The following is a 144,179-nucleotide window of genomic DNA, read 5'->3' as shown; positions in this document are numbered from 1 at the left end:
ATGTTGGAGATTGAATGGTACAAATAGATTGGTCTAACAGTACAAGATGGCTCATCAAAGATAAGCATTTAATAATAGATTCATTGATTGTCGTAATGACTTGTAAATGTCAAAATAGGTTAACTAAGGTCTATTCTTTTTAATACTGTAATTTATTTTGGTGCCTGGCAAGGAAAAATCGTCCAAAATAGTGGCCTCCAGATAATACCAAAGTAATACTTACGAAACAACACATGTTTCACAGATCAAAGAGTAAGGAAACAACATAAAACTTGTATTTTTCGATAGATTGGAACCTATTGAAAACAACTGTCTTGTTATTTGGCCCAAACAATCTTGTACTATATAAAATATTATTGGAATACGAAATGTAAATATTACTAACCTTCTGAGTTTAGAATTTTATGACTGTCATATGTATATTAACTGTGTTCACTATTATTTTGTGCTTATTATTTAAACGTTTCTGTTGTCCTTATTTTTAGTGTGTTGCAGTTTCTCTGAAATATATAGTGTATTGGTAGCATATCCAGTGAGAAACCTGGCTTCGTATGTAGCTATTGTCACCTATACAAACTTGTGTGAATGTGTGTTTTTTTTACTCAATCTCGTAAAAACTACTAGACCGATTGTACTTAAATTTTAATGTATAGTATTTTAATGAATAAGTATAATGTATACATATAGGCCTGTTCTTATTTCCAAAATCTCATATTTTTCTTTAACTTGAAGTATAGCAAACAAATATTGTAGTGTTAAGGTATAATCAACAACAGATTAATAATGTTTTTATTTAATGTAATCTCTATTTTCAATTTGTTTACATTTATAGTCTTGACAGCATAGAGGAACTTGATAGTAATAACACTTATTTAAACCATTAAATTAATTAATTATTAACCCAATTATTAAACCATTTCTATAACCACTGTTGAGCACACAGTAAGAATATCTCCAGATAATAAAATTAGTTTTAGTAAAAATAGACGTTTAACTGTACATTATAACAAATATTAAGTAAGCAGTGCTTGGTTAGTACTGTAACGACCAAAGACAGTTATTATCTAACACCTGCGAAAATTACAGTGGCCATCATATACTCGTTTTTTACCTATTTTCTTCATCATGGTATCAGAGCAAATTCAACATTCGCATCGGAAATATAGCTGCTATTTTATGCATAATTTCAAATTTAATACATGAATTATTGTTTTTAAAGTGGTCAAATATTAACTATCAAACATAATTTTGAATAAAAATGTAATTAAATTACGATTTTTGAAAGTTAATTTTGACTAGACTTAACAAGGAATTCTATCGAAGTTTATGGAAACACATTATTGCGCATTATGAGCAAAAGAAACAGATGTTAGAAACCTGTTTAAAACAATATGAATAGTTCACCCTATGGGAAAGAACAAGCTAACTTCAATTTTTTCAGTTTTTTCACCAGAACAAAAGCTGGAAAGTTCAATAATAGCTATTAACGAGAAAAGGTTGCAGTGACGAGTATAAACTATAGCTTTTAGTTCAATAATGCACAAGTAATTATCGAAAAAGTATTATTTGGATAATCGTTTTAGTGCTACATGTAGGGGTTTATGCTGAGGAAAATCCCTTTTGTCATGAATAATAGGCTGTTTATTGTTATTTACAGATTGCAAAATATTACACACTTTCTAGTTTCACTTTCACTGCGAAAAGAAAGATAATAAACGTACGTGATAACGAGTTTATTCTTATTTCTCGTCCTTCATACCTGAAGACTAATGTTCATCTAAAACTAGTCTAAAATAAAAATTATACAACATTCAAAATTTTACAAACTTTGACAGCCTTCCTAAATTTAGCAAATGTTTTGGATTAAATTTCTTAAGATCACTAAGTTATAAGTTGACTCGGAGAATTCGTACGTAAAATAATACTCAGAACTACTTAACTTTTATTATTAATTAATATTATTACAAGATAGGAGATCGCTATACAATTTCTTACGGAAAAGGATTCGTTGAATTTGCATGCAAAGTTTCTAGTGTATAGCTTGAGTTAATTCTTGAGAGGTCGTGCGGAATAATAGACAGACAGCCAGACTATCGTACAGAAAGTAAACGTTTACAATCTCCCGGCATACCTAAAAGAAATTGTGGCAGCCTACTAAGCGATTAGCTTCAAAGACGCTCCGTAAAATTCAATAGTTGGACATGGTCTATCATAGAAGCCATTGTTGCATGTGTAGACATGAAGTTTAATGCCTAAATATAAACTCATACTCAACATACCTTACCACATGATGCATTCGCATTTTTGTTAGTTAAGCTGAGTTGTAAGGCAGTGTTTAAACAATAAGACTTTTCACACCAAGTCTCTGAGTGGTGAGTGATAATGGTGTGTGTGTTTTTATTAGTTAGGCTGCATTATTCTGGGTAAGAAAAGTGTAAAAGATTCTAAATCTCACAAGTTAATCACAGTCGTTATGAGAATTTTCATAATTAACGAGGAGCTGAGCACAATTAGCGCTGCAGGCGGAATTTGTCGGTACTACAGATATATTCCGTAACCTGCGTCAGCATTTGATGGTTTATTTATAATTAAGACACCCATTATGGCACATGTAAAATCTCATATACGAGTAATTGTACTCAGTTTGCACAAATATTTATTTACTCTGCTATTTTCTCGTTGTACTATGGTTGCTCATAAGACCAATGTAAAAATAGCTGTTAACTGTCTTCAAAATCCCATGGAATGACATGAACTCATCATTGAACTCAGTGTTCCCTATATAGAATTGATGTTTCATGCAACATGTCAAGTCTATAGATCAGTTTGGTATAGATATATAGTGCGGAAGAGAGACCAGAACGAAATGAAATGTTTTCAGCACCCAAGAGATGGGGTCAATTACTGTGCTAACGCTCAGGCAATTTATTATTAATAATATTATGAATTCTTAATAAATTATTAATTGATGATAGCCTATTAGTATCAAGTGCCCAAAAGAAAAATATTCCTTGATACAAAATACTTTTGAAGAGAAGCAGTTAAAATCGGGAAAATTTTAATGTTTCACATCAAAAAGGATCTGGTTTTAAATCACCTCATCGATTGTATCCCAGTCTTTATATCGCCAAAATTCCCCGAGCGTTTTACAATGTCTATTGTCAGTATCAATAACACAGAAGTGCTGCGAGACTAGAGCTTTGTCACATCTCTTGCTCCGGCTTATAACTTTACATTCACACTGCGATACAGTAGTTAATATTAGGAACGGCGCAACTCCCCGGGCGTTTTACAATGTCTATTGTCAGTATCAAAAACACAGAAGTTCTGATAGACTAGAGCTTTGTCACATCTCTTGCTCCGGCTCATAACTTTACATTCACACTGCGATACAGTAGTTAATATTAGGAACGGCGCAACTCCCCGAGCGTTTTACAATGTCTACTGTCACTATCAAAAACACAGAGGTGCTGCGAGACTAGAGCTTTGCCACATCTCTTGCTCCGGCTCTTCACATTCACACTGTGATACTGTAGTTAATACACACACAGTACATCGCCACAGTACAATGTTTCACTTTACATGGTACATGTAATGAATTGCATATAAACAACGGTTGCTATTTTTTCCAGCGTTCTGAAATTTGTTTTCGCCTTACTTTATAAAATATTTAATAAAATAAAATAAAATAAATAAAATAAAAATTTATAAAATGTTTAAATTATACTTTTAAATGGTTTATTAATGAGTACGTTATTATATTAATTATAATAAGATAATTTTATAGTTTCAATCAAAAACAGAAACTTGTTATTTTGAGTAAGTGAACTGAGAGCTTCAAAACGTCACTAGACTAGCGGTATCTTGATATAATTCGTGATCATATGTTACAGAATCCACACAGTACACAGATAACATGTAATAGACAATAACATCTTCCACATATAAAATTTGATATATTACAATATGCGACCTTTATCATAACTTTCCATTATTCGTTACTTCTCTGACCAAGCATAACAAAAAGTTTTCACAGACCGACTTTTGTACCTGATAAAAAAAAAACATGTAGATGTCACAGTTCACTCTCTTATATAAAAGTAACTAAGACTAATGTCGTGATTGCACTGTTTATGCAATAATATTAAAACGAAAATATTAAATGTCGGTTATAATTATGAAAATAAGTAAACATTCTGTTGGGAAGTTTTGTGATTTTCGTCACTATGGCAATTATAAACGCAAAATAAATGTGTGAAACGTTATTATAATAAAAGTACAGCCAAACTTAATATGCAGCAGTTCTTTCTGAATTGTCCAACCATAGGACAGGTAATCCGATTAACTAGTATTTCAACATTTTCTTTGTCATTTAGCATAGCTTTTCTCCTTTAATACAGATGAGTATTAAAGTAAAGATGAAGTAATGGATTAATATTAGATCAGTAGTTACACACTAATAATCAGTATCAGAACATTTACGTTATAGTTTTTTCATACAGTTATAAAACTATTAACAATCAAAACGTCAATCATTAGATTAACTTCACAAAACTATTACTACAACAATGTTACAGAAATAACGCCAGAGAATGTTAGTTCCGCTGTCTGCAACAAGCTTTCTTCTAATTGGTTATGTCTGTTCTGCAGCGTTCTATGTAACTTGCTGTGTCAGGACTGTGTCTTTTAAAATCGTATTTATTACATTTTGTGTTAAGTTAAATCATTGTATGAAATTTAGGTATATAATAAACTAAAATAATAAAACCACAACTATTTAAAAATCTTGTTTGTTTTTCTTAAATATTAATTACATTCATTACAGTAGTATGGAAAGTAATAACAGTTATTGGTATCTATATAGGAATTTCTTTATATTTGTGCGGTGATTATTTATTGGTACGTGAAACTATTATTTTGGCATACATATTTTATGTCAATGTTTAAACCGTATTCTCTAGATGTGTCAATTTCACTTTTAAACACACAATCTGGTTTATCTTGAGATCGAAGTGGAATTTTACTGGAGAGCTGTAATTACTTAAAACCGTATTCTCTAGATGTGTCAATTTCACTTTTAAACACACAATCTGGTTTATCTTGAGATCGAAGTGGAATTTTACTGGAGAGCTGTAATTACTTAAAACCGTATTTTCTAGATGTGTCAATTTCACTTTTAAACACACAATCTGGTTTATCTTGAGATCGAAGTGGAATTTTACTGGAGAGCTGTAATTACTTAAAACCGTATTCTCTAGATGTGTCAATTTCACTTTTAAACACACAATCTGGTTTATCTTGAGATCGAAGTGGAATTTTACTGGAGAGCTGTAATTACTTAAAACCGTATTCTCTAGATGTGTCAATTTCACTTTTAAACACACAATCTGGTTTATCTTGAGATCGAAGTGGAATTTTACTGGAGAGCTGTAATTACTTAAAACCGTATTCTCTAGATGTGTCAATTTCACTTTTAAACACACAATCTGGTTTATCTTGAGATCGAAGTGGAATTTTACTGGAGAGCTGTAATTACTTAAAACCGTATTCTCTAGATGTGTCAATTTCACTTTTAAACACACAATCTGGTTTATCTTGAGATCGAAGTGGAATTTTACTGGAGAGCTGTAATTACTTAAAACCGTATTCTCTAGATGTGTCAATTTCACTTTTAAACACACAATCTGGTTTATCTTGAGATCGAAGTGGAATTTTACTGGAGAGCTGTAATTACTTAAAACTTTTACTTTTTGTTGACTGCCTACCAAGAAACATCTAAATCAACACATTTCATTTCCCCTAATACCTACCGTCTCCAGCTTACCTAAGAGAATTTCATAATCAACTAAATCGATCGTGTTTTTAAATCTATAAGAGTCCTGATGTTTTACAATTGGAGTTAAGGCTGTTATAAATATTTTATGCAACATTTAATAAGGTATCTTGGGTTGATTTACTTTCTACAAATCCAAATTGATTACTACTTTGAAAATTGATTTTATTTAAATATCTATACAATCTTATAACCATTAAATTTTCAAAAGACTGAGACAAAATACTATTGATGGAAACGAGAATTCCCCTCTTCTATTTATCTTCCAAAATACGCAATTTTCGAGCCCTCTGTTTTTTTCAGCACCCAAACTCCCAGGCACAGTTTTCTCACTCATGGCAATTGTTGGTGAGCCAAAAGCATAATACAAGTCTAAGTCAACAGCCTTTGTTTAAACGTCACACCCGACCTGAACTTAGATCCCTTCTGAAGGAATTACATACTACGTTTCATACTTCTCTATACGATTCTAATTTATTGTACTGTATAGATTAAATATTAAAAAAATTTACGTTTCACAAAAAAACTAAAAATCCTTTGGATACGTATTATTAGTATCTTGAAATTTAAATATATATCTCCCAAACGGATGAGAGACCATAAGATTTAAAATTAGTTTTGAGTGAAAAAACTCTAGGGCGTTTTACTCCAGCCGACTTACGTTCGGAATGTGAGTGAGATCCTACTATCTTCTAATATTATACCAATTGGAATAATTTTGTAGTTTACCCTACTTTATTTAGTAATTTTTTGATTGCAGACGTCAATTTTAATAGCAGGATTTTCTGAGTTCAAATATAGAGTTTCCTTGCTTACGATTGTATTTATAGACCATAGCTTGGTGAGTATTGAATGTATCATACGTGTTCGATACAAACAATATCTGTTGATAAATGTCTTTAAAAATGTACCATGTATAAATAAGATCTTTTATATTGACACAAGTACCGTTTACAATGCGTACAGAGCAATACTATTAATATTATTGTGGGAAGATTCATTTCAATTTGATGTAGCGAAACAGCTTTATCAAACGGAAAAAGAACACCATTCATTCATATTGAAATGCTGTATTAGAAACTGATAGAAAGATCATATACAGTTAATAGTGAATGATAATGTTATCTTACAATATGATGTTACTCGATCTTCAATACACACGGTAATTTATTATATCTACTAGACCAGGAGTCTACAGCTAATTTGAATTGTACTAGTATAAGCACAAAACCTGATTTTTCTTTTAATTGCTAAGGGAAGTTTTCTATGAACGTAATGTGAGGGAATCGAAAGTGGTAAAAATATAAAGTGATTGTTTTGTTGGAAAATGTTAATTTTTCCAGCATTGCACACTAAAATTGACCGTAAGACACATAAATATAATTGGTTAAACTTCAGAGAAGTCTGTTACGCAAGAATTCCACACCTCTCGTTTGGAAGGATCACTTGTAGCATCATCCCTACCTCACCGGAACTTTTATTATTTAAACACTGCTATCTAATTCAATGTACAAATACTAAGATAATTAAGTTAAATGCAACAGTTAAAACATCTTTATTGAAGACTGTATAATGAATGAATAAATATTGGAATGTAAACTACAACAAAAAACAAATAATAGTCAGCTGACTATGTCACACAAATAATGTGAATGTATCATGTGGTGTTCTTATTCCAAAAAGCTATGGACGTTGGTGTTTGTTATAGATTTGTGTTTGCAGGGAAACCATATTTCATTTAACTTATTTTATAATTTAATTTACAATTAAGGTAAATCGTTAGTATTTTTCGTTAGCGTATTAAATGTTTAAGGAATTTAGCAACATTTAACATAGAGAAAGTTTATTTTATTTTATTATATTAGTTATGTACTTGTGAGGTGAATAAAAACTACGAAATGTATATTTAACATCAACTGTCAACTTGTGATACACGTTACTCCATGTAATATGTAACTCCCATTGTTCAAAGAGAGCAATCGAAGAGAGTATGCAATATCTCCCTTGTTGTTCTTGTAATGTAATATTCCTTGTGTACACGAGTTTCATATACGATCTTTTCAATGGGTTTTAAAGTCGTACGTTTGAAATATATTCCTTAAAACTATATAAAAAGTGTAATTAGAAGTTTTTGTGAATTTTTGTATCTGAATAATATTTAATAGCTTGTTTTTGTCAGCAACCACTTTCAATAAAATGAAATATATAATAAATAAGATATTAAATTAAATTTATAATTTTTGTATACATAGATATGTTTATCTACAGTAGCATTCTTGCACTATGTATCCATTTTTAAAAGCTATTCAAATTGAAAGCTTTAAATGTGTTTGTAGTATATATATACATATATATATATATATATATATATATATTTATTTATTTATATACTAAATATATTACTAAGATATAGTATCAATCTGACCATGAACTTAAATTCATCAAACTTTCATGATAGTTTGATGAACTTAAGTTCATGGTCAGATTGATACTATGTCTTAGTAATACCTGTATACTAGCTGACCCGGCAAACGTTGCTTCAAAGCCTCAAAGTTTATATGAACTGAGACAAAGAATACTTCAAGAATGTCAGACGATTCCTCAAGTTGCCCTACAAAATTCTGTTAATAGTTTTTATGTGCTTCTTTCCAACTGTCAAATAACCGGAGGTGAATAATTCGAATATTTACTCTGAAAACATTTGGTAAGTAAACATCTTTTTTAAAACCTTTGAACAGCCGCCATTTTGTACTAGATCAATCTTTTTGAGTGCGAATTGCGGCATTAAACTCTGCTACATAAGCCCTTTAAAATGATGTGCATATTTACCTATGCTTCTATTTAAGATTTCCTTCTGACTCCTTGCGGGACATCCCCATGGTATTACAGAAAACTGATGGTTCCTTCAAAAAGTAGATTTTTAGGTGTAGTGTTGATGTACCAAATCTTGTTGATTTATCTGTTATCGTTCAGAAAATAGTATACCTGTGCAGGACTTTATGTACACCCTGTATAATAAAACCTTTATTAAATAGTTAAGATATCATTATATCAATAATGTGATTATTTCCTGATGCATGTTTTACATTATGTTTTATATATTTATAAGACTTTTGTTTATTTTCATTTTGACAGTAAACAATTGAGTTTCTCTTGATATATAAGGAAAAAGACAACAATGAACTTAAAATTAAACTGAAAATGAGGCTTATACTCTTTATATTAAAACTAATAAGGAATCAAATTCCATATACAGCCTTTGTAATCATACGTTTCTAAGATCATGCATGTTCAATTAAGGGTTAGTATTTTATTTACAAATGGAATTAAAACATATCCAAGTTATAAAATAAAATTAATTATCACTTATTTATAATGTTTCATAACTGTATAGTACTGAAAATTTTTATATAGCATTTTTCACCGAAATATTATTGTTGTAGACATAAAAAGAAAGATTTCATATGGATGATCCAATTATTGCTATATTCTTTCAATTCCAATGGTTATTGCAGTGTAAAAACAATTACTTTCCTTTCTATATTCAAATTGACATCCTAATAGTGTACCTTATATGGATGGATAAATGAAATTGAGAACTTATGTGTATCCATTGATCGAATTTTGTGGCGGCAAGGTGCCCCAGAAAATAGCCGGCAATATTTAAGTTCCTCTACTTTATGGATTTATATGGATTAAGATATAGATGGTTGTCGAAGATCTTTCTCTTCTCAGACAATGTTTTCTTGATTTAAGAATCCCCGGATGTCATAAATTAAAAAAAGGATAATGTGACAAAACAGTAATATGTTCAATTTTCTTAGTTATTTATAGGAGAAAAAATGTTTTCTATATTATTTTAACTTTGATGCACCAGAGTTTATGTAATCTATCCACAATTTCAGCACCATTCTCTGTAGAAAGTTTCTCCAAACAACACTGATATCATTCATTATTGGTCATCGGAAGAATTACTCGTCTCCCACCAAACCAATTTCTGGCTCTATCAGACTCAAAAGATGATGTCATATTTAACTCACATAAACCTAAGATCTAGAGTTAAGATGTCATGACACATGTTAATATGTACTATCAATTATTTAGTACAATTATACATCTCTGAATATAGTACGTCTGAATGAAAGGACGAAATCTATACACATAAAAATGAATGTTTGTCTGTATTTCCTTTATGTATGTGCAATTTGACCGATTACTATGGAAATTTGTATGTATATGTATTTTTCCACGGAGAAGGATTATATGCTATGCCCATTGATGCAATTCACCACCATGCGGTACTGCAAAAGATAAAGTGTTCAAAGCGCATATATATATATATATATATATATATATATATATATATATATATATATATATATATAAAAGAATGGATATTTTAGAAACAGTTTTAAGTTGGCTGTCTTAGACGACATTAAGACACACAATATATGAGAGTCAGCTTTTGTTCGTGTGCAATAAGGCTGCTTGAGCTTACTGCAATATGCATGAATGCAAACATTGAACACTGATCTATTCAAGTATGTATTTTTAATCTTCAAGATACAAGTTTACAATTCCTGAAGATTGAAATAAAATAACTACATAGCCTACAATCCGCTATGAGCTTCGTTTTATACTCACTTAAGCCTCTAAAATATGTTACCCTAGAGAAGAAGATATTGCTGGGGCTTAACACACAAATTAAATATATTTATTGCTTTATTTATATCGTACAAACAATTGCTTAAACTACAAATTAAATAAAATGATTCTTTTAGAACTAAACAATCATACTTAAAATCATGTTGACAGTTTAAGATTTTAACTTTTTCCTTCCAAATCAGATCCTCTTTCCTCGGATTACGTCGTAGATTTTGAGTAAGCCCCAAAGGGAAGCTGTACGTATTCACGCACACAAGAATGTTTCTTTATGAGTCGCGACGTTGAAAATAATTACTTCCACAACGACAAAGGATAAAGCTTTGTTGGAGCACAATTTACTCCAATATTCCTCATCAAGCTGTTTCTTTTCAGCTTTTTAATAATGCAGCGTCACTCTGTCCTTTATTGCACCCTTTTTATAAAAATTTAACACGTGGTTATAAAAGTAGTGAAACAATTATTCTTTACAAAACAGTCCAACAAACGTTACTCAATTATAACACACATAAGTTGTTTGGAGAGAGTATTGTGCTTTTAGTTCTACGTAATATGAACAAAACGAAAATATTTAGAACAGTTATCGTTATAGTTCATAAAATAATGTTTTAGGGTTTTTTTTTAACTCTTGTGCATTTAACCATCTGGTCCTTTGAATTTTTCAGTACAATACACCAATAAAGTAAGCTCTAGAAACCATTACTTACTGGTTACTAGAATAAATCAGCTGTTACTCTATTTAGGCAATAGAAGGATTTAACCACTAGCACAACTTTTGTCTAGAACCTCCTAACCCCTGAGAAAGAAACATAAACTTTCATAGAGATCTAACCAGGAGTATCCGTATCTGCTGTAATCAGACGTCTAGGAGCCTACGAACAATGTATGTGGCAATATGTTTCCTCGATTTTCTGGGCCCCTGACAGCTTTTGTAACCTAAAATCTCTTGGCTCTTAGTGGTTCCTTTTCTCTAGAAATCTCTATGTCCCAAGAATTTTCAGCTTCTAGAAGTCGAGGGCTCTGTCAAAATTCTAGAAGCTTTAAATTTTAAAATTTCCGAAATCCTCAAAACTTGTGATGCATCCAAAAGTTGCGTATTTTTAGCCTATTAAAAATCCCGACGTGTGGAATCTCTTGGTTTCGAGCTTCTAGAGCCTTTTAAATTGTTGAGGCATTGTTGCCTCTATGAATCCGTATTTACTGAGAATAACTGGTCTCTGAAAGCATATCTTTTTAGAAGCCCTGTAATCAGGTCCCGGGGAAATTCGGAATTTGCTTTTTATACATGTACTTAAAGTTTACTTATAATTCTATTAAGATTAACATCCATGCTAAATTTCATCCATTCAATTAAACTATACGAGATGTTATGAGACTATACGTGTATAAATTCTGTTCTATTGGCTTCAAGGGCACTGATTAACATAATTTAAAATCTCTTCATATCGCTACAGATTTTTATGAAATGCTGAATTAGTATTAGTTCTTTAGCTGCAGTATCTTGGCTCGAAAGATGATCATAAATCGTTCCGATTAACTGTAACCTTTTTTAAATGTCCACAAATATTTTGGTTAAAATCAAAGAATATAACGGTTGTGAAAAACAGCTATTGGCCCAAGAGTAACCTCTTCTAAATAATGCAAGAATATTGGGTCAACATTACTTTTATTTTAAAATTCTACCAATATTGGTTTATTTCCGTGATTCTTTGATTAGCCAGAATTTTTGTAGAGCAAGATTTTAACCTTGGTGGTACTCGATCCTCTTTGGCTCTAATGGCACTCACGAGCTTACCTCGGATAACATATGTACCACAGAAAACTTGGGCCAACTTTGATCAAAATCTATTATACTACAACTGTCTAGGATATGATTTAGAAAAATTTGGATTTCTATATCCGACAACTTCTGTCAAATTTAATTGTATAATATAAATGTATTTACTGAGCAAATTTGCAACCATACCATCCTAGTTACCCATAAGACCATAGTAGAAGTGTTCGTTTATGTACAGCCAAATCTCATGGAATGACATGCACCATTGTCGAATCGATGTTGCTTATATATAAATAAGCTTAATGTAAAATATCAATTTCATACTTTAGTCCGTTCTTTTGATAGATACCGATAGAGAGACATACATAAGGTAAATATTTCATGCCCTCTGAAGCGATATGCTTCAATTATAAATCTTCCAAACTAACGTAAAGGGATAGAATGCTTTCACGTAGGGGAAGTTAATAATAGTCAAGTGCCGTAACGTTAAAATTCATACACAATATCTTGCACAAATGGAAATTAATAACTACAACTTCCTTTCATTATTTTGAAATATTTTTGCCTAATTAAAAGTACTAAACTCAATACATTAGTATTATATTATACATAGTACAGATAAGTGCAAGAAATCTGGCTAAGAAAATATTTTGTTCGTCCACGAGTGCCCTTTGTGTCTGTACAAATCCAAAGCAAATGTTAAGTTTTAGTAATAAAAAACAAACCATATCAAAGAAAAAAAATTGTTGTCTTGAATGATCAAGTGATGGCCTAACTATACCGTCAACTGTAGATAAGAAATAGAAAAAACTCTTTTTTTAGTTATAAACTGAATGACGTCATTCGGCCAGGGAGTTGCGTGACCCTCGGCTTGCGTGTTGTAACATGTCGTTAGAGCAGCGGTGTGCGTGTTGTTTGGTCTTCTCATTTATACTTCTGTGATGGACGTCAATAAATGAATTTCTATCTCATCAGGAGTTAATTATGTTAAATATTAATTATCACATTTTTATTAATTTTTAGCATTACTCTTATGAATAACAAAACCAACCATTTATACAGTTTAATGTAAATAAAAGTCGTTTGACAGGTATTTGGTCTTCCGATCATATGTAGTTTGCTTATGCTTAAAAACGCATATGTGACAGATAAGGCCAAAATACAAAATAATTGAATCGGAAAAAGTAAGCGCTCTGTGGTGTAATGGTAGCACATTCACCCGGCAAGTGAGAGATCCGGGTTCGAGTCCCGCGGAGCAAGTACTTTTTGTGATTCAATGTTTATTGAAATTAAATAAGGCTATTGCCATTTATACAGTTTAATGTAAATAAAAGTCGTTTGACAGGTATTTGGTCTTCCGATCATATGTTAGTTTGCTTATTTAAACGCATATGTGACAGATAAGGCCAAATACAAAATAATTGAATCGGAAAAAGTAAGCGCTCTGTGGTGTAATGGTAGCACATTCACCCGGCAAGTGAGAGATCCGGGTTCGAGTCCCGGCGGAGCAAGTACTTTTTGTGATTCAATGTTTATTGAAATTAAATAAGGCTATTGCCATTTATACAGTTTAATGTAAATAAAAGTCGTTTGACAGGTATTTGGTCTTCCGATCATATGTTAGTTTGCTTATTTAAACGCATATGTGACAGATAAGGCCAAATACAAAATAATTGAATCGGAAAAAGTAAAGCGCTCTGTGGTGTAATGGTAGCACATTCACCCGGCAAGTGAGAGATCCGGGTTCGAGTCCCGGCGGAGCAAGTACTTTTTGTGATTCAATGTTTATTGAAATTAAATAAGGCTATTGCCATTTTATACAGTTTAATGTAAATAAAAGTCGTTTGACAGGTATTTGGTCTTCCGATCATATGTTAGTTTGCTTATTTAAACGCATATGTGACAGATAAGGCCAAATACAAAATAATTGAATCGGAAAAAGTAAGCGCTCTGTGGTGTAATGGTAGCACATTCACCCGGCAAGTGAAGAGATCCGGGTTCGAGTCCCGGCGGAGCAAGTACTTTTTGTGATTCAATGTTTATTGAAATTAAATAAGGCTATTGCCATTTATACAGTTTAATGTAAATAAAAGTCGTTTGACAGGTATTTGGTCTTCCGATCATATGTTAGTTTGCTTATTTAAACGCATATGTGACAGATAAGGCCAAATACAAAATAATTGAATCGGAAAAAGTAAGCGCTCTGTGGTGTAATGGTAGCACATTCACCCGGCAAGTGAGAGATCCGGGTTCGAGTCCCGGCGGAGCAAGTACTTTTTGTGATTCAATGTTTATTGAAATTAAATAAGGCTATTGCCATTTATACAGTTTAATGTAAATAAAAACCGTTAATAAAAAAGAGTTCTTTGTTTGAAGGCTATTTTTGACGGTGGAAGGATTGTGAAGGAAACAGGATTTTCCGGACATTTGGCATCGTTCAGTGAAACAAGAAATCAGTAACACTACGTTTCGAGATCTGCAATCTGATCTCTTCTTCAGGTAAAGAACTAACCTAATACATAATTCCACAACGCTTTGGTAAGATTTGTTTATTTTAACCTAATTTGTAATTATGTATTAGGTTAGTTCTTTACCTGAAGAAGAGGTCAGATTGCAGATCTCGAAAGTAGTGTTACTGTTTTCTTGTTTCACTGAACGATGGCAAATGTCCGGAAAAATCCTGTTTCCTTCAAAAGAAGAGTTTTGTTTTCATGCTGTCACAATTAATTGTCTACTTGTGTATTTGTTACAAGTTTTAATATTAGGTAACAGGTTTTCTATTTTAATGAAACACATTAGAGACGACCTGGGATATTGCAGCAGGTTGCGGAACGTGGGGTTTAATACGGCTAAAGTCCCGTCTGCAGCGGTAATTCTACTCAGCTCTGCTTACTTATCGAAGTTAGCACTCGCATAATTAATGTTTGTATACGGGTTTCATTAAATGATCTGTTATTAATTTTGAAATTATATCATCTTTAAAGATTAGATTTATGTGTACCAACACCAACATCCACATCAAAAACAAAAATAAATATAAAAATTACGAAAACCTCACTTCAAAACACCAATTCAGCCAAAATGACTGAAAGTATTAATTACCTATGGTTAAGTAAAGTTCAATCACAACCACCCAAACATTTATCATAATAGTTTTAAACTTTTTAACCATTAAATGAAATAAGTTTAAAATTACAAGAGGAAATGATTGAATGTGTTTTATTATTGATACTGGAAAAATCTGCAAATGTTTTTCGAACCGATTTTGTCACAACTATGACGTTTTCTATGAATAAATGTGTTGTCTAAAATTCCGTATTAACTAAAAACACTCCCTTACTCCCTTGTTAAAATGTATTTCGGTGTGCACATACAATGCTAAGTCTATTTACATACTGAGCCACATTATGCTTACACATAAACAAGTACACACAGCAAGATCAATAATTTAAGGAAGACCCCTAAGATTTTTCAGGAATAAAAATTACCATGTTGCCTACATAATGCTTGTTTATCAGTTACTAACCGAACAGGTTCTAAAAGATTTAGCTCTTACGTAAAATCCACTTTCAAAGCACCTTAACTTTGGTTTCATAACTTATTCTATGAAATACAATAAATATTGAGAAATGTTTACTCTTTACTTCATAGGGCTCATTTATTCACATAACTTTCAGAAACAATTTAACGAATTTCTATGATATTTTTTAAAGCCATAATAATATTTGCTCTTTGGGTAGCAAAATTTGACTTCACCTCCAGGACTTCTAATCTTAAAAACTTTACATACAATTATGTTTAAGTTGTTCCATTGTATATTGCAATACAGCCATATAAAGGTCTTGTTAAAAATACGCTTAGTTTTGAAAAAAAAAACAATAGGACTTAAGAAAGTACGAATAAAAAATAATTTTTTTACAAACATCTATTTAAACAAGATTATTGTTAAGACTTGACACATATGAAATAACTATGTCGTTAAATAAATATTTTGTAAAAATAGGTCAAGATACCGTTATTTAATTGATGCTAAGGCAAAATTAATTAAATCAATGAAGTTAATTATTTCACTTTAATTTAGTATAGATTTAAAAGCTATTTCTTCAAAAATATAATTTAACAATTAATATATCTCACTAATCACAATAATCGGTATATAGGTATATGACAGAAACAACTAAACAAATAGAACCTGACCTTGTAGTTTGATGAATATTCAATCAACCTTCCTGGACATAAATTAACAATGTTGCAGTCAATCAGAAGACTAATTTAAATATGACCTCCTTTTTGATTAACTGGTACTGCACTCTGCTGATGAAATATAAAGTTATGAATGTTACAAGATTGAATATAATTTTATTGAACAAAGTTTAAAATTGTAATGTACTATCATTGTGGCAATTAGTTCCTATGTGATAAAATGTAACAGATGGAAACTATGCAAGTTTTCACAAAGATTTAAATGGTATATTTCTATATCTATGTTGAATTGAGCTCCATTTCACTTTCTGCTTAATGTAGCGTCTGAAATGTGACTCCGTCACAGACTTGACACTTGGAATCAAAGACCGCCTGGATAAAATTAACATTATGACTACAAGAAACTATACAATTTAACCACATCTTCATATAGTGTGTTTTTCCAAAGTAAAAACTATTAAGGGGATAAAATGCAATTTAAATCAAACCATATCGTGAATGCAAACGTTCGATGCACGGTGGAATGTACTGATTTTAATCCTTCCATAGTCAATATCTACTAAACCGCTAATTTAAGCACAGAAATATAGTATTTCTAAATATAATTGTTTTATTTAGTTTCAAAATTTCCATAGGAAAATATTGTTTTGTACCCTATTATTTAATTACGTAGATATTTATAAATGCTAAAGGAGACTAAAACATTAGTTTAAATTTCAAGTAAATGGATCAAAACTAATACAATCATTTTCAATCCATTAAGTATTATTTTTTATAAATTTTTTAACATGGGAAAAAATGCATGTCTCATTTAAATGATCCTTTAAATGAAAATAGAAGAAATAAATATTAAATATACAGTGTTTGATCAATATTACAAGGACCAAACACCAATGACAAAAATATTTCGTAATTTCAATACAGTCAAGAATTCAACCCGTATTGCAATTAACATGGTATCTAAACATCACTAAAGAATCCAACTAAACATGAATGTGCACATAAGGTGCTCAAAATCAGCTCCTAGTTTGTGCCATGACATATTAGTAACTGAGGGCAAAAACAAATTGTAGAACGGATGGCCAGTATACACATTTATGTGTACCTTTCACTTCTCATCCTTGGCCGTATCCATAGCAACTTACAGATATAAAAAAACCGATTAAACTGCGTATCGAATTAGCCAACAGCACATAACGACATTGTAGGTTAAGTTAAAATGTTCCATTCTTTATACGAAACCAAACTATCTAACAAAATCAATTCATCATATGTTTTGATAACGTTTTTGTAGGAAAAATTTTAGATTGTACTGTTTACTACATTTTTAAGGAATAATAAGAGTTTCTTATTTTCCTACGTACCAAGTTTCATAGGTCCATTATATAAAAAGTTATCGCACACTCGATGGACCAGACACACAACGACACTGGTGTTTAAAATGATTGCAGTTTATTTAGTTTTATGATATTTTACTGTAATTTTGTAATAAAATATATGACAAATTCATTTTATCTTTATAAACAACGTATTCAAAAACAATCTCTTTGTTCCTCGTAAGTTTCTCGTCTATCATAAGTAAGAAATTAACTTCCTATTTATCAATGTGTCCGTTACAATGCATCATATGTACTATTGAAGTAACTGAAAGAGAACAAGGAGAATTTGCAGCTCTTTAAGATAAAAGAAAGTAAGGAATAAATCTTTGAATTATTGAAAAATAAAAGAAGTGTAACGCGTTTGAAGGTGAGTGTGAGGGGCAGGGAGAAAAGTTGTGGGAAGTGTGTGGTTAAGTGGTTCACGCCTGGACCATTACAGTGTAAATGGCCGCTTGGGGACAATCTGCCGACTTATTGTTTCTATTTTATCGTTGTAATTGTTTTTAGAAACTCCACGTACTCGTGCACGTGTCTTTAGCTTGGCCTTGTTCACACTAGCCACTAGCCAGCAAGTATATACAGTAAGAGAAGGCAAAACTCTACTAGTGCAGTAAATGAATAATAAACCTATTCACCAACGTGGAATAACCTCAGAATTTTTCATTTTTGCAGCCACATGAAAATCCTAAAAATTAAAAATTACTTTAAAAAAAGATATCAAATAAGAACAAACACCTTGAGGTAATTAATTTTTATTTTACACAATGTTTTTGAGTCTTAATTACTACTCATCTTCGTTAGCAGTATGAAAATACACTAGGTAACTAGACAACAATTTAAAATTATATTTAAAGTTAATTATTTAATTATACATACAACTGAGCATAGAATGAAGAGCTGTTCCTATTGGAACCAACTTCTTTTTAATTTACCATGTTGAGATTTAAATACTTAATGGGTAAATTCATTATTTAACATAATTTAAACCCATGAATCATCAGTTTTTTTATTCGATATCAACTGTATTCATTGTTTTCATATACATGTATAAGTTAACATGTATATGAAACATGACTATGAAACAGTTAACATGACTATTGAAGAGGACTGAATACATAAAACTTATAAATACCTTTTGGTTGTTTTCTTATTTCGGCTTATAAAGCGTGTATCTCTATATACAGTGTATTTAGACCACCCATCTCAAATGCTTAACTGTCGGTATAAAACATTCTTATCGTACAAAAAATGGTCCTCGTAGTTTGTTTTCCAGGCACAGATAGATCCTATTGCTTTATCCATAAACTGACCGTAACACCTATCTACGCTAAGAATGTAGCTAGGCTCTAGTGCAGGGTTGAAATGATATTTTGTATAGCAGTGAATACAGCTTTTTCAATATTTTAATTTTTTACTTAACTTCCTAACTACTTGTAAAGAGATAATGTAAATTTCCACTTGGTACCTTAACTGCAGTTTATTTGCTGCAGTGCTGCTATGGTTAGAGATAAAAAAGAACTTTAAATGTAAAACTTACTTAGTTTTGAGTGGCTTTTAATTTAATATCGTCGAAACCTCCCTTAACCGTATAGAATCGTTGTGTTATAGGCATTTTTACGTTCTAAAAAGTTGTTAAATTCCATACTCCCGCGCTTCATCAATTAAATTTAGGATAGCATTTCCGTGCAGAACAACAACCTATAAGGCTTGAAATAAAGTTGTAACCCTAGAGGAACTATATTTTTGTTTTTCAACTTCCCTGTCTTTGTTCAACTTTTCTTTGATGTCGTGAACAGATCAGATTTAAAAGTCACGTTTCTCACGACCTAAACTGAATAAAAAACTTATTATAACATTGTTATGAAGATAAACTTCACATGGTGTCTATATAGGGGTTTAAACTTCATAAAAACGATATATTTTTAAACTTCTCGATGGCCTAGAACTGTAACATTTGAAATGTTATATACCATATATACTCCAACCAGTCAAAGAAAGGCTTTTGCGTGGTCTGCAACCACTTAAAGGAGCTGAGATAGAAGAATTTTCATACCTATATGTCTGTATATACATATACACACAGGGTGTTGACAAAGGGTTGTACATTAGATTACTCATAATTCCAAACAAAAAATGTCCCATAAACGTAGTTGGAGAAATTTGTCTTTTATCCGCTATCCGCTATTCGCGGATTTTGTATTTTTTGTATTTTTTATTAAAAATATATTATCTCTAAAACTATTACAGCTATATATACTATATTTTTCACATAGGTATTAATACAAAAGATATTTTTTTTAATACTGGTGTAATATGATTTAAATTTAAGAAAATGACGCCTTTTGAAAATGTAAAAAATAAAATTAAAAAAAACCAAGTATAGTTATAAAAATGTACAAGTTCCCAACTATTTTGTAGTTATTTTAAAATTAAAGTAAATCACAACAAAAATTAATTACTACTACACCACATTCAGAAATACAAATAAAGTGTTTTATCTCCTCGAGCGATAGGCTGAGCGTTAGCGAACAATCAACGTCAGATCTTTCCAATTAAGAAGTTGCTAGTAGTAATTTTAATTTCCTTGTAAAATATTTCAGGCTTGGAGCATCTAATTGGACAACTCATTAGCGAAGTATTGTGGCAGGTTTTAATAAAGAGATTTAATTCTTTAAAGTAACTTGTTACTTTCCCTTAAATGTTTAGGGCCCGATAGGCCCTTCTTAATAAAATCGTATATTTATAATGTTTGCTGATATGTGTGATAACTCTTGGCAGAAAGGTCTTGAGACTTGCACCTTGGTACGTAGGTTACTCTTATTTATTATCTAGGAATATTTATTTTAGGTTCAAATGGCATCAAAATAGCAAATAAATCTGTAAAGCAATGCCCGATCATTCTATACTACACCATATCGGTTTTTTATTGACTCATAAAACTAAGTTCATGATTATAGATTATAAAATCAATTAGTTCTTTAAACAATATTTTGATACACAATCCTATGATTGGTTTCTTTTCATAAGAGTTTTATTATTATATCTAGAGACGTAGAACAACACATCTCATTGTCGTGTTCCGCTTGCTGCTATTCTTGTTGCTGATATGTTAAAACCCCAATACGAACGTTGGATTGCCTTATATTTAGAGAAATGTGATGTTCCCGTGTGGTTTTTGGAAAAACTTCGTATTGAATTGCTCTGGATTTGATGCCTCATTAGGACAGATAGTTGTGCAGTTAATCTTACAGTTTTACCTAGCTTTCTGTGGCTTTTAATGATTTAGTCATTCCCAGCGTTGAATCAGAGATGGAAAACCTCATCGTCTGAACAGGTAAACTTACGGAGTGCCAAAAGCACTATTAGATTGAGGCACATTTATTTTTGTATATAAACTCTAAATGTTTAGATGAAATACTCTAGTTCAAGTAATACATCTCCTTAACATAGGTATTATGATAAATCTAGAGATATCTAATCCTTATTACAAAACATTATAACTATTTTTCAGAAATTTATAGCTTTGACGGTAGTATATTGCTGAGCACGCGTGTCACAAATTTTGCTACACAGTGTCGTAGGCGTTATCATAAAGACATTTCCATTTCTGTTCCAACCCTAAGAATACAGAAAAAGTAAAAAGTGCTTCACATGGTGTTTTTAAAGCTTTTAAATGTAAAACAACAACACCATTAAAAATCAATAAAACCAATAAATAATAACAAACGAAAATAAGATATTGCAACTCGGCAAGGTCTAGCGGACAGTGGAGTTTGAAGTGTGCAGCTGATACTCATACTATTATGATACATGATAATCTCTGATCTACATCAGAGAACTTTGCTGTGAAATTAATTTTACGAACCTGGATTGTCAACAAATTTGCCTTTTAAATTTTAAATGGCTCCCCAAATTATGTCTTCACATGTTCTCATATATGATAGACATAAAAAACAACCTTTGTTTGAATTTAAATAATTCATTAATAATGTAATAAGGATACTATAAAAAACGTTTCCTTAAGAGGCGCAGTTAATTCAAGAAATAATATAAAGATTGTAGCATTCGAGACATTTTTCTAAATTACGTGGTAAAAGTGTCGCACACAAAGGGTCCCATGACTCAAGGCTGTTTTCCAAGTCAGGAAGTTGTCTTTGGGGCTGGATAATAGCAGACCTATTGTCCGTTAATGAGCCACAGCTCTACCTTTGAAAGTATTTCCAAGTTTTCAACACGTTATTGTTTAGTGAACTATTGTGTGTCGTACTCGAGTTTTGAGGCGGAGACGAGTACAGCGAAGTTATCGTTGATTAATGACTTCTCTGGAATAAGTCCATTAATAAAACTGCGTATAAAAGTTTTCCATGATTATTTTCTAGGAGGGAACACAATATGAGTAAATACAAGAAATAATCTTGTTACTTAATGTATAACAGCTTTAAAAACACTTACGTAGTTTTTTATGTTTCCAATAAAATTCTGAATAAGTAGTATTAATATATCAAAGGTCTTTTTACTTAGAGTACTACGTGTTTGAGTCCGATTGTATTTAAATCGGCATTCCTTGTTTACTTATTTGCGATGAACGATTTGCAGGGTAGACAGAATTAGAAAATTTTGCCATCGATAAGTTTTATAATAAAAGTGACTATTACACTATTTCTACAAAGCCTTCCCGACCAATTCAACAAAATAACCTCAACACACGTATTACTCCTGTATGATGGTAAAATATGATATGATCGTACTTACTTGTTTGTTTGCGAATTTTAAATTTGCAATTTTACTTGTTTTCCATAGAATTTCGATTACCTGTAATACTAATTCAAAAATATTACAATTTATTACAACTTTAATTTTCACCTTTTGAAACAAACTCTTCCAGGACAAAAAGAACCTCTAGGAGGGTTTATTTATGTCTGGTTTATATCTTCCAGTTGATCATCTGCACTGGATACAACTTAAAACGATGTGGGCATCCGTATGGATGTCCAGGAGATGAACACCACTAACTTCAAATGAGTAGAGCTCTAATAACATGACCATACATGATGATACATGAACCATAGAATCAAGAGGTAGCACTTAGGTAGAATCCACAGCCTTATTTATCCTGAATATCCTGTCACTCCAGAAGCAAGCGCAAAGTCTTAAGTTCGATGAGAGGTTTCTGAGAGGTTAAAACGAACAAAAATAATTTTGACGGGTACTCGACAGACAGACAGCGATACAATTTTAGGAATGACCTGTCGTGTCCTGGATAGTAATCTTATAAGAAATAATCGCACTGTTATTAAACCAGTAAAAAAAGTACTCTAACTTTTTTAAACGGTTCATACTGCAGTGTAATAATGAATATGAAGTGTTTTAATATACTAGAACAATACAAAATAGATTATTGTATCCTTAAGGATCCTTTCACTTTATTGGGGAGGATGTGTTGGAGTGAGGTACAACTCATATAATGGTAACATAACCACTGACAATCATGGGATCGAAGTACTTTTTCATCCTGAATATTCTATCACTCAAGAAGAAATCGCAAAGGCCCGATTAGGACCAAGTTGGGTGAGAGGTTTCCCAGCTTCCGGTTATAAATTAACAACAATCATACAGACGGGTACCCGACGGACAGACAGACAGCGACATGATTTTAGGAACGCCCTGGAGTGTCCTTAATATTGATCTTATAAAAAAATAACCCAGCTGTTGTTAATCCAGTAGAACCGCTTAGATTAAACTTTATGAAATCAATCATTATGCAAAGAACATTACAACTGCAGTAACGCATGTAATCTTAATATTGGATGAAAGAATCATGGTATAATATAGGACTATAATAGTTATGCAGTGTTGTAGCATATTAATATAATGCAAAGTAAGAAGAACCATTAAGAATTATGTACTAAGAACGCCTTACATAAGTGAAAATGTATTATATAAATAAGCGTTTCAGGTGAATTACTTCGCATTCCCAAGCGAGGAATTTACCTGCTTTTAAATCTACCTGCGTCTATATCGATCGCTACATCTCAACAACTCTCAGAGCGTTTGCAATGTCTATTGTCAATATCCGAATAGTGCTACGAGACTAGAGCTTCCAGTCTTCGCTTCACATTCATGTTCTCGCTCAGCACTCTAAATCCATTACTGTATTAAACGAAACTCAATTCTATCGTAACATTTGGAACTTGGAATATACAGCATCTAATAGCTTTCTGTCCCAGACGACCCGTATTCGTCTAATAGTAAGGTACATTGTAGCGTAAACCAGTTCTTTAGTTTAAAATATTACAATACACTAATAGTAAGGGAACGATATCAACCTAGCGAAATTACTTTTGTTCCTATAATTATAATTGCTCTATCAGATTGCAGTATTTTATCATTTTTCTGTGTACAGCAATAGCTTGAAACACTTTCTTCACATAGTGAGTGACAACATATTACTAGTTTAAAAAGTTTTTGGAATTATAATATGATAAAAGTATTTTACTTTATTATAACACAACAGCCGTATCATGTAAATTTTTAAACTATCGTGATTTAGTAATTTCATGTAACATAGGAATGTAATAAGTGTAACCATAAATTTGTTAACGCGCTATGTTAGTTTCGTTATCTATGTAAACTAAAAGAGACACCGAACGGAATACACACAGTATAATGTGTTGAAATATGTTTTATACGATGACTTAGATGTGTTTGTATTTAATTGAAACTAGAATAGATTTGCGAAATATTTAGTTTTAGAGATATCGTCTTTAGTAAACCTCAGACCTATAAAATTATAAAGGTCTGATATGTCTCATAATCCATTTTTGATGTAAAATTGTTTGTATATACGAAAGCTAAACTTGCAGTTGACTAGGTGCAGGTTTGTTGAGACCAGACTAAATTTGATAAATAAATTCTTTTTTATAATTAAAATATTTATTCATTGAGATATCATGCTTAGTAAATCTCGGCACTTTGAAATTATAAAAGGCTGAGATATATCATAGTCAATTTTTTGACGTAACATTGTTTGCATATACGAAAGCTAAAAGTGAATAACTGGAAATGAAATGAAGCTGGTGTAGTTGGGCTGAAACAATTTAATGAAACCGGGCACTTAATTGATAGACCCGTGCTCGATAAATTATAAACTCAGTAAAGCAGTGACTTTAAACTGAGCGAAGTTGAGTTACCGCTTTAGACGGGATTTTCGCTTTCCGCATCCTGTTGCAATATTCCTCGTACGCGACGCTCTGTCTTTAATTAAAATATCAAATTAGGCACATTTCTCTTGCAAACAACTTTCCGTCGAAGCTTTAGAGCCGTTACTAGAATAATTTAGCACTGCTTTACTTGAAAAGCCACGTTAAATGTGACTCAACAGAAGTGGTAGTGTATAAGCTAATACTGTTTGCATGAAAACTCACGTTAAATGTGACTCACAAGAAGTGGTAGTGTCTAAGCTAACACTGTTTGCATGAAAACCCACGTTACCTGTGATTCACCAGCATTGCTAGTATAATGTAATATCCCTTTAGTTAAAGGATCACGGTAAGTACAACTCACTAACATTGGTAGTGTATAATCAAACACTAATTTACTTGAAGAGTCACGTTAAATGTAACTCAACAGAATTGGCAATATATAAACTAATAATGCTTTGCTTGAAAATTCACGTTACTTTTGATTCAAAAGAATTATTGTAGTATACTTTAAGCAATTCAATTCTTTAAGCAGTTCTTTTAAGCAATCCCCTACCCGGCTATTGATTCGGACATTTAATTTAAAACTTTTATTTACTGTATCTAAAAAGAATAATTCTAGTCTCAAATGACAAATCCCACTCAGTTAACTGAAATCTTTTATTTACTAACGAATCGTAGAAAATTAAGTCTCAATACATTAACACTAAGTATACATGAACTAATAACACTAAAAAACTATATGTTTTATTTTACATAACACAAAATAGTTATCGTGTATTTAGAATTTTATTACATTATTATATCGTTTATTATTTATTGAATTCTTGAATTCTAGCAATATTCTAATACAAAATTGGAACTAAATATTGTAAACCATAACGAAAAAGTGTTACTAATACTAGTACCATCCAGAAGTAGAGAGCTTCTATTGTTTATAACGTTCAGACGTCAGAAAATGTTAGAGAAAACTTCGAAAGAACAGATTCTTCCAAAGATCGTGAAATTCTAGAAACAATAAACTTCTAGTAATTGAGGGCTCCCAGATAATAGGAGCCCTTCTCGAGATATTCGAGAAGTTTAAATAGACTAGGAGCCCTAGAGGCTGGAATGTGCTTGGGCTAGACTCTTACAGAGGCAGAATGCTTCTTGTGGTGAAAACGTTCCAGTGGTCGTAATCTTATAAAAGCTGGCAGCTCTTTCCCTAAGAACAAGCATTCTCAGAATTCGGGTTCTTGTAAAGATGGAAAGCTTCCACTACTCGAGATATTCGAGAAGCTAAATAGACTAAGAGCTTCCAGATTTAAGAAGTGTGTTTTCGACAACGTTTTCGACAAATTGATTGATATCTGGTGCATTTATCAGGTGTCCAGTAAAAGCAGATATTTATCCCTCGAGATTATCTTGATGCAGTAATAAAAAAATAAACCGAGTCAATCAATACGTGAATGGCCCTGAAGAACCGAGATATCTAAGGTCATTGGTGATCCTAATTGAACCAATAGTTTAGTACTATATACTATGATTTAAATCATTGAAAATAATTCTTATGAACTCATCTCATTATGCAGACAGTAACTAAAGGTAGTTAATATATTTTTATTACGATACAAAAATGTAAACCAAAAGCGACTAAAGAAACTATGACATCATTAACATAGACAACAACAATCTCGCTTCCTAGTACTTACATTGATACATAACATGAGGCCATGTTAGTTCTGCTACCTACAAGCCTTCTAATTGGGACTGTTAATTACTGCATAGATAGGCTTTCGGTGAAGTGTTTAGGGTTATTATCATACAGCTATATAAGGCTGAGGAACTTTTCTTCTTTGTGCTCTCTTAACCTTTTAGAAAACTAAATTAGATTATAATAATGAGGTCGTTGTTAGGATTGAATAGCACTGGAAGCCTTAATACTAGTGTCAGGAATTATCAGAAATGTGCATTTACCGTATAAAATACCTAAATGAAATATTATAAAAATAAAAAAACGCAGTTTTTAAGTCCAAATCTTAATTGGTCCAAAAATAAGATACGGCCAGCTAGAATTTTTGTATACACATTATTGATACTTTTACTATGGATAATTACATATACATCATGACAGCTATATAAGGCTGAGGAAGTTTTTTTTTTGTGCTCTCTAAATCACAAAAATTGATTGTCAAATCAAATGTATCTCCACCGACTTTGCAATATTTTTAAGACTAAAGAATTCAAAATTTCATCAACCATCTCAACTAATCTACGAGGACTGGTAGCAGAAATCATAGAATGTAAAAAGTTTTAATCCTCAACATAAACCTTTTTAATAATTATTTGCCATTGAAGCTAATCTGAGTATTGTGAATTTAACAGTACCCGAGGGAAGTATACAAAACATTCAATTAATTTACGTACAATAACGCATTGAATACTGTATTTTTATTGAAGAATGAAACTCATTAACATCACAATGGATCTTTTCAACATCGAACTGAGAACTCCCTGGCCTTTGTTGGGTGGAAACAGCCATGTGTTGTGTCTGTCAATCAGCAGCTAAGTGTTTCCATATGACTTTTATTGTGATTTTTAACTTTATTGGAGTTATTCTTATATCAAAGTCTTACGAATACCATATTCTGTTTAATAAAAACCTTTAAATATACGTGTCACAAACTTGTTGTTTTTGAAATGTTCAACGAATTTCCTCTAAGAAAGAAATTGATTGTTAGCCATGCTTTTTATAGTGAGTTTCAATTTTCAGGGAATCAAACAGGTTCAAAATATATTGTTTAAAAATTATATTTCTTTTATCTCTACAGACCTTTAGCCGCCAAGCGTATCAATAAATTTAATAACTGCACCAACTAATGAAACATTTGCTATCAATTGTCTAAAAATTATATATTCTAGCCTGTTTATCTCGTTGACTCTATTATTTACTTGTTTCCTTCCTCTATCTATATCATAAAAACTCTCCAGGACTATGGGTTCCAATTTGAGGGTTACTTCCTTTTCTCTATAGAATTGCACAAAGAATTTAAAAAATGAAACTTGTATAAGTGGTTCGTTTTATTGGGAGCCAGATCCAATTAGAAAATATCAAAAAGTAATGGTGTTAGAGTAGGAGAATTATTGCGGACAAGATATTAATAATTTTGTTACAATTATAAATTTTATACTTTTTTAAACAATTTTATACTGTCGCAAGTTTTTCAGCTTGAGTCACAAGATGATAAGACACAATCTACTGTACGTAATTTTATTATCAAGTACGGATGGTAAACTTGGAACTTCACTGTTGCACTGAACTTACACATCTCCTGAAGGTCAGTAAGATGTTTACTGGTTACAGATTATACTGTTTCGTTCTTTTCTAAATAAGATATATATGAGAATGATGAGTGTGATGGTATGAATATTTTAAGTACTTTTGTTCCACTACAATAAAAAAAATATCAATATAAAGTTTTAATGAATTAACTGTCAAACTACGGATAACTACTAATTCTCTCAACTTTCTAATGCACTACGGGCCAAACAATGAGCTTGGGAACCGTAGTCTTAAAATATACTGAGCATGAGAGTAATTATCCAAAGCTGTAAGTAGCATTTTAAAGTTTGGTAAAATGTTTTTGTATTGCTCCGGTTAAAATATTTGGTTATGTTTGTTGATAAAATCTGATATTTTGCGAGATACTTCGACTTACATGGTCTTCAACTTGGCTATCGGTAGAGCGACATTAGTATCATGAGCGTATTGTTAAACATCACAGTAGTTCCTCGCTTAAAAGTTTTAGTATGTGTGCTCTATATTTTTAATACAATAGAACTACGTCACAACACGTCGTGTAACAGGCTTTAGCATGGTTTCTTTCATGATTTTGAATCTATAGCTCACTTCATTCTCGAGATAGATACGCAGAAATACAATCGTATAGAAAAGAAATATTTATTCCCCTCTGCAGACCAAAGAGAAATTGTTTCAGCCTGTTGAATGATATGTTAGATTTCATGGTATTTCTCAAATAATGAAAGTTTTGCTGCGCTAGGGAGCAGAAACATGGTCAGAAACACGTCAATGGCAGAGATATTCAGTTTAAAGTCATACCCGTTTGGAATTAATACATGCTGTAAATCAATAAAGCAGCAACTATGTAGGATTAAAAATGATCGGAGAGGTCACAATACAATAATTACATAAGAGCATCAGTCAATGTTAGTTTTTATGGAGACCAGCTATCTAATGAATAAAACCTCATATACTTTTTTACCATATTTTGTGTCGTGAATTTATAGAGAATGTCTCATTTATAATGTGGCTTTTTTATAGCTTTATTTGTTATTCAGAAAGCATGTCTATATGTTTTATTTTCAAAAATTGTGCACTTTACAAAAAAACTTAAACAGTGTTTAGATACGTATTAATTATATCTTTAAAATAAGGCATTGGGTCTGCATTAAACCATACTTTGAGAAAGCACCAGCTATATAGCTTAATTGTCATTATTTCATAATACTTATAAGTACATAGAACTGTCGAAGATATCCAACCATTGGTGTGATCAATTAGTAATAAAAACCAATGTTATACTTTAAAATGTTTAGTTTTCTAAATACATATAAATATTTATAAAGCTGAAGTTTATTGCCGTTGATTCCGCAAGCCTCTTATAACCTAAGGGGCACTGCCATGTATTATACCTATACTGCTCGTTAAACTCTATTTTATGTCTAGTTTAATAACGACTATGTCGCGTATATGCTACAATGTAGTATTAATATATTGAATTATATGTTAATGTAAACTTAATATGCTCTATAATAATGATGTATTAGGTTGAATGATTAAATCCAGCAACATTAAATCACTATTTGGTACAATGTGCAAATATAGGAGTCTACTCATAAATTCGTAGTGTTACGGTTCAGGCATTGATGATGTATGAGTACTGAAGCCTTAAAATGTCCAATGGTTATATTCATATTAAACCTGATACTGTACTATTGCATTGAGCTTCAAGTAGAACTTCAGGTGTAAGCAGGTTATTAATATATTAATCTTTCAAAATTGAGGTTACTACAAATAAAATAAAATAAAGAATATAAAATAGAGAATATACTACAGAAATCACTTTTATGATCTTCTGAAAATACTCTTGAAACATTCATTATCGATCATCCTTCAAATCAGATGCTTCACAGTTATTTTTCTACTTTATTGGTCTTTATGGGCACTGCAGATATGTATTTGATTCCTACATATGCTGATATACTTCTATCGTGTGTTATTCCTACCTACTGAAATCATTACACAACCTGTCATCTTTCCACAGCTAACTGTTTAATTTGTTGGAAGAACTAAAAATTTGAAATAACAACGTATTAGCCATTCGGCAAGTAAAAAATCTTTTAAAGTTAATAATCTTTAGCGACTTTATATGGGGATTAATTAATTATTTCAAGGAATTACGAGTGATTCCCAGAAAAAAAACAAAGCTGCTTAGGTGATCAAATGAAGAAAAAGAATTCATTGAGAACTTAGCAATCGTGCTTTAAATCAAATAGCTTTTTAGCGCTTTTACCCCTCCAACTCAAATTTGCGAACCCCTTTCCGGATTACATCATAGACTCTAAGCACCAAAGGGAAGTCATATGGAGTCACACTCACAACAGCATTCTTTATGAGTCGCTACGTCAAATAATTACTTCCACAATGACAAAGGATAAAGCTTTGTTGGAGCACAGTTTACTCCAATATTCCTCATCAAGCTGTTTCTTTTCAGATTTTTAATAATATAGCATAAATTTGTTCTTTATTACGCTCATTTTATAAAAACGTTATACTTAGTCGTGTAGTGAATAAAAATTATGGCTTATAAAGAATTCCTACAGCTGGTATTACATTCGAACAAACATTAAGTTCTTCGGAGATTAGTGTGGTTTTATTTGTATGCAGTCTGCCAACAAATGAAATATTAGGACGAGTTTTCGTTATAGGTAATTGATTTAGAATGTTACGCATTGTGCCATCCAGCCCCGAGTAACTGCACTCTTTGAGCGCAACAGACGCCACTCCTGAAAGTTTAACCTCTAGAAGTGCATGACCCTAATGTAGCTTAATATAGAATAATATAGGTAGTACTCACCTGGGCAGTATAAAAACTTTGTTTCTGACAGTTTTGTCTGCAAACAGAACATTTGTGAGAGATAGTGATCAAACATTTGGGAAATCTGGAAATGGAGCACCCTTATCCGTCTCCATAAGAGGTCTACTTTGATCTGTAGCTTAATACACAGGCAATAAATGTCCTCAATATCTGTACGTGAGGGCACGTTTAACATGTAAGCTCTTGGCTCCTAATGGTTCCTGTCCTCTTGAAGTTTTCCATTTCAAACGTTTTTGGCCTCTGGAATCACGTAGTCTCATTCAAATTTCTAGAAGTTCTCATTAATGAAATTTCCCTTTTCTCTGATACTACAGCAATTTTTATCTTTTCTATCACAGGAAGCCCCTGACTTCAAGCTCTAGAGCCTTTTGATATATGAGAAGTTCTGGTCTCTGTGACCAGAAAATAGTACGTAGCATCTGGGAACACTTGGCCTCTTAATACTTACCTCCTATATAAGAATGGAAGAATCCAGTTTTATAAATTCCAGACCTTTAAGTTTTACCCTGTTAGCTTGGCTTAAAGGGCTGTCAATAACTTAATTAATTCCATAGTATAATTGTATTTTTTATTTTTATGTCACTATTACATCCAGGATTGTCGTGGAATGCTGAATTAGTATAAGCCCTGTAGCTACTTTATCCTGTAGGTAGATAGTCACGAACGTGCGCGATTAACTGTAACTGTTTCTTAAAATGGCAATCAAAATTTTAGTAGAAAGAAAGCGTTAACTAATTATAAAAATATTTTCATGGACTTTGAACACACTTGTCTTATAATATGCAGCAATAATGGGTCAAAATAAATTTGATTTATAAAGTCTGTCACTTTTATTCGGTTTTTTGGTTAAGTTCCGTTAACACTTGGTTAGCAAGCATTGTTCCAGAGCAAAATTACAACATTGGTGGGGCTCAATCTCCTTGGTCTCTAATTCCGCTCACGAGATATCCTCAGATAACATTTTCCATAGAACGCTTCAGCCAACTTTAATAAACATTTATTCGTCCGTTGTATCTAGCATAGTCTTATTTATAGATAAAATATATTTATAAACATGGAACTTAATAATTACAACTTTGTGTATTTATAACTCATTTTGGAATTATTATACCTAAAGAAATGTTAAGCCTACACCTTGGCGTATTTAATTACAACAATAAAGCGTATCAAATTCCACCCATAAGTAATATAATAATTAGTGTAAAGTGCAAGAAACCCGAATTAGTGTCAAAGAAAATCGATTTTTGGTCCATGTGTCCCCTTTGTGTGTGTAAAAAACCAAACAAAATATTAAGATTGGAGCTCAAATACAAACCATATAAAAGGCAAAACAAAATGAGTAACCATGATGGCCTAACTATACCGTCAACTCCACTTGAGTGAAACAGCACTTGTCTAGTTATAAACTGACGTCATGAGGCCAGGGAGTTATATTTATAATAGACTATATGAAATACTTTTATATTTACAACAACGTTATCAAAATAAATTATCTTTTACGTTTATTGTATATAATAAGGAAGACATTAAACTCCTGTTTATTAATATTTCCTTCCAATTACCTACTTTTTCTATCACTTTGATGGTTACAATACCTGAAGGGTCACGAGGAAACTTTGTAGCTCTTCAAAATAAAAGAAAGTAAGCAATAAGTCTTTGAAGTAAGGAAAAATGTAGGAAATGTAACGCGTTTGATGGCGAGTGTGAGGGGCAGGAAGAAAAGTTGTGGGAAGTGTGTGGTTAAGAGGTTCACGCCTGGACCATTACAGTGTAAATGGCCGCTTGGGGACCATCTGACAACTTATTGTTTCTATCCTATCGTTGTAATTGTTCTTAGAAATCCCACGTACACGACGTGCACGTGTTTTTACCTTGGCTTTGGTCATCAGCTATTTATGTTATTTCAGGTGAACACTTATGAAATCACATTACAGCAGACTAATAATACAGAAAATAATTAATTTATTTATGAGTGGGCCATAAGTTGCTTGGTACTAGCAGTTAATCAATATTAATCTGACTATATTTGTGGTTAGTCAGCTGACTGTTACAGCTTTAATATTTCGAGGTTTTGTTAAAGTTATTAAGCTATACCTTGTTAGAAGTGATTTTATATGACAAATATACACGTAAATGTCTGTAGGGTATGTACCAAACGTTTAAACGTGCAGTATTTTAAATAACCGCATTTTTAAAACTACACGAAATCCTTAAATACGAAAACTTACAATTACTATTTTCAAAGATTATAACAAGAAATTTCCTGAAAGTAATTAAGTATTTTAAATCAGAATTATTACCCATTAAATAACAAAGTTTCGAATAGTACAAAGTACAAAAAACATGCAGCAAGAAAACAGTTTAAAATACTTTAAATATATATAAACAATTTGTTTGAATATTAAACAAACTACTAAACATTAAAGGAGGTGCTCTTCTTATTGGAGCAGTTTTTAAACTTACCATATTAAGTTTTAAATAACAGGTAAATATATTATTTAATGTAATGTTAACCTTTTAAACAGTTATTTGTTTCTTCAACTAAGCGATCACTGTTTTCATATAAATATATTTGGTAAAATATTTAATGACTACGGAATAAATTAAATCACGATAATAAAACGTGGAAATAAATGTAAGAAATAACAATTTTACTATTTTTTATCTGGTTAATTTTTAACGTGTATTAATATATACAAGGGAGGAGTAACCCAAACCAAGTGTCGCGCAACAGGCCTAAATGATGTAGCATGTAAAATTTCAAGAGTATACCTGTTCAATTAGGCTACATGTTTTACTATGACAGATGTTTACATTTTATATGATTTACTTAAAATGTATTTATCCAGGAAATTTTTTTTTGTTTTATTCGCAAGGAATTCGATGTTGCTTAAATAGAAATGAAGCTTCGTTCTAAATTTCTTCGTTTCTAAGTCCAAACACCAGTTCATTCTCGGGATATCATGGGGAAATACAGACAGATAGAAAGACAGACAGAAATACAGACATACAGAAATTAATGTTTTATCCACTCGAGTGGTAGACTTCACTAACGCTCAGCCAACTATAAAATTAAGATATTTCCATTTAAAAAGTTACTAGTAGTAAAGCTTTTGTAAAATATTTCAGGCTTAGTGCATCTAATTGGGAAACTCATTAATGAAATTTGAGGTAGATTTTAATTTTAAAAAACTTTAAAGTAACTTGTTATTTTCCATTATTTTTTTAGGACCAGACAGGCTCTTCTTAAAAAACCGTATCGTTATCTGTCTGTCGATCTTTGCTATAACTCTCAGCAGGAAAGTACTAGAAATATGCTATTTGATACGTACGTAGCTCTTAGTTCTTATCTAGAAAGGTTGATTTTCGGTTCAAAAGTTCAAAGAGCAGCAAAGTATTAAGTCAATCTGTGAAGAATTCTCGTGTTATGTTTGGTTATGTTTTATCTGATCATTCCATACTACGCTATATATCGGTTTATTGTTGTACTCCATGCAAAAAATCTAAAGTTATAATAGGACACTATAAAGTATATCACTTGTTTTAACAATATTTTGTAATACAAACCTTATGGTTTGTGTTTGTGTTTTATTATTATCTTTAAAAATGTAGAATATCATATCGCTGTGTTGGGCATACAAAAGTCAGCTTTCAGCTTTGCGAAATATGACAGAACCATTGTCTTATAGTTACGGGAATGCGCCAAACTTCCATGCATTCGAACTAAATTGCTCTGGATTGGCTGCCTCTTCAGAAAAAAAGTAGAACAGTTCCTCAGGAATTTTTAACTAGCACCTTTTTTTTTTAAATTTATTTGTGATTGGCGCTACTAAATCAAAGATTAAAAATTCAACTAATTGGCCTGTGCAAGTAACCATTGCCATGCCAAAAATACTTTAAAATCTAGGTACATTAAACAAAACAAACTTTAAAAGTTGTAAGGTGAAATATTTCAAATTTAAATAATACGCTTAACATCTACAATAGTATTATAATACCCCTACAAATACCTAGCTCTTGAGGCAGAACTTTATACCTATCTGCCAAAAATGTATAGTTTTGACGCTAGCCCAGTTATACAAAATATAAAATAGCTATCACAAAATTATCTATGTTTTCTATTTGCTACGCACTTATTTGCTACCACTTGAGGTTAAGTGGTAGAGAGGACTTTATAGTCCTAACTTCGCCTCTAATAAAGTCATTTTTTCATTTCATTTCATTTCACTTATCTTGTGAGTGCTTCAAATCCTAAGAATACATTCTGTATTATATCTTTACCTACCGTATCTTCATATGTGGTCATGTTTGAAGGGTAACTCTTCAATTTTACATAATATACTTTAAAACAGCACGTTTTTGAGATTCTCACATAGACCCAAGAGAATAATAATTCCTATGGATTCCAGCCTGTACGTTCATACCACACACTTGCCTAGTAATAGATCACATAACTTGGGTATTTTTTTTGAGTAACTTGGGTAACTTGAGAGACCGATCCCCTTTTAAGCCTTAATCTGTCCGTCCTCATGGGCCACTGGCCTGTACGAGGACTTTATCGAACAGAACAAGAGGGAGAGTCGATACAGTACAGGGTCTATGGTACTGATAAAAAGGTGCAACGGTCACAGACAGGATCTTAACCTACGCTATCTCTAACTCAGACCCAAAGTCCAACATCTTAGACCGTTCGGCCATCGGCACTCCCATGAAATTACGAACATAACTTGTTCAATAACTTTGCAGTGTCCTTGTTTAAGATTTTTTATTATTGAACATAATTAGAATTTAACTTTGCGTTTTAAATACTAGTTTGCTCTCCAAGTTATTTATTTTAACGTTCTCCAATACGATAGACATCAAAAGAAATCTTTGTTTAAATTAAAATAATTCTTTTTCAATTTAATTACGAAACTATTATAAGTAAATGATTTCTTAAATGAAAATTTTCATTCACGAAAAAATGTAAAAGTTTCAGCATCCCAGACATTTTTCTTAATAATGTGGTAAAAGTGACGCTCACAAAGGGCCGATGACTTAAGGCTGTTTTCCAAGTCAGGAAGTTGTCTTTGCGGCTGTAGAAAGAGCCATTGTCTGTTAATGAGCCACAGCTCTACCTTTGAAAGTATTGCCAAGTTTTCAACACGTTATTGTTTAGTGAGCTATTGTGTACCGTAGCCGAGTTTTGAGGTGGAGAATAGTACAACGACACTATAGTTGATTAAGTTCCACTTTGGAAACAGCCTATTAATTAAACTGCATATAAATGTTTCCGTGAGTATTCTCTCGGGGGGAGCACAACATGAGTAAATAAAATAAAATAATCTTATTACTTAATGTTTACCTGCATTAACATCATTTACTGATGAAAAAGTTTATTATGTTTCCAGTAACATTCTGAATAATTAATAATAATAATATATTTAAGGTCAAGTTTACTTAGTGTATATGTTTGAGTGCAATTGTAGTAGAAGTATTTTAAATTGGGGCTTTTTGTTTCAAGCTCGTTATTGACGACGAATGATGGGAAGAAATAAAAAAAAATTATTATAACTTTCCATCGTTAACTTTTTCAATAAAAGTAACACACTATTTTTTTATTGCAATACTTAACGGTTGCTAATGTTCGTAATACTGTTATCCTTTTAAATTGGTGTGTAATGAACTATAGAACGTAATGACAGGCTTACCGACCAATCAAAACACTTCAACACTTTTATTACACTGTCAAATAAAAAAATGTCATATGATTATACTCAGTTTGTTGACATATACTTATTTTTATTTGCTTGTTGCCTTCGCATTTATATTACCTATAATACTGATATAAAATTGTTTGAATTGTCCAACCAATGTGTCACTTACATTTGGGCATTCTTTTGGTGTCCAGGAATGGCACAACACTAAATTAAAATGTTGAGATATACCGGATGAGTCTAAAAGGACTTTAAAACTTTGAAATTATACAGATATTTATTGAATTCACTTACAGACTTGATATATGTGTTATTTTGTAGCAAATTACTTTGTATGGGTAAGATGATTGATCTTCTGGTCGGTTTATTGAGGAGGATAAGTGGTGGAGTGAGCAGAGCTCCCATAACGATGACTTCACTTAGATACATGACATAAGATCTCAAGGTGGCACTTATCCCAGCCTTATCCATTCTAAATACCTATCCAGAGAAGCAAGCGCAAAAGTCCTATCAGGACCAAGTTCGACGAAAGGTTTCTCAGTTTCTTGTTCTAAATCAAGAAAATTCGCACGGACACCCGACAGACAAACAGACAGGACACGTATTTTAGGAATACCCAGTTGAGTCCTAAATAATGATCTAATAAAAAATTATTCAAGTGTTGTCAAACTGGCCAAAAAAATAAATGCTGAGTTTAGGTCTTACAAAATATCGTTAGGCAATAAGATTATGACTGCAATAACATAAATAATTTTAATATTGTATGAAAGAATCATGGTATACAGCAGTAACAAGTAGTTATGTAGTATTTTAACATATTAAAATAATTCAAAATAAATTCAGCATTCAATCAATACTAAGCAGGTCTTACATATAGTAAGTGACATTTACAAATAAGCATTTAAGGTGAATTTCTTCGCATCCCCGAGAGAGGAATGTATCTGCTTTAAATCTACCTCAGGGACTGTATCGATCGCTACATCTCCACAACTCTCCAAGCGTTGTCAATGTCTATTGTCAATGTCAATATCCGAATAGTGCTACGAGACTAGAGCTTTGTCACAAATCCTGCTGCCAGTCTTCGCTTCACATTCATGCTCTCGCTCAGCACTCAAAATCCATTACAGTATTAGACGAAACTGGTATCATTCAGTCGTAACATTTTGAACTTTGAATGTATTGTATCTAATACCTTTATATCCCAGACTTACTCGTATTTATAAGGTATTGGGTGTATTGTAGCGAAAGCCAGCATCCTTGCTTGATATATTCCACTATAATATGGTGAGACTATAATATATTCATAGTATGATCAACATACCGATTTTTTTCGTTTTTAAAAAGATAATTGCTTTATCATGTGGCAGCGTATAATGTTTTATACTTACAGCAATATTATAATTCTCATTCTCAGCAATTATAAGTTTCTTCTCATAGTTTGTGACAAAACCATCATATGTCAATCATTATAGGAAGTATTTTACTTTATCATAATACCCCCATATAATGTAAATTATTGTACAACAGTGCTTTATGAATATTATACATAATATGTTTGTAATAAATCTTCCCATAAACATGTTATTAGCGTATGTTATTTTCTAAACGAAAAGGTTTCGGTGTGACCGAAAGGAATACGCATGGAGAAACGTTTTGTAAAATATAATATTTGACGTCATTTTGTTTTGTATGTTTGGTGAGACTAGGCTAAATTTAAGACTCAAATCTATTGTATAAGTATAATATTTATTCACAGAGATATCATGTTAATATCTCGGTACTTTAAAATTATAAAAGGCTGAGACATCTTCTAGTCGATGTTTTGACGTAACATTATTTGCATATACAAAAGCTAAAATTGAATAACGGGAAATGAGATGAAGCTGGAGTAGTTGGGCTGAAACAGTTTAATGAAACCGGGCACTTAATTGATAGGGCCGTGCTCGATAAATTATAAACTCAGTAAAGCAGTGACTTTAGACTGAGCGAAGTTGAGTTACCGCTGCAGACGGGATCTTCGCTTTCCGCATCCTGCTACAATATTCCTCGTACGCGACGTTCTATCTTTAATTAACATGGGAAATCGTTATCCGCATTTAACAAACAAATTGTTTTAGTTGAAGTTTAAACATTACCGTAGACTGTATAAAAGTTGTGGTAAATGCCACTTACGGACATTACTAGTATATAATTCATTATGGGTTTACTTTAAAACTCTTATTATTAGCATAAACTAAAATTGGTTTGTTTTTAAATTAAATTTAAGTGTGATTCAAAAGAATTATTCTAGTATAATTTCCCTATAGGTATTTTCCAGTGATTATACGAGTTATAGAAAGTTAACTACTGCAAGCTACATTCCCTGATCAACTGCTAACCCTGTCCTTGTAATCCAACCCCTACCCGTCTATTGGTTTAGAAGTCATTTATAACCATGGTCTCCAAGTACCTAAAGAAAAGAATAATTCTGCTCTCAAATGAGATAAACCACTTAGTTAAATTAGTTACTAAAAAGGTTTAAAAAAGTAAGTCTGAATAATACTAAAATGTACATATTTTATTTTATACAGCCCAATTTGTATATAGTTTTTTTTCATTATTCACTATGCTTGAGTTCTATCAATCTTGTAATGGCAACTTAAAATTAAATATTATATATATTAGTATGAAATAGTATTACTAATACCAGTAGCATACGGAACATGGGATTTCCTATTGTCTAAAACGAGTATGGTAGATCGATTATTAGATGTCAGAAAAAATTATGGGAAAACTTCGTGACAGAAAATGCTTTCAAAGATCTTGAAATGATTATAGCAAGATATTTCCAGTTATTGAGAGCTCCCAGATACCAGGAGGCCTACAGAACGGAATGTGCCTGAACCAAGTTCTTTCAGGGCCTGATTGATTTTGTGGTGTAAACGTTCCAGTGGTCGTAATATCCCGAAGCTGGCAGCTCACTCCCTAAGAAAAAGCATTCGCAGAATTTGGATTCTTGTGAAGAAGGAAAGCTTCCACTACTCCCGATATTCAAGAAGTTTAAATAGACTAAGAGCTCTCAGATTTAGGGAGCCTCTTTTCGATAGTTGGAAATTGCTTTAGACTGGAAGTATATACGAATTTTCTTATGTATAGTAAAACGAGAGATTTCTCTCAATTTTATCAAGATGAAATGATATAAAAATTGAGCGAGTGAATAATCAATATATGCACGATCCTACAGAATTTAGCCTTCTAGGGTCATGGGTGATCCGATTCTAATTAAACCAATAGTGTTGTAGCATAAATTATGATTTCTAGGATTAAAACTAATTCTTGTATTTACACCCCGAATATGCAGGTAGTAAGTAAATACAGCACATATTTTCATTACAAGAAAAAATGTGAGCTAAAAATGACCACAGAAACCATGCCAGACATAGACTTGTTACATCGACAATCTCGCATCATAGCACATCTATTGATACATAACATCAGGCCATGTTAGTTCTGCTGCCTACAAGCCTTCTCCTAATTAGACCTGTGTAATTACTGCATACATGGGCTTACGGTGATATTGTTAGAGTTATTCTCATTCAGCTAAAGAAGACTTAGGATGTATTGTTGTTCTTACTTTTGTTCTGCTATTACCTTTTAGGAAATTAAATTAGAATGATGTCATTTTTTTAACTGCATAGCACTGGAAGCCTTCTTAATGATCTAAGGAACTTTATGAGATGTACGTGTACTGGATAACATAATAGGAAATGTTATATGAATAAAATATAAATCAAACTTTTGTCTACAAAGGAGATTCGACCAGCTACAATTTAATAAATATTATTGCATACATTTACTATAGGAAGAACTCCATTTACTTTGAAACTCTGTTAACACTTCATTAGCACAATAAATCATTTAATCCTAATTTAAAACATTGTTTGAAAATAATTATTAAAGTAATAAAAAATCTTCTATTAACTTAAACTCAATAGTTCATTTTCACTTACAGTCTACTTCTATATAAAATTGCAATTTAAACCCAATCTAATCTTATATAGGAATCATTGGTTTTGATCTAGGCGTAATCATGTTTAGTGTAAAGCATTTTTATTAAATATCTTACATAATATAATTATGCTAAATAAGTTTATTTTCTTATTTTAATTTAATTTCAGACCCATTTCATAATCTTAATAGTAATATTTCATTTAAAAAATTTCAGTATGAAGAAATTTCCAATAAAAAGCAAATTAGTTAATTTTATATAGTAGAACGTGGATTAATTTACTGTGAAAGCCAGACATAAAATTACTCGCAAATTAATAATATTTCTTATTTAAGTTCCATTGAAAAGCCTTGTACTGAAATCTGTTAGATAAATCTGAAAATTATTATCGGCCTAGGAATAAAATATACAATGGCTGTATATAACTAGCATTTATACAACTAGAACCAATTATGTTTTTCATAAGAAATAAAAAAAGTTTATTTCTTTGGATTAGAATTAGTTTTACACAATCTTATGCTAAAACTTAAAGTGCGCTTAAATTAAACAACGTGTTCATGTGCTAAATAGTAAATAAATATTAATATTTTTTTAAATCATTACATTATAGTGGTGGATGCAAGAAAGTTGGATAAATGACCTTCAATACAATGAAAGAGAATGGAAACAGACGAATCTGATGTATGATTCTATTCTGTGTGTATATAATCTATGAGTTTCTTTTCAAACAATACATGTATCTTTCTATTTCCTTTTTTTAAATCGTTTATAATGTAATTAACTTCTAAAAGAAACATTTTATCGATATGTAAAATATTTTTTGTTTCTAAGATTTGTGTCCTAAATTTATATACAACAAACGTAATAAAAAAATATACCCAGTTAATCTCATAAAACTGCAATTTTGTGTGTTTTTCTTCCTGATCCATGTAAGTTATTTCAAGTAAAAGTATATTATTTATTTCCAATTTGAAATTTTTCATATTTATATTGTTGATAGTAAATACATTTTTCAACAATAAATAAGTTGTTCCTAATTTATTCTAAATTTTATGATGTAATGTAGCAAATTTTAAATGACAATGTTATTTTGAGAAAAAAAAACAATAAAAATTTTATTCATTGTCAATGTCGGGTTTTAAAAGTAGTTAAAAAGTTTAATTTACAACACGTTTCCAAAGGCGGGTGAGATTTTATACTATAACTCTTTCACATATTTTTTTCTATAACAATTATTGCATAAGTACATAAAATATAGTGATTGAACTTGAAATAGAATTGGGCTTACCGTATTCGGTATCTGTGTTTTGAATGGTAATCAGTCCATAGCGTTCTATATAAATTGTTACCAATTTCATCATCCAACTCACCTAATCTACGTGGTCTGGTAGCACAAATCCTAAAATTAAATTAGCTTTTTAATCCCCACATAAACCTTTGTAATAATTATATTCCATTGAAGCTAATATGACGTATTTGTATTGTAATAGTACCCCAGGGAAGTATATAAAAGGTTCAATTAATTTACGAACAATGACGCATTATATACTGTGTTTTTTATTGAAGAATGAAACTCATTAACATCACAATGGATCTTTTCAACGCGAACGGAGAACTTCCTGGCTTTTGTTGGGTGGAAACAGCCATGAGTTGAGTCTGTCACTCAGCAGCCAAGTGTTTCCATATGACTTTTATAGTAATTTTTAACTTTATTGGAATTATTCTTATATCAAAGTCTTACGAATACCATATTCTGTGTAATAAAAGTGTTTCCATGACTTTTTTTCGTTTTATTGGAGTTATTCTTATATCACTTGCCATATTTTAGATATATAGGAATATGCAAGCGATATTTAAATTTTAACATTTAATTATTTAGTTACTTCCTAATAACATAAATTTATGGATGTGTTTTTACTCAAAAACATAACCTAACTCTCGCCAATGTTATAGTTTGATCTCACTAAATTAATATTTGTTTTTCTAATAATATACTTTCATACTAACTCAGAAATAGTTGTCACAAGATATCAATCGCAAGGATCTCGTTATAGTTTATGAACTTTAAAATTCCAGAGGGAGCCTTTACGCTTGTTTTTAACTACAAATGAAGCAGAATAATTGTGTAACTAATAAAATATTACAAATTTAATAAGCTGGTTTTACAAAAAGCATTTTTAAATAAACGCCTTTTAAAATTATGTGTAAAATCCTTGTATTTTGTGGAATTGTAAATTAATTTCCCCTAAGATAAAGTTGATCGTCAGCCACACTATTTTTAGCGGGTGTCAAATGGGAGGCTATTTAACAAGGTAAAATAGCAAGTAATACGCTATTTATAAGTTATATTTCTTTTATCTCTACACAATGTTAACCGCCAGACATATAAATAAATATAACAACCATACCAACTAATAACATATTGACCATTACCTGTCTTAAAATTGCATATTTTAGTCTCTAAATATTTTTGACTTTACTATTAATTTACTCGTTTCCTTTCTCTATCAGTTTCGCAAAACTACGTTGTGCTTAAAAATGTAAATTTGCTTTCGGCTTCCGGAATATGGGAGTCAATTAGAGACTTAGTACTTCATTTTTTCTATAGAATTTTACAAAACATTTAAAAATTAAACATTTTATTAATTGTATTATTACTTAAATTGGCAGGCAGATCCAATACGAGAATAAAAATATATTAGCGATGGAATAGGTGAATAAATGTGGACAAAAAGTTTAATAATTTTGTTCCAATTATGACATTCCTACTTTTTATAACAGTCTTGGATTTTCACCAGTTTAACAACTCGAGAGCAGGCAAGATCGAAACTACTGTAGCAATTTGATTGTCAAGTTTGGATTGTAAACTTGGCACTTCACTGTTTTACTGAACTGACACATCTCCTGACGATCAGTAAAATGTTTACGATAAAAGATTGTACAGTTTCGTTCTTTCTTAAGTAGATGGTCCTTGTAACAAGTAACAATTGAGCTGTATAAATTATAAATATCAGTTATCTAAAATAGCTCTGCGGTTCAAACAAGTGCTTGAAAACGGTAGTCTTAAAAAACGGAGTATATGAAAATATTTATCCTACGCTTTATGTGGCATTTTATTGTCTGCTATAAATATTGGTAAAAAGCGTTTAAATGCCCCTAGTGAAAAGAGTTTGTCATATATGTTGGGCGAAATACATTGCCATAGTAACAAAAGAAGGAGTATAGCTCGTAAGTCATAGACCTTTATTTCCGATGCACAAAGATGCACAAATTTACAGAAAACCCAAACAAAATAAATAACATGGACGACGACTTAACTTATTCAAACTCCTTTCATACAGGTATAAACACAAAGAGAAAAAGACAGTTTAAAAAAATACCTTGTAAATATAAGGGCTTAAATTTCCCCCTTTTAAAGATTTGACTCCTCTAATTTTTATCGGTTTGATATAAAAATTTCTGTAATGGAATTTAAACTAGTTTCGCCAAGTTTTATTTAAACATTTAGAAATCCAATTTATTAATAACAATAGTTACTTACCTTCGTCAAACAGTTCAAACTGTAGTCATAGATAACTATAGTTTCGACTTTTATTGTCATCTTCTGGTGTCGGTGTCAATATATATTAAAAGCGATAATATCCATCCGGGGTCGTCTTAGTTTAAAATTTACGAACACAGTACAAAAACTAATAATAAATAGATCAATAGTACGAGAAACATAGTTAAAAATAAGTCAGTTTTTTTAAACCGTAGTTAAAATTAATAATGCAATTTCTCAAAAAAGGGTCCGCGAATGTAGGAATAGTACAGTAAAACAACGGTATATTTAGAAGTCGACTTTGATAACGGGATACAATAGGGTGTGTTCAATTGACAACTCATTCCTCTAGTCCTATGGCTGGATAGTCGGAGGCCAATCAAGGGCGTCGTTGATCAGTTAGTTTTTGTTAGGAATTGGCACACGTGGTAAGAAGAACTTTTCAGCGAGTTTTCGGATCACTTTTATTTACCTTCGCTTATATTAAAGAAAAGTGCATTTTATTTTAAATTGAATTGAGAATTGTTATTTTATTTGAGTTTTATAAGTACATTTATTTTTTTAGTTCGACTAATTTAGAATAAAGAAATTTACTTTCATTTATTTTATTTGATTAAACACAAGAAACCTTTCTTGAGAACACTTTAACAACACAGGCGGTCATGTAGGCATATGGGAATTAAATCTAAGTATTCATAGCTTACAAAGAATTGTTTTTTAATATCAATTTTAACTTTTAAGATTATTATTAAACATATTTATAAATAATCCCAGAAAGTAATATCCTGTATATCTTTATATATATATATATATATATATATATATATATATATATATATAATTTGTATAAGTGGCAATAGCCTAAATTAATTTAAATAAACATTGAATCACAAAAAGTACTTGCTCCACCGGGACTCGAACCCGGATCTCTCACTTGCTGGGTGAATGTGCTACCATTATACCACAGAGCCCTTACTTTTTACGATTCAATTATAATGTATCTGGCCGTATCTATCAACCAAACTAACATATGATAGGAAGACCAAATACCTGTAAAATGACGTTTAAATTTATTAAATTTTTTATAAGTGGTTTGTATAAGCTAAATTAATTTCAATAAACATTACTTTTTTGAGATTCAATGTTTAATATATATATATATATATATATATATATATATAAAGATATACAGGATATACTTTCTGGGATTACTTAAAAATTTGTTTAATAATATCTTAAAAGTTAAAATTATATAATATATTATATTTATATAATATTATATATATATATATATATATATATTATAAGTAGATAATATAATATGGGAGTTTCCTGGCGCACTTTCGGAGCCGACCGAAAAGCAATGTAAAAATACTGTTCAATGTACCATAAAGGAAGCTGAGAAATAACACAGCAAATCTCAATGAAAAATTAACCGATATCTACAGTCGTTTCGTCTCCAAAAGCGATCGGTACATTACTATCTACTCTGTGGAATGAAAAATTAAACCAAAATCTACAGCTGTTTTGCTTCTACTTTTCTTAAGCTGTGCTTTGTAAAATGTTATCAAATCTGCTACGAATAAAGGAAAAATCTTCGAAAATCTTAATAAAAATTTTAATCAATTTAAAACATTTTTACTAAAAACATACTGTACTTTAATAAAAAACTTTTCTACTAAATAAACAACATGAACTCACCAAAGTCTCTACAATTTCTAGCATTAAAACAGTGCAACAAAGATGAATTCATTGAATTTCCGGTTTATGTCCAAACAACAGTTGATATCGTCTTCGATACTTTACTTAAATGATACAGAATTCATTGAACTTGTAAAGTCTTTTGCAGAAAAAAACGTCTAATGGAGTGTTTTTACTATCGGCAAAAAACTAAAAAAGTAAGGGATTACATATTTAATATAATTACGAAAGATATTGAAAAAGAAAGTAAAAAAATAAACAAAACAGAGAGTTTTCATCGTTTTTTTTATGACATTTTTCCCATATTATACGTTCTTTCAAGATAATCAAGACTTAATTGATGAATTTCTTAGGAATTTTTGTGAGTATCAAGATTTATCAACACAATTCATTAAAGAGCATTATAGAATTTTTCTTATAGAATATAGCCACATTTTGTGTGAAACAAAAAGGTATTACTGTAGATAATATTCCATGTGATTCCTATGAAGAAAGACACCAAACTATGGTTATCAAAACAGTACTATGACGTGGGGAGGGACTGCAAGTTTTTAGAGCACACTGAAAAGACTTTTAATTCTACAAATTGATAGTAACACAGTCTTTATCTTTAATAGTATTCTTTCCAGTAACAACCAAGTGTAATTTTTCATTTTTGTTTAATTCTTTAATCTTTTTTTCATCCAAAACATTCAAAAGTCTGTTCGGTAAGTGTACTTTACAATCTTCCAACTCGGCAATTATTGTAAACCCGAATTTATCTTTCATTTTCTCCAAATTCAAGATTCTATATCTCTTTTTTTCTTCCAATTCAAAAATTATTAACTTCTTATACTCTTTAAACTTACATTCTCCAATATCATTTAACTCTTTCAAGAACTCCATTTAAATAGAAAAAATTTAAAGACGGAAAAAATGAAATTGCTAACAATCACTCGAGAAGTCGGGGAGAATGTGAGTAAAACCGCATTCTTTTCACGAGGTTCTTCGTTTAATTTCTCCCAAATGTACTATAAAATCATCAAAGATTTCAGGCTTAAAATCGTTAGACAAATTCAACATCCAGATAATGAAAAAATACAGGTAATATCTTTTCATAATAAACGTGTGTATCGATACCTACAAACCTAATGTATTCTTTGAAAAGGAAAATAATTTTGTCAATGGTTCCAAGAGATAAGTAAAAATTTTTATTCTGTTTTCTCTAAATTCTGTAACAAATTTTGTTTTGTTTTCTCACCTCCGTATTGTAATTTCATAAGCAGATTATTTCAAATGTGTTAGTTTATTTCGAAATTTCTTAGGTTTAGGTCTTTCATACAAAATTAAATTACAATCTCTACAAACCTAAAATATCTTTTATCAATAAATTTATCCTCTATTATACACTTGTAACAGTTGGCATTATACTCTTCCATTTATACAAAAAGATTTTTTGTTATAAAATGGAGATTATGGAACTAACTCTGCCGAGAAACAAATTTTTCAGCGCAAATGTTTATGTTTACATTTCCACAACAGAGATAAATAGAAAATAATTTCATTCTATTGTACAACTATTTAGGATATTTTGTCTATGATTACAAAGATTATTACGGAAGAAATCGAGATTTTTTCAGTGGCGAAAGAGTATATTTTTGAATGTATTAGAAGGAATGAAAGAGAATAAACATGAATTTAATCAATTATTGTTAAAGACATACAAAATGAGTGTTGTTAGTGTGCGTGTTTTTGCGATATCTACTTAACTTCTAAGAAATTGGGAATGGGATAAGAAGAAAGGTATCATATGTTTTATTTCAATCAACTCTAGATTTGTGACGTCTGCTGAGAGCGTTTGTACCACTAACGCTTGACCTTGCTTTGCGCACGCCGTGTGTGGTACAAGGACAGTAGTGACACCAAACAATGACCTTGCTTTGCACACGCCGTGTGCGACAATGAAATCACTGTAAAAACACTTAATTCTGTATTAACAACATGAACACTATTTTCACGCAAATGTTTTTATCACAGTTTAGAATGTCTACACAAAATTCAACACACAATCTTCTTGTAATGTCTTTCTTCGAGAATATAATAGGAAACTTATTAAATATGAAGGACAACGCCCAGTGGAACACTTCACTTCACTTTTAACAAGAAACACAGATCTTCACAGCAATCTTCTTACTTTATAAAAGTCCATATCTTCTTTCTTCAACTTGCAAATACATTAGAATCTTCTAAATAATGATATATCTTGTTTAAATTTCGTTAAAATAGAGGAGTATCACACATGGCTAGCTATACGTGGCCAACGCCCAGCAAGAGATGAAGACGAGATGTAGTGTTACCAACATGTTTAAAATGAAAATGTCTCAATTCCCTAGAACTGTTATAGTTTCCAATGTATATTAAATAAGTATATATCAATATTTCTTTCAAACCTTGTTGTTCAAAAACCACTCAACCGATTTTAATGAAATTTGGTACACATATAGTAAATACTTAACTCATTTCGACTTAACTTATCCATAAGGGTGAAATCATCCCCTATTTCTTAATATTCCATAAAAAAATATAAAAAAATTATCAGACAAATCTGAAACTATCAAAAACAAGCGAGTTCTACTTAAAATTTCATGAAAATAACAAAATGTTCAAAATCTACCCCAATCATCCCTTATATTTAAACTCTTATATCTAGAGAACTATTGGAGCTTTTCTGATGAAATTTGGTATATAGGTTCAGTAAATATTAAAGTATTTTTGTAAAATCATCTACTTCCGGTCCATGACCTTGAAATAGTTGTTTTCCTAATATCATCATATTTTTCAAAGTTTTTTACTGCAATTTAAAATGAATACTTTTATCAATGTCTTTAACAATTCTGTAAAGTTTTAAAACTATCCGACGAATAATAGTGAAAATAACGCGATTTTTACTGAATTTCTCTAATATCGTTCTTAAATCACATCATAGGCTAAAAATTTTCTCAGAAACCACAACCACATAACATGTCGAGTTTGTAACAGCTTTTTGAAAATCCATATTGATAATTATATCGTTCTTTGAACCAGAAATATTTGTCAAACTCTTTGTTGTATCAATGACATAAATAGGTCTATTCGCTAAAAATTCTTTAGGATTGTAATACATTTCCTTATTATTACAGTAAACTTTCTTAAAATCTTGATACATCTGATACATGATTCTGAAAAGACCTCCGGAAATGTTTAAGTTTTGTAATTCATCTGGATAATAAGAACCGTTCAATTTTTACTCTGATATTTTTTTACATTCAAACTATCAAACTTTGAAGGATTTTTCTCTTGATTATTCTGTCCTATCTGTTTGAAAAACCTATGATAACGAACTTGGGATTGAAGATATTTACTATAAATATTTGTGATATCGAACGAATAAGTTGTTCCGGAAATACCTTTTTGCTCAATACATTGCCAATCTAAGAAAATTAAACATAATGTTTTGACTTTTTTGTAATTTCATCAATCAACCTAATTTTACTCGTGGTTTTATAATCAATCATTGGAACTCTAATAAAAAAATCTGTAATTGTAATTTTGCCATCAACAGGCATAACATTTCCAGTTGCAGTCTTCAGAATCGCATCATCGTCTTCTGCTCTTATAAAACTTAGATAAAATCCTCCCTTTATAGATCGGAATAGTAACATTTTCAAAAAATCCTAATCCAAAATGAGATAAATTTCCAGCTGCTTCAAAAACACCAAATTTAAAATCTGATTCAAAGCCATTAGAAGTTTGAGAAATAACATCACTTTTTGAATACGAAATAGTTCCTTTAATTGTGCTTAATTGGCCACAGTTTTTCGACTTCTTCTATCAATTTATTGTGTTTTCTTACTTCAAATCTTAGAAAATAAAAACGGTATAAAATTATCGATTAATCAACATTATCAGTTCCAAGATATGCTTGACCATCTTGTTTTGTTAAAGTTCCAGAAATATAAACTGGAAGTTAGACGAGCAAAAGTTATCTCCAAAATCAATATTAAACTCAGTTCTTTTATTCGGTTCATTCAAATGTTGTTTACTAATTGGGATAGAAATTTTTAAAACTCCGCCCTTTCAATATCACTAGCATATTTTCTGTAGTCCGCCATTTATAATAGAGAAAATTTAGAAATTTTAAACATCATGTATCATTTTTTCATCGATATAATGTACGTTTTTATAAGAAAAGATATAAATTTTAGTAAAATAATTAAAAAGATTAGAGAGTCATTTTTAATGATCTACTTCGTCATATTCAGGATTCTCTTCCTTAAATTTTGCGATCTCGGTCACATATTTCAATAAAATTTGCACAGGATAGTAACCGCTATCTAATAATATTGTTCCAATCAACTGTATCTTTATTTTCATCCAAAAACTGTATACTCAAGTGTTGATAGAGACAAAGAACAGACATATGATCTTTTAATTGATAATGTATATTTTCTTGAATGAACTCTGGGGACAGAGTTTGATATTTTGCAATGTTATACCAATTCAATTTGTTTACGTATAATCTCATCATATCTTCGGATAATTCATATTTTGAGAAATGTCATCCCAATGTTCTTTTTTTCAAATCTCTTTCGTGTTGCATGATAAAAAGATCGAAAGCACTGTAATGTCCCGCCATCTCTATTTATTAGGAAAAAATTTCAAAATCAAGTTTTTTATAAAATTGACTCTTTTTTGAGTTACATTCAGCACATTTTTCCCGAAATTCTTTTAACTCCGTTAATGTTTGCATAGTATTTTATATCATTTGTTGCAGTTTTTTCTTTACATCTCACACAATATATGAGCGCCATTTATATAAGGAAAATTAGTCCATCATAGCCGCCTAATCATTAAATCTGTTATCAATATTTTCAAAAGTTTTATTAACATCTTCTTTAAATTTATTAAAGTTTTCTTCTAGTTTATTTACTTTATCGAGATATAAAGAGTATCGATCATCTATTCTTTTAAGTAATTCATTATTATGTGTTACTTTCTCATTGAAACGTGTACCGAAATTTTCAAAAAAGTTTACTTTTCTCATTGAAATGTGTATCAAAATCTTCCAGAATTTTGTTAATTACTTCACCAACTAATACATTAACATCATTTTTATATGTATTAAAGTTTTCTTCTAGTTTATTTACTTTATCAAGTAATTCACCAACATCGTCTACTGATCTTTTACTTCTTTCATCAAGTTTTTTCATAGACTTCTGTTGTAAAATCTTTAACATGCTGTTTATGTTTCTCATAATTTTGTTTTAGTTCATTAAACATTTTAATATGATCTTCTAATTGAATCATTACAACAACATCAAATGGATTAATTCCTTTACTAACACTGCTAATTCTTTTTCCTTTAAAATCTAAGGCATTTTTAACATTCGGATCATGTAAATCAACAATATCGATGTTTTTCTGATAATTTTAGAGGTTTTAAAATTTGTTCTTTAACAACAACATCATGTTTGTCAATACCAGGTCGAACACCGACAATTCTTTTTTTATTAGCCAAACTAACATAATTCTTTTCAACTTTTGATCGCTTCAGTAATTTTATCAGCTTTTTCGATATGAGACATTAAATTGGTAAATAATTTTTTGCACCATCATCAAATTTCTTTTTTCCAATGTTTTTTATTTTATCAGCAACTTCTTTTTGAACTCATGAAATTTGCAAGTTTGTTATCATATTCTGCTTTAAAATCTTCATCTCGACAGCTCACATATCTGAATCTGGAAGGTTTTGTAATAATTTTCTAACTTGTTATCAAACTCATTTCTCAAACTATCAAAATTCAAACTATTATCTACATTTTGAATAATTTGTGTTCCAAAGACGTCAAAAATATTTTGTGAATCCATATTTATTAAGTAATAATTTGTTAACAACTTCTTTAAAATCTTTTACCAGTACTCAGTTCATTCAAAACAAAAACACATAAATGACCACAAATTGGGGGATCTTTATAGTCTTGAATCTGAGAATCATTGTAGTAGACGCTTGATTTTTTCAAATATTTAATCAATTCTATAGGTGGTTTGTCCTCAATTCTTCCATACGAATCAAAATAACATGCATTCTTATCATTTTTTATAATAACAAATCCAATGCGTTCCACTTCCCATAATCGAGTCTAAATTCACAATTCCACATTCAAATTTCTTAACTTTTTCAGGTAATGTATCTCTCATGAAGATTCCTCTAAAATGTTTAATATTTTTGCAGATTTCTTCCAATTCCCCGAATGTTAAAGGTTTAAATTTTTTTTTCAATGTTTGATTTCACGTAATTCAAAGTTTTTTTCATCTAATCCAGATCCTGTAACATCTTCCAACTCTTTATCTAACCAATTTAAAATGTTTCGAACAATAGGAATCACATCTTTTTTAACGATTGGAGCAGCTTTACGAACATAAGGAACAACATTTTTAACACTGGAATATTTTCTCTCCAAAATCTAATAAATCTTTCAAAAAAGTCCACCATTTTTAAGTTCTTTCAAACTGATTATAAGAAAATTCTATTCTGGTTCCTTTATTGTTTTTCTTATGTTTTTCGAGTTTATTTGTATTGTCTATTTGTTAAAAATATCTTATCTTCGCCATTTTTTAGTTGATCTATTTTAAATTGAATACTAAACGGGTATTTTCTTCTTAAAAGCGGATTTTATTTTTTCTTTCTGATTTTTGCTGAAGTTTACGTTCACCTCCATTTATATAGTTAAAATTTCAAGTTCTCTTCGATTCCCATTCCTAGTTTTCTCTTCAAAAAAACATTGCTCCAGCTGTTGGAAGCGCAACAAATCTTTCACCTAAACTAGCATCTTTTGATAAAAATCTATCCATTGCCTTATCTTGCAAAACTTTATCTGCGATATGTCTGGAATTTGTGTCTCTATGGTTTTGCATAAAAAATATCGTGTTCCATAGCAGCTTGATCTAATTTATTTATACCAGTATCTCCTCTTTTTTAGTCTTTTTTCGAGTTTTGTGCCAGGCCCCAGATACTGATAAGTTGGTACGTGTAATTTCAAAAGGTAAATTGTTGATAAAATCATTCAAAAGTCCACTACCACTCAATCATAGATGAACTTATTGCCGGCAAAACTCGTTTTAAATATTTAATTCCATCAGGTTTTTCAATCATTTCATCAAGTTTGTTCGAAATAAAAAATCTTTAATCGCTTTTCTTTTCGTTCAAAAAATTGTTGTTTCCAGCCTTCTCTTGAGCATAAATATAATTAATAATTCCATCGAGTTTTGTCAAATCGTCGATATATCTGTATTCAATCTTATTATCACTGTATTTTCTCACACCTGATCCTTCGATTCTTTTTTTCCCAAATTGGTTTAATCAAATTGAGATATTTTTTACCTTTACTTGACTTTGGTTTCTTAGTAGATGGATCATTATTTTTGTAAATATGAATCAGATTTCCATAAAATTGCAGTATACTTTTTCAAGTCTTCTTCAGAATATAAACCGTCTTTTGGAACATCAGTGCCTGTTAATAATCTCCATAAACCCTGAGTTCCTTCATATGTTTTATCTTCAATAATTATATCATTATGTTCAAAATTAACGGGTAAATTTTCCAATCATAAAACTTTTCTTTTTTTTTATCCCAATACAAACCAAATTTATCATCTTTTACTCTAGGAAGAAATTTTTTTTACCAATTTTCACCAATTATTATATCCGTTGTTCCAGGACTTTATTGGTTCAACTATGGTAGAGTCTTCAATGATTCGAGGTCTAAAATGGTGTTGAAGATGGTAATTTTGGCAATTCAAACTCAGATTCTGGTATCGAAATATCGGCAAATTGTCGTACAACTGGAACCAAATTCATCAAAATTTTGATTATCACTTAAAACAATTTTCAATTTTGCCCTCAACATTTTTTATTGCAGAAGTTACAGGTTGATTAATTTTTTGAATAAGTTCTTGTTCTTCTTCATCCATTCGAATCTGTTCTTTAAATTCTTTGATTAATTTCTTTTCTATTTGATCAAGTTTTTTTGCTTCTTCTGAAGTTACGTTCGCCATTTATTTAGGAAAATTTTGAAACGTGGAACGTGGAAACGTGAACACGAAACGTGAACACGGAACGTAAAACGTGAACGTGGAACGTGAAACACGAACGTGAAACACGAACGTGAAACGTAAACACGAACGTAAAACATGAACGTGAAACGTAAACACGAACGTGAAACATGAACGTGAAACATGAACGTGAACGTGGAACGTGAACGTGGAACGTGAACAGATTTAACCGTTTTTCTGTTATTTTCATAATGTAAATAAAAAGTAAAGATAATGTAAAAATAATTGTAACAAATATTTTATCAAGTAGATTTGTCAGACCACTGAGCAGCATTTATGTTAGAAAATTTATTCAGATATTTACCATTTTTAGGCTTCAAAGTTAGATTAATAGTTAAAAAATCCGTAGTCTTCCTTCCAAATTTTATCACATAACTCAATAAAGTGGTTAAAACTCATATCAGATCCCACATAATTGTTATAAATCTTTCTCGAATAGTGATCATCTTGCTTAAAAAATTACACAACATATTCAGGTTATTTCCTTATAACTTGTTTATCAACCTTTGAAAAGCATTGGGAAAGATAGATACAAGATATGTTTTTGTGACGGGACATTACGAAATATTCCTTAATAACGTCTTGATTTTCTAAAATACAATCATCAAAAACGATTAACGAATTGGGTTTACATTCGCTTAACGGAACTATGTCCTCAGAAGCATTATAAAAATATGATAATTTTCTTACTTAAGTTCTTCTCAATATTCTTCAAATCTTTCTTGTAATTTTTTATATGCGTCTTGTTCTAAAGATTTACTAAAAAACATACAAATTGGAATAAGGAATCAACCTATTGTAGATAAAAATTCAATAATAAAGTTGTTTTTCCACATCCACTTGAACCAACAATTAACAATCTGATTGGTTGATCTTTCTTATTTTCTTCAAACGTTTGAAGTTTTATCTGATCTTTTTGCTTTAAAAAATTTCTCCATTTAAATAGAAGATTTTCATCTTGAAGCAACGCATGCGAAAATGAAGCTGTTCAAGTTGACTTCAGAAAGCTCTAAATTAGTTTTAAACTTAGAACATCCTATTCATTTAGAGGAAGAATCAAATTATTTCATCGGTTTAAGCGGTTTTTATTCTGACAATTTTGTAATAAATATTAGTGAAAGTTCTCCTTATTGTATAGGATTTAGTGAGAAGAACATAACAAAATATTATGGTTTAAACAAAGGATATTATACCTTCGATCAAATAAAAAATTCCCTTAAAAATTATCTGAAAACATTCAAACAATCAGATAAATCTTTAAACTTTGACGAAAACAAGTTTGAAATGCAAAAAAATTATCTCTCTAATAAAATTCAAATAAAATCACCAGTAAGAAATAATGTTTTCAGCAATTATTGTAGATTTATTAGGGTTTGTTCAAGAAACTATTGAGCCAAAATCAGGTATATTTAGGAAATAAAACGCCAAAATTTAGACCGTTCGATGTAATTGAAGTGCACTGCAATCTCGTTGAACCTAGTTTTGAAAATCATACCGAACATTTACACAAAAAGAATCTGAAATTTTGTACACTTTTTTCCCAAATGTTGCTTATGGATCAAAAAATCAGTGAAAAACCGAATGAAATCGATTATATTCCAATTAGAAAAAATATTAAAAGAATTCAAAAAAATCGTTCTAACTATACAAGACTCTGAGGGAAATTTATTAAATAATGAGAGTAAAACAACAATATATTTAAGATTGAAAAAAGGAATAAAAATGAGTTGATGATGATGACAAAATTCAATATTTTTACTTAAAAAACAAGGGGCTATTCGAATGGCCCCTTAACAATCTTCATCCTGACACTGTTTTTATCAATGAATCTGGCCTTTATTCTCGAAATAAAAATTACTAGTTAAATTTCTTTTCTATCTAAATGGAGTCAGTTGTAGACCTACTCAATAATCAACTTAGATTTAAAAGCAAACATATCTTTACAATTGTTGACGAAAATAATGAATTTTGGTTTTAAAGCTAAAGATGTTGCAGAAATTCTAGAATATGAAAATACTAGACAAGCTATCATAAATAATATTGATAATGACGAGAAAATAGCCTTTAAATATATAAAATTACAAGAGTCTATGCCATAGACCCTTTCCAAAATCCTTCATCCTGACACTATTTTTCGTTAAATGAATCTGGCCTTTATTCTCGAAATAAAAATTACTAGTTAAATTTCTTTTCTATCTAAATGGAGTCAGTTGTGAATCTACTCAAATTCAATAATAAAGAAATTTTAAACATTTGTTGACGAAAATAATGAATTTTGGTTTAAGGCGAAAGATGTTGCAGAGGTGTTAGAATATAAAGATACGAAGAAAGCAATTAAAGAACATGTCAAAGAAAAATATAAAAAAAGCTTCGAAAACATACATTCTGCAGGTAGGGTGATTCGCCCCCGCCTTCAAACTTTCAAAAAAAACACTGTTTTCATAAATGAAGCAGGCATATATTCTTTAATCTTGAAATCTAAAATGAAAATAGCAGAAATGTTTCAAAGATTGGGTTTTAGAAGAAGTTTTACCAAGTATTCGTAAATTTGGTGTGTACAAACTTGAAAACGAAAATAAGCAGTTAAAAGATGAAATAAAACAGTTACAAATTTCAGGTCAAATGAAATCCTTGAAAATAGAGAATCAAGAATTGCGAATGGAATTAATGAAGAGAGATATGATATGTAAAAAAATTTTGATAAGAAAAAGCACCATGTTTTTGTATTAATTAAGAAGAATCACATGTGGGAATGGCCTTATTATGTTATCAAGAGCTCAGAAACGAGAAATATACCAAACCGATTAAAACATCTAAAATAAATTATCCTGAATTAGAGATTTTGTTCATTGATGACGAACCAAATTCTATCAATCTGTATAACCAAATGAAAGAATCTTTGAATATTTTATACAACGGAAAATCATTTTACTACAAATATGGCAGAATCTCGAACTGATTTATAGAATATTTAAATTACACGATGAAATGTTTCTAAATTTTACTAAAAACTCTCGATTTATTATATTTTGTTTGTAAATGTTTAGCATAACTAGGTAACCATCGTAGAATTTTTTTTTTCATATTCACAAGGCAATTTCGTTTTTTATAACTTTCGCTGAAAATTTTTTTTTTAGCACAATCTTTGCAAAAAGCATCTTTTCTATCTTTACTATACTGCCAGTTATTAAATTCAGAAATATTTTTAATTTCTTTACAAAAAGTAACACTTTTTCTCTTCTAAAGTTAATTTGTTCATTTTTATCATATAATTCCTTACAATAACAGTCTTTTTCTATTCTCTTCTTGACACTTTGTACATTTCTTTTGAGACTCCATTTTATATAGAAAAAATTATTACACGATGAAAATGTTAAACTCTTAACTTATGATATTTGGTTTGTAAATGTTTTTGATAATTATTTAACCATTTTATAGTTCTTCCACATTCACATTGAGTATCTTCATAATATATAATCTATGAAGATTCTTCCTTTACACAATCTTTACAATATGAGGTCTTTCTTATCTCTACTATAGTGATCACTATTAAACTCTGAAATTTTTTTAGTTTCTTTACATTTAAGACATTCTTTTATCTTCCAAAGTTAATTTTTCTATTTTATCATATAATTCTTTATGATATTCCCTTTCACAATCTTTGCAATTATAATGCATTCCATCTTTCCTATTTTTATCTTTATAAAATTCATTTAAATCTTTAAATTCTTTGCACTTTGTACATTTATTTTGATGCGCCATTTATATATAGAAAATTATATATTACAGTTTTGACTTCTTCAATTCATATTCATAAAACTTTCCGGTTATTTCTTCATTATTTAAATCTTTTATACTATAAGTTACAGGATCTGTGTTATTAATTTGATAAATCACAAAGATTTTCTCTTGACCAATTGTTCTTATATTTGTTCGAAAATGTTTGTTTTTTACTAACAATTCTTACATGATCATTGACTTTAAATTTAGTTTTCGTGTGAATTTCAGGTGGAACATACTTGAAAACGGTCTCTAATAACTCCTTTTCTGCATCCTTATCTACGTCTTTCGGTTTCATTTTGATTGTGCTGTGAACTGTATCGTTATATTTCTTTACGATTTCTTGAAGAATATCGATCCATTTAAAGTTTTTATTAATCTCAAAAAGAACCTTCATTCTTTCATTTTGAGTTCTGTTTTGATATGAAATTTCTTCTTCTTCAGTTAATTTCATAGGTTTTTTGTTCTTAGAATTATATTTTGTAGCTATGTATTTCGATTAATTTATTGAGTTCTTCAAACAATTTTGCAGGAAACATTTGGCAAATCTTCTTCATTTTTTGCTCGATAACATATCGGCTTGTACATACGATTGGTCACATTTGACACTAAATATAGAGTAAAACCATAAGGAATGTGCTTCTGAATCTTGGTTGTAGTCGATCTTTGTGGATTGTTCTTGCATGTCGGAATTTTTTCTAATATGCTCTCAAAATCCATATAAATAACGTACGGATGGCTAAACTTCTTTTGATAATTAGTAAATTTAGTTGTTTGACCTGGAAATGGCATAATAGGTTTGCATACTTCATGTTGCTTGCAAATTTTCTAAATGATCTGCTAAATCTCCAGATTTGTAGAAATGGCTTAAACATCTTCTACATAGCAATTTTTTATGTTCGTGTTTAGATAACTGAGAACTCACTAATCTATTTTAAATCTGTTATCAACACATAATGAGATTTGTCTTCTTGTTTAACATACAATAAATCGATTTTCTAACTCGGCATTATAAACTTCGGAAATTTGTATAAATGGAACAATGTTGAGTTTTTCGTCATAAGTATAGATATTTATAGACATTTTTGGATATTTGTACTTGGAATTGGGAGCTGCGTTTCTCAAATAATTGTATATCTTTTAAAGACATTGGATACTCAAAGCCCGAAAATATCTCGTCATTTACAAATTTCTCGTATTGCTTTGCTCTGTCAGCATTCTTTTCGGGTTTTCCCATAGCACATCGGATAGAATAAACAAAACAGAAATCATCTTTATTTTTGATATTTACACAAAGCTTTCTTTACTTTGATCTCTTGTGGTAAATCGATATATGATCCTGCGTTCATAAATTCGTGTTTATTAAGGCTCAAAACTAGTTGTTTGCAGCGTTTTAATGTCCATCCAGAACCTTTTATTTGGATGATTCGTTTGTTCTCGATGTGTTAATTTAATAAATTGCTTAGTAATAAAGTCGTTCACATCGAAGATTTCATCCGCTTTTTATAGTAAAATACATAGGACAAGTTTGTGGTTCACCGTTCACTAAAGTTCGTTCGTATTCGCATTCTAAAGATAAATAACCTTTCATATTTTTAACGGTTTCTTGAAATTTTTCTATTAAACTTTTAATCTCTGGCCTCATAATTGATAGATATTTGTAAATTGACATGAAATTTTCGTTTAAATTCGTTAAAAATGTATTGTTTGAAAAGACCATGTATAGAGGATAGCCATACGGTACTGTATCGATCTTATTTTCTAGGACAATTCTCTTATCATCTTTAGCGTTCAGTGCCAGCTTGTTTATGGTAACTGTGTACAACTCATGTTTATAACTTTTGATGACTGTCATCTCCCTAAATTCTTCTTTATCTTCGAACAAACATCTCTTCAAGTTTTCGATATTTATTGTTTTATTTACAACGCTTCTCTTAATCCCTTTGCATCTTACTGGATTTTTGTCTAGATATTTGTACGAGTACATCTTAGACCTTAAACCACAAAATTCTTCTAAAACTTCGCTATTTAACTCATCTTTGAATTTCCTATTACCTTCTTATTTTTTAGTAGTTGAAACATCATGATCTTTTGGATAATCACTTGTATCAAAGTCATCTATATTTTTCTTTTAATAATTTTAAAAGGATCTCGTTTCAATTCTAGAAAATAACTGTCTGTATCCATGTAACACAGATTCAAATCTGGATCAAAACTCTTTAATTTTTCATAATAAAATTTAATACATTAACAACTTTGACAAATCAAGTACTGAAAACCCTATGTAAATCGGCTTGTTAAATTTTACTTTCTGTTTGTACATGTGACTCGCTATACAGTTGTCGTCAAAGATAGTGAAGCTTTTGAAGTTCGTTTTCTTGGCCTGTTTCATTGAAAATTCTTCATATTTCCTAGTCTAATATCGCATCTATTTCGCACATTTTCCATACTTTTTTTTTTTCCAAAAAACAGAGTTGTTCATAAGCTTGTAAAAATCTTTCTCAAAGTCACTTGTAGCTTTGGTCCTCATATTAGTATTAAAATCAATGTACTCTTTCATAAAAGGCTTCTGATCGAATGCAATAACTCTATTCACATGTTTCAAATCATACCTTGTTCCAAATAGAACTTCAAATTTCTCCTCGAATGAACAACGTATTCAGTTTTATCCAGTAGAGTTGTGCAAAGTTTTGTTTTTAAAATGTTCTGGAGCAAGAGGTAAATCCTTGGGATGTTCGTGTAAATTTGTTGGATATCCAAGATCGACTTCGAGAATATAGCCATAATCTTCGTCGCCAGTGAGTTCCAAAAATTGTTTCTTTCCATTCTGCAGTTGTGTAAGTTTTTGGATCCATCCACTTGATTTCGTATATGGTAAATTTTGCATGAGGCCATACCCATAAAGGTTGTTTGCATCGACGTACAACAGATAGTTTTCGGGCTTTGTATTATCAAAATCTTTCAAATATTTGTTATTTGCTTTAACATATCGTTTAATACATTGAGAAATGCCTCCGCGAATACCTTTTTCGATCATTAAATACATATCGTAATCGTGTATCAGTTGAAGCTCGATTTTAGTTAATTTTAACATAGCATCCCATGCAAGACTGGGAGCTGTTAGATAGTGTGCTGGATCAAGCTTATAGCAATTCAAACAAATATTCCTAAAATTTTTCAAAGATATCAGCGAGCAATAGAACATCTTGAATGTTATTAGAGATCAGAGAGTAATTTCCTAGATTTTTCTCTTTTAATTTGTTCCAAACATTTAAGTAGTGTTGAAAATCTTTCTCAGATATGCTCTCGTCTGTCAAAAGTGAATAGAAATCTTGAATTCTCAATTTCTTCTGTGTAATCAAGTTTTTCAATACTGCCGATAAATTCATAGGGAAATATGCCTTTTCCAGATAGAATTTTAAAAATCTCGTCGTCGTCATTTGGCTGTCTTTCTATTATCTCATTCAATATTCTTCCATCTTGTATAAAATGATTTGTATGTTTGAAGTCTTCTCTCTTTAGATTTTTAGCTAAACTTTTCTATAGACGAGGCCATGAATCTGAACGTGTCTACAAACGAAAAACTTGATGAATTTTTCTTGGCTTATCACCTTCGAATTCATAGCCCATATCCAGAATTTACAGAATAATTTATATATTTTTCATCGGTGTTTGCAATCAAATCAACATTTTCCATATTGTTTAGCCAATTCTTTTATGTACAAATGAGTATCGAATTTGACATATTGTGGCAGAAAACGGGAATATTCTGAGGAAAATTTCAAATTTAGATTGCAACATGCATGAGCTGCGCCTCGAAACTTGCCGGTTAAATGACAATGATCTCTCACTTTATTATAAACTCTTATCTTTCCAACTATCAGGAGTAAAAACCATACTGAATTTGACCCAACATCATAAGCAGACCATTCACAGATTATGACAAACGTTTGAATTTTGATACGAAATTTCTTCTTCTTCTGTCAATTTCATAGGTTTCATGTTCTTAGAAATTATATTTTTTCGCTATGTATTTCGATAATTTATTGAGTTCTTCAAACAATTTTGCAGGAACATTTTGGCAAATCTTCTTCATTTTTTGCTCGATAACATATCGGCTTCTTGTACATACGATTGGTCACATTCGACGCACTAAATATAGAGTAAAACCATAAGGAATGTGCCTCTGAATCTTGGTTGTAGTCGATCTTTGTGGATTGTTCTTGCATGTCGGAATTTTTTCTAATATGCTCTCAAAGTCCATATAAATTACGTACGGATGGTTAAATTTCTTTTGATAATTAGTAAATTTAGTTGTTTGAACCTGGAAATGGCATAATTGGCTTACAAACTTCATGATTTTTACAAATTTCTAAGTGATCTGTTAAATCTCCAGATTTGTAAAAATGGCTTAAAACATCTTCTACACAAAAATTTTCTTTCTTTATGTTTTAGACAACTGCGAAGAAACAAGCTTATTTAAATCGGTTATCAAAACATAATGAGATTTATCATCTTGTTTAACATACAATAAATCAATGTTTGTTTCAGCGTCATATTTTTCAGAAATTTGTAACGGAACAATGTTAATATTTTCATCAAAACTGTAGACATTGATAGACATTGTTGGATACTTATACTTGGAATTGTAGCTTCGTTTTTCAAATATTTGTATATCTTTCAGAGACATTGGATACTCAAAACCTGAAAATATTTCGTCATTCACAAATTTTCGTATTGCTTTACACGTTCACAGTCTCTTTCTTTCTGGTTTTTCAATAGCACATCTTATTGAGTAAATAAAGCAAAAATCATCTCTATTTTTTATATTTATACAAGCTTTTTTATCTTTGATATTCTTTTGGTAAATCGATGTATGATCCTGCATTCATCATTTCGTGTTTGTTAAGGCTCAAAACTAGTTTACAACTTTTAAATGTCCATCCGGAACCTTTATTGGATTATTCGTTTGTTCTCGATGTGTCTTAATTTATTAAATTGCTTAGTAATAAAGTCGTTTACGTCAAAGATTTTCGTCTGCTTTGATAGTAAAAATACATTAGACATGTTTGCGGTTCACCATTCACTAAAGTTCGTTCGTATTCACATTCCAAAGAGAGATAGCCCTTCATATTTTTAACATTTTTCTTGAAATTTCTCGATTAAACTTTTAATTTCTGACCGCATAATTGAAAGATATTTGTAAATTGACATGGAATTGTCGTTCAAGTTTGTTAAAAATGTATTGCTTGAAAAGACCGTGTATTGAGGATAAAACTTCTACATCAATGATATTTTCGGATTTTACTTTAAGAGTTTTATCAATTTCTTCGATCATTTCAGACTTGGTTTTATCGTTAGTACCGATAGCCAACTTTTCAGCTATTGAATGAAGTTTTTCATCATTAAATAGGTCGAGATTTTTCTTTTCAACTTTGAAATTTCTCTTTAATTCACGTAATTTCTCAATATTAAAACATGTTTTCGTGATCGGCAATTTTATTTTCTCTAGCCCATTGTCTTAAATAATTTAGTTCATTATCGTAAATTTGCTTGTTTTTTTCGTGACTTTTAGAATTATAATGGCGATCATAGTTTTTTCTTAAAATTTCTTTTTTGCAGAACGGACATGATATTTTTTCCGCGCTCCATTTAGATAGAAAAATTTATTTAAACTAAATGGTGCTTGTAAAACCAACGATTGCGCCTCTCACGGCGTGATATCACTACGGATTATGACGCAGGCGAAGCGATTATCGTGATGGTCGGTCTGTAGTAGCACACCTCGACTGTCATTGAAGATTTTTTCCTTTATTCGTAGCAGATTTGACAACATTTTACAAAGCACAGCTTAAGAAAGTAGAAGCAAACAGCTGTAGATTTGGTTAATTTTTCATTCCACAGAGTAGATAGTAATGTACCGATCGCTTTTGGAGACGAACGACTGTAGATTCGGTTAATTTTTCATTGAGATTTGCTGTGTTATTTCTCAGCTTCCTTTATGGTACATTGAACAGTATTTTACATTGCTTTTTCGGTCGGCTCCGAAAGTGCGCCAGGAACCCCATATTATTATCTACTTATATATATATATATATTACATTATTATATTATATATATATAATATTACATGGTTTTATATATATATATATATATATATATATATATATATATATAGTTAGGATATATAAGCTTTTAAGTAATAATTCGTACAAAATTAAGGTTTTTCTTATTTAATATTTGATAGCTATATAAATATAAATATCATATATATATATATATATATATATATATATATATATGTATTATTTAAGATAAAATTGTGTATAGTGTTTAATATATGTAAGCCAATAAAATATTACCATGACTTAATTTTTTTAGAACTATAACATTCAATGATACAAACTAAAACGTGAATATTTTAAATAGCATTAAAACGTTAAATTAGAATTTTAAGAAGTATAGCAATACAAAATTAGGATAAAACTAAAATTGTAAATATTATTTTATTTGTGTGGAAAATATTTTTTTGTGTGAGTAGAAACCACCCAATGTATATTTACCACCAGCTGTCAACTTGAGATACAAGTTACTCCAAGCAATATGTAACTGCCATTGTTCAAACAGAACAATCGAAGAGTCTGCAATATCTCCCTTGTTGTTCTTATACAGTCGTATGTAATATTTATTGTGTACAGAAGTTTACGCTGTTTTCAATAGTTTTTAAAGTCGTAATTTTGCAATATGTTTTGAAAAACGGCACCATACGTTAAATTACATTTTGCTATATATTCTATACAGTGATATCATACATTTTATTATTATTTTTTAATATGTGTTTTAATTGTTTGTCTTCATTTCATATTCGTGAAATAAAATAAATTATAACGCAAATAAAAGGTTTACACTATTAAGTACATTCATATGATACATAAAAGTTCGGATCATATATAGTATTTGTATATACTAAATATATTCACTAAATACTTACTAAAATCGTAACGGATATTTAATACATTGATATTGGTGCTTAAAGTTCTATACGTTTCTCACCTTGCAATTCCTGCATCCTCAATACAGGTTCAAAGGTTCGTTTACTTTCTGTAGATCAAATACATTGTATGTGCAATAACATTTTAGCATTTAAACGATTTGCTTGGGTTGCAGCTTTATTTCTCGGTTTCTTGTAATATTATAAAAGTTTGAAAAGTAATAGAACTTGTTCACAAAATGATATTCCAATTTTGTAATAATATATTACTTTTTAACATTGTGGCAACTCATACGTACAATGTTGTGTTAAAAATCTATAAATATGATCTGTGAGTACAATTTGAGGAATTTAATCAAATCACTACCTTAGTCCATTTTTGTATACTGGATGTTCCAAATTTTACACACTAAAGAGATCTCGGAAACTATACGAGAAACGGAAAAGATTAAATGGACAAAATTATGCTTAAACACAATACCATCAAATTATGTTGATATTGGTTGTGTAGTTCAATCACTGCTCTCAAAACACTATTTTTGTTCAAAATCTTTAAACTGTCATAGCTATCTTATTAGTACTTATGGAAGCTTTTTTATACACAATCTGCTCGAAATTTCTTTTAGTTTTAAATATTTTAGAATTATTTTTTTAAGACCTCTAAGCTGTAGGTTTATGGTACATAAACTTTTTGAAATTAAAATTTTTTTGTAATTAAATAACAAATGGTATATTACTAATACGGGTGTTGTCACTGATACAGATTCCATATATGTTATACGAGTACTTTCGTCGCGAGTTTCGTCAAATAATTCATACAGCACGCTTTGAAAAGAGTTCTTATTTTACTAGCCTAGCCTGTAAACTTGATTATTAGTTAAAATAACCTGGTAGTTTACTCCACATAGTTGGAATCAGCTGTTTAGTGAAACATAAAAACATCTGACAAGGTCAGTATGAAAATACTGTTACTGACACTTTTGTGACTGGTTAGCATGTCAAGATAATATTATGGTACACCAAGCACATTTTTAACTAAACCGTTATTGAATCTTTTTAATTTGGTTACAAAAATAAAAGAGTTACGACTACTTCAGATGATGAATTTATATAAACAAATAATTCCTGTCGACAGACTTGTTCTATTGTAATTAAATACACAATTTAACTAAATACCTGTTAATGATCTAAAACGATTATTAACATTAGTGCACTAGGACGTAGGAGTAATAAGAGATGCGCGTCTATTTTCCATCTAATTTAAACAAGTAGAATACCATTGCCATTAAATATACAATAAAATTTTTGTGGGAATAACAGTTTTAAGATTTTTTAATTTTTTAAAATAAATGTTAAACTTAACAGCATATAAAAATCTTGTTTTTTAATTGATTAATTAAAGATATCCTTAAGGTTTTAAAATAATCGAAATCTTATAGAGCAACTAAAATATTTTGATAACTAACTAATACTTTTAGCAACAAATTAATAATTTGTAACAGTTTGAAGTTATTTTGGCGTTTTAAATGCATAATTATCATTAAGACGCAGTGAATAGTAAAAATAAGGAAATAAACTGTTATATAAGTTCACAGTTAAAATAATGTTAATATAAAGTTGTAAGAAGGGAAGACAGATGTAAAACTCATAGAGCAACTTCCGTATTCAGGAAGAGTACCATGTGCTGTTTTAATTCTTTTAATTAAAACACAAGAGACAGCAAATGAGCAGAGACACACACTGTTGTATTAGCGGTGACGCTGTGATGACTAACAATTGTCGGTTAAGAATAAATAAAATCGTGACCTGCACTTTATTCTACGGAAGCCAAATAGGATTTATTAGTTTCTATTTTATTTTAAGTGTAGAATTATATAAAAGATTTAAAAGAAAAGTGAATAAATTATTTTTGTGTGTGATTATTTTATATGAAATATTTTATGGTTACATATTAGAATTAATTTACTCGATCTAAGAATAATATATAATGAGAAAGTATTAGGTAGTAACAAAATCATTGTGTTATCAAATTTTTGTACATGTACAGTTTGTATTCAAAACTTCAAGATAATTATCGTTTTATAAAGGAAAAATTCAACCTATGAAGTCATGTTATTTATTTCATAAACTTCTTTAAAGCAATTAAACTCAAACAATATAAATCTATTTTATAAACAGTTCATCATTTAATAACTTTAAAAACGTCATTGTAAGAGTACTTGAACTACCTCCATTGTTTTCCTTCCTCCATAAACCGGTGGCTTTGTCTAATAAATTGATAAGATTAAGTTTTCATGTACTTTAAGTTCAATTTTATACCTGCTATCCACAACAAGCGCCTCGGCGTTTTCTGACACTTTTCTCTACTTAACTGCTGAAAGTAATTTACGGAATTCAGGCCATGTCTAGTTCTTGGAATATTTGAAGGGATGATAGGATTTCGGACAATTGCCATTGATATATGCTACAAACTTTTATATATGTTACAAAAATGAGTAAAAAAAACGTTAGAAAAAAAACCATGTGTCGTGATGTGAAAACAAAGAAACATTTAAGCAAATGTCCAGTTCCTTATGAGACGATATTTTCGGAAAAAATTAGAAGAGTGGGCATTGGATATATTAGAAACAGCTTTTATAACACAAAAGACTATTAGATAAAGTCTCGTAAAAACCAATAAAAAAATGGCACACAGTACTACAAACAACTGTGCTTTCTGTATAACATGTTCTAGCAATAGGGAATACATACGAGAGAAAAATACGACTAAATGTGAAAATTAGAAAATCTAAAAAAATATGGAGGGAAAATATCTAGTGAAAAGTCTAATATTGGTCAATATTGCTGGTCTAAAAAATATCACATGAAATGAAATGAAGCCAACATATTACACCACGAGGAGAATTTCTTTAAACGCAAATTTATGGTGACTAAAACTAGAAGACCAACCGCTAAGTGATCCTTCCATTGGGGTTAGGCCACCTTGAGTACCAATATAAAAAAGGAAATAACTACAAAACTAGGTAAATATGAAACATAAAACGATTTTAACACTCAAACAAACCTCAACCAACATAATCTGCACAGTAACATATTACATTATTAAACATTACTTATATTAACCTACTAATTACATTAAGGTCTAGGAGTAAAACATAAGGCCGGAGGCGGCTCTCTTTACCCTTCACCTTTTACCCTTTACCCTTCCGAACATCGCATTTTTGTCTTATAACTTCAGATATCACGCCGCTAGTCAAGTGTCGGCATTAATTATCTTGTTAGTGTCCCAAGTTCGCCTTCGCCTTTGTGACGGAGTGTTGAATTGTCGTGCTCGTGACTTATACCATATGCAGTGGCATTTATTTTCTCCTGTCGGGACTCCGAGGAAGTTTGACTTATTTTCTATATTTTTCAAATATTTTTCACCTGAAAAAGTTAGATTTCAATCTTTGAAACGTTGTGTTATATAATCCTACTATCCAATATCCTATTATCCTTTCAATTTCTGGTCACCATCGCTTTCTTATTTTTCTAGAGCAATTATTAAATTTTCAAAAGGTATTGTAATGAAAAAAGTCTAATAGTTGGTAATTGTAAAATGGAAGGACTAGTAGTAAACTATCACAGATTATCATACCATCTGTAAATTGGACCCTTGATTAAATGGCTATATTCCTTAATCCTCGATTTATATATTATCATAAATTAATGAATTTCATTTCTTAGATTTACGTAACTATATTTATTTTATTTACAAAATTATTAGCAGTTTATTGAAAAGGAATGTTTAAAAAAATAATAATTACTAACATGTTTTCCGGTTCACACTGCATCGAAAACTGCTTACACAATTATAGTATAAATATATATAAATAGTAATAATATGACTATTATTATGGCTCTCACTGTGAAAGGCCATACTGAGCCAATGAATGTTAATACAAAACTGCCAATTATGGCTCTGCGTCGTAGAACGAGTATTTAGAGCTTGATCATTCCAGACAAGGTTAAGGGTGACGTCCCGTCCACAGTGTGACTAACCTCTGGAACTGTGCCCAATTGGGTGCAGAACCTAGGAAAGCCACTGTGCGGATGCCCAGAATTTCGGCGTACCGAATTCTCAGCCGGTCACTAACGCCTTGAACTTTTTTTCTTAAAATAAGAGTGACTCTGGTATGGTGGCAAAGATTGACATTTATTCAGAGGCTTAATAAAAACGTTCCACCGCATTGGATGTATTAGTGGTAAAACGTTTACAAATAGTATAAAGGGTCAAGCAGTTGAGTTAGCGCTTCTGTTGACCACATGTCAACAGTCCTGTCACACTTCACGTCATGTTGGGATACACGTCGCTCTCAAAACTCGGTAAATCGGTTTTACAGTACGGTTATCCTATGAAATGTCATTTGTTCGCTGGACCATATACGCGACATGAAGTTTTACCTCATGTAAAATATAATTAGTTACATAAATGATGTTCCAAATATACTTGTCTATTTATGGCGCCATTTGTTTAGTTGCGCTAAAATGTAATTATATTTTAAACGTATTTTGTGGAAAATGTACATTTAAGAAATTGTGTCCAACTGCAAATCTTGGTAAATAATTAAGAGGGTTAGACAAATTGTTTTTCATTAGAAAAAATAATAATGATCCTTTAGTTAATTTGAAAATCCAAATCATAATATATATTAGCATATAAATGAAAAACAATAGGTAGGCTGTCATAGGCTAGATGTAGAGACACAATACATGAGTGCCTGCTATTGTGTGAGTACAATGTGACCGTTGGGTCGTACTGCAATATCATGGATAGCGAACTTTTAGTATTGTTCACATTTATATGTGTAGTTTTTAATTATTTATATAGTTATTATTATAAGTTTTTAATATTAAACTTATGGTTTACAGCTTGATATTAAGATGTTAATAGTCCAAACTAAGGAAAAACATATCAAAAATAATTTTAAACCGAAATTCTAATTAGTTATATTTGAAAATCATTGTAGATTTTGTTACAAGATTATGTATTGTAATCTATTCCGTTTCGTAATACTCTCAGTTTCAAAAACATCAGTTTTGCAAAAGTAATCAAATAAAAGAAACTAGGAAACCAAAAAACTGAGAAATTTGTTTGTAAGTGACGCTTTATGAAAAATAAAAATTATAAACTTAATTATTATAACAAAAAAAACAGCCTTTAAGTGAAATTTACTGTAATTCAGACAGCATATATTTATTTACAGTTTTAAAAACATCCATCAGCAGATAAGAATATTACGCTAACAATATATAACGCATATTCTTTATAAATAATGCTAAATATTTTTACTTTAATTTATTTACCTAAAAATCAATTTAAACTTTCCAAATTATATTAATTCACTAGTTCAATTAAATAATAAGAAATGAATTTCGTTGTGTAAACCCAAAATTATGTATCCATTACTTTTCCAAACACGTAACTATCGTTAATTATTTTAAAGCGAGCTTTTCCTTGCTAAGGGTATTGGTGTAATTGGTGTAATACCCAAAAGCCTCTTATAGCCTAAGAAACACTGTCCTATGTTATATAGTTAAACGGGATATTAGACTGCGTACTATGGTATGTTCTACTTAATAATCTAAGTTGCGCCTATACAATAAGAACAATAAAATGTGGATTGTGGAGTATTATATTACAGAACGGCTTATGTATATAAATCAAGCAATGATCAAAATGTAATATCATATTTAAAATAACAAAAAGAGTAATATTAATTTTAAATGGCGAACGATATTTCAATTCGAACTGTTAATTGAAGAAGCATACTTGCTTTTAACTACGAATTAAAAAAAAGTACATAAATATTTTTAGGTTTAGTTTTGTTGCTCGTGATATTTGAGCCTTAATAATTAATTATAACTCGGAATTTACTTGGAATAAACACTATTATTGTACTTGTATTTTATCACAGGAGAAAAAAACCAATGAAAAACCTTTTATTATACGTGTTGTCTGCTGTTGTGATAGGATGTTCAGAACGGTTAGTTTAGGGGGTCGAGATATGTTACGTATGTGATTGAAAAACGAAAGCACACAATTTTTGTAAATAATTCAACGAGTCAGAAACAAAATCCTAGAGTTATTGAACATGTAAACTGTCACCGTACCACTTGTACGGAGTTGTAAAGGAGATAGTAAAGGAGACCTAACAATTAAGGCAACTGAAAGAGAAAGAAATATTATTTATATCAGCGTCATACAGTGGGAAAATTTACAAAAAGATATTGTAAATAACCTGAAGCTTATAATTTAGGCAAAGCCAAATATTGTCACAACTATTAATCACAAGCCAGGCAGTTGGGTCTAAGAGTTTAGATGTAATCATTGTTATTTTATATTTTTATCACTCCTGCTACCCATACTTGCACTCCGGATTCTGAAACTAGGTAGACAATTTCTTAAAAATTTCCTTTACACATTTTACGTAAACTAGGCTGTTTCATAATATGTCTAGTACTAATTGGCCTTTCTATATATAAGGGAATGCTGCTAAGACTCAAAGCGAATCTAAACCAACAAATACTGCTGAAAATTGACAAATGAAATAAATAAACCAGATAATTAAGATAATGTTATGGAATGAAATAGGTTACAATAAAAACCATGCATATATTAAAAAAAAGTCTTTCTATAACTCTCCCTCCAATCATGCAATCCCCTTTCCTCGCATTACGTCATTACGACTCTAAGTAAGCCCCAAAGGGAAGCCGTATGTAGCCACGCACACAAGTGTTTCTTTATGAGTCACGACGTCGAAAATAATTACTTCCACAACGACAAAGGATAAAGCTTTGTTGGAGCACAATTTACTCCAATATTCCTCATCAAGCTGTTTCTTTTCAGCTTTTTAATAATGCATCGTCACTCTGTCCTTTATTACACCATTTTCATTCAAGTTTGCTTGAAAATGTGAAAATAGTGAAACACAATTATTTATTAGAACAACACCTTACAACCATTATTATATCACAACAATAGTTTATTTGAAAAGAATGTTGTTTCAATTTCTAAATTATATAGGTTTAGCAGATTTCTATCGCAGTTCACGAGAATAGTTCAAAACCGAAATTATAGTGTTAATTATCTAGACACAATTATTTAAACATATCTAGGCTCTGAGCCTACAAAACATCAGCTAACCTCTAGAAGCCATGGCTCACCGATTAATTATTAGAATAATCTAGCTATTACTCCTTCCAGGTAGTAGAAGAATTTTGCCTCCAGCACATTTTGCCTGGTGTAACCGTTTGTTTGAGAGATTAGTCATCTATGTTTTATGAGAAGCTAGCCAAGAATATTAGTACTAGTTTCGACCACACAAGACCTATAGATACTGGTTAGCCAAGACCTTTGACGTAATACTCGCGGAAATATCCAGCCTCTCGATATTCTGACATCCTGATAGCTTACATGAGCTGAGAGCACTTGGGATTTATGTTACCATCTCATTTCTGAAAAAATCCCTACCTCCGTGTTTTATAGTTATTGTTCATTAAAATCACTATTTTTTTTTTTATTTTGAAAGTGTATCCAAAATAAATCATATAAAATGTCCGTGCAGGAATAGTGAAAAAATGTACGACTTACTTTAAACGTTACTCAGTAGTCTCCGCAATGCAATAAGTAGATTATAAATAGTTCAATTTCGGGAATTTTAAAATGATTTTACATTTTTATCCAGAATTGTAGTAATTGAATTGTTTCAGCAACTTATTGGCTGATCTTTAGCGAAGCCTATCACGTTTGGTGCTGGAAAAAGTTTATTTATGTCTGTTTCGCTGCTTATCTATCTGTCTCTCTGTCAGCACGATATTTCAATAACGAACAGAATTATAGACTTAAAATTGTGTATGAGGTTGTGCTTCATTTGTACATGATGAAAACCGAGTTTGATGATGGTGGATGGCAGTCCATGGAATTTGGCTATGTTTTGATTTAAGAATCTCAATGCAGCTACAAGAGGTTGGAATGTGACATATAATAACATGTATCCTAATAATCCCACACATACGTAATTTATAGGGACTTGGCGTGTAGACATTTATTATTTAAACACTGACATGTAACCCAATGCAATGAATAAAAATCTGAATTTATCATGTGAAAAGATATATTGAGAAATATTGTATGTGTAAACCTTTGCATGATTTCATTTAAGTTTGCATGATTCTTCATTTCTACAAGAATAAGTAGAATTTAGTTTTTTTTAAATGATGATCATATTTGTGTCAACTTATTTTTTGTATGATTGACCGCAGGCCATCTTGACAGTGATATTACGTATAGATTTACAATTTGGCATTTAACCTCAGCGAAGGTTGTTAGGACACGTCTTGCGGCATACTTATACCTGGTACTAAAACAAAATGATCAGAACTTGCCTGAATTATGCTTTTTTATGATTATTCTTGGTTAGAATATTAATGCATATACCTGTTTATAGTTAAATAAAATAAACTTGTAAGCAATACTGACTATTGAATATTGTATGAATGTGAAAAGATTAAATATTTTTAATTAGTTACTTAGAAAACCACTTTTGCGTAAGCGCAGACGTGCACTTGTGTGTGAACAAATGAAATAATATTTTAACAAATAATTATGTAATTTTTGTATATTAAAAAGTTCCAATGCAATAATAACTGTATAAAACCTGTTGCCTATCAGTTTTCAGGGTTTGAGATTTTTTTAAATTACGAATAACAATATCAAAACAATTAAATGGAGTTCGAATGCTTATTATTATATATTTAAAGTGACATGGCTTCATTTATTCTACGATTAAAAGTAAGGACTAAATAATGTTGAGCTTTATGTGTTCTTGTATGGTTAAACTCAAGATACCCTATAGCATTGCTGGCTGTATTAAATTTTCTTAGTTACTTCATAAACAGGATGGCGAGATAACTGCAAATGCCACGAACTTCATTTCTCTATAGAAGTCTTGGTTTCTCTGGCATATAAATGATGCAATGTGTTCGTTTTTAAGATCATCGTCACCGACTTGTCTGGATCTTTCCAGACGAAAGTGGACTCTAGATATCAGGAGTTAAGCCTTTGACAGTGTCAGACTTGGAAACTAAATGGACAGTGAAACTAAATGGAAGGTGAACGGGAGCTAAACTAACCATTTGCATCTGTCTTCTATTGGACCGTCTAAGATAGACCACATAATTCTGTTACACGTTGCAAATTAATGGTGTGATATTTTAGTATGCGTATGCTATTTCAGAAAATGCGGTCCAGACTAGTAATACCTTACATTACATAAAATATCTTGCAAATGTACGAAAATGCATATTAACATAGGTGCAGGATTAATAAACTCAAGTTATTAAGTTAATCAAAGAAAACACATGGATTTTGAAAAATATGAGACTTTAGGTAAGAAATAAATTTACCAATAGGCCTAAACTTACTTATTTTGTTACTATTAGAGTTATTTGTATATAACGAATGTATTTTAATATGATGGATTCTATATACCTGTAAAATAAGGATGATTTGTTGCATTGGGCGTCAACTGTTTTATTATTCTTTTAGTTTTTAATATATTAATTTTACTAGCATTATTAAGAGAATATGTATTTCTGCTTGCGTGTAAGAAACATGCAGTTTAATTACCCAGTTGGATTGTCACACAATCACGAAACGTAATTAAAACCCAAATTGTAACAGAGACCATATGGAGACATGATTTTTCCGTTAATAATTATGTTAGACTTAATTTCTAGAAAAAAACAATTAATGTTAATAACTTGTAGCTTTTATGTTTAAGAAAAAAAGTAAAAGTAAAGAATGTCTGAAGTAGGGCTAAGAAGTCCTCTCTAACACTTAACCTCGAATGTACCCTAAAGTGTATGAATAATTTGTAATCCAAAATTTAAAATATAATATTACGTTCGTGTATTAGAGGACAAGGTAAGAATATACTACACCACGTCTTACATAATAGGCTTTGCTGATGTTTCGTCCAAAATTAAAAGTCTATAGCTCATTTCATTCTCCAGGTGCCCTGTGTGCAGATAAACATGCAGAAAATCTTACAGAAAAATCATTTAAACCCTCCTGACAGACAATAGATCCGCTTAATAAATCAGCATATTTCCAAATCTATTTACTCTGCGATGTTCTCGTTACTATCATAGTTACCAATTAGACAAAAGTATAAATGTTTTTATGCACAAAAAATACAATAAAGTAACATACACCACCATTTAACTCAGTGTTGCCTGTGTAGAAGTGAGGCTTCATGCAAAATATGAAGTCTTTACGTTAGTTAAATTTTGAGATAACGAGAGGGCAGACAGTCAGAAATGAAACATTTCCTGCGTCTCGAGTTAAAGGCTTTGCTATCAAGCAGCCAATGATTTAATCACAATACTACAATGTTTTAGAAACAGATGCCTAAGAATTTATTACACAATAAAGGTATATTAAGCAATGCCGTTATTTACGGCATTCCACATAAGTATTATAAGGTCAAAATAATTCAAGCCATATGTATTTAATTCGAAAATAAGCATAATAGCGTAAAGTTTCTCGATAAGAAGGTATAGTAAAAGTTGGAGTAGTCATTGAAAAAAATCGGAGCGTTAAAACCTTGTACACATTTCACAAGCTTAGTAGGTATTTGTTGACGGCCCAAGTTATTGTCGCACATACAAGGTACTTAGAGTTGTGGAATGAGGGTAAGCCCCCTAATTAGGACCAGCATATGTTACCCCTCATATTGCCACCGGCATCGTAATTCCAGTCATGTGTATTATATTATGCTTCTATTGTTATGCCTTTTGGGTTTTAGGTTAATATATTAATGTTTAAATTAATTTGACTTATTTATGTTTTATTAAAATATAATAATTTATTAGTTAATTTTTAATTAATCTTTAAAAAGACAATGCATAATTTCAGTCAAAGAGATAAAATCTTAAATGTTGTAGTATTGTGCATAACTTGCTTAATTTAATTCTTTTGCTTATTTGATTAAGCCTATTTGATTTAGGTACTGGTTTTAAATATAAATTAAAGTTACAATATTTACCTAATTACATGTTTAAAAATAATATTTTACATACGAAAACAAGTTTAAATACTTGCCTGTAAAATAAATATTATAAGCTATTACTAATGAATTTTTTTCATAGTGGAGTTGTAAAATAATAAAATAAGAAAAATCAAAATAAAGTATCAGTGCACCTGTATATGTTCTAATACTAAAAAAATAAAATAATGGAGCATTAAATTTTAATAAATGAGGAAGTTGGATAAAGTCCAACTTTATCTTTATTCTGAAAGATTATCTGCTCTACTATAGTTAAGATAATACACTTAGAACATTCCTGGCCCTATGAATAAATATGTATTGTTTACTATACAACATTAAGCTGATTGAAAAATAATTTAAACTATCGCAGTCCATACCTGTTGGGACAAGGCATTAAACGAAGTTGAGAATAAGACAAATCTTTAACATTAATGACGATTGAATTCCAAAAGTCAGGGAGACAACCATAAAAAGCGTATAGAAAGTGTAAATTGAAAAAATATTTTGCAAGATCTAAGAAAAGAAAATCAAGGACTACTGTTACAAAGTGGTAGAAACTGATGAAATGTGCCTCAGTCGGATGGAGAAAGAATGAATATTACATTACAATCCAGGAATCTGATGGATGATTCAAGAAGGACTACTATTGTGAAGTGGTAGTAATTGATTAAATACAACTCGCAAACTCTGAACAGTTGAAAGTGGTTAAACACGAGATCTTAGGGAGATATTGGAGTAAAGATTTCCAGTAAAGAGTTACTACGGAGAAGGATGAAAAGAGAAAGTATATAAATGTGAAGACTGAAAAGTGCTGAATGCATGATTAAGAATGCCTGTTAATGTCGTAATCAAGATTAAGATGAATGAAAGATATTTGAAAGCAAATTTCCTAATGTAAATAACCATTCTCTTGTAAACGAAAATACGATGTTATAACAACAGTAAACGAATTTCAATTATTAGAAGAAGAACTCAAACGTAAAAACATTGAAGATTTACAAACAAATAAAAAAATGATTACAATATACAGGATATACAGCATGAAACATGTATATCATTAATAAAACCTATATAGATGGAGTGGAAAAAATGGAAGGCAATCCATAATCATTATATTCAAATACAATTAAAGGGAGAAAATCATCACGAGGCTTGAAATTTTGAAATAGTACCAGATTTATACAAAAGTAAAATAAAACAGGGATATTATAGATAATGATAAAAAAATTCGACAACACTTCTTTGTAAAACCATTACACAAGGCATCCAAATAAAGTTCGGTTCTAGTTAGGTTATTAACCATATATAATAATATATAGATCGGTTCCATCAAGAATTATATGTATAATGTTAAGACGTTGCAGATAATTGAGTGGCGGAGATAATTGACACTCCGCATAAAAGAAATCTAGGCAAATTTATAAATGTTATAAATGAATAAAATATATGTAAAAAGAGGCTTGACTGGAAACTAAGTTTGTTTTGTAAAAGGCAATTACAACATGCAAATTTGAGTTAGGGAGTTAATTATCTGTCCTTCTTCTCAGTTTAAAGTGATGATTGAATTGGACAGTTCCACAAATTAAAGCTTTTTAATTAGAAGGAAATTTAAATAACAATTTCAAGGCGTTGGTGAGCTAAAGTGAGTTTCTAGAGACGTCTGTGAGGTGATTTTACCAGGAAAAGCGTACGTAACCCAGAACAATGACAACTCTATTTGCTGTAGAGTTCGACATCCGCCTTTGCTCTCTTCTTCTCTCTCCTTCGCTTTTACTTGGACAGGAAATCATTTGGTCCTTTGTCAACACCCAAATGTGTGATTCATTCCAAATAAAAGAAGTGTGTAGCAGACTTATAACTGTTTACAGATCAAATAAGTCGTCTTTAGCGTACAGCAATATTAATAACCTGGAAATCATTTTAATGTTGCGGCTTAATGAAGCAATTGATTATATTTGAGTTTTACTTGTAATAATGAATAAATTTAGTGTGGGTTCATAAAATCATAAGCAATACACAAGCTCCGAAATAATAAATTTGGAAAATTTCATAAAAGTAATTTACGAATGCATGAGCTTGAATAAGCCGCAGCTCTGCGCCTCTAATTATGCTGATTATATGAGAGTCTAGCGCCTCTTGGTGTGTATGGGTACTTATGTTGATGAGCTCCGTACTTTTACTAAAACATTTTATTACGGTGTAATATTTTCACCCTTGCCATAGTCTTTGTTTATTTAAGTACAAAAGAAGACATTTTATTTTTTATATTCAAATATTACCTTTACTGAGCAATAACGAAATCAGAAAACTATATTTGTGATATATGAGGTCGCGTTATTCAAATATTGTTTATTGTTAAATATCAGGCTACAAGTTTTTCAGTTCATCGAGGAAATTATGCAAGCATGTCGGATGTTCGATATTGAAATTAAATTAACTTTCTAAATACAAATTTTAAAAGCAGAGACTGGGTAGTAAATGTTTCCTATTAATAAATAAAACAATAAATGTATCACCCTTTCAAATTAGAATGAACAAGTATTTAAAAGGTAATAGTTAAAAGGCAATTATTTAGTAAATGAGTAGACGAAAGATTCATGTGATTAGAGCGTGTGATGTGTGGGTAAGGATAAATTCACTCATATTGCTCCTTCTTGCTTAACCAAGTTATAGAATTTCCTAATTATAAGGTAAATGATTTAGAAAATGAGCATATGAAAGTAACGTGTGATTTGAATGTATGATGTGTGGGTGGGGATGAGTACACAAATATTGTCCTCGCTTGTTTAACCAGCTCAAACGATTTCTCAGCCATTTCCTGGATGAATGGACGACAGCGAGTGTTATATAAACGTTTTCTAGAGGAACGTTGTAGAAGATTCATACTTAACACATTACTTTGATTATAACAATTAGAATCAAATAATGGATTAAATAATATATGTTAGCACAAGTTAACTCTTTTTTTAACCAGGTAGCATCATTAAAATGAGATCTCTCATTATGGTTATATTAAATGTACATTGTATTTTATTACAAAAGTGCGTTTCTGTCTTATAAAGAAGGAAATGTTATATGATTTCAATTATGGTTATTTTCACCTTAGTGAAATAGAACCTTAGTGGGTTTCGTTATAATTGTAGTTTACACATTGTATATCCGGAATACAATTAATACGTGTATATGAATCTAAAAGAATGTAACAGAAGGACGTAAGTTAAGGATACTCTATAAGGATACTCGTAGTAAGAAACTCAACAATTGACACTGTGAGAGAATGCAGGACAGATCCTTACACCTTTTATTTGTTAATGCATTATAAACAGAAGAGTATAAGTTTTTCAGCTAATCAAGTGTTACTGGCTCAGCCAAAAAGGTACAGTTACTGAAACACCCTGCTGACACTCATCGGAAGTACTTTTATTGGATTTTATATTCACACGAATATGCAGTACCTTATGACGCTACATGACCTACTCTAGCGGAAGCGTCTTCACTAATGACAATGTAATAACATGGATTTAGGTATTCGGCACTAATTGACGTGATCCATAGTGCCCTTGTTCACAGTATATTACCTTAGTATTATAATATACAACTTGTACTAGGTGTTTTAAATGGTGCATAGTCTGTAAAGGTTCTAAAAAAAATCTTTTATAATTTATTGACAGTCCAATTAAATTGTTAATCTTGTTTAATAACACGCCAGGACTTAAGACGTTTTTCACAACATTATTTACAATAATAATATTTTTAATATTTTTCTCTTATATCATTATAAAAATAATACAATGCTAAACGTGAGCAATCTTAAAAGTACTTTGAATTTCGAAAACAAGAAAGTTTGCCTTACTAGCCACAGGTTTCTGATCTTTGAGAGTACATCATATCCGCAGTGAATTGATTTCAAACAAGGTCTTAGCTGACATCCAGCTAATGTTCTATTGGCCCATTCTTGTACAAAGAGGTGGCTTATTTCCATATACTTAAGCCTCAAGGGCATTTAGCGCACTCTGGTTGTATACCATGAGGCCAGCCAGTTTATAGTTTCAGCGTTTCTACAAACTACCAAAAATGGTACAGCACTCCCTTGTAACTGCAGGGCAGTTCAAGAAAGGGTATTCAGCTGTTTCCTCCTGCTCTTCAAACAATCCATCCCAAAAGATACAGGCTCTGTGAAAATGTTTCCTTAAGTACTCATGTTCAGTAATCAGACCCATGATCTGAGAAGACACCAATCTACTTAAAAGGGGAGATGTACGCCTATATTGTAAAAAATCAATATTTTTTTATATTTTTATCTTAAAGTATAGATTTTTCTGAGTTCAGTGATATATAATACATGTATATTTGGGTTATATATATATATGCTAAAAAAAAATTATAAACATGCTAGTCAGGCGCACGAATCCGTGGTCAGACGTATCGAAGACGTTCTGAACGATAGGATATTGTTTTGAGCATTTTAATATACATAACTTGCACTTTTTAATATTACTTAATATTATTTTAATAATATTTTAATATTATTTTCACCAGACCTGCTTAAAAAATGTCTCCATGGTCAAACACAGAATGTAAACGAAAGTTTTAATTCTGTGTTGTGGACGCGTATACCTAAATTAAATTTTGTAGGCCTGCAAACACTAAGATTTGGTGTTTTTGACAGTATTATTACTTTTAATGAAGGAAGTCAAGGCAGAATAGAAGTGCTTAATGATCTAGGTATAAAGCTAGGCCAAAACTGTGTCTATACCCTACGTCAGATTGATGAGGACCGAGTGAGGAAAGCCGAAAAAGCTGGTGAAGAAGAGACAAAGCAAGCTAGGAAACGGGCAAGAATGGTGAGGAAGAAACTAATTGATGATGATAAGGCCAAAGAACAAGACTATGAAGCAGGAATGTTTTAAAAGGTACTTTTCAATCATATTTTTGTATACATAAAAGTGTTTTGTGAATTACCGAAAATTTACTTTTTTGACATAAATGTTCCTTTTTCTCAGGAACTAGTTGTCCAATCTTCATGAAATTTATATCATATATATATCTACCTATTCATACAAGCCCTGCCACTTTCATAAGTCTAGGTCAAAATAAAAAAAAATAAAAATTTTTTTAAAAACAAATAATTGAAAAAATATTGAGTATCCTTAAAAAATTTCTAAAGCCAAAAATATTGATTGGAAATCTTTAAAAGTGGCAGGGCTTGTGTATAATAGTATGTTTTAGAAGTGCTAAAAATTTCAATTCGTTAGGTATCATAGTTCTTGAGAAAAATTAACATAAATATTTGAAAATTAACATGAGCTGGTATAGGGCGTACATCTCCCCTTCAAGAGAGAAGATCAGACGCCAACTTGGTGGGAGGTGACTGCAGAACCAGCCTCCTCATCCTTAGAACTGGTTGCAATCCGGGATATGGAATCTATGTGCTACAGGGAATGTCTTTCCTCTATAGTAGTCCTAGGAAATGGTAACTCTGTAAATAATCATTAAATAATAGAATACAAAGATACAATTTCTATGTGCTATAGAGGATGCAGCCTCAGGTTCTTTCTACTGGGATGTCTTTCCTTTGTAGTAGTCCTGGGAAATGGTAACTCTGGAAATAATCATTAAATCATATAATTTCATCTTTCAAACTCTAAAACAAGTCAGATATTACCTCCTATAATAGAGCCTACGCCTACAGTCAGTACATAGTTTTATATACCCTGCCTAATAATAAAGCGTAATAAAGCCTACACCTTAATATATTTTGGTATTTACTTGTTATTTTGTGTTTTTATGGATGCCTTTCTTCACGCAATCATAAACATTCAATATTATTGTGTTGTATAGAACTTCTTTCAATGCATCAGATCAGGACCAAGAAGTAAACAAAAATATCTTGCGTCCATTGTTTAATATTATCTCCAAAGCTCTATTTCTAAGTAAAGATCTTCAAAGATTCCATTCTTGAGTGTATTCACTACCATCATCCAAATGAAGCGTAAAACAAGGCTTTTACATAAATGGCATAGTGAAGAAAATGATCCCAAGAAGGAGGCGTAACAGCACTGGAAATAGTTGAAAAAGGAATGTAACTGGTATAATATATAAAGAAAACAAATTGGAATTACCTGATACACGATAAGCCTCTCAACAATGTTTAATTTAAAAAGAACATCTGATGAATGATGCTATATTGTTAAAGATAAAAAATTATGAATTTTATGTGTAACAATAAGGTATGTAGTAAAGCGCTGCAGCTGTGGTAGATCGATCACTAAGGATATGCTACTGGACACCTCTAGTCTAGGTGGCGAGAGAATTTCCTCCGTATTTGGCACACAATTTGGTATTTCTTGAAATATATTGAGAAATTTCCCCTAATAGAGAAATTGACCGTCTGCCACGCTATTTTATTAATGAAGTTCGTAATGAGAGGGTATTAAAAGGCTAAAAATATGAAATTTGTGAAACTTTTTATCAGCCTGAAACACATAAAATCAAGCGCTAGAAACATAAATAAGGGTTATTTCAGCACCACATAACTATAAAAATGACATAAAATAGGCGATTTTCAGTTCCTTCACCTAGTTATCCGTCGGTGACTAAATACGTCTCACTATTACATTTATACATAACGGTCGGAATTAAGTGTAACAAGGTAGAGATAAAAATCTGAGAAGAAGTTATCTTTTCATATTTTTAAACATTTCGATCCTGACAAAGAACTAGCGAGGCTAACGATCGATTTCTTGTTTAAGAAATATTTCTATATCGATGTTTCTAAAAATCAGATTGTGTGCATACTGAATGCAATTTGACTCTTGGTCCCTAGATTATTAGCTTATGAGAAAAGGATTGATTATTCTATTTAATTAAAATTATGATTGAAGAGAGTTAATTGCCAGCAGTCACAGATTCAGACAATATTTTGACTCTGAGTTATTCCCAGCCCAGATTAAATTAATTGGTTTAGAAGTGCCGGCTTATATTATTGAGAGAATTAAGTCTCTCACAACTGACGTAGATCTCCATATCTCTTGAAAGAACCAGACCTTTATGTACGCAATAGCTTTACCAATGGCTTTGCACACAATTTCTTGCTGAATAAATGAGATTTCATAGGCATATCTTTTATAAACGACATTGTACTCATGAGGTAAGTCATACCCACTGGAAGATATTTTCAATCGAAGTGACGTGAATCATTCATTGATATTTAACTGAAAAATGCAAAATGTTTCATACCTTAGACCCGAGATAGGAATCCTAAACTCAAAGTTCATTAGCTTTATTAGTGAGAGCGTTTATCATATCACGTGAAGGAGTCGTATAATAATTTTGAAATGGATGAAGGCATATTTGAGGAAAATTTTATTTCAGCGTGTATGAGAAATTTAACACGATCGTATACTGTAGCTTTTTAATAACATGAGCACGAAATACAAACAAACACTCATAACATATTTATGATTGAGTTAAACCACTAAACGAACTATCTGTTTTACCTGTTTTGCAGACTACCCAACTTACTGTATTTATTTCTATCTTTGGTTTTAACTCTTAGAAAGTATACACATAAATATTTCTGACAGAACATTGTTCGTGCTCTCTAATAGAAGATCGGCAAATTATCCTATTTCTTTGATTCAATCTAGGTATAATATTAACTTTTATAAAGCTTGTAATAGGCTTATTCCTCATGAGAACAAAACAAACAACTTGCTTCTTTCTCGATGATTCCTTATCCAAATAAAATTGCACTTTGTGCCTGTTGGATTGCTTTGTGATTTAATGTTATGGGAGATTTGTTTAGCTCCTCAAACTATAGTTATAGAGGAAATGGCTCACTGAATTTTGGTATTAATCGACCCTCCCTTTTTGTTATCCAGCTGTTGTGCATATTCCATGCTACAATATTAAGAGAACCCAATATCGAAAACGTTACGTGCTAATATTACTATTTTAGACAATTGAACCTGGTTGAATTTTATAGCAATGTTACAATAATATACCTAATATACTAAGTTTCTTTTATTTTGTTTGTGGTGTGATCTATAATAAGAGGTAAATAATATTATTGTCATTCATATGCTTATACAGGGTGATTCATGAAGTTCTCCCCCCACTTCTACAGCACATTGTACTAGTAAAAATAATGAAAAAATGTTATATAAACATAGGTCCGAAAACGCTTCGTTAGCGAGTTACAGCTAGCGAAAGATTTCGCCTGAATTCCTGGGTAAAGAGTAAAATAAAGCCATACTGAACTTTTGGAAAGGTTAATTAAGTAAGAAATATCGTGGATTCTTATGTATTTTTACCTGATAAAGCTAATAAAATAGGTTTCAGAACTGTACCTGTAGTAGTTTTTGAGGGATTCAGGGTTAAATGCAAAAAATTGGGGCACGAAACAATGTTTTTTTCAAATCAAATCAAATCAAATCAATTTTTATTGCCAGGACATAATCACATGTATAGCAATAGTCAAGATATTCTAAAATTAATATCTAAAATTTAAAACTTTCACATCGCCTCAAACCACATTCAAACGTACAAATTTTCAGCCAACTCCACATTCATCCAGCCAATATTCCCATTTCCAGCGCCGGTAGTCAGTTTGCTAATTGTGCGGTCACCCAGTCGAATGCCATAAACTCGTCAGCACTGTAAAATGCTTGCGACACTAAAAAGCGTCTTAAACGAGTTTTTAACACCTTAGGCGTTGGGGCATTTCTTAACTGATCTGGCAACTTGTTGATGAACCGAATACCTGCCTGGGAGGGCAAGTGTTCGTAAACCCCCGTCCTGTGTCTTCCAGTTCGGTAGGCATCTCTGCCTCTTGTCTCATACTCGTGTATGTCACGGCCCCGGGTTAATGCACATTTGGACAAACAAAATGAGCTTGTCTCAAGAATGTAGAGACAAGGCAGAGTCAACAGTTGCAACGTTTTGAAGGCTTCTTTGCACGATTCTCGGAATTTCATTTTTGCGATTATGCGAATCGCTTGCTTCTGAATTTTGAATGCTCGGAAGAAATGGTTGTTTGCGCAGGCTCCCCATAACACCAGACCGTAAGTGAGGTGGGGGTAGATCAAGCCATAATACGCCGTCATCAGTACCTGAGTAGGGCAGTACTTGGCTAAAGACCTCAAGACATAAATGCCTGAGGACAGTCTGGAACAAACGTGGTCAATGTGAACATTCCAAGTCAATCTTCGATCAAGGAATATTCCCAGAAACTTTGAACATTCGACTTCATCCAGCACTGTGTCTTCCAATAATACGGCTGCACCGTCATTGAGATTTCCTGATCGCAGTGCGAAAGTCAGGACGTTTGACTTTGAAGAATTTGCTTTGAGGTTGAGGCTATTGAAGTGCTGGACACAACTGTTGACGTCGAGAAAGCTTTGTTGTTCCAGAATCATCTTGGATTTGCTGGTAAAACAAAGTGTTGTGTCATCAGCATACTGCACAAGTTTCCCGTGCAGTAGTGATGAGTCTATGTCATTGACATAGATGAGAAAAAGAATTGGACTGAGAATTGATCCTTGAGGGACTCCATATCTCAGCTGCAACGGCTCGGAAAATTTGTTTGAGATTTGAACAAGCTGTTTTCTGCGGCTTAGAAATGAGCTAAGCCACTGAAGAGGCACGCCTCTGATGCCATGGGATTCAAGTTTGTCAAGCAGCTTCACGTGGTCGACACAGTCGAATGCTTTAGTTAAGTCGAGAAATACACTTAAAGTGAGATTTCGACTTTCTAATCCCTCTACCACCATTTCAACAAGACTCACAATTGCATCAATTGTCGACTTGCCCCTTCTGAAACCGAATTGGTGTTCAGAAAGAAGGTTGTGATTATTCAAAAACTGAAGCATTCTTTGTAAAAAGATTTTTTCAAAAATTTTGCTCAGAACAGGCAAAATAGAGACAGGCCGATAATTATTTGCAGAGCATGGGTCGTCTTTTTTGAAGATTGGGCTCACCTTTGCAATTTTTAGGAGCGAGGGAAAAACTCCTTCTTCGAATGACTGATTTACTAATTGGACTAGTGGCTTGGCAATATGCTTGGAGCATTTCTTTATAAGCCACGCCGACATCAAATTAATGTCGTTTGTTTTTTTGGGTGGGAGCTGCTGAATGATTTTCACGATCTCTTCCTCAACTACAGGAGCCAGTGCCAATGAGGAAACTGGTCCCTGTATACGCGTGGGGTTTACTTGAGGAGGTGGTGGACAAGGATTTTGCTCACAAGCAACAGATGCGAAAAATCTGTTAAACTCGTTCGCAACCTCAGTCGCATCCTCCACAAGCCTATCCCCAATTTTAATTTTGATTGTTTTCTGTGTTTTGTTTTTATTGTTTATGATGCCCCAAACTGTTTTAGAAATATTTTTTGACGAGGTGATTGATTTTGAGACATCATATGCTTTCGCGGCTTGGATCACCTTTCTGTAAATTCTTTTGTAATTTCGGAAAAAAAATTTAAAATCTTCATTTGAAGTGGTTTTCTGAATTTCGGAGAAAAATTTTAATTTCTCTCTCGAAACCAAAATTCCTTTAGTGATCCATTTATTGTTAGTCCTTTTGGGACAACATTTAATTGATTTTTGAGGACAGCACACATTTAAATGATAGTTAAAACATTCCGTGAAAACTTTAAAGTTCTGTTCTAGAGGTTGAGACCAATTCAAGAATTCCCACTTTTCTTTGGAAAGAGATGCGTTGAGGAGAGCGATATTTTGTGGCCTAGTGTCTCTTATTGTTTTTGAGATTTTGGGCTCCCTTAAAATTTTTTCTCCACTGATTTTAGCCTCTTGGCCATAGTGGTCTGATATTGCTGTGTTAACCACCTCAACTGCGACACTTGGTAAGTTGGTGATCACATTGTCAATTGCTGACTGTGATGTTGCTGTCACGCGAGTGGGTGTTGTGACTGACAGCATGAGGCCAAAAGACCTCAACAAATCAGACAAACGTTTTGTGGATGGGTGGCATCTGTCCAAGGCGTCAATATTGAAGTCACCCATAATGACAAATTCCTGTTTGCGATTTGTTAGGTCAGTCAGCATGGCCTCGAATTTGGAAAAAAAGTTCTCTACATTTCCACTGGGTGACCTATAAATTCCGATGACAGTCAATTTGGATTTTGTCGTGTGAAGTTTGATTCCGACTGCTTCAAAATCTTTTTCAATCGTTTCTTTGATGCAAACAGTGTCAAAAGTGAAATCCGTTTTCGCAAAAATTGCGACTCCTCCTCCTTTGGAGAGTTGTCGACAGTACGAATTTGCCAGCTTGAATTTTGAGATTTGACAACGGTCAATGTTTTTGTGGTTGAAGCCATTTTCAGTAACTACAAGTATGTCAGTCTGTAAGTCCTCGCACATGAGCTGAATTTCATCCAATTTGTTTGTCGCTAATTGCGCGTTTTGATGAAGCAGTCGTATTGAATCGTGATTTTGAAATTTTGAGCGCTTCTGTTGTTGATTTATTTCGTTTGTCAATTTAGTCCGGCGCTGGTGTCCGGGGTCCCTAAAAAAACAGCATTATTTTTATTTACACCATAGACAGTTTTTGTTGTTGGAAGGGTGGACGCTCCCGCAGGTCTTTGAGTTACAGCCTCCGCGTAGGTGTTGTGGCCTTGGGCGCTAGTTGGCGGTGGCGGTGGCGTCGGCGGCGGCAGTGGCGGTCTCGGGGCTGATTCTGCCGGCGTTCTGTTGAAGGTTCTGGGCGGGCTGTTCAACCCCTTCACAATGAGGTCAGCCAGTATAGCCTTTCCTGCAGTGGTAAGGTGAAGGCCGTGAGCCGTGAAGTGATGACGACTCAGGTCACTAATGTCCAGGAAAGCAGCACCCTTGTAGCGCTCGCATAGTTCGCTCATGTAGTTGTTGGCGAGCGCTACCTTCTTGTGGACGGGACTGTCACGAGGCAGGTCATGTCTGGGTAGCAGCGGTGACACCAGTACCTTCGAGTTGCTGGAATATTGCTGAATGATTTCCTCCATGTGTTGGTATATTATGTCTTGTCTCCCGGTAGCCAAGTCATTCGTCCCGGCAATTAGGACGAAGCAGTGGTCTTCTGGTGGTGGGGTAGTGGTTTTGATTTGGAGAAGCCCCGCGCCTGGCTTGCAGACTCCAACGATGTTTGAAGCAGAGGTCCTCCTCCTCAAAATAGCTGATAGGTTACGAACGTGGCTGTCCCCAATCACAGTCACGTTGCGGAAGGGAACCGATGTCTCTGTGTGTGCGGTTTTTCTTTTGTTTTTATCGTACAGATATTTTTTTTTAGAGAATTTAGGGTTTTCATGCTGTATTTTTGTGCCTTTGTTTTTCTTTTTTGATGTTACTGTAGTAAACCCTGTGGTGTCCTGGTCGTTCAGGGTCTCCAGAGCCTCGTATCTATTTTTCAGGGTTAACGAGTGAGAAGGTACCGGTAATGTATGTTTCTGCTTCAGCGATTCTACATCAATTTCAAGAGTTCTAATAGTTTCAATTAATTTTAAGATTTCTTCTTTGTATATATGGCAGTTTGTGCAATTCTGGCTTTGTGGAAGTTTATCGGGAAAATGCGTTTCTGTCTGAGTATGTTGGTGGGAATGCACTGAACTTTTTTGACTATTGGCTAAAGATGGGTGTTTGGTGGTAAAAATTTCGGTCGTGTAGTCGAGCAAACGTTGATCCGATTCTATGGAATGGTTTAGTACCGTTTGCAGTTTTGTGTTGAGCTCATCAATTTTTTTCTTCAAGGCCACATTTTCATTAATTAAGTCGGAATGCTGGGCAGATGACTCCAACAAAGATGATGCGGCGGCAGGTGTAGCGGGAGCTGAATGAGTAGGTGTGGCGGCGGTGACAGCAGGTGAAGCGGTGGCTGGCGTCGAGGCGGTGAGCGACGTATCAGTTAGGGCAGACCGCGGCGGCAGCGCAGCAGTGGGTGTAGAGGCCGCGGAGCCGGGTGGTGTGGCGCGCGAAGGCGGCGGCAGCGCAGCTGTGGGTGTAGAGGCTGCGGAGCCGGGTGGTGTGGCGAGTGAAGGCTTCGGCGTACTGGAAGTCAATATCGAATTGCCGCACTGACCTTTGTGTCTGTGTTCCTGTTTTTCGCTTATTATTTTACTTTTTTTGTTGTCGGTTTTGACCCAACTACTGCAGTCCTTGTTAGTACATCGCCATGATATTGTTCCGTCAGTCAATGTTCTAGTTTGTCTGAATTTAAAATTATTCACTGTTAAGTATTGTTTACCGGCACTGTTCAGCAATTTAAACGTCATTTTTAAAATACTGGTTAATAAATTACAATAGTCAATAAAAAATATTAAAACAATAAATAATCATACAGTTAAAAAATATTTGCAATATATACAGTTAAAAAATATTTACAATATATACAACACTCCCAATAGTAAAATATATTGTCTAGCGTTTGACAAAAATGTAAGGACAGAGGTCAGGATCGAACTCAGAACCCGGCGACTGTAGGCGGAGACGCTACCGATGTAGCCACTGATGCTGGTGATTGCGGCGGGTGTCTAGCAGATGAAGAAGTGCGTCTGATACCGATTCAACAAACGTGGATTAATCTGCTCTGAACGAGTCTAAACTTGTTAGCGTGATTGTTGGTTATGAAGGCTGACAATTACTTACGTGCTCGTAAATCTATGTCCGTGTTAACTTAGGCAAGCATACATTTAGGGCAAGTTGTTATTAGTTAAAATTACGTTCAAAATGTAAGTGAGACTATTGAAAATTAAATTATATCCGGGAGTGATACACATACCGTGTTTACAAGGCAGGGTCAGGCCTACCAACCTTTTAAGTTTGATGTACAATAACTTTGTTAAATTGGTAATAAATACATAAAATCAACAAACATTAATTGTAGAGAATTTAATTCTGAGAAAATTGATATAATCAAAGTCAAAAATAAAACAGAAATAAGTACCAAAAAATCGATTTTATTCAGTATAATACATTACTAGTTTTAAGCAAAATTAATCAGGTTGGGCCAACCGTACGCACCTTTTTATAATAGATGTTTGAAAATGAGGCCATCATTATCAATACATTTTGCAGAACGTTTGTGTATTGCTTTTGTTGCGTTTCTTAATTTTTCAGGACTTCCCTGTATCTGCACAGCCGAATCCATAATACGGGCAATTAATTCATCACGAGAATTCACTTTTGTCTTGTATACAACGTCTTTCATCCATCCCCAGATGCAATAATCCAATGGAGATAGATCTGGTGATCTTGGTGGCCAAGGGTGAGGCCCTCCACGACCAATCCAGTGTCCAGGAAATTGATGATTTAAGTAAGCAGAAACGGCACGTGAAAAGTGGGGAGGTGCTCCGTCATGCTGGAAGTACAAATTTTGTCTGAGATGTAAAGGAACATTCTCTAACAGCTGCGGCAACTTTTCTTGAAGGAAATGCAAATAGAACTCAGCATTTAGGCGTCCAGGTAATATGAAAGGTCCAATCAGCCGATTGTGCAAAAGGCCACACCAGACATTGACGCTAAATCGGTGTTGAAAGTTCTGTTCCACTACCTCATGTGGATTTTCTTCTGCCCATGAGTGTTCATTGTGCAAGTTATTGACACCATCCCGAGTGAATTGTGCCTCATCCGTAAACAAAATACGCTTGTAGAGTTGATTATTAATATTCAAAAAGTTGCAAAACTCCAAGCGAAGCGGACCATCCCCTTGCTGTAGATGTTGAACCTTTTGTTTATGAAACGGATAAAATTTGTTTCGATTAAGTGACCTCCACACCGTTGACTGCGAAACTCCTATCCGCCTAGAAATACGTCGTGTACTTACACCTGGACTGCGATGAACAGCATTAATAACAATATCATCATCAAGTTGACAGCTCGTTCATAATTGGTTCTAGTACTTGGTAGTGATCCTGTTTCCCGAAGAGTACGAAAAGTTCCTGAAATTGTTTTGGTATCTGGAATCCTCCTATTAGGGTAACGTAGTTCATATTCTTCTACAGCAGCTCCAGCATTACCATTACAGTAACCCAAAATAAAAACCATATCAAGGTACTCCTCTGATGTAAATAAGGAAGGCATTTTTTCGCTGAATAAACAATCGAATTATAACTCACAGAAAAATTGCATTTAATAACACGATTCACGGAACCCGATCTCCTGCTGTAGCTTGCAAAACACCACTAATACACAGTTCTAACGTAACAGTACAGAATACCATTGTTGATCAGCTGTTATTCGTGCGTTACCAACTTGGAAATTAATAAAACAAAAAACTGCATTTCGATGATTAGTAAACAATAATGGGAAAATGTTTGCTTCATTTATTTTCGAACATTTGATGTAAATTTTTATTAAAAAAAAAATACAACGTAATAAAACATGATATTTTTATTTACAAACAAATTTATTTAACAGTTAATCTTGTTTTCTCAATTTATCTCATCATTAAGGAACAAACATTTTGTTTTTGTTTTATTTTAACTAAATACCGTACGGTATTTCTTTACAACTAGTAATGTATTATACTGAATAAAATCGATTTTTTGGTACTTATTTCTGTTTTATTTTAGACTTTGATTATATCAATTTTCTCAGAATTAAATTCTCTACAATTAATGTTTGTTGATTTTATGTATTTATTACCAATTTAACAAAGTTATTGTACATCAAACTTAAAAAAACATTGTTTCGTGCCCCAATTTTTTGCATTTAACCCTGAATCCCTCAAAAACTACTACAGGTACAGTTCTGAAACCTATTTTATTAGCTTTATTAGGTAAAAATACATAAGAATCCACGATATTTCTTACTTAATTAACCTTTCCAAAAGTTCAGTATGGCTTTATTTTACTCTTTACCCAGGAATTCAGGCGAAATCTTTCGCTAGCTGTAACTCGCTAACGAAGCGTTTTCGGACCTATGTTTATATAACATTTTTTCATTATTTTTACTAGTAAAATGTGCTGTAGAAGTTGGGGGGAGAACTTCATGAATCACCCTGTATATACAGTCCAAAATATATTTCGATAATAATTTTCATCTGAGGTACACACCTTACCTGTTAATCTCCTTACCTCAAAATCTTAGCTACTAAGCCTAGCGTAAAGAGTGCTGAATAGAATTTGAGGAATAACGAGAAGAATATAAAATATTACATCCGTACTCTATGACCCCTGTTTGGTGTTGTGTAATCTTATCAAGTTAAAAATAAAATAAATTACAGAGCAAAACGCGCTGATGGAAGGGTGAGTTTAATAACCATAAGAAGGAGGTTTAAGGTTATGAGATCTAAATAAAACACGTTTTTCTCACTTCATAAAAGGCACACAGAACGAAAAATGTAGCTAGGATCGTCAGAGCGTCCAGAGGGTAGACCGATGTCCATGACCAAGAGATAGACTGGTGTCACAATTACTACTCCATGAAACAGTCAGGAGCATCTGGTTTGGACTTGTAGTTAAAGTGATTACATCTGTCTATCACACGCTAGTGGGCTAACATCGAGAGGATCTCTAAAGCTCCGGCACACAGCCAAAGGGAGCAAAAAGGGTAGAGAGACCCATACTTTGATACAGAAAAAATGAGATCGATTATGCTTGATCATTTCGAGTCGAGATTCAAAACGGCTCTGCTAACGGGTTACGACTTCTAAAAGGTGAGCAAGGGGGTTTATGATACTCTTCACAACGGTTAAAGATCAGATGCATCCGATATCGTATACCATAACGAGTTCAGTTTCGGAGCGGCAACGCTAACGGGTTACGACCCTTAAAAAAGCGGGATGCAATAGTTTTTAAGATAGCTCTTACCATGGTTAAAGAGAAAATCAGACAGCTTATGCCACATGATAGGTCCAGTGCGGCACTGGTAACGGGTTACGACCTTTAAAAGAGCAGGATGCTAGAATGTTTAAGATAGCTCTTACCATGGTTAAAGAGAAAATCAGACAGCTTATGCCACATGATAATGAAGAGGTCCAGAGCGGCAATGTATAGCTTCCAGCTCATACTTTCTTCCAGGCGGACAGGTAGACGGCTATATCAACCGGCCAATAGGGAATGAATGGCTTATGGGATGTCGGAGCTTAATGTCTATGATTATCATATTAGTTCATTGATTTTCCGTAAAAAGAACATGAGTGGCCGGATAAAGTTTTCTAAGTAATACAGTTACAAATTACTGTAAGTATACATAAATAAATATATACAAGTACATTAACTAATAAAATATTATGTTCAGTTACTTAGACAAAATATAATTATATGTAACTTTCATCATGAGATACTATAGCTTAAATTTATCCCTATCCACGGTGCAAACGTAGCATTGGTTTACTATAACCACATTGCAACGTATGTTAAATGGTTTAAATAGAATTTAAATGATGTACAAGGAAAGTTTAACCCACACTACTGCTTTATCAATTACACACATTGCTACCTGAGGGATTTCTAAAGGAAGACTACCTTCAGTTATATCGTAAAGATATTCAGAGTAAGGATTACTTTGAAATTTTGTTTTTAAATATCTCTATCATTATTGCAGGGCAATAGAATTGAATTTAGATTGTAATATGATCTGTTATGTTCATTCAGGCTATAGTAAATTTTCTGACTGAGGCTCGCACATACATATTCACATGCTTATGTTTAATGTTATTTATTATAAAATTGTTTTTGTGATGTATTGAAGTTAGTTTTTTCACAGGTTATTAGCGTTAGTAAAACCTATCACCTGAGGGATGTAGAGATTTAATTTCTGCTTCTCTCTGGCCATGCAATATTTCGAAACCATACTGATTTATAGAGATAAACATTATTTTGAATTAAAACTGTTGTTAGTTGTTACCTACGAATTACCTCAGACCGGACAATAAAGGACACCTAGTAAGCCGTAGTTGTGACTTCATGTAATAAATAACAGATTGTAAAGTGAACATGGCAATAGACTGCAATATTGCAGCACATCCATCATCAGGAGTGTTACACGTTGTTCTACAGTAAGCGTTATTTCAGGATAAATATTTTCAATAGAACACAAAGTGCTGGGACAATGCACTGCTACACGTTTGCTTTGCAAGTAATATCGGCGTTTATAAGTAAGCAGATGTGTAAACACTCAGTTGTCCATCACACAAAAAGACAGAGCAAGCCTGTAGTTAGACTCCCGCCAAGATGACAAGTGGAAGCATCTGGTGTGGTATGAAAGGTCGTTCTCAAGTTTTTGTTGCAGTAACAAATTACCTAACAATGTTTGTTACGAAAGTCATCATAGTACAAATAAATATATATGACACACATTAGTTCTGAAATTTAATTCTGTTTTAATGTTTTAAATATGTTTAATAAAATACATTCTTTCCAATTTTTCGATAATTTATAAGCTAAGTATAAAATCATAAAACGCTCCTAATATGTATTGTTATTGGAAATTTGTTTACTTAACGTTACTTAGCATATAAAAGTTTATTGAACCTTTCAATATTCCGTCTTAATTTATATAAATAAAACACTTTAACTGATAAACATCTTCGTAACGTAAAGGCATATTTTGTAAATACATATAGTAAAAGTGACGAACATTTAGTGAAATGGCTATTATTAATTTAATTTTTTACTATGATATGCCACATAGTATTCCTATAAAGTTGGAAACAACCTATAAAAGAATATATGTGTAAGAATACTTGGATCCAGTAAGGTAAACATCACATGCTTAAATATCCTATGAGTGTATTGTAAAATAATAAATATCCAAAATATAATTTAATAAATAAATTTTCAAGATTACCAATATCTAGCACGAATATATATGGACGAAATAAATAAAAGTACATTTTATATACGTGTGTTAAGTCTGGAGCAATATTTTCATTTAAAAAGACGTTACGTTAATACATGAAGGTTAAAGGTTTTCAACTAAAGAGACATATATATTTTTGAAAGATCTTTGTTTATCATTTTTGAAAGATCTTTGTTTATAATTTTTTTCAAAGATATTATTTGATTAGTAATTTCCCATTTCTACCATAAGATGCATATAATATCAGTTTATGTATAGCAAGGCCTAAAATATACCTCCATTAATGCAGCAAAGTACATAGCAATTTTATATTCAACGTACTTACAACTTTAATATAAATAGGAAATTGGTTTTCTCTGAATAAAAGGCTACCAGAAGGCTAAAGATTCTGAGAAATAACATTCGCTCAAACTGCAATGCCAGCATATCGGCTCCCAAGCTTACTAATACAGTCTTATTACTTTATCTTTCAGTAGCTTCTGCATGCTTGAATACTTAGACACATTTTGATACTATATTTGAACTTGGTATTGGTCAATGATAACATAAATTAGAAAATTCCAAAATATAGACATGTTTAAAGTTACATGTGATATGAATGGTTGCTAAAATTAATTTATCAAGATTAACAATTTTTTTCGCGTAAGATAAACATATTTAAAAACTACTTAAAATTATAATAATAATGCTAATTTCAATAAAAGTATTGATATTCCAAAATCTACCAGTGGAATAACTAAAAACAAATGTATAATAAACCTACTGTATAAGGGGAACTAGTTTTTTTAATAAAAGCAATTCGAAACTCTTAAATACAGTTTTGTAACACATTTTAAGTGCAAGTTTAAAAGCTAACTTTGTTAATATTCTTATAACATACGATAAACTAAAAAATGTATTGTTTCTATTGTACTAGTAGTTTTAAGGATTATATATTTTTTTTAGGAATATTACTAATAAACGTATTTTCGATGAATCGTAAAGTGATTTTGCTTTTACAATCGTAATAATGAAGTGCTGTTTATGTGCACTTAACGATGGATATGTCCGCAATTTATGTATTTACTGTGCTTAAATGGAGATTGATTGATTACAATTTGATTATTTTCGTCGCATAAACAGAGATATTAAGTATTATTTGAGTAATGCACGAATGTTTTTGTACAAACCTTAAACATTGTTTGAATTTGAATTTTTTAAACTTTTATGTCCATCTTGAAGTTATCGAACTGACTTAGAGACAATTATCCTTTTCACAGTTCTAAGGGACCTAATAGATAATTAAATACAATAAAAACAATATAATAAAGCACATTAACTGTATATTTAGCACTTGAGTACTTCAACTGCTAAATAGATCAGAAATGCGGTCTTTGGCAATGGAAGTATTAATTCCTCTTCGAACTGTTTTGTTGGATGAGCTTATAACATAGCCTCTCCCGACAGTTATAGTTACTGAAGAACTAGATCCGATGTCTGTCTGTCTGTCTCTACGCACAATAAGTTTCTAACGAGTTGACGTGAAGAGTTGAAAATATAGATTGCAGCAAACAAAGGATTCTATATAGCTTTTAATAATAAAAAAAATTAACCAGGATTATATTTGTATTAGATTATTTATCCACCTTGATGAAGAGATGAGATTGAAGAACTCAAATGGAGTGTTAATTCTTCTTGTATACTTAACGGTGGTCATAACGGCAGACAGAATTTTAATAGCCAAAAATATTTAATTTATATGAATAAAACAGTAATGACTGTAGGGTGCTGGCTCGACCTTATTAGTCAAAGTTATCTTGAAAATAAAATGAATATAAAAACTACTTATAAAAAGAAGTGGGACAAACTTTACTCTTTGATATATTTTAATGCTGTAAAGTTGTTTTATTTACCACAAACTTCTTGTAGATTTTCTTTGAGCTTATTACGGTTGGCTTGTTTAATTATTTGTGGGTTTTATTTTCGTCACTATTTTATTTTTCATAATACGTCTGTGTGTAGCAGTATATTGTACTGAAAAGTAGTTCTAGTTTAATTTGACTATATTTACATGTGTATTTATACTGTGTATCTGTAATTGAAAAGCACTGAGCATTCCCTGATGTTTTAGATTTGTATTTCGTATTATTTTTAAGTGAAAGAGCTATAATGATTAAGAATTTTGATACACTTTACATATAATTTATTTAAATAAAACGTACATAGGCAGAAAACTATAATAGGTGATTGAATAAACAGTTTTGTTAAATTAAGTTCTAAAGTCACTTAATTTGCAAAAATAGCAGGTACTATTTATTATAATTTGTTAATTTATTGTAATTTTTTGAGTAAAATATTTAATGCATGGATATCAAATGACGCCATACAATTATTCGGCCCCACAAACTTCTCAAATTACGAACACTATGGTTTTTCGTTTATAATTAATTAAAGAAGAAAGTCCTAATTTACTTTGAGAACAATTAATTAGTACGTGCCATACAAACATTATTGGGAATACTCAATTTAGCTAATAAGTAGCAAATTTATTCCTTAAGCGTTTTAATTTTGTGGAGTCAATGGGTGACATTTGTAAATTCCATAATCATTGGTTTACACACAGTGAAAAAAAAACGTATTTGGTAAACTAAATGTCATCTACTTAAAAATTATATAAAACCTCTGAGTAAACCGTGAGCTTTGTATTTACTCTGCTATTTGTTCCCAATGTTCAAGAGAGAATAATAGTCCAAAAAGTTTAGTTAAATGAAATAATAGTGCTGTTTTCATTTGGAGATACAAAATTCAATTAATATCAATATCTTTCAATGACAAGGCAGTGAAAATTAAAATTCTAGGAAGAAGGATGTGGTATAAAACATAGTAATACATGCATTTATAAGATAATGTAATGTCTAAATCCAAAGAAAGCTACCTCCCTGATTATGAATGGGAACAATTCATAGACATCGACTGTATGACTAAGAAGAAACATGATAGTAACTGTATGGGAGAAAGAGGGACCAAAGATGCTACGTGTCTTCATTAAAAAAACATTATTTATTTGATGCGATTTGGATTGGCTGGTTGAAAATGATGTTGTTCTTCTCAGTTTTTGGATGAGCTGCAATTTTTCTTTTTGATTTCCCGAGTAATCAAAGATAAAATTCAAAATCGCCTTACATGCATTATGACTATTTATTTAGTGTTCAGCGGAAAATGCATTTTGCAAGATATTAATGTGTTATATTATTTCTTCTATTGAATTTATAGCTGATGAAAAGTTAGACTAAGATAGTCACGTTCTAGGAGTTTCAATGTTCAATGACATTTTAATCATGGAGGCCTTTTGAAAGAAAATGGATCAACAAGCATCTGTATAAAAGACAGAACGTGTTATTATCGCATTTGGCATGCGATGATACCGAATCAAATATAGTCATACTAAATAGGGATTATGTTCTAATTAAAACATCTGATTTGATACCTGGCATTCTGAAAATACTACATGTAGTCACAACCAGGTCAAAAAATGTTATTTATGATGAAAACACAAAGAAACAATATGTAATATGGTTTACTAATGTAAACAGAGGACGTCCTGACCCAGACTGTGGCGTAGTGCATACAAAGCAAACAAATACCAGACTAGTCTGCCTCTATCACATGAAGTCAAACCAATATGCATAAGTTTAATTATGGTGAGCAACAGACAGGAACAATGTGTATTAGGGTTTGCTAACATAAACAGAAGCCAGGCTGTCCTAGACTGGGGCATAATTATGTGGTGCATGCAAATTAGCCAGTATCTGGCTAGTATGCAACTAACACATGTACCTTAACCAGGGTACAAGAGTTTAACACCCGTCATATGTTATCATGTCTCATTCGAGAGATACTTAACGAATATCGACTCAAACGCTTACTTATTAAAAATTTGCACAAATATCGTCCACACTTTAATTATTATACTCTACTTCATTTATTTATCCGTTATTAAAAAATATTTATAAAAGAAGACTGATATAATTACAGTATTTATCCTGATAACTCTTGTCTATAAATGCCAGCCAAACCTTGCCTTAGCGTGACGAGATACCTACGTCTTAATCTGGGCGAACAATAGTAGTGTAAGGCACGCATTATGAGATTACAGCTTTGCAGGAGTACAAATTGCAGCATTGCCATATAAATTGTCGTAAAAATCTCGTAACAAAAGAAAGTCATTGTAATTCAGTCTTGGATTAACAGCTGTCACAGATTATTGACTTCAACTGTCAGTAATGGCACCACTTCGCGCCTATTGTCATTACTGGGAACTACAGTTTACGTTTCATTTTACAATAAATTGTGTAGTTAACGTAACAAATCATAGTTAAACTTTCTATTTCCATCTTTATCGAAACTAGCAAAGAATTTTTTAAAGTTAAAACTGTACTAAAAAAACTATAGATTTAGAAATTCTACTGAAACTTTTCAAAATAATTTTGAAAACTAATATTTTAAGAAAGAGTGGAAAGTTTTGATGTTCTCTCCTTGTCCACTGGGATGAACTATTTTGTAGCTACATATTATGTAGTATGTTGTTATACGTAAGAACCTGATGTAACTAACATACCAATTGACAAATGTAATGTAAAAATGTACTTTATTTATTGTAAATAAACGAATGTATAGAACGATTACTAATGAGTTCCAAATGTTCTATCCTTATCGGAAATTTGTTTATCAAGGAGGCCTTTTGTAAGTAAATGCTTAATTTAAGGATTAACAAAGATCCGCCTAAAGGACGATGCCGAACCTCTACATCGTCTGTCATAAAAGTGTTATTCCAATTAACATGAGATAATTCAGAAATAAATATATTTATACTAGATAAGGAATATTTTCTACTTAAAACATCTGATTTGATACCTGGCAGTCTGCAATTACTAAACGAGGTCACAACCTGGAGACAAAAGGTTATCAATGATGAAAAGCAGACAGAAACAATATGTAATATGGGTTTTTAATGTAAACAGAGGACGCACTGTCCTAGACTGTGGCATAATCGTGTAGCGCATACAAAGCAAACGAATACCAGACTAGTCTGCCTCTATCGCAAGAAGTCAAACCAGGGTGCATAAGTTTAATTATGGTGAACAACAGACAGGAACAATGTGTATTAGGGTTTGCTAACATAAACAGAGTCCAGGCTGTCCTAGACTGGGGCATAATTATGTGGTGCATACAAATTAGCCAGTCTCTGGCTAGTATGGAACTAACACATGTACCTTAACCAGGGTACAAGAGTTTAATCACTCGTCATATATTATCAGCCTATCTCATTCGAGAGATACTTAACGAATTTCGACTTAAACGCTTACTTTTAAAAATTTGCACAAATATCGTCCACTTTATTATTAAACTCTACTTCATTTATTTATCCGTTACTAACAAATATTTATAAAAGAAGAGTTTGATATAATTATAGTATTTATCCTGATAACTCTTGTCTATAAATGCCAGCCAAACCTTGCCTTAGCGTGACGAGATACCCACGTCTTAGTTGTGTAAACAATAGTAGTGTAAGGCACGCATTAGGAGATTACAGCTTTGCAGGAGTACAAATTTCAGCATTACCCTGTAAATTGTCGTAACAATCTCGTAACAAAAGAAAGTCATTGTAATTGAGTCTTGGATTAACAGCTGTTACATTTCTTGACTTCAACTGTTAGTAATGGCACCACTTCGCGACTATTGTTATTACAATAACATGTGTAGTTCACGTAACAAATTCTAGTTAACGTTTCTATTTTCATCTGTACCAAAACTCGCAAAGAATTTTTAAAAGATAAAACTGCACTAAAAAAAAAAATTATAGATTTAGAAATTCAATTGAATCTTTTCATATTAATTTTGAAAACTAATATTTAAGAAAGAGTGGAAAGTTTTTATGATCTATCCTTGTCCTGTATGGGTTAACTATTTTGTAGCTACATAATATGTAGTATGTTGAACGTAAGAACCTGGTGTATCTAACATACCAATTGACAATTTGTATATAAAAATTTACTTTATTTATTGTAAACAAATGAATGTAAAGAAGGATTACTAATAAGTTCCAAATTTTTTCTTACTTTATCGGAAATGTTATTGTAATAAATACGATTTTCACGACGACAGTAACTTTTAATTTCTCAATAAAACATTGAGTGATTAAAATTAATATTAGCTGACTAGTATGTTTGAGTATAATAGACCTATGTAATAAAATGAGAACATTCTGATTCAATATATAAATTTACGATACTATATAGACTTATATATTTGTGAAAACTAATAATAAATACAGCAAAATTGCGAAACTTTCTCTCCCTCCCTCCTTCTTCCCCCTCAATAGTCTCCACCGTCTCTCTTCCACCTCTCCCTCAATCCCACCCTTCTCTCACTCTCTCTCTTTGCACAAAGTAGTGTTCCTACATAAAAATGTACACTAAGATTTTACAACCAAAAGTCACAAAAATTCCATCCATAACGAACGACACACAGAAATTATCTTCTATAGATGTTAATGACTAAATTTTCAAATCACTAAGAAGTTATTGTCTCGCATGTTGGAGTGTATGTCATAGCTGGAACGTAACATTTTTAAAAATGAATATCACTACTCTTGTTACGATCAATGCTTACTGTATAGTTGTATCGTTGATTATAGTTGTAATTACTTATTATGACGTATTTAAATTTTACTGTCAGCGAGTGATATTCATGTCCAATACTTGGCAGTTACAAAGTTGAAAGGCGGCGAGGAGTGATCGTTATTTATGTATCACCACCACACGTCTCTCTCTTGTTCACAGTCCACGCTTGCAGCTGATAACCGCCAGGTAACCATCTAACAGTTATTAAGGATCTGACAGAGCCTTCTCACAATCGTGACGTCTGTCCGTCTATTCATGTGTGCGGAGAAATATCCTATAAATTTGAAACTTAGTACTTAGGTTCCTCTTCGTTAAAGGAAAAACACCACCTATTTTGCGAGCACATGGTCGAATGGTGGTCCGTCCGTCTCACCAGTCAGTACGAGAACTCTCTCGTCATGTTTTGTTGCATGCTCCGATACTCAATTGGATCGGTTTATTATCATATCAAAAGTAAATTGTGTGCGAAGCTGCAGATAACTGCTAGTCATGTATCAAAATACACATTTTATTTTAAGGAAACATAATGTATGAAAACTATTTATATAGAGTATGTATTGTTTTTAGTTCTATATCGTATATTTTAAAGAGAACTAAGAACTAAGTAAAGGAATAAACCAAGATCAAATAATTCAGTAGGTGTAAGTAGGTGTGATGCATACGTTTTTGGAGATATATAAAGCATATATCACACCCCACCTACCCTTATGTAGAAATACAATATCTATAGGAGGAGGAAGAAGTGGAGCCTGGAAGGAAACAAGGAAAGCGACATCTTAAAACGAAGAAAACTGTTCAATGAGAAAACACTTAAGCCATTTTTGTTACTCAAGAAAAATAATTTTAAGTGATCTAAACTCATGAAGGGTTGATAAGTTGTCTTGTGATAGCTCGTGAACCTGTCTAAGAAGTCCTACAGTCGTATGTAGGGGTATAGCCGAAGGGAAAACGACTTGTAAATACATGCAATCCATTTAATAATTTTAAAGTTTTATGAATAAAATAATAGATATATACCAAAGTTGTATTAATACATTAAATATCTTTTAAATATAACTATATAGATGTTTTGATTTGAAATTGGTCATAATTTGAAACATCTATTATTTCGCAAACTCATGATAGTTGAATATAACTGCATGTACGTAAAAACACTGGATAATATAACCCAAAGGTGCAATTTAAAATTCCACCACTGAATTAAACCAGGTTCAACCCATAATTGGTTTCTCGGCAAAAGCAATGATTTCAAAGTGATTAAACCTTTACACGAGAAGTTTTATTATCCATTGAACTCAGCACAAAGATCGGGCGAGGCCTGCACACATCGTGGTTACTAATTAGGCAAACAACTTTGTGTACGCGGTTGACTGTGTACACACACAGTCAAACTCTGTAAATCGAGCAGTCAATCGCCGACCTTCACACAAAGCGCTTTGGTGGAAGCTGTATTATGTGAATAGTGACGTACATAGTAGTTAATTATCCAAATATATGGCATTCACTTCTAGTAAAATTTCTGTAGTAATGTTTTCTAAATCTATTAAGAATTTTCACACAAAAAACCACTAATATTTGTTAGCGTGATAGAAATAAATTAAATTTTGCTTTATTAAATACTATTTTGGATGACATGAGTTTACTATTATTTCAAAGAACATGATACCACATGGTTTGAGGGTATGTAACAAAATCGGTTTTTTATACTATTACATTTTTTATCTTCTAATGCCAGGAACTCCCAGAGATTTGAAGCTTTCTGAGCTAAAATTTTCCAGAAATATATAATTTAAATTTTAGCGCTTTAAAGAACCAGGTGATTTAACGCCAGTATGTTTTAATGTATTAGTCTTATGAACCATAAGGGTAATCTAACTGAATCCTGTAGTTACTAAGACAACGGTATTTTCCTCTTTACTGTTAACTTATCGATTTTTTTTTAATTTCACTTTATGTAATGTATATGTAAATAACTATAGTTCTGTTCGTAATGTTACTATTTTATTGCTGCCTGTTTTCGATCTTATGTAATTTGCAACAATGGTTTTTCATGACTGAGCTATTTACCAAAGATTCGATGTAAAAATTCATCAACAGTAGGTCTACGTTTTCCGGTCATGTATGTGAACCTTCCGGTGAGTTGATACTCCATTTCAGCTATGTAATAATTTCTGTTTATTGCTAAAAAATATTTCTTAGGCTTTGAGTTTGTACTTATATTTTGCTGCTATACCAATCGCTCTTATTGCTGTTGTTTCTTAACCCTTAGAGCGTTGAATACAAACTCCTATATTTTCCCCTAGCGTGCGTGCTATTAGCGTAAAAAATAAATTTTAAATTTGTTCAAAGTTCGGTTTGATTTAATATTTCTAAAGTTATTATATGAAGAAAAAATATACAAACGGAATTTTGTAAAAGACTTTAGTATTTTTTACAGATTAAAATGTATAACAAAACAAAACATGGAATTTGCCAATTTCAAAAATATTTTTGTGAATTAAAAACTTTGAAGCTTGAAGTGTTTTAAATTGAAGCCACAATTGTTGAAATAATATACCTGTAAACTCTGTTCAGAAATAACATAAAACACGCAACTCAACACAGGAACAAGCTTACGCGCAGATCTAGTGAACAGCACTGTTGCCCTCACCACGCGAGAAATCCCGTAAGACGCGCCAGTCTGCATGTCAGAATGGCGTTCAGTTACTATGACAACCAGTTTCGAATCGGCAACGGGTGGCCGAGAACAATGCATGGAGCGCAGTCGTTTTCTGAGGTTCGGTCAACATTCTATCTCATTCTATCAGTAGTTTTACAAATAATAGTTCACGAAAAAAAACTTCGATTGCGAGATTTACCGTAATACACGTGAAGCGTCATTTTCACCGCGCGAGATTTCTCGTAATACGCGTGGTTAGGGTTAAAACTTTTTTAGAAGTATTTTATGTGACGCCACTACTAATGAATAACACAAAAGTTTCAATATTTGATACTTAGTATTATGCTCTGTTTATGAAAATATTAATTTGTTATATCACTGTTCATATGCATTGTAATAAGCCAATTTTTACATTGATTATTTAGTAGAACTGTACATTTTATAAATGAAAATATTACAGGATACAAACAAACTGATGTAGATTTACGTTCATAAATCACCAACGTTGATTTATGATCGAATAGTTTCAACAAACGACCGTCAGAGAGGAAGTTATCGATTGACGACGGTGTGGAAATACACGGAACACAGTCGAGTCGTTTGTGAAATACAGTGGAGAGATTTCGGCCATTCCCAGAACCATTTACACACCACTTTTTCTCTCCCTTCACTTTACTGACAAATAGCTGAATCATATGTTCAATGATCACACGATCTTAATATTTTTATTCTTTGTTCATCGTCACCTTCACTAAAACGTTTATTAATAAAGATTTGTGAAAAATCAATTAATGATGATATAAGGTATTAAAATGATTGAATTAAATATTTCCCTTGGTATATAGTAGAAAATTTACACATTTGAAGATACCAAAAGTTTGGTACATTTCGGAAATTGGCATTTGGTAATAAGGCGCTCAAATTTTTATTTTATAATTAATGTCATGTCAGGAGAGTATCCATATTACCTTCATTATTTCACAGCTAAAGTTTCTGCAGTTCATATAAAACTCTGCAAAAGTATTCATATTGCTCTACCTAAAGTATCTAATGACGTTCAAAGCAGTCGGAGTTGACGCGATTTGAAAAAAAAGATTACTATTGGAGTTTATTGCCTTTTTGGTACCAACATCCATAACGGGCTGAGGCGGTAAAATTCCCAGCAACTCTCGGTTGGTTATAAATTATGAATGAAGCCACCTTTAAAATAAACAAAAAAAACTTGAAACTTTTAAAAATTACGGATTATGGAATATGTAGAATATATATGGATCCAATGAGAGATGTAGAAAAATTTAGTACAAGTGAATCAGATATTTGTCAATAAGGATTAAGAAACATTCTAAACCTAAAGTTAATGGTTATACTTCAAAATATATAAACAGCAATAATTGAATGATATTCGTAGTAACATAATTTTCACATACAAAGTTTCGATGTAAATAATGATTTTATTTTTCATAGTTATTATCATTATTCATATATAATTAAATATTGAATAACGTAATTTATTACGTTAAAGTAGTAGTGGTATTATACAATTAAATAAATATATAAACTGTGCTTATTGCTTTATATTTTCAGTGAAATATTCAAACACATAGTACGCAATTTTTAAGAATACAATTAGTTAAAAACATTCCAATAGTGAACCACATTATATGAGGTTCGTGGATATTTATAAACTATTTATAAAGATTTAGTAATAAATTGTGAGTAAATGTTGTGTTTTAATTGATCCCGTAATTCTACCGGACCCTCCCTGTAAATCACCAGTTACAATAATCAACTGCTAGCAATATTTCTTGTATGACGATACTCTCGTACAACACCGAACACAAAAAATACTCTATTATTTTCGTCTAATCCCGGATAGAAACAGGCACTCAAACCGAAATCTACTTTACAAACAACCTGGGGGAAAGTCGCCGATCACGCTGAACTAACACGGGAGGGTTCTTCCGAGTCATGATTTGCACGCGACAAAATAATTTCCTTAAACAACCAGTTTCTAGCCACTTTATTGAAATGCAAAAGAGAAGAAGAGATTCCAAAATAATGAATAATGAAATTCGTAAAAGATGCACTCTGTGAAGTACTCGGTTTTTATGTGCATAATTCCAACTTCTCCCAACTCGTGAATGGTCTCCATAGAGGTTTACGCAGGAATGGGAAGACCGTGAATAACCTTTGTAGAATAAAGAGTTAGGAATAGCCCACACCATCAAAGCCGTAGATCGTTCTAATACCGAGGATTGCGTAGGATATAGAAGGCTGTGCACAATACCTATAGCGCCTGAAATACCCGACACCAAAAAATCCTATTGTCTATAAACTGTTTAATAGTTAGGAAAATAGTTAGAAGAAAGGATTGCATGATTCAACAAACAATATCATAAGTATCTCTCCTCAGCGGTAATTAAAGGTATTCCCAGATGAAAGATCACATTCCATGAATCGAATTTGTAATTTAATTAGATTAAAACGCGCCCCGAATTATCTGTAAGCTCGTTAACAGGGTTTTACTCAAATTAAACGTTTTCTTTCGTTGGGCAGGAAAGTTGTGTTATAACTGGGCTGGAACAGGAACGATTAATTTGTTATTTTCACAAAATATTATTAATGGATTAGATTTATATAACTTTTTCACTTTTAATAACTATTTTAATGCAAATTAAATTATTCTGGAAACAGATCGCTTTGGAAAATGTTTTCACTTGGTTTACAAAAACATGTTTTTATACGGCGAGATTATTTTAAATTGACATTGTATCTTGGTCATGTAAAATGAAATATCAATCGTGGCTCTAACTATTTTTTGCGCAGCCAAACAAAGTTTTTGATATGAAATAATTTTATCTTCTGTTTGTATAATGTAATAAACTATAGAGGACCTACATTTTTACACGTGCAGTGCGAGTTTTAAAAACAAATAAACTGTAACAAAAAAAGTGGACTTCCATTTTCCAGTAAATTTCAGTGGTGAGGGGAAATGGCAAGAGAATGATTACAACGTGAGGTCGTCCGTTAAAGGGTGAGAAGTTATAACCCGTCTGTTGGTTCTGTCAAGCGTACACACCACAACGCTTAGTTGTCATCTACTTCAGATTTATACAGGGTGAGTACGTGAATCTGACCTACACGTATATAGGGATAACGATTATAATTATTATAAAAAAGTCTATCCATGCCTCTCAAATCACACACAGGGAACCTATCTAAACTATTTATATCGGGTTTTATGAACAGGGTGTGCCAAAATATGAGGATCTCAAAATTTCTTACTAATGAAATATAACATATGTTACATGGTTTTAGAGCTTTGATGGAGAAAATTGATTTTGTTTTCACAAACATTTTATTGTTTTATAACAGTTTACACCACATTTTAAAGGGAAGATAGAACAAACAATAAGTTCCCTTTAAAATGAAATTGCATATGGACATAATTACCAAAATTTGCCTATATCCACGTTCGAAAAAAATACATTTACATTTAAACCATCTTTTACTTCATTTCAGAAATAAACACTGCGTTTTGATTTTAGTCATATTAGTCATATTGGATATTATTGCTCTAGACTATTAGCAATACATCGTGTCACGTGAGACGTGATCAAAACTAATTTCAACAAACAACATACGTGTAGATAGAATGTTTTATCAATATTTAATCGACTCAGATTGAGGGACGAAACATAACAAAATGCGAAATATATAAAATGTTTCCAAATATCTCAGGCTTTAAAAATAAAATAAAATATGCAAATTCGAATTATGTTTCAACAAAATTTTTTAAAATTACATGTCATATGAACATATTTTTTAAAAACCCTCCATCCAAAAACTATACATTTTGAAACCGTTTTAAAAGTTCAAGTAGTCGTAGGTGAAAAATAATTAAGAAATGATACTTTTTTTAAATGTTAACTATTCGTCTAACAGTTTTTGTGGGACAAACTGTTTTTCATTTAGAAACAAATATATTTCTTAGAAATAATGCTAGAAACTATTATTATTAGTTTTGTTTTCTTTAATGCCAGATAATAATTGACCCGTATGAACACCTGAACATGATGGTTGTATTTAATTTTATACTCTCCAAAAATTATTCTAAGTTGACATAAATGTTCTACAAACTCTCGCAGCATTTTTTGACATTAACTGAATGTGATGAACAGTTTTTGAACCTTGGCTAGGTAGGCCTCCGTATACGAAGCTGTGAGAAGGGTGAAGAAAAATGAATAGAAAGTGGAGCTTACCACCTGAAAAAGATATATCAGATTTTGCAGAAATTGTTGCATATTATCAAACCCCGTAGTTCATCAACTAATAATAGGCATGAAATTCGTTGAAAACTAAATGAAGAATTCGCCAATAACATTATTTTATTTTTTAGTTTTAAACACAAAATAAACAGGATACTCCATTAAATCCAAAGATGTTTTATATTTTGGTCGCCATTTAATATCCCTCAATATTGATAATTAAATATTTTCAATGAGACTTTACTTGATATCATTAAACATACTATTTATATTTATTTTATGTACTACGTGTTAATAATAATAGGATTTCTTATTGCGGGTAAAATGATATTGTTAATTAAAACCAAAAAAGTGTAATAGTTCTAGATATTGTAAATGAATGTTTTAATTTATTTATTAAAGCACATGTGTTATCAACATTCTTATGACATCTATACACAAATCCAACTTAATAGGTATTATGCAGACAGAATGCTTTAATATAATTTATGTTTGAGAAAACTATTTGAGAAAATAATATTTAATCTTTGTTGCTCTAAAAGCTGCCTGCTTTCTAATGGAAAACAACATACACTGCAGTAATAAACACAGTACAAATTAGTACTAACTGTCTATTGTAAGCAATGTGAAAAATTAAAAACGAAGCTTTACTTTATGTTTAAACTTTCTTTTATTACAATAAGGCATACTTTATGATTCCTTTATTCCTTTAAAAAAAAGTATTGACGTACAGTACTATGTCGGTGGATTAAACACAACAATTTTGCGCACCACCCTCTTGTGGGTGTGAGGTCTATTATATTGCATAATTCAAGATTCTACCCAATTATTTACTTACATTCAAACATAATTTTAAAGTATTCTTTTGAAAATCTTAAGGATATTATTATCTTAATGGATGTAATATAATATGAATGGTTTCAATTAACCTGCACGTTGCAGTTTGTTAAATTCTACAAACACATGGATTAATTAAGTTACAGCTAGGAAAGTCAAGAGGTGTTAACATAAACAGCCCTACTCTTGCATAAATATCTCTGTTGTTACATCGTTCCAACTTATCATCGTAAAAGAGATTTCACAGGTAATAATCTCGCTGAACAATGCAAGACAACTCCCGTTATCTTAAGGATAGTAATAGTTAGCAAACAACTTATGTTCTATATCCAGTCTCTGATTTCAGTATCTTCTCATTACCTATATATCACGCAACTTTGTTACTACTTTACTTCACCCTTTTAATGTTATGCTTTTAATTAACGTATTTTGTTAATGAAATATAATTGAATCCACTATTACACTTATATTTTCTGTTGGTAGATTTATTCTACTTGATTTAATTCATCTTGTATTTATTATAGTTATAAAAATACAAATATCAATTTTAACTCGTATTACATACTATACATCAACATATTGTGTACTGTTGACAAAAATAGCGTTCACTAGAGTTTTATTATTTATGGACTAAGTAAAGGAAGTGATATTAGAAATAGCCTTATTGGTTGAGCTTTAGCAAAGCCTATGATTGGTGAGGCTGAAAAAACTTCATTCCTGTATATTTATCTGTTCTAACGATAACTCGAAACAGAATTGACCTACAGACTTGAAATAAGACGCTTCCTTTACAGCGTTAGTGACAAGGCTGAGCGTTAGTAAATATGTTTACATTGGTCTTATGAGTAACCATGACGACAAAAAGAAAATAACAGTATAAATAAATTTTTAAATAATATAATTCCAATCATTTGAGATTTTAACTGTGATATTTATTCTGTAATATATAAGAAAGAGAATGGAAGGAGAATGTTAAAAGTCGGTGACAAGACTAGACTTCAGCACACTCTTGCGTTGTAATACCTTCCCTAGTTCATCTTAACTTTTATTATTAAAATATTGTTATGAACATGAACAAAATGGAAATAAATTATGTGACAAGATATATTGACAAAGATTTCAGCTGTTAGTTTAAAATTTTGTGTGAAACATTTTTCCATATACAAGAAAGAGTTAAATGATGGTGCATTTCTAGCCATAGAATTTTAATCTAAAAATAATAAAAATATTTGATAACCCTCAGCCAAATACCATGGAGTGACCCCATAATCGATCTCAGTATTTTTCACATAAAAATGAAGGTTCAAGCACAATTTAAAGTCTAAATGTCAGTTTTTTTTAAATATCGTGGGGACGGAGAGATAAATGACATTTTCCCTGGTCCACGAGCGATAGGGTTCCCTCAGCCAATGAAACGTTGAAATAATGATTGTTGTGGTATTTATTTCTCTTGGTATGGATATCATAATTATCAAAAAATTCAATTTTTTGTGCGACGTAACGCAATTTCTCACAGTGTGTGTCCTGCTGGCTGGTCTGTCTGGAGAGATCCAGAAAAAACATATCAGGTACAAGGATTTTTAAAGGAATGTGGTTCAAACAATAAATATATATAATTTTCTTTTGAGAAAGAAAGCAATGTACCTATACCTAGTAAAACAATGAATTATTCCTCTAGAACCTTGAATTTTTGACGAAGACAGTTCAAAAAGTCATCCTTGTTAAAATGGTCCTACCCCAAGTAAAACATAGGAGTATAATTAAATTAACACAAAACCACAAATAAATACACAATTATTCACATTAATAATAATTTACACTGTACTTCGGTGAAGTTAAGTCATTAAATACCACTCGCAAATAAAATATACATTACAGTCTTCAATTCGACTTTTTTTACGGAAAATCAACCCTGTACTTCCTAAAAAATAAATCAATATCCGTACAGTAGATACGAAAAAAGATATATCACCAATAGATCGCCTATTGTAAAATATAACATTGTATTTTAATTGAAAGTAATGAAAAATGAAGAAGCTAAACGATATCCATATTTCAGTATAATAAATAATGATATTTGCATATATAAATACTTAATTTATAAAAAAAAACTATACGTTTTAAGTAATAAAGTCAGAGTTTGAATCATCAGTAAAATGAAATAGGCGAAAGACATATAAGTGATCATTTGACTGTAAAGCAGAAAAACCTATACTCGGGTTTGGAACGGGGAAGGAGACAAACACATCAAAGCTCACTCTGGTGGAATCACTGTTACGATTTAACAGATTAAAACTCTCTCCGCTCTATCTCAGTTCGCTTACAGTTATTTCATACATTTCTAATAAACTTGATTCAAGTTGAATGATCATTGCACTTAATGAGAATTAAAATTGTTGTTTTTACAAATTTTAACTCAATTGTACAGTAGTTTGAAATATTGTACAACTATTTATTCTAGACCAACAAGGAGTATTTTAGGGGTTTAGTACTTTTTTATATCACCCGTTTTTCGTAATTAAATTACAAATGGTATTTTACTGATACGGACGTTTTCAGCGATAAGAATACAATATATGATATACGAGTACTTTCGTCGTGAGTTTCGTCACATAATTCATAAATCCGCTGTATGGTTCGTTGAAGACAGTTCTTATTTCACTAGCTGGCAAACCTGTTTATTTGTTTAAATCACCAGGTATTTTACTCCATATAGTGATGGAATCAGCTCTTTAGTAAAAAATTAAAAAAATATCTGACTAGGTAAGTATAAAAATACTGATACTGATATTTTTGTGACTAGTTAGCATTATTTTATGTCGAGGTAATAATACGGTACACTAAGTACTATCTTTAACTAAAGCGTTATCAAATCGGTTTACTTTTGTTAAAAATATAAAATAGTTATGGCTATTTCAGATAATGAGTTTATATAACAAATAATTCCTGTTGACAAACTTGTTCTATTGTAACTAATCACACAATTTAACTAAATATACGTTAATAAACTAAAAAGGTTATTAACATTACTGCACTTGGACGTAGGAGTACTAAGAGATGCGTATCTATTCTCCAACTAGTTCAAACAAATACAATACCATTGCCATTATATATACAACCAAAGATTATTCTTGAAAGAATTATGTAGGTATAACAGTTTTTTGAGATTTTTAATTTTGAAAATGTTAAACTCAACATTTTATCAGCATATACAAATCTTTCTTCTTAGTTACAGATTTCGTACAGGTTTTGAAATAACTGAAATCTAATAGACTAAGTACAACAGTTCGGCAACTAACTAATATATTTAGCAACAAATTAGTAACTCGTAACAGTATGCAGTTATTATGGCTTTAAATGTTATTCTTAAGCCTCTTTGAATAGTAAAAATAAAGAAAAAAACTGATATATAAGTTCACAGATAAAAAACTCATAGACCAACTTACGTATTCAAAAAGAGTACCATGTGCTGTTTTAATTCTTTTAATTAAAACACAAGAGACAGCAAATGAGCATATACTCACGCTGTTGTATTAGCGGTGACGCTGTGACAACTCACAATTGTTCATTGAGAGTAAATAAACTCGTGACCTGCAGTAGATTTTACGCAAGCCAAATAGAATTTGTTAGTTTCTATTTTACTTTAAGTGTATAATAAGTGTGATGTTTGTAAATCTTCAATGTTCTTACGTTTTTAGTTCTTCTAATAATTGAAATTCTCGTATGTTAAAGATTTGTCACACAATAAGTGATTGCTCAAAATAGCTGTGTAAAGGCTTTTAACTACAAATTTCAAGGTAAATATGTAACCTTAATATTTCCAAAAAATACATAACGGTAAGAAACTTAGAAGTTTAGAGTGAACATACCAAATAAAGTTTAGATTGTCTGATAACTGACTCGCTAATTTCATCACAGGTAAAACATTAACTTATATGGTTTTAGAACATGTTATTATGTTGATTAAACTTCGTATATTAACTAAAAGATTGCATTGTAAAATTATGTATTTGGAAATTATAGAGATAGATGTTTGGAGGTTTGTCCTCGGATCACGCTGAAACTGATATACGGATTGTACTGAAATTTGGAACAGGTATAGCTTTTGGTTTTGAATTAAAATTTAGAGTGCTTTTTACCACCCATAATACAATAATTTCACCAAATAAAGTCAAATTCAAATTGAAAAATTAGTTTACATTCGAATGTTATGATAAGATAATTATAATATTTATGACACATAATCCAAAGTTAACTTACCCTAAACCGCTGTTGGCACTTTAAGCTGAAGTTAATCAGTGGGAGAAACACGTTTACATTTAAATTTTAAAAAATCTTATAAATAAAAATAATTCACAACATGTGATGCTAAGCGCAAATCTTGATAACGGCTGGACCAATTCGGTTAATTATATTTGTGAAATTTCCATTGAAATCTGAGGAAAGTTTTTATGAAGAAAAAGTTAAGAAAAGTTACCTGGAATATTTTGGAATTCAGAAAAAATGTAGTTTTTACGTTTCATAATTCAAATTAAACTGGCACTAAATAGCTGTTGACAGCTATTATAGTTCGACAGACTTTCTGAAACACCTGTATACATTTAAAATTTATCAATAATAAGTACGCAGTGCTTGATCGGTAGTGTAATGCAGATAGTAAAAAAGACATTAATATATCAATTTAACTCCAGATTGCGCCAGTGGCGAATTAAAATCATCTGATGCATGAAATACTGTTATAAAACTAACCTTAATGAACAAATGTATGAATATTTTCATGTAAGTCACTTTAAACTGGTGGAATTCCTTGACATTATGATATTAAATTGTAACAATGGCTTACAGAAAAACAGAGAAATGATTACTAACATGCCTCAACGACTCATTCTTTGTCTGGCTACAGTCCAAAAGACAATTTTAACGCAAAACTTTAATAAAAATTATTTTGGAATGTTTAAAAACCTTAATAAGGATTTCTCTCTTATACCGAAAGTACATAGTAAGTAGGTAGGACTCTCCCCTAGGTCGTAATTTGCTTTTCGGACCTACTTAGGTATGTATTTTCTTCATCAAGACAAGGCAAACTTAACTATGTCAACACGATTTTGTCCGAAATAGATTTCCTTGAACTAGATAATGAACGTATATAGTATTTTGATCGAGGCAAGCTAAACTGTGACGTAGTAGGTAAGTGAATTTAAATGGTCTTAAGTAGGCACTTTTTAACCGAAGTAGGCATGTCGGTCCTACGTAAGTATATATATTTTTATTTTCTTCGGTAGAACAACAAGGCAAACTCTACTATGGTACTGGAAATATATTAGACATGAAATATATGACAAAGACTGGAAATATACACTTTTTTGACCGAAGTAAGTTTCCGTGAAATGTGTGATCCGATTTGTGTTTTCTTGATCGGAATGACAAGGCAGATTCAGCTGTGACGTTATGTATATAATTAATTAGAACCAGAAATGCTCCTACACGTGCCAAAACATGATATAATAACTAAGTTAAACTCTGATACTATTTACCATGAACTTAAATAATATCTACCTGATGTATGCCTACTTACGTTTTAAACTATTTATATGACTCCCATCATATTACATCATAATTGCTTTTACTAAGTAATATAAGGATTTTGGTACAAAACATTGCGTGCAAAACCGCGGGTAACAGCTAGTTTAATAAATAATTTTTAAGATTACCAATATATAGCACGAATATATATGGACGAAATAAATAAAAGTACATTTTATATACGTGTGTTATGTTGGGAGCAATATTTTCATTGAAAAAGACGTTACGTTAATAAATGACGATTAAATGTTTTCAACTAAAGAGAGATACACATTTTTAAAATATCTTTGTTTCTAATTTTTTGCCAAAAGATTCTTTGTTTAGTAATTTCCAATTCCTACCATAAGATGCATATAATATAAGTTTATCTATAGCAAGACCTAAAATATACTTCAATTCAGTGCAGCAAAGTACATAGCAATTTTATATTCAACGTACTTACAACTTTAATACAAATAGGAAATTGGTTTTCTCTCAATAAAAGGCTACCAGAAGGCTAAAGATTCTGAGAAAATAACATTCGCTCAAACTGCAGTGTCATCATATTGGCTCCTAAACTTACTGATACAGTCTTATTACTTTATCTTGCAGTAGTTTCTGCATGGTTGAATACTTAGACAAAATTTGATAGTACTATATCTGAACTTGGTATTGTTCAATGATAACATAAATTAGAAAATTCCAAAATATAGACACGTTTAAAGTTACAGGTGATATGAATGGTTGCGATAATTAATTTATCACGCTTAACAATTTTTTTCGCGTAAGATAAACATATTTAAAAACTACTTAAAGTTATAATAATAATGCTAATTTCAATAACAGTATTGATATTCCATAATATACCAGTGGAATAACTAAAACAAATGTATAATAAACCTATAAGGAGAACAAGTTAAAAAAAAAGCAATTCGAAACTCCTTAATACAGTTTTTAACACATTTTAAGTGCAAGTTTAAAAGCTAACTTTGTTAATATTCTTATAATATACGATAAACTAAAGCAATGTGTTGTTTCTATTGTACTAGTAGTTTTAAGGATTATATATTTTTTTTTAGGAATATTACTAAAAAACATATTTTCGATAAACCGTAAAGTGATTTTGCTTTTACAATTTTAATAATGAAGTGCTGTTTATGTGCACTTAACGATGGATATGTCCGCAATTTATGTATTCACTGTGCTTAAATGGAGATTGATTGATTAAAATTTGATTATTTTCGTCGCATAAACAGAGATATGAAGTATTGTTTGAGTAATGCACGAATGTTTTTGTACAAACCTTAAACATTGTTTGAATTTTTAAACTTTTATGTCCGTCTTGAAGTTATTGAACTGACTTAGAGACAATTATCATTTTCACAGTTCTAAGGGATCTAATAGATAATTAAATACAATAAAAACAATATAATAAAGCACATTAACTGTATATTTAGCACTTGAGTACTTCAACTGCTAAATAGATCAGAAATGCGGTCTTTGGCAATGGAAGTATTAATTCCTCTTCGAACTGTTTTGTTGGATGAGCTTAGAAAATAGCCTCTCCCGACAGTTATAGTTACTGAAGAACTAGATCCGATGTCTGTCTGTCTGTCTCTACGCACAATAAGTTTCTAACGGGGTGGACGTGAAGAGTTGAAAATATAGATTGCAGCAAACAAAGGACTATATATAGCTTTTAATAATAAAAAAAATTAACCAGGATTATATTTGTATTAGATTATTTATCCCCTTGATGAAGAGGAGAGATTGAAGAACTCAAATGGAGTGTTAATTCTTATTGTATACGTAACGGTGGTCATAACGGCAGACAGAATTTTAATAGCCAAAAATATTTAATTTATATGAATAAAACAGTAAAGACTGTAGGGTGCTGACTGTGCGTTATTAGTCAAATTTCTCTTGAAAATAAAATGAATATAAAAACTACTTATAAAAAGAAGTGGGACAAACTTTACTCTTTGATATATTTTAATGCTCTAAAGTTGTTTTATTTACCATAAACTTCTTGTAGATTTTCTTTGAGCTCATTACGGTTGGCTTGTTTAATTATTTGTGGGTTTTATTTTCGTCACAATTTTATTTTCATAATACATGTGTGTAGCAATATATTGTACTGAAAAGTAGTTCAGTTTAATTTGACTATATTTACATGTGTATTTATACTGTGTATCTGTAATTGAAAAGCACTGAGCATTCCCTGATGTTGTAGATTTGCATTTCGTATTATTTTTAAGTGAAAGAGCTATAATGATTAATAATTTTGATACACGTTACATATAATTTAGTTAAATAAAATGTACAAAGGCAGAAAACTATAACAGGTGATTATATAAACAGTTTTATTAAATTAAGTTCTCAAGTTACTTAAATTGAAATACAGCAGGTAAAATTTATTGTCATTTGTGACTTTATTTTAATTTTTTGAGTAAAACATTTAATGCGTGTATATAAACTTTCGCCATACAATGTTTCTGCCCCACAAAACTTCATAAATACGATCAATATAGTTTTTCGTTTATAATTGATTAGAGAAAAAAGTCCTAATTTAATTTGAGAACAATTAATTGGTGCGTGCCTTACAAACATTATTAGGAGTACTCAAATTAGCTAATAAATAGCAACTTTATTCCTTAAGAGTTTTAATTTTGTGGAGTCAATGAGTGACATTTTAAAATTCCAGAATAATTGGTTTACACACAGTGAAAAAAACGAATTTTGTAAATTAAATTTCATCTATTTAAAAATTATATAAGACCTCTGAGTAAACCTTGAGCTTTGTATTTACTTTGCTATTTGTTTCCAATGTTCAAGAGAGAATAATAGTCCAAAAGTTTTAGTTTCATGAAATAATAGTGCTGTTTCCATTTAGACATACAAAATTCAATTACTATCAATATATTTCAATGACAATGCAATGAAACATCAAATTCTAGGAAGAAGGATGTGCTACAAAACAAAATAATACATGCATTTATAAGATAATGTAATGTCTAAATCCAAAGAAAGCTACCTCCCTGATTATGAATAGAGACTATAGACATAGACATAGACATAGACTATGTTATAGACATCAACTGTATGACCAAGAAGAAACATGATGGTAACTGTATGGGAGAAAGAGGGACCAAAGATGCTACGTGGCTTGATTTAAAAAAAATAAACATACATTATTTATTTGAAGCGATTTGGATTGGCTGGTTTAAAATATGTTGTTCTTCTCAGTTTTTTGGATGAGCTGTATTTTTTTTTTATTTTCCGAGGAATCAAAGATAAAATTTAAGATCGCCTTACATGTATTATGACTATTTCTCATTTAGTGTTCAGTGAAAGGTGCATTTGTAGAAGATACGAGTATTAATATGTTGTATTATTTCTTCTATTGTATTTACAGCTGATGGTAATCTAGACCAAATTAGTCACGTTTTAGGATGTATTAAGGGTCGGTTTTGTTTAGCTTTCAAGTTTTCACTATTGAACTAAGAGCTTCAATGTTTTATTCTAAGGAGGCCTTTTGTAAGTAAATGCTTAATTAAAGGATTAACAAAGATCCGCCTAAAGGACGATGCCGAACCTATACATCGTCTATCACAAAAGTGTTATTCCCATTAACATGAGATAATTCAGAAATAAATATATTTATACTAGATAGGGAATATTTCCTTCTTAAAACATCTGATTTGATACCTGGCAGTCTGCAATTACTAAACGAGGTCACAACCTGGAGACAAAGGGTTATCAATGATGAAAAGCAGACAGGAACAATATGTAATATGGTTTTTTAATGTAAACAGAGGACGTCCTGACCCAGTCTGTGGCATAATCCCGTAGTGCATACAAAGCAAACGAATACCAGACTAGTCTGCCTCTATCACATGAAGTCAAATCAGGGTGCATAAGTTTAATTATGCTGAGAAACAGACAGGAACAATGTGTATTAGGGTTTGGTAACATAAACAGAGGCCAGGCTGTCCTAGACTGTGGCATAATTATGTGGTGCATACAAATTAGCCAGTCTCTGGCTAGTATGCAACTAACACATGTACCTTAACCAGGGTACAAGAGTTTAACACGCGTCATATTTTATCAGCCAATCTCATTCGAGAGATACTTAACGAATTTCGACTTAAACGTTTATTATTAAAAATTTGTATAAATATCATACACTTTAATAATCAACTCTACTTCAATTATGTATCCGTTACTAACAAATATTTATAAAAGAAGACTTTGATATAATTATGTATTTCTCCTGATAGTCCATGTCTATAAATGACAACCAAACTTTGCCTTAGCGTGACAAGATACCTACGTCTTAGTGGGGGAACAATAGTAGTGTAAGGCACGCATTAGGAGATTACAGCTTTGCAGGAGTACAAATTGCAGCATTACCATATAAATTGTCGTAACAATCTCGTAACAAAAATAAGTCATTGTAATTAAGTCTTGGATTAACAGCTGTTACAATTCTTAAATTCAACTGTCAGTAATGGCACCACTTCGCGCCTATTGTCATTACTAGGAACTACAGTTTACGTTTTGTGTAGTTCCCGTAACAAATTACAATTAAACTTTCTATTTCCATCTTTATTGAAAGTAGCAAAGAATTTTTTAAAGTTAAAACTGCACTAAAAACTATAGATTTAGAAATTCTATTGAGACTTTTCATATAAATTTTGAAAACTAATATTTAAGAAAAAGTGGAAAGTTTTTATGATCTCTCCTTATCCACTGGAGTGAAATATTTTGTAGCTACTAAGGTAAGAACCTGATGTAAAAAACATACCAATTGACAATTTGTATCTAAAAATTTACTTTATTTATTGTAAAGAAATGAATGTATAGAATGATTACTAATGAGTTCCAAATGTTCTATCCTTATCGGGAATGTTTATTGTTCATTGTACTAAATACGTTTTTCACGACCACAAAAACTTTTAATTTCTTAACAAAACATTGAGTGATTAAAGTTAATATGAGCTGACTCGTATTTTTGAGTATAATAGACTTATGTAATAAAACGAGAACATTCTGATTCAATATATAAACTTCCGATACTATATAGACTTATATATTTCATGAAAACTAATAATAAATACATAAAAACTGCGAAACTTTCTCTCCCTCCCTCCCTCTCACTCCTCACTGCTCTCCCCCTCTCTCTTCCACCTCTCCCTCCATCCAACCATACTCTCTCTCTCTCCCCCCCTCTCTCTCTCTCTTTACACAAAATAGAGTTTTTACATAAAAATGTACTCTAAGCTTTTACAGCAATCAAATGTCACAAATTTCCATCCATAAAGAACGACACACAGAAATTATCTTCTAGAAATGTTTATGACAAAATTTTCAAATCAGTAAGAAGTTATAGTATTGCATATTGGAGTGTATGTCGTAGCTGGAACGTAACATTTTGAAAAATTAATATCACTCTTCTTGTTGCGATAAATGCTTACTGTATAGTTGTATCGTTGATTATAGTTGTAATTATTGATTATGACGTATTTCAATTTTACTGTCAGCGAGTGATATTCATTTTCGCGTTCAATACATGGCAGTTACAAAGTTGAAAGGCGGCGAGGAGTGATCGTTATTTATGTATCACCACCACACATCTCTTGTTCATACTCCACGCTTGCAGCTGATAACCGCCCGGTTACCATGTAACAGTTATTAAGGATCTGAAAGAGCCTTCTCACAATCGAGACGTCTGTCCGTCTGTTCACGTGTGCGGAGAAATATTCTAGAAATTTGAAACTTAGTACTTGGGTTCCTCTTGGTTCAAGGAAAAACCCCACCGATTTTGCGAACACATGGTCAAATGTTGGTTCGTCCGTCTCACCAGACAGTACGAGAACTCTCTCGTCACGTTTTGTTGCATCCTCCGATACTCAATTGGATCGGTTTATTCTCACGTCAAAATTAAATTGTGTGCGAAGCTGCAGATAACTGCTAGTCATGTACCAAAATACACATTGTAAGGAAACATAATGTATGAAAACTATTTATATAGAGTATGTATTGTTTTAGTCCTATATCGTAACTATCGTAACTAAGTAAAGGAATAAACCAAGATCGATTTCTTTAGTAGGTGTGATTTATACTGTTTTAGAGGTATATAAATTATATATCACACACCACTTACCCTTATATAGATATACAATATCTATAGGAGTAGGAAGAAGTGGAGCTTGGAAGGAAAAAAGGAAAGCGACATCTTAAAACGAAGAAAACTGTTCAATGAGAAAACACTTAAGACATATATGTTACTCAAGAAAAGTAATTTTAAGTGATCTAAACTCATGAAGGGTAGTAAGTTGTCTTGTGATAGCTTGTGAACCTGTCTAAGAAGTCTTAGAGTCGTATGTAGAGGTATAGCCAAAGGGAAAATGACTAGTAAATACATGCAATCCATTTAATAATTTTAAGGTTTTATAAATAAAATAATAAATATGTACCAAAGTTGAATTATTACATTAAATATCTTTTAAATATGACTATATAGATATTTTGATTTAAAATTGGTCATAATTTTAAACATCTATTATTATGCAAACTCATAATAGTTGAATATAACTGCATGTACGTAAAACACTGGATAGTATAACCCAAAGGTGCAATTTAAAATTCTACCACTGAATTAAACCAGGTTCAACCCCATAATTGGTTCTCGGGAGAAGCAATGGTTTCAAGTGATTAAACCTTTACACGAGAAGTTTATTATCCATTGAACTCAGCACAAAGATCGGGCGAGGCCTGCACACATCGTGGTTACTAATTAGGCAAACAACTTTGTGTACGCGGTTGACTGTGTGTGCTCTGTAAATCGAGCAGTCAATCGCCGACCTTCATACAAAGCGCTTTGGTGGAAGCTGTATTATGTGAATAGTGACGTACATAACAGTTAATTACCCAAATACATAGCATTTACTTCTATTTACATTTCTGTAGTAATGCTTTCTAAATCTATTAAGAATGTTCACACAAAAAACTTCTAATATTTGTTAGCGTGATACAATTAAATTAAATTTTGCTTTATTAAATAGGATTTTGGATGAAATGAGGTTACTACTATTTCAAAGAACATGATACCACATGGTTTGAGGGTATGTTACAAAATCGGTTTTTTATACTATTATATTTTTTATCTTCTAAGGCCAGGAACTCCCAGAGATTTGAAGCTTTCTGAGTTAAAATGTTTCAGAAATAATAAATTTACATTTTAGCAGTTTTAGAAAACCAGGTGATTTAACACCAGTATGTTTTAATGTATCAGTCTTATGAACCATAAGGGTAATCTACCTGAATCCTGCAGTTACTAAGACAACGGTATTTTTCTCTTTACTATTAACACATCGATTTTGTTCAATTTCACTTTATGTTATGTATAATTATATAAGTATAGTTTTGTTCGAAATTTCGCTATTTTATTGCTACCTGTTTTTGATCTTCTTTAATTTGCACTAATGGGTTTTCATGACTGAGCTATTTACCAAAGATTCTATGTAAGAATTCATCAACAGTAGGTCTACGTTTTCTGGTCATGTATGTGAACCTTCCGGTGAGTTTTTACTCCATTTCGGCTGTGTAATAATTTCTGTTTATTGCTAAAATATGTTTCTTAGGCTTTGAGTTCGTACTTATATTTTGCTGCTACACCAATCGCTCTTATTGTTATTGTTTCTTAAACATTTCAGAAATGTTACAGTATTTTATGTGAGGCCACTACTAATGAACAACACACACGTTTCAATATTTGATACTCGGTACTTAGTAATGCTTTGTTTATCAAAAATCATTTTGTAATATCACTGTTCGTATGCATGGTAATAAGCCAATTTTTACGTTGATTATCAAGTATAACTGTAAATTGTATAAATGAAAATATTACAGGTTACAAACAAACTGATATAGACTTACATGTACGTTTATAAATCACCATCGTTGATTTATGGTCCAATGGTCTCAACAAACGACCGTCAGAGAGGAAGTTATCGATTGATGACGGTGTGGAAATACACGGAACACAGTCGAGTCGTCTGTCAAATACAGTGGAGAGATATCGGCCATTTCCAGAACCATTTACACACCACTTGTTCTCTCCCTTCACTCTACTGACAAATAGCTGAATCACTTGTTCAAGGATCAAACAATTCTAATATTTGTATTCTTTGTCCATCGTCACCTCTACAAAAGCGTTTATTCGTAAAAATTTGTGAAAAATCAATTCATGAGGATATAAGATAATAGAAAGATTGAAATTAATATTTCCTTTGGTATATTGTAGAATATTTATGTATTTGAAGAAATTTTCAGTTTGGTACATTTCGATAAGTTGCATTTGGTAATAAGGCACTAAAATATTTATAATTAATGTCATGTCAGTGGAGATGAGAGTACCCAAATTACCCTCACTATTTCACAGTTAAAGTTTCTGCAGTTCATATAAAATTCAGCAAAAATATTCATATTGCTGTACCTAAAGTATCTAATAACGTTCAAAGCAGTCGGAGTGGACGCGATTTAAAAAAATTATGGTTGCCTGTAAAGTCGGTTTTACGGGCGAAGATTTTACGTGACAACGTCTTTTTCTCGGTAGAATATTTATTGATATGAATATTATTAAATTGCACAATAGGAACAAGAAATTGAATGAAAATAAGAATTGCACAAATTTTAACTATAGAAATATATTTTGTTTACTAAAACATTGTACATAATTTGAAATTATTTAAAATTTGTTATTGTAAATGGTAAAGTTGAATAAAACATTTACTAAAATTGGAATTTGAAATTCTTGCTAAACACAGTTAAACTCTAACTCCGCGCGTGGTGATTGGTCGGTTTAGTTCGTTTGTTTGGTCGCACTGTTATGACAGGTTAGAGGTTATAATTTGTTATTTTAAATATTTGACTAGCAATACGCGCTGTTTCTTCTCAATCGACTGAATTACGATTGATTGCAGAGTGATTTAAACTAATAATTTACTTAACACTATCAACATTTGTCAATAGTATGACATAACCTATAAACTCAGTTTCTCAACTTTTGTGTCAATCTAACAATTAATCAATCAATCATAGTTTACGATAATGAAATATCAGTGTACAATTATTTACCTTTATTGTTGTAGTTGTTGTAAATGACGAATCTAAGCACTCCACATTTTCACGAATAAACATAGTTATCTGCTTTATCCCGTGCGGCGGACCCACAGTTATCTGCTTTATCCCGTGCGGATCCCGTATGGCGGACACACTGGACGGGCATCGTAACGTTACCGGGCGTTACACTTTTTCATGAGTGACTCCGAGCCGCAACCTAATTTAAGACGTTGTCACGTCAAAAAAATCACCATATTACGTAAAAGTAGTAGTGGTAATATAAAATATAAAAAATATATAAATTGTGCTTATCGCTTTATATTTTCAGTGAAATATTCAAACACATAGTACGCAATTTTTAAGAATACAATTATTTAAAAACATTCCAATAGTGAACAACATTATATGAGGTTCTTGAAAATTTATAAACTATTTATAAACATTTAGTAATACATTTTGAGTAAATTGTGTGTTTTAATTGATCCCGTAATTCTACCGGCCCCTCCTTTCGAACCACCAGTTACAATAATCAATTGCTAGCAATATTTCTTGTATGAAGATACTCTCGTACAACACCGAATACAAAATACTCTTTTATTTTCGTCTAATCCCGGAGAGAAACAGACACTCAAACCGAAATCGACTTTACAAACAACCTGAGTGGAAAGTCGCCGATCACGCTGAACTAACACGGGAGGGTTCTTCCGAGTCATGATTTGCACGCGACAAAATAATTTCCTTAAACAACCAGTTTCTAGCCACTTTATTGAAATGCAAAAGAGAAGAAGAGATTCCAAAATAATGAATAATGAAATTCGTAAAAGATGCACTCTGTGAAGTACTCGGTTTTTATGTGCATAATTCCCACTTCTCCGAACTCGTGAATGGTCTCCATAGAGGTTTACGCAGGAATGGGAAGACCGTGAATAACCTTTGTAGAATAAAGAGTTAGGAATAGCCCACACCAACAAAGCCGTAGATCGTTCTAATACCGAGAATTATGTAGGATATAGTTGGATGAACACAATACCTATAGAGAAAACCCGAAATACCCGACACCAAAAACTCCTATTGTCTATAAACTATTTAATGGTTAGGAAAATAGAAGAAATGATTACATGATTTAACAAACGATATCATAAATATCTCACCTCACCGGTAAGTAAAGGTATTCCCAGATGAAAGATCACATTCCATGAATCGAATTGGTAATTTAATCAGATTAACGCGCCCCGAATTATCTGTAAGCTCGTTAACAGGGTTTTACTCAATTTAAACGTTTTCTCTCGTTGGGCAGGAAAGTTGTGTTATAACTGGGCTGGCACAGGAACGATTAATTTGGTATTTTCACAAAATTATACTTGAATTGGGTAAATTAACCATAAAAAATCTACAAAAGTAAACAAAACTATTTAATCAACAGAATTAGGAATACTGTAAAATACAATAACATATTTACAATACAATGCTTAATTTCGTGGTCTAGTAGTATAATAGTTTTTCAGAGATTCAGTCTGGTCTTGATTCTACTTAAAATCAAAAAATGCGAAATAAAACAAAGCTGTTTCTAATTTTAAAAATCTTCTTCCAAATGTTTTTTATAATAATTCCATATTAACAAAATTCTTTTAATAGCTTCTTGATGAGATTTAGTTAAATATGTTGGGTATCTATATAAAATGTGTTTAAAATAAATTTAAAATATTTTAACCATGTTGTAAAATCTATTTAGAATGAATATATAATCTGACGAGTTTTTTTATATCACATGAAATTTTTTTAGAATGCAATAACTGTCATAATGTTTACTGATAAAGACGAAATAGATTCCAAAGACAGTATATATGAAATTTATATGACAGTTATATGGGTAAGATAATAATTCATATTTACCAGTCTCATCTAAAAATCTTCCAAATGGTTCTCATATGAAAATCAATCTATAAAAAAATTATAACTCAAATATTTTTAATATATCTCCAAGACGACCATATTGTTAAAAAACTTTAGATATAAGAAAACTGATTAATTTGATTCTTATACATTTTTATATACCATTTACTGTTTTAACCCATTTAGGACCGTTGTTCCAAAAATGGAACATTAAAATAATAATTTCCCAAAAACGGGATTTCCCTCAGAGAAGGGAATTTTTCTCCCTAAAGTGTTGTGTTGGCTATACTGTAGCAGGTTTTGAAACAGTGGACGCATACATGACTGATTTCTGTTGTCTGTCTTCTTCCAAATGTGATCAATTATTTTCACCATGTCATCAAGTGAAACATAAGTATATAACTACATACAGTAATTGTTTTGTGTAATTATATGAGATTGGTTTTATTTATGTTTTATAGAGGCTTTGAAACATTATATGTACTAATTTTAGCCAAATGTTTACTAGTGCCAGTTTTAGGTTATCGTAAACTCTAGCGTTCCAATAATGGAACAGCGGTCACGAGAGGGCACATGTATATAAAATGTAAAGTTTCGATTCTATTTGTGTTTTTATAAACATTACACTTTTTTATCTTATCAATATCATTCCTATTCATCACTAGGTGATATATAAACAAGTAGGCCTAGGCTTCTACTAGTTTTTCTTTGCATTGTTTTTTTTACCAACTAATTTCATTTATATCCTTACAAGAAAGTTATTTGGTTACCTAGTCCAAGGCAATCTATATGAAGGAGCAAATACAGGGAATAAATACCCAGAAGTAGGTGTTGGAGGTTCCGTTGTCCTTAAACTTTGTGAAAAACTTCCTCAGAGACCAGACGGGTACAATTTGTATTTTGACAATTTTTTACGTCCGTGGTTCTTTTAGAAAAACTAGCAGAGGAAGGTCACAATGCTACAGGCACTATCCGTGCCAACCGCGTGGAGAAAGCACCACTTTCAGATGTAAAGAGCATGTCAAAGATGCCAAGAGGATCTTTTGATCAAATTACTGAAAAAGATTTCAATGCCACTTTGGTGTGGTACAATGATAACAACGTTGTCACCGTGGCGTCAACAGCATGTGGAGTCGAGCCTGTTGGTAAAGTTCGTCGCTGGAGTGCTGCTGAGAAGAAACATACAAGTGTCAACCAACCATCCTGTGTTGTAATGTACAATCAGTACATGGGCAGCGTAGACACATGAAAATGTGTCAAAACTGCGAATTGGAATTCATGGCAAAAAGTTGTATTGGCAGTTGCTCATGTTTCCAATAAATGTATCGATTAACAATGCCTGGATTCTTTTCCGTTGGACAAATACCTACGATTGGATCTTCTTTCTTTTACAAGAGAAATCTCACTGACATACCTCAAATCACATTCAACTCGTTTGACATTAGGAAGACCACTTCAAAATGTGTCTGCAGTGGACAAACGAGTCACCGAGGCAGTTCGGTATGACAAAACCAACCATTTTATTTCAAAACGAGAAAAACAAACAAGATGTGGATAATGCAAAAAGAATACCACAATGAAATGTGTTAACTGTAATGGTGCACTGCATTCTAAGTCTTTCGTTCTTTTCCATCAAAAATGAAAGAATTAGTCTTTCGAGAGAAAAATTAACACAGTATTCGTAATCTGTAAATAATTTGTACTGATAATGTAAAATTTACACATGTTTTAATACAAAAACTTTATTATGCATGCTTCTGGTTTATTTTAATTATTGTTTCTACATTTCCTTTCAATCACCCAAGCTCCAAGATAGAAGTAAGCACTTGCTTACTTAACGTACCCATTCAGGACCGCTGTTCCATTTTTGGAACGCACAATATTTCACTAACAACCTGAGTAATAAAAAATATATTGATGAAAAACACCTTTATAACATCAAAATAATAAAATAAATCTAATATAATTATTTGAAAAAAATTACTCAAAATTAATTTGGTCCCAAATGGGTTAATATGGTGGCCGTTAAACGTTGGAAAAGGAGTATCTCAGTCATAACCATTATAGAGAAAAAGTCAAACACTTTATTAGAACTTAAAGTTTATTTCCAATAATTTGTATTTTTGACATCTCTTACGGTTTTTCAAAGTATACAGTATACGTATACAGTTTAGATTTTTTACCTTATACAGTAAAATTGTGGAGATAATATTGAACACTTTATTTGCTTTAATTCCTGGCAGTAAAACAGTACTGATATAATACTTTTGTGAATAATATTTTTAGTGTCAGTGAATAAAAGGTTTCAAGATAACAGTCATTCTCATTCACACAATATTATTACCTCGGATATTTTACAACAGAGATCTAAATTGAAAAGCGAATTAAGGGCACTTTTGTTGATACTCATACTCTGATATATCTTAAGATTCAAGCTGGCAGCTACTTAATTCTGTAGAAGTACATAATACGTTGATTGTAAATTGATGTGCGCACAATAATAATTGCAAATTAAATTTCACTAAATCAGGTCTAGGATTTAGCACTGAAACTTTTTTTAAATTATATGCTTCTAATAATGTTTGTCTTTTAAGATTTCTAAATATTTGAAAGTGTTACGAGTATATTAATGTATCAACCTTTAGCGCCATCGTACTATCAGTGTTGTGTAAATGAAACATTCAAAATAATAACGCATTTTAAATGATTAAATCATGATGTAAAACACATTTAAGGCATAAATTCTTCCACCCAAGCTGGGGGATATTTTGTCAGAGGATATTAAAGAGAGAACATGTAATTCTGGGAATACCGAAATATCGCCAGTGATTTAACAAACGACTAGACTGTGTTCCGAGGTTTACCGCAACGTCTCTAATCGATAAATACCTCTCTGGCGTTCGTTTTTTGTAATCAATGGATTATATTTATATTATTCACTTTTAATAACTATTTTATTGCAAATTAAAATTATCCTGGAAAAACTCGCTTTGGAAGACGTTTTCACTTGATTTGCAAAAACATGTTTTTATATGGCGAGGTTATTTTAAATTGACCTTGTATCTTGGTCATGTACAATGAAATATCAATCATGGCTCAAACTATTTTGAATTTTTTGCGCAGTCAAACAAAGTTTGTGATATGAAAAAATTTTATCTTCTGTTTGTATAATGTAATAAACTATAGAGGACCTACATTTTTACACGTGCAGTGCGAGTTTTCAAAGCGAATAAACTGTAACACAAAAAGTGGACTTCCATTTTCCAGTATATTTCAGTGGTGAGGGGGAATGGCAAGAGAATGCAGACAACAAGAGGTCGTCCGTTAAAGGGTGAGAAGTTACAACCCACCTGTTGGTTCTGTCAAGCGTACACACCACAACGCTTAGTTGTCATCTACTTCAGATTTATACAGGGTGGGTAAACAAATCTGTCCTAAAACTTATATAGAGATAAAGATTATAAGTATTATAAAAAAATCTATCCATGCCTCTCAAATCACATACAGGGAACCTATCTAAACTATTTATATCGGATTTTATGAACAGGTGTGCCAAAATATGTGGATCTCAAAATTTCTTACTAATGAAATATAACATATGGTAAATGGTTTTAGAGCTTTGATGGAGAAAATTGATTTTGTTTCCACAAACATTTTATTGATTTATGATAGTATACGCGACATTTTAAAGGGATGATAGAACAACGAGATCCCTTTAAAATGAAATTGCATATGGACATAATTACCAAAATTTGCCTACCTCCAGGTTCGAAAAAATATATTTATATTTAAACCATCTCTCACTTTATTTAAGAAATAAACACTTTTGATTTTGGAAATTAGTCATATTCAATATTATTGCTCTAGACTATTAGCAATACATTGTGTCACGTGATACGTGATAAAAAATGCTTTCAGCAAACAACATACGTGTAGATAGAATTTGTTATCAATATTTAATTGACTCAGAATGAGGGACGAAATATAACTAAATACGAAATATACAATACGTTTCCAAATATTTCAGACTTTAAAAATAAAATAAAATATGCAAATTATAATTATTTTCCAACAAACGTTTTTGAAATTACATGTCATATAAACATATTTTATAAAAATCCTTCATCCTAAAATTATACATTTTGAAACCGTTTTAAAAGTTCAAGTAGCCGTAAATAAAAAATAATTAAGAAATGATACTTTAAAAAAATGCTAACTATTTGTCTAACAGTTTTTGTGGGACAAACTGTTTTTCAATTAGAAATAAATAGATTTCTTAGAAATAATGATAGAACTATTATTATTAGTTTTATCTTCTTTAATGTAAGGATAATTTTTTAATAATTGACCCATTGGAACACCTGAAAATGATGGTTTTATTTCATTTTATACTCTCCAACAATTATTCTAAGTTATTCTTCAAATTCTCGCAGCATTTTTTGACACCTTGGCTAGGTAGGCCTCCGTATGCGAAGCTGTGAGAAGGGTGAAGGAAAATGAATAGAAAGTGGAGCTTACCACCAGAAAAGATATACCAGAGTTTGCAGAATTTGTTGCATATTAGCAAACCCCGTAGTTCATTAACTAAGAATAGGCAAGAAATTCGATGAAAATTAAAAGAAGAATTCGCCTAGAAAATTATTTTATTTTTTAGTTTTAAAACACAAAATAAACATGATACTCTTTTACATCCAAAAATGTTTCATATTTTGGTTGCCATTTAATATCCCTCAAAAGCGATATTTAAATATTTTCAATGAGACTTTACTCGATATCATTCAACATATTATTTATATTTATTTTATGTACTAAGTATTAATAATAATCAGATTTATTATTGCGGGTAAAATGATATTATTAGTTAAAACAAAAAAAGGTGTAATAGTTCTAGATATTGTAAATGAATGTTTTAATTTATTAATGCTCATGTGTTATCAACATTCATATGACATCTATACACAAATCATCGTAATATTTATTATGCAGAGAGAATGCTTCATTATAAGTTATGTTTGAGAAACCCTATTAAAGAAAATAATATTTAATCTTTGTTGCTCTAAAAGCTGCCTGCTTTCTAATGGTTATGGTTAATGGCTTTCTAATGGTTCTGGTTATTAGTTATCCAGTGGTCCAGAGTATTTTGTGATATCTTGTTTGTGTGCTTAGACCTTCTTCGTGCCTTTATCATCCTGACTGGTAACTAGTTTTTCCGATGTCTTTGAACAATAAGTTTTCCTGCGGGATTTTCTGAAAACTGTTAATTTTGGATTATTCTCTAGACCTAGTTTGCATGACGTCACAAGTTGCCGGTTTCTTGCATGTCACGGACAACTAGAGTCACAGCATTGCTTTCTTTTAGGCAGGTTCTAAATATTGCATGAAGCTGTATGATTCTCTACTGGCTTTATTTTTGTTGCATGTAGCCACCGTGGTATGCTTTGCTTTCGGAGTACCTATAGGGTGGTTTTGACTGAAGTTATATACTTTATTTCATTTGTTGGTCTGTCGCATGAATTAGTCAGGAAGTTTGTCTAATCTGTATTACTTTCTAATTGAGCCGTTCAGAATATAAACTGTGCAATGTCTAATTCATGTCCAATCTGCGTCAGGAATGTTCTAAATTCTGAGGACGGCGTGGAGTGTGATGGGGATTGTCAGCGATGGTTCCATAGAACCTGTTTAAATATGTCCAAGACTGAGTACCAGCGTTTAAGTGGCGACACTAACCAAAAATGGCATTGCCACAGAACAGATTGCATTGATGTTTCAAATCGGCCCCTTCAAAGACTCTCCTCGCAAATGTCAGCTGTGCTGAGCAAACTGGATGATCTTCTGGGGAAGGTTAGTAAAATTGACGAGATCTCCAGGGATGTCGCTGACATGAAAACTGAAATGTCGGTTGTGAGAGCTGGTTTGTCCGCGCTGGAACCACGTGTATCAGGTTTGGAGGATAGAATGGCATCGATTGGACCTGAAATTGAAGCTATCCGAAACGAAGTAATCTCAAGTAACTTTGAATCCACGTTGGCTGAGTTCCACGATCGTACTCGCCGCTCCAAGAACATTATGGTCTACAATTTGAAAGAATCCAAGGACAGCGATGTCAGCAGGAAGAGGCAACACGACCTTGAGCTTATAAACAAACTTTTTCTATCAATTCTTCCCACCACCTCGTTCAAAGACATAAAGACTTTTCGTGTGGGACAAAAACAACCGGGTAAAGTAAGGCCCCTTAAAGTCATTCTGGATAATGCGGCTGATGTTCCAGTTATTATCGGTAAATTTCGTGCTGATTCGGCGACTTTGGTCGACCCGTGCTTCGCATCTGTTAAGTTGTCCAGGGATAGAACTCCACGTGAAGTCAAGCACCTCCAGGCCTTGAACTCAGAATTGGATGAGCGTAAATCTCGCGGGGAGAATGACCTTACTATTAAATATGTAAATAACGTTCCTCAAATTATCAAGAAACCAAAACACGTCTAACGTTCAACGGAACACCACACAAACTTAATTATTATTTTCAAAATGTGAATGGTATAAGAATCAAATTGACTGAACTTGCTCTTAATGTGTATATTTCCTCTTACGATGTTATTGCCCTGGTGGAAACAAATCTCTCCCGGGAAATTCAAAACTCAGAACTTGGTCTTGTTGATTTTACTATATACAGGTGCGACAGATCAGTGGCTACTAGTGCAAAATCAAGCGGAGGCGGTGTACTTGTTGCTGTGCGCAACACTATTCCTAGCTATTTATTGGATACGTATCATTCTGCTATAGAATGTCTGTTTGTTTCCTGCACCTTATTATCAGGCTCCAATCTTCTTGGTTGTGTATACATTCCCCCTAACCAGCCAGCCACTACTTACAATGATTTCTGTGACTCTGTTGATGAGGCTATTGCCTGTGCTGGTTACTCTGAGAATGTATTATTGATGGGCGATTTCAACCTGCCTAACATGGATTGGTCTGCCTGTGATATTCGACAGGACTCTGGGGCATCTCGAAGTTTGATTAACTTGGCGTCTTTTCACAATCTGCAACAAATTAACTACACACCCAATTTCAGAGGGGTATATCTGGATCTCATTTTCTCATCCATCCCTGACTCTGCAGTGTTCCCAGCTCAGGACGTACTAATCTCGGAAGATGCACACCATCCGGCGCTCTCCATCCTTTTGAGTTTGGAAAAGGCCCCTTTCTCTGCCAACGTAAGATATATGCACGATTTCCGCCGTTGCAATATGGATGCCATATTCAGTGAACTCCAAGATATTAGCTATCCATTACTATACTCATCAACTGATATCGAAGCTTATTTTAACGGTTTCTGTGGAACTATACGTCAGAATGTGCTCAAAAACACTCCCCTGAGAAAAATTTACTCAACAAGCTTTCCAAAATGGTTCTCTAACGGTCTTAAGCGGATGATTATTGATAAGAAAATTACTCACAAAAAGTACAAGATGACTGAAAAGCCTTCGCATTTAGAAACTTTCCGTAATTTAAGAAGGCAATGCAAAGACCTGGCCAGGGCCTGTTTTTACAAATACACTACTAATATTGAAAATAGTATACCTACTAATATCAAATCATTTTGGTCCCACATTAACGGCATAAAGAGTGACTCTACTGTTCCTACCATTCTGAATTTCGACTCTAAAGTGGCAGAAACTCCAATGGAAAAGTGTGAACTTTTCGCTGACTACTTCTCTACTGTTTTTAGTGATACAGCTGTCGCTATTCCTACATGTGACTTTGGGTGGAATTTCACAGTTCCTCCGTGTTCCATATCACCGACAGATGTGGAGAAAAGGCTAAAAGCACTTGATGCCACCAAGGGTGGGGGACCAGATGAGATCCCTCCGCTTGTATTAAAAGTCTGCGCTCCTGTTCTGGCTCCACATCTCGCTGTATTGTTCTCTGCCCTGTTAAAGCTTGGCGTTTTTCCCTCTGTGTTAAAGCGGGGTTTTGTTGTGCCCATCTTTAAGTCCGGCGACCGTAAAAACGTGAGGAACTACAGACCTATTGTGATCCAGTCTGCTATTGCCAAACTGTATGAAAACATTATCTTGGACCACCTATACTTTCATTTGCGGAAATGCATATCCCTGGAGCAGCATGGCTTCCTACAGTCCCGTTCAACCATTTCTAACCTACTCGAGTTTCAGGAATATGTAATGTCGGCCTTTGGTAACTCGAGCCAGGTGGACTGCGTTTACTTAGATTTATCAAAGGCCTTCGACAGAGTGAACCATCACCTGCTGATTTCAAAGCTTGAGGGTTATGGTGTGCGTGGCTCACTCCTGAGGTGGTTGGAGAGTTACCTGAAAGACAAATTTCTTATCGTCAAATTTGATGGTCTTACCTCAAGCCCCTTTGGAGTTTTATCAGGAGTCCCTCAGGGATCGCATCTGGGCCCCCTTCTCTTCAGCATATTTATGAATGACATTGGCAGTGTTATTACCACGAACTTCCTTATGTATGCTGACGATATGAAGATTTTTGAGAGAGTCCCCACTAACCTGGGACACGAACCATTACAAAGTTCTCTGAACAACATTGGAGACTGGTGTCATGCGAACGGAATGGAGTTGAATGCGACTAAGTGTGTTGTCTTATCCTACAAACGTGGTGCTAATACTTTCACCAATGAATACTATTTAAACAGCACTTTATTGAGGAGAGTGGATAAGGTCAAGGATCTGGGGGTAATTATGTCACCTTCTCTCAGTCCCCAGGAACACATTCTACAAATCATCGCAAGAGCTAACTCGTTATTGGGGTTCATATTTAGATCCACGAAACATTTCAACTCACCATACACTCTTGTCGTCTTGTATAAGTCTCTGGTTCTCCCTGTTCTGGAGTATGGATCGGTCATTTGGTCGCCCTACCAATTCAACCATATCGACCAACTACAGAGTGTCCAGGAGCGCTTCATCAGGATGCTTGGCTCCAGGTTGGGTTTCACTTACCGCACAACTCCTATAAGCGAAGTCGAGAGTCAATTTAACCTCCTACCTCTACATAGAAGACGTCAGCTCACGGATCTGGTAACTCTTTTCAAACTGGTGAATGGACTCCTTGACTGCCCAGGTCTCCTCAGTGGCATTGACTTCTCCATCTCAATAGGAACTCGTTCGATGACCATCCTACTTACTACGCTTACCACAGCGGTCTCTCTAGACTTCTTAGAACTGGAAGTGATGCTGCTCCACATGTTGACTTCTTCAATGAGACTGTCGCATCTTTCAAGAGAAAAGTGGCTTCCCTTGTAAACAACTAACTAGTAGCCTGCCCCCTCGCGCGCGCGCACGCACACACTCAAACACGCACGTCACTGGTATGCATGTAGTGGATTTAGTTTATATTTATTTAAATGTTAAATTATTTAAGAAGTTAAGATGTTGTTGATTATTTATTAGGTTTACGCATGTTACTGATTATTTATCTTTTCTTGCATGTCGCTAGTTATTTATTGTTACTTTTGCATGTGTCAAATTTTGTTATCACTTAATTGTTATTTAATTCTTATCATACACTACACATTTATTACTGTTGCTTCGTTTTTATATTTAACTATTTATTATTGTTTTTGATTTTTTTACCTTTTCGTTGATTATTTGTTAACTTATATTTATTACTAATTCGCTGTTTTTTATTACTTATTTTAACACTGTTATTTAATTATATATGTATACATTATATTAGTGCTATTAATAGTTTATACTCCTTTTAACTTATTACATGTACAAGTGGTGTAATTCCGTTGGAAGAATAAATAAATAAATAAATAAATAATGGCAAGCAAAATACACTGCAGTAATAAACACAGTACAAATTAGTACTAACTCTCTATTTTGAGCAACCTGAGAAAATAAAAAAAAGCTTTACGTTATGTTTAAACTTACTTTTATTACAATCAGGCATACTTTATGATTCCTTTATTCCTTTTAAGAAAAGTATTGACGTACAGTACTATGTCGGTGGATATAAACACAACAATTTTGCGGACCACCCTCTTGTGGGTGTGAGGACTATTATAATAGTTCAAGATTCTACCCAATTATTTACTTATATTCAAACATAATTTTAAAGTATTCTTTTGACAATCTTAAGGATATTATTATCTTAATGGATGTAATATAATATGAATGGTTTCAATTAACCCGCACGTTGCAGTTTGTTACATTCTACAAAGGGGGATTAATCAAGTTACAGCTAGGAAAGTCAAGAGGTGTTAACATAAACAGCCCTACTCCTGCATAAATATCTCTGTTGTTACATCGTTCCAACTTATCATCGTAAAAGAGATTTCACAGGTAATAATCTCGCTGAACAATGCAAGACAACTCACGTTATCTTAAGGATAATAATAGTTAGCAAACAACTTATGTTCTATACCCTGTCTCTGATTTCAGTATCTTCTCAGTACCTATATATCACGCAACTTTGTTACTACTCTACTTCATGCTTTAAATTTTATGCTTTTAATTAACGTATTTTGTTAATAAAATATAATTGAAATCACTATTACACTTATATTTTATGTTGGTAGATTTATTATACTTGATTTAATTCATCTTGTATATATTATAGTTATAAAAATACAGATATTAATTTGAACTCGTATTACATACTACATATCAATATATTATGTACTTTTGACAAAAATAGCGTTTACTGGCGTTTTATTATTTATGGAATAAGTAAAGAAGTGATATTAAAAATAGCCTTATTGGTTGAGCTTTAGCAAAGCCTATGATTGGTGAGGCTGGAAAAACTTCATTCTTGTCTATTTATCTGTTCTAACGATAACTCGAAACAGAATAATTGACCTACAGACTTGAAATAAGACGCTTCCTTTACAACGTTAGTGACGTGGCTGAGCGTTAGTGAATATGTTTACATTGGTCTTATGAGTAACCATGACGACAAAAAGAAAATAACAGAATAAATAAATTAGTAAATAATTAAAATAATTTGAGATTTTAACAGTGATGTTTATTCTGTCATAAATAAGAAAGGGAATGGAAGGAGAATGTTAACAGTAGGTGCCAAGACTTGACTTCAGCACACTCTTGCGTTTTAATACCTTTCCTAGCTCATCTGAACTTAATTAAAATACTGTTATGAACATGAACAAAATGGAAATACATTTTGTGACAAAATATATAAAAAAAATCTTGTCTTTTGATTTTAAATTTTGGATGGAAAATTTCTACATATACAACATATATATATATATATAAAATTGTATACGGTATATGCATATATACGGTATATATATATGCATATACCGTATACAATTTATGAGTTAAATAATAGTGCATTTCTAACCATAGAATTTGGCTCCAAAAATAATAAAAATATTTGCTAACGCGCAGCCAAATACCGAGAAGTGACCACATAATCGAACTCAGTTTTTTAAAATACAAATTTAGGTTAATGCACAATTTAAATTCTATATGTCAATGCTTTTTTGAGATATCTTGGGGATGGACAGACAGAAATGAAATTTTTCCAGTTCCATGAGCGATAGGGTTCTCTCAACAAATAAAACGCAGGAATATTGATTGTTGAGGTAGTTATTTCTCTTGATATGGATATCATAGTTATCCAAAAATTAGATATTTTATGCGTCGTAACGCCATTTCTCACAGTTTCTCGTAAGAATCTCCTGGCTGGTCTGACTGGAGAGATCCAAGAAAACGTAGGCTCCCGGCGGAGCAAGTAATTTTTGCGATTCAATGTTTATTGAAATTATATATTTATATTATATTATTATTATAATATATATTATATTATACATTTATACAAACAATGTGGAGTATACAAAATTAACTGTAGTGACTGTGAAAGCTACTATATTGGACAAACTGGCAGAAATTTTAATAAAAGGTTTAAAGAACATATACAAGCTTTGAAAACAAACAACATGTCTACAATAAAATCAAATTTCGCTGAACATTTATTAGAAACTGGACATAACTACAAAAATATTGAAAAGAACATGGAAATTTTGGATATCGAAAGGAAAGGAGAAAAACTAAACACTAAAGGAGAATTACACATTTATCTAAATTATAAAAAAGATCCTCACAACATATTAAATAGCAATTTAAAAAATAAAACAAATCCTATCTTTGAAAAAATATCAAACATAGAATCTTAATCAAAATTACAACTGTGTCATATAAGTTTAACATCTGTTTAAATAGTCGACAGGTGTATATTTATTTGTTTTGTTTATAATTTAATTAGAGGTTAATGTTCACACTGAAGATGGTTTATACCGAAATACGTGTCTGAAATAAAAGAATTTAAAAGGATTTTAGTTTACGATTTATTATTCTAATATATATATATATATATATATATATATATAAATATATATATATATATATATATATTAGAATATATATATATATATATATATATATAGGTATAAAAGAAAACAAACACGTTTCTTCAAATCGAAATGCTTAATATTTCGTTACTTTTCAGTAACATTATCAAAAACATGTATATAATAAAATATAAACAAACAAAAGAAATAAGTTTATAAAAACATTTCAAACAACAGAAACATATGGTATCAAAACAAGTAAATTAATTAAACATGTAACCTTTCCTAAACACAGAGATAGATAAAATGTTTGAATTTTAAATTTAAATTAACTGTGTCTCAAATTTAATCCAATTGGTGATTTTGATTGAAGAGTCATTATGTTAGCTTGTTCATATCTTCTTAGTAATAATTTGGTTAATAATTTGGTGTAGTCTTTATTGTCATAATTTTGAAACTTCTTGATGCCAATTAGAGAGAAAACAATTTTCAAAGGTTTTATTGTGTTGGACAGCATGTGCAGATACGGGTCTAAGTACATTTTGATGTCGAACATCGGCATGATGATTGTTCATCCTCAGCCTAAGTGACGTAGATGTTTTTCCAATGTAGTCTTTAGGGCAATGTTGACAGGATAATTTATATACTACATTTTCACTGTTACATGTGATTTCTTCTGCTATAGAATATTTTTTTGTACGTAACACAGCTTTTGTAACAGTTTGTAGATTGCATCATACTGCATATTCCACAGAGTGGTTTATTGCATGGATGGCATTTGTGTTTGAAATTTTGACTGTTGTCTTTATCTTTAATATATTTTGGATGAACTAATAGATTTTTCAAATTTGGTGTTCTTTTGAAAATAATTATAGGAGATCGATTAAAAAGATCCTTAGTTTCTGGAGATTGTTCCAATATTTTGTAGGCGGTCTTAATAATTCCATTTACTTTGTGTAATCCAGGATGGTACTGAGTTACAAATTTGGCATCTTTTTCAACAACACTTAAAACATTGTTATATATATATGTCAAACAATGTATTTTACCTGTAGAAGCTTGAATTTTTGACGAAGACAGTTCAGAAAGACATCACTGTTAAAAGGGTCCTTTCCCAAGAAATACATGAGATTATAATTAAATAAAATTCATTTAAACACTTCATATAATTAATCACATTTAAAATTATTTACACTGTCCTTCGGTGAAATTAAGTAATTAAACACCACTCACAAATAGCATATATATGTTATGTCAGTAACATATACATTACTGTCTTCAATTCGACTTTTTACAGAACTTTAACCCTGTACATCTTAATAAATATACCAATATACGTACAGTGCAGTAAATACGAAAATTCTTCGTAACAATAGCCTCACCCATTATAAAATACAGTATTGTATTTCAATTGAAAGTAATAAAAATGAAGAAGCTAGACGATATCAATATTTTAGTATAATAAAGAATAATGATATTGTGGATATTAATACTTAATTTATAAAATATCTATGTGTTGTATGTAGGAAAGTTAAAGTTTGAAACATTAGTAAAATGAAACACGCAAAGGACATATTAGTGTTCAATTACTATAAAGCTGAAAAACCTAAACTCAGGTTTGGAACGGGGAAGGAGACAAACATATCAAAGCTCACTCTGTTGGAATCACTGTTACGATTTAACAGATTAAAACCCTCTCCGCTCTATCTCAGTTCGCTTACAGTCGTTTCATATTTACACTGCGAAATATTTCTCTGTCGTGTCACCGCATCGCTTTCACTTTGCTTGCATGACATTATTTACTGGAAATAAGTATATTTTTAATAAACTTGAATCAAGTTTAAGTAAGAATTAAAATGGTTGCTTTAGCTAATTTGAACTTATTTGTAGAGTAACTTATAATTACCTTTTGCACATAGATAAACGTGTAGAAAGTTGCAGGCAACGTTAAAGTCTTTTAAATTCGTTTTAGGTTTTTATATTGGGTTAAAAATACCAAGCCACATACAAAAACCTAAACTAACAAGAGAGAACTTTGGTTTCAAAAGTTACAAGATATTAAATTTGTATATAGGATTAACAACTTTGGATATTAAATAATTAAAATACGTGTTAACTGCCTTAAACAATTTCAGTTATGTCCATATTCAAATAATACATAAAGTGAATATGTTATTTAAAAAATATTAACAGTAAAGAAATTAGTTTACGATTCTTCGATGTTGTATAAATATTGGTAAGATACATGTCACTGGGATAGGGTTTCTGGTGAAGTCGGTATATCCAATTTTATTTATTAGATAGGCAAAACAGGTTTGTCGATAAAGCTAGTTTATTTTCAATTATAAAAACTTAAAGTTAACCTTAGTAGATAAGTAGCAATTGCCTTTATTGAGTCTTGCTAAATTAAGTTACTGGTGAATGCAATAGATACAAACTAAAAGTTTGCGAGAAAAGATTACATGTGAATACTGTATATACAACCTTCATACTGGTAAGATGACGATATGAGGTTACCGTTGTATGCAATAGGTATAGTCTTGAAGTGGGTAAGAATAAATTGCATGCTAAGGCTGTATATAACCTTGAGGCTAGTCAGAACAGTTAATGTGGAAGATTATATGCATATATGCATTAAATACTTCAATGATACTATTTTAATGTTTTTACAGGTTAGCAACAAGTCTGTCATGATCCCAGTGCTATATGAAAAGTGTAATCATTAACACATAAATTCTTTCCAGTCAGATGTTGTAGCTTATTTAAATATGATATTGAAACAGTATGTGGTTAGTTTTAAAAGCTTTTTTGGTTTAGTATAAATGGTTTAGTACATTTTTTTCCTAGTATATATAGGTCATATAATGCAATGCACATAGTAGATTTGTCTGTAACCTTTGTATATCAAAACATTATTTGATGTACAATATATATATAATATATATATATATATATATATATATTACGATACAATTATTTTCTATTTGGCCGTTTCTTTCAATTATGTGTTTAAATAAACAAACTAACGTATGATCGGAAGACCAAATACCTGTCAAATGACTTCTATTTACATTCATTAAATATTTATAAGTGGCAATAGCCTTATTTAATTTCAATAAACATTGAATTGCAAAAATTACTTTCTCCGCGATACGTAAATATTGTATGTACATGACAAACATAATCAACAGTTATTACATACTAAGAACTTAAATTAGGAAAAATGCTTCAAAGCTTGTAAGAATTGCTAACTGTATTAAACAAATCAATATCTGTCCATTCTCAATATTCTAAAATGAAAAAAAATCTTTGTACTGCGATCTAAATACAAGAACTTTTTCAAATTCTTTAACCCCTTTGTCTCAAGGTTGGCTTAACCCTATACTTCGACATGTTACAGTTAGTAACATTTTCTAAATAAATATCTGCTCCATAAATAGCAATGCTTTACCAGTTGCTACACATTCTATGAGAAACATTCCGAGTTTATTGTCAACTAAATCTAATTTTGCTTTTCTGAATTATGATTTTCTTATTCTGTACTCATAAAAAAATGCTTTTAAGTATTAATAATTTGTATACATCTAAATACCAATTCAGAATCATAAAAAACAAAACGCCTAAGTATTTTTAAATTGTAAAAAAATGATGCGTCAAATTATGTCTACTCAATAACACTAATACCTTTTTAGACACTATAAAAATGTGTGAAAAAAACTCTAGTTTCAAAACGAAAAAAAATTATAAACATTATATTTACCCTTGCTGCCTCCCTTCTTAGCAGCATTTTTAGTGTGCACTCAACGAGAATCATTGTTAATGAAATAGTCTATGTGGGTTCAGAGACTATTGTGCGAGTTCACAACTAGTCGATATTACGATATTACCTCTAGAACAAAGCTTGTGTGCGTTTGACCTTTCACTCATCTGATACTAGATGCATAACTTGCTTAGACCGTTGGGTTTAACCAACTCTAGGTTTATCGGCCGTGGAAGCTAATAACGAACGTACAGCTAGTTCAGTGTTACTTCTAGTGTAAATCTCATGTAAAAACAAAATTTTTTAATTAAATGGGATGGCTTACGAACTCTTTCCGGTCATAGTATTAAAATCGTACATGAACTGGTCCCAATTAACCATTGTATTGTTTTGCGTTCACTTTAGTTCCTGTATTTGTACGCTCATCGTATTTCAGCCTTATGATATTCTGAAAAACGTATATGTTCAATGCAGTTATAAAAGAGCTCAGTTTTCTCATGTTTTCATATATGCAACCTAAACATTTTGATATAAATATTTCCCCTTTAAAAATTTAGATAGATACCTCCATGAGATCTAAATGAATGCAAAATAATTCGTTGCATTCAGATAATTTAAATATCTGCATAAGTGCTGAAAGAATGTTGCACGAAAAGGTGATGAGCCTCAAACCAAAATGTGCATCATTTATTAAACTTGAACTAAATGCATGTGGCCACCTTATACAATGCACTCGAAAGGACTAGAATTACCCAAGTACTTTATCCAATTAAGAAGAGACTGGGATAACCTCTGACTGTAATTGATACTATAAGAACCTACCTACCGGAGCGACAGGATATTCAGAATCAGTAATTGTGGATAAAGATCGATTACCTCCTTACTCCAATGCTTTAATATTCGGTTAGTTATTTACTGTTGCTGTATCTTCTGTATAGCCTAGTTTTATTAGACACATTGTTATTTGATGTAAGCATCTTCAATTGTATTAGTTAATCAAAGCCGGTATGAACCAGCCAAACGTGATATATCTCGGGAAAATTACGTAAGCTATCGTATAAGCCACAGTAAATATATTTATGCAAATATTGGAATAGTGAATGGTTTTGAATTCTAAGAGTAATGAAAGCGAAGTTTTAAATATAATTGTTTGCATATCCTTGATGTTTAACATGTAATTCCAGTGATATCTCTTACGTAACATGCGTTGTGGTGTAATCTTTCCTTCTTTCTTAAGTAATGAATTGCTACTAGGTTTGATATATATGTCATGAAGTGGAAACATAATACGTTTACATGCTCATACATATTATAATGAATGTAAAAATTAGTCAGTGTCCTTTTACATTCTAACAAAACAAGTGTTTTTTTTTTATATCGTGAATTCTTATATTAATATGATTTAGTAATTATTTTCATTTACGATTCAAAACTCATTGAAATCCAAAGGTATAAACCTATCAAATATTTCAAGATGTAATTATAGTATTTAGATACAATTATAGTATTAGGAAGTATTATGCAAGCGTAATATATCTGATGGTTTTTCGAAATTCTTGTACACAAAATTAGTATTAAATCAATACAAGGGATTAAGTATTACAATAATCTATGATTGTCACTAAAATGAACGCTAAATTTAATATCAGTTTAGATAATAACCGTAATTGTAGTATTGGTGACATGTTATTAGTTATCAAAAATTGGCGCAATATAGATTACATTCTGATTAAGGTGGTTTTATTTGTAAAGTGAGTCGATTTATTATTTTATTACAATAACAATTAAAAGTAAACATTTATATTTTACATGTACATTTTGTATATATATATATGTTGTTATTCTAGTTAGAAATACTATTGGAGAAAGGGACTTGTTAGATAAGATTTTAGGGACCAATAAATCACTAAACGGACAAGGAAATTAAGTAGATTGTAAGGAAATCTGTAGTCACTGTTCTATAAATGGTCTGAGGTGATCAATACACATCGGTCACGTTGTAGTGTACACACGTGTCGTACAGTAACTGTAAAGGTACTCTGTCTAAAAGCTAAACTGACTCGTGTGGAAACACTTACCCGTCTTCAAAGCGTTGCCTTGGTGCAGTCCAGCAGTCTGAATGTGCTTTGAAGAAATCC

This window comes from Homalodisca vitripennis, chromosome 3, assembly GCF_021130785.1.
Source record: "Homalodisca vitripennis isolate AUS2020 chromosome 3, UT_GWSS_2.1, whole genome shotgun sequence".
Classification (NCBI taxonomy): Eukaryota; Metazoa; Arthropoda; class Insecta; order Hemiptera; family Cicadellidae; genus Homalodisca; species Homalodisca vitripennis.
Note: the sequence above shows the minus strand (reverse complement) of the source record.